The sequence below is a fragment of the Hydractinia symbiolongicarpus genome, chromosome 8 (assembly GCF_029227915.1).
Source record: "Hydractinia symbiolongicarpus strain clone_291-10 chromosome 8, HSymV2.1, whole genome shotgun sequence".
Classification (NCBI taxonomy): Eukaryota; Metazoa; Cnidaria; class Hydrozoa; order Anthoathecata; family Hydractiniidae; genus Hydractinia; species Hydractinia symbiolongicarpus.
In genome coordinates, this window is record NC_079882.1 from 20549500 (window position 1) to 20692814 (window position 143315).

The 143315-nt window shown below is 33.9% G+C and overlaps 12 protein-coding genes and 1 long non-coding RNA gene across 18 annotated transcripts in view; 8 read left to right on the top strand and 5 right to left on the bottom strand.

Moving 5' to 3' along the window:
- Window positions 1-1900: 1900 nt before the first annotated feature.
- On the top strand, window positions 1901-2793 carry LOC130654656 (matrilysin-like). Its single transcript, XM_057457269.1, has one exon. The coding sequence runs from the start codon at window positions 2089-2091 to the stop codon at window positions 2368-2370; it is 282 nt and encodes a 93-aa protein (XP_057313252.1). The 5' UTR covers window positions 1901-2088; the 3' UTR covers window positions 2371-2793.
- Window positions 2794-21706: 18913 nt separating this feature from the next.
- LOC130654135 (plexin-A4-like) lies at window positions 21707-43817 on the top strand. 2 transcript variants are annotated; one of them, XM_057456670.1, is made up of 41 exons: window positions 21707-22864; window positions 23459-23611; window positions 23692-23817; window positions 27799-27893; window positions 28587-28713; window positions 28805-28949; window positions 29375-29474; window positions 29741-29846; window positions 29957-30076; window positions 30733-30834; window positions 30918-31005; window positions 32002-32174; window positions 32270-32415; window positions 32499-32616; window positions 33517-33668; window positions 33961-34167; window positions 34247-34346; window positions 34540-34767; window positions 34875-34958; window positions 35417-35488; window positions 35567-35816; window positions 36183-36322; window positions 36410-36534; window positions 36717-36776; window positions 36973-37047; window positions 37300-37366; window positions 37592-37732; window positions 37821-37943; window positions 38463-38508; window positions 38589-38692; window positions 38768-38831; window positions 39500-39619; window positions 39966-40072; window positions 40157-40252; window positions 40349-40518; window positions 40790-40892; window positions 41507-41551; window positions 41867-41931; window positions 42487-42559; window positions 42798-42872; window positions 42991-43817. In XM_057456670.1, the coding sequence occupies exons 1-41, from the start codon at window positions 21782-21784 to the stop codon at window positions 43072-43074; spliced, it is 5658 nt and encodes a 1885-aa protein (XP_057312653.1). In that variant the 5' UTR covers window positions 21707-21781; the 3' UTR covers window positions 43075-43817. The 2 variants fall into 2 exon arrangements, with proteins under 2 accessions (XP_057312653.1, XP_057312654.1); XM_057456671.1 differs by lacking the exon at window positions 39500-39619 and having other exon boundaries at window positions 21708-22864.
- A 143-nt stretch (window positions 43818-43960) lies between these two features.
- LOC130654136 (putative ankyrin repeat domain-containing protein 30B-like) lies at window positions 43961-45653 on the top strand. The gene has a single exon (XM_057456672.1). The coding sequence runs from the start codon at window positions 44261-44263 to the stop codon at window positions 45089-45091; it is 831 nt and encodes a 276-aa protein (XP_057312655.1). The 5' UTR covers window positions 43961-44260; the 3' UTR covers window positions 45092-45653.
- Window positions 45654-48123: 2470 nt separating this feature from the next.
- On the top strand, window positions 48124-58045 carry LOC130655908 (probable oxidoreductase PXDNL). The gene is made up of 19 exons (XM_057458721.1): window positions 48124-48361; window positions 49157-49191; window positions 50038-50196; window positions 50745-50829; window positions 51024-51178; window positions 51252-51374; window positions 51457-51665; window positions 51860-52511; window positions 52870-53097; window positions 53212-53452; window positions 53730-53953; window positions 54207-54842; window positions 54920-55294; window positions 55543-55662; window positions 55756-56013; window positions 56132-56206; window positions 56296-56499; window positions 56737-56893; window positions 57205-58045. Exons 1-19 carry the CDS (start codon window positions 48327-48329, stop codon window positions 57440-57442), a joined length of 4209 nt encoding a protein of 1402 aa, XP_057314704.1. The 5' UTR covers window positions 48124-48326; the 3' UTR covers window positions 57443-58045.
- A 138-nt stretch (window positions 58046-58183) lies between these two features.
- On the bottom strand, window positions 58184-63593 carry LOC130655914 (uncharacterized). Its single transcript, XR_008984784.1, has 3 exons — window positions 59802-63593; window positions 59424-59573; window positions 58184-59202 (listed from the first exon to the last, which is right to left on the bottom strand). It is a non-coding gene; the product is annotated as an uncharacterized LOC130655914 (long non-coding RNA).
- Window positions 63594-63735: 142 nt separating this feature from the next.
- Window positions 63736-72134, top strand: LOC130655913 (neo-calmodulin-like). 3 transcript variants are annotated; one of them, XM_057458725.1, is made up of 6 exons: window positions 63740-63820; window positions 67647-67745; window positions 70299-70329; window positions 70433-70576; window positions 71033-71275; window positions 71803-72134. In XM_057458725.1, exons 1-6 carry the CDS (start codon window positions 63755-63757, stop codon window positions 71844-71846), a joined length of 627 nt encoding a protein of 208 aa, XP_057314708.1. In that variant the 5' UTR covers window positions 63740-63754; the 3' UTR covers window positions 71847-72134. The 3 variants fall into 3 exon arrangements, with proteins under 3 accessions (XP_057314710.1, XP_057314708.1, XP_057314709.1); XM_057458726.1 differs by lacking the exon at window positions 63740-63820 and adding an exon at window positions 65733-65860; XM_057458727.1 differs by lacking the exon at window positions 67647-67745 and having other exon boundaries at window positions 63736-63820.
- Window positions 71802-81047, bottom strand: LOC130655911 (nuclease EXOG, mitochondrial-like). The gene is made up of 4 exons (XM_057458723.1): window positions 80114-81047; window positions 76083-76378; window positions 75066-75277; window positions 71802-74878 (listed from the first exon to the last, which is right to left on the bottom strand). Exons 1-4 carry the CDS (start codon window positions 80251-80253, stop codon window positions 74450-74452), a joined length of 1077 nt encoding a protein of 358 aa, XP_057314706.1. The 5' UTR covers window positions 80254-81047; the 3' UTR covers window positions 71802-74449.
- Window positions 81048-85573: 4526 nt separating this feature from the next.
- LOC130655912 (receptor-binding cancer antigen expressed on SiSo cells-like) lies at window positions 85574-87765 on the top strand. The gene is made up of 4 exons (XM_057458724.1): window positions 85574-85748; window positions 86166-86303; window positions 86866-86991; window positions 87423-87765. Exons 1-4 carry the CDS (start codon window positions 85584-85586, stop codon window positions 87633-87635), a joined length of 642 nt encoding a protein of 213 aa, XP_057314707.1. The 5' UTR covers window positions 85574-85583; the 3' UTR covers window positions 87636-87765.
- A 621-nt stretch (window positions 87766-88386) lies between these two features.
- Window positions 88387-91338, bottom strand: LOC130655910 (uncharacterized). Its single transcript, XM_057458722.1, has 7 exons — window positions 91177-91338; window positions 90511-90678; window positions 90161-90419; window positions 89325-89566; window positions 88985-89142; window positions 88673-88889; window positions 88387-88578 (listed from the first exon to the last, which is right to left on the bottom strand). Exons 1-7 carry the CDS (start codon window positions 91238-91240, stop codon window positions 88409-88411), a joined length of 1278 nt encoding a protein of 425 aa, XP_057314705.1. The 5' UTR covers window positions 91241-91338; the 3' UTR covers window positions 88387-88408.
- A 1453-nt stretch (window positions 91339-92791) lies between these two features.
- Window positions 92792-105391, top strand: LOC130654326 (mucin-5AC-like). The gene is made up of 12 exons (XM_057456882.1): window positions 92792-93131; window positions 100867-102735; window positions 102830-102880; window positions 103127-103191; window positions 103281-103343; window positions 103585-103693; window positions 104000-104113; window positions 104194-104251; window positions 104338-104443; window positions 104528-104568; window positions 104878-104988; window positions 105288-105391. The coding sequence occupies exons 1-11, from the start codon at window positions 93077-93079 to the stop codon at window positions 104948-104950; spliced, it is 2604 nt and encodes an 867-aa protein (XP_057312865.1). The 5' UTR covers window positions 92792-93076; the 3' UTR covers window positions 104951-104988; window positions 105288-105391.
- On the top strand, window positions 104968-106796 carry LOC130653828 (adhesion G-protein coupled receptor D1-like). Its single transcript, XM_057456332.1, has 5 exons — window positions 104968-104988; window positions 105288-105391; window positions 105472-105577; window positions 105674-105824; window positions 105904-106796. Exons 1-5 carry the CDS (start codon window positions 104968-104970, stop codon window positions 106794-106796), a joined length of 1275 nt encoding a protein of 424 aa, XP_057312315.1.
- A 2127-nt stretch (window positions 106797-108923) lies between these two features.
- On the bottom strand, window positions 108924-119571 carry LOC130654790 (disks large-associated protein 5-like). Of its 3 annotated transcripts, XM_057457417.1 has the most exons (16): window positions 119370-119570; window positions 116288-116410; window positions 114668-114801; window positions 114076-114151; window positions 113088-113996; window positions 112879-112970; window positions 112735-112803; window positions 112513-112638; window positions 112315-112404; window positions 111531-111872; window positions 111130-111210; window positions 111010-111055; window positions 110834-110932; window positions 110727-110748; window positions 109636-109732; window positions 108924-109164 (listed from the first exon to the last, which is right to left on the bottom strand). In XM_057457417.1, exons 1-15 carry the CDS (start codon window positions 119530-119532, stop codon window positions 109663-109665), a joined length of 2442 nt encoding a protein of 813 aa, XP_057313400.1. In that variant the 5' UTR covers window positions 119533-119570; the 3' UTR covers window positions 108924-109164; window positions 109636-109662. The 3 variants fall into 3 exon arrangements, with proteins under 3 accessions (XP_057313400.1, XP_057313401.1, XP_057313399.1); XM_057457418.1 differs by having other exon boundaries at window positions 108924-109732; window positions 111130-111207; window positions 119370-119571; XM_057457416.1 differs by having other exon boundaries at window positions 108924-109732.
- Window positions 119572-133766: 14195 nt separating this feature from the next.
- The window catches only part of LOC130654348 (ras-related protein Rab-10-like), a 10692-nt gene continuing 1143 nt past the window's right edge, over window positions 133767-143315 (bottom strand). Inside the window, exons 2-6 of the mRNA XM_057456909.1 lie at window positions 136975-137035; window positions 135521-135581; window positions 134912-134989; window positions 134687-134776; window positions 133767-134471 (exon numbers count right to left, since the gene is read on the bottom strand). Of these exons, the coding sequence (XP_057312892.1) occupies window positions 134271-134471; window positions 134687-134776; window positions 134912-134989; window positions 135521-135581; window positions 136975-137035 (491 nt within the window). The 3' untranslated portion in view covers window positions 133767-134270. The remainder of the gene's footprint in view (window positions 134472-134686; window positions 134777-134911; window positions 134990-135520; window positions 135582-136974; window positions 137036-143315) is intronic.

The window sequence follows — 143315 nt, forward strand, 5'->3', positions numbered from 1 at the left end:
TAACATGTGTCTTTAGGTTCCTTCTTCCAGAATTAACCTCTTGACACAGCTTACGGTCTCACTATACCTTAGTACCCCAGAACAGGGTTGTGGAACCAATATAACTAAGTTTGGAAAGAAACTCTCTACGTCAGATATTTTGTAGTTCCAACGGTCCTCACTATAGGATTTAACTGATTAAGTACATTTGCCTTCATGTGAAAATGGCCTAGAATAAATGAAGTAGGTTGCGTAACCAAGCAAATACCGACGCTGCAACGTTAGTATTGCAAACAATGTTTTGATTGCAAGCAAAATAGTAAGATTATCTTTATCTTATACTTCTGCACGCTATAATCAGTCTTCTTAAACTCGGTGGCGAGCCTAAACAGGTAAAAGACGTACTAAATAAAATAAAGAATAATAAAAAGAAAAAAGTGACCCCACACTAATGTTTAAGGATATTCATTCGAAAGGGCTTCTGTTGGCCACCCAAATTGCCACTAGTACTAATATCAAATTACACTTTCAAAAGGTAAACTGTCTCTGAAGGAATAACATAGTACATCACATTCATTCATTCATGCGAATAAAAGTTGTGTTTATTTAAGAAAGCATCATTGACAAAAACATATAAATTTTACGTCTTATCAAGTAAGAAGTCAAAAGATAAATCTATCCAAAGCAGTCAACATTGAAAGATAATTAGTATCACAATGTTGAACATATGTATTTTAGCAGCATTATGGATGACAAATTTTATTGACACAAAACCCTTGACTAGCACTACAGTGACGAATATCGGTGACGATAGGATCATAGTGAGTATTTTTTGTTTGTTTATTTGTTTGTTTGCGTGAAGTTTCTAGAAGCATCACTATTGTATACTATTGTTTATACGCTTACTTTTATAAGAATGTGCTTTATGGGGATATTAGGCTGGGACTCAAGCTAAAAAATAGGTCTATTGTTTAGTACAATAGAGAAACTAGCCTGGTTAAAGCTTTGATACTCTTATAAAAAAGCGAGAAGTAGTTTGATTTGAGTAAAGACACTGATACTATTATCTCTGTTATTAAGTTTTCAATAAATAGGGAAAAAAATGTAGTTAGCTAAATTAAAAAAAATTTCCCTTACGTTACAGTTTTCTTGTACAGACAGAAAAGTGTTTATGGTTTAAAAAGGCGTTACAAAAATACTATATACACACAGTTTTGCATAGTAAAAATATTTTTTAAAGTCATATGACTGCTCCGTGCATTGAAATGTTGACCTCAAACTTGAAAAAATCGAGTACTAATTGACATATCTGATATTCTTTTAGAATTATCTAATCAAGTACGGATATCTTTTTGACAAAAGAAAGAAAAACAATTTCTTAAAGAAAAACGGAACAACCCTTCAACCAAGCACGACTGTTAGTTACGATAAGGATGAAGTATCTTTAGCTTTGAAGGATTTTCAAGATTTTATGAGCATACCACAAAGTGGGGTTTTAGACTTAGAAACAATCAAAGTTATGAACAGGCCAAGATGTGGAGTAAAAGATCGAGTTCCAAAAAATACAAAAGATTCAAACTTTAGAATATTTCTAACGTCCAGAGGAAAAAGAAAAAGAAGGGAAGCTTTGACATATTTTTACAAAAACAGATACTCCAAGACAGTAACATACGACTGGAAAATAGATGATAGTGCACGCCCTTCCAAATTAGAGTTAAAAGTACTAGGTGCAGATTTGATTGAATTTGGTCTAAATCGATGGGCATCTGTGTCAAATGTCAATTTTCAAAACAGAAATGGATGGCTTTATGCTGACATTATCATATATTTTTATAAAGGTAAGCCAAAAAATACATTTAAGAAATTTACATTCGGAATGGCAAACTTAGAGTAGTATTAGAGATCTAGACACATATTATTTACGACGGCGCAACATTAAAGCATACGTATGTACTTTTTTTAGGTGATCATGGTGATGGCCAACCATTCGATGGCGCAGGGGGTGAATTAGCGCATGCGTCAGCTTCCGAAAAGAAAATCCACTTTGATGATGATGAAGATTGGTTGTATTATCAAGTCCACAGCTCAGACTTTAGACAGACTGGAAAGATGCCTGATTTTGTTCAAACCATCATTCACGAAATGGGTCATGTCCTTGGCTTGTCACACACCAAAACTAAAGAATCAGTCATGTTTCCTACTATCTATGCTGGACCAGCTGGATCACATTATGCATTACATCAAGAAGACATTTCTCGTGTCCAGGCTATATATGGTATGCTTTTTTTTTTCTACATACCTTCTTCTGTTTTTTTCTTGACTTCGATATTAACTAGAAATGTGTTTTTCAGGAAAGTGTTGGCCAGACAAGATCGATGCAGTGTTCAGTAATTTTCGAGGTGATGGAAAAACTTATCTTTTCGTTGGTCCGTATATTTACCAGTTCAATGACGCAAAAGTACAAGTGGAGGCATCGTTTCCACGTGCATCGTATCACTTCTTTGGAACTGGTTTTGAGCTATTTGATGATATCTTTCATAACACAGATGGAATGCTATATTATTTGTGGGTAAGTAGAAATATGTTTTTGCACACAACATAACATACATACCTTATAAAAGGGTTTGCAGTTATATACCAATTTTTTTCTTTTAATTTAGAACGGATGGTATTACTACGATTACGGTAACATATCAGCCATGAAATATCGAGTCGGAAAATCTCCCAAAACTGGAACAGTTGGTTGGCCCGGACTACAAGAAGATACGATTGATGCAGGATTTCTACATTTGGATGGCAAAGTGTATTTATTTAGAAAAGATTTGGTATATCGTTGGGATCCAAAAGCACCATCACCCGTCTTGCCGCATTTTCCTAAAGGTCACGTTGAAAAAGGTTGGCCTAAGAAAATCTCTGATGTATTTCCAGGACTTCCAAATGATATCGATAGTGCATTTCGTTGGTATTACGATGGTGTTGTGTACTTCTTTAAGGGAAAATACTTCTACATTTGGAACGAACAGAAAAAAATGGCTGTAGGGGTATACACGACCGACCAATGGAAAAATATCTGCGATATGATTAGCTGTGGTACCACACCTTGCAGGAGCTGGGCTTTGAACAAACATAACTGTAAATTCTGTTCCTCTAATCAATAAAGTATACATAACTAGTGTTCAACGTGTCTGGAGCTTCTTAGAAATAGCCCTTGCTTTTCAAGATGTAAAAAGAAAAATTCACGTAAATTTCCTTAGCTACTGATGACTTAGGTCTAGTTTTTGCTACCTTCACATATTAGTTCAATTATAGAGACATAACTTATCACACAACCATTTTAAAGCGACTTCTGTATCATTGTAAAAAATGTTAATAGTGTAAAAATGTTTATATATATAATACGTTTTTATGGAATTTCTAAAGTATGTATATATTTTTCCGGATATTTTCAATTAACAAAAGTAAATATTTTGCACTCGTTAAACCTTAATCTTCTCGAGTATCTTGGTTGTTCCACAATACGGATAGGATAACAGAGGGAGGGGTACGCTGTGATAGTGTGTTTGCGTGGAATCCATTGCCGAAGTTTTTTTTACGGCTGAGTAAAAGATGTGAAGATAGAAGCTGTGAAGTAATATCTTAAAGTTTCTGTGCAAAACTTTTATACAATAATTTCGGAAAATTATTGCGTAGGCAACATATGAATTGGAACTGCAAAAACTGCTATATGGAGGAATCCAGTGTATATTGTTTGGATTGAGAAAGATATCCAGTGTAAATAATGCTGTATAGGCTGTCAATTAAAAAAGAGGGAAATGCGCCCGCCACATCCCCCACCCCCTGAAAAATATTAAACAGAAAAAAAAAATCATTTTAGACAAAGTTGTTTCATCATGTAACTGATTGGTATACTTTTGTATTCTTCGATGAAGTTTAATACTGTAGTCCTAAAGTATGTTTTAAAAGGTTAAAATTTTCATCAATTCTGCTCATTAGACACTAACTATAGTGGGGTTTTCTTTACTATCTAATACAAAAGAGGTTAAAAAATTTACCATTTTACTCTCTAAGTGGGATGTAGCTTCCTAGCGAGCCGTCCCCCCTCCCTTATATCTGTTGTTGTTGTTTATGGTTCATATGGAAAAGTTTTTATCCGCTCTAGGAAGTTAAATCCCCCCTTTCTGCAAAAAAAAATCTCTTATAATAATACGCTAGGTGTGTCTGTCTGTCACTTTTGCAAAGTGCATAAAATTTCTTTGATAAAGTCTATAAAACATCGTCTATAAATTTGTTCTGTAAATTACCAAACTTTGACGTTAAAGCAATATTGACGTCAAAGGAAAGTATATTAAGATTAGTGAAGCCATTGCATTGCACTTTTAAATTTAAGGCTAAATAACTTGGAAACGGGTGGAAATAACTGACGTCATCTCCTGCGTAGGTAACTAGGGACCACCTTTGACCAATTTGGGTAAGTTTCTCAAACCTGGGTCCCTGAATCCGTTTCGGGAATGGACGGGTTGATGACGTCATCAAAAAACCTTCAAACCCTAATATCTCTGCAACCGTTTGTCAAAAATACACGATCCTATACATTTTCTTGATCAGCGTTTCAAGATCTATACGATGAAGGCAACAGGCATACACATTTCTGAACAAAAAAAAAAGTTTTGTGTTCTGACATGTCTTTGCTGACGTCATCAAAATTTAAATGACGGTTATTTTTCTCTGTTATCCTGCCTAAGTGGATTTTTTCACGGGCCTTATCGACTAGTCTCTATAATAATACAAAGACTGTGTCTGTCTGTAACAGGCAAAGAGGATTATATTTTTTACAATTTTCTTTAAATGCGCCTATAATATATGCCCTATAAAATGTTCCGTATTTTATAAACATTTTTGTTTAAGATTATAATTGTCTAAAACAAAATGATTTCAATAGTTAAAAATCTCATTGCATATAAATTTACCGTGACGAGTGCTTTGTTATAAATTATTGTGCAGATAAAGTCACACACAATTAATGTTATTATTGTTGTCTACTTATTTCAAAAGTTTTAATTCATTCTTCGTACTTTTTTATTGAAATTGACAACAATCACCTTGCGGTATAAAACATAAATAAATTTTAAATGTTTTTGAGTGGATTCCTCCAGGGTTTTTCGTTAAAAACGTTTTTTCAGTCTTCTTAATGAAATTGCTGGCAAACATTTTTGTGATAAAAAGCACAATGCATTTAAAAAGAAGGTCGTCAACCCGTGGAAACCGCATTATATACCGCATTTCGTATGTCTCGCTACTTAAGGTGCCATCTTGCGTAAAGACTGACAGACGGAATACAGCTATTATAATAGAGACTAGTCGTTAGCCCGTGGAAAAATCCACGGGTTCGCGCGTCCTTTTTATACCGCATAGCGTGCGTATCGCTACTCGCGCAGCTAAGCTACCATTTTGCGTGATAGACAGACAGACGGAATACGGCTATTACTAGCCATAGTTACCACTAATGCGCCCCGAATTACTAATAACGATTTCAAACATTCAAATTTAGAACGGGATTTAAAATTAAAATGGAAAATGGTGGACGTTTGAAATCTATAAAAACTGCAGTGTTAGAACTTATTATTTTCGTTATTTTCACATTTGGCTAAGGCTCTATCTATAAAGTTAGATCTTGATTAAATATATGTACACTTTAAACGCCTCTAGCCTTCTTGTTGTGTAATTTCACGTAATCATTGCTTTTGATTTTTGGTTAAAATTCGTTCAAAAGACTTACGCATACATTTTTGACTTATCAAATCTCCAAAAATTCTTGTGCTGTAATAACAAATTGTGTCTGAAAGCTATTCTGCTGAAACATTTTCCGCCAAATATGACGAATATGATAGAAATGCAGTACGGAATTGCATAGAGGCTTGTGAATAAGCTTATTGCCCAGGGGAAAATTTTTAAATAAGAAGCCCTGCGACTTGAAGATTTCCGTCATTAGCCTAAAAGATTCTGAAATTTGAAGTAGACTTTAAAACGGAGAACAATGGGGTATATAAACACATCATAAGTATCCTAATTCTCAATTATTATTGCGTAAAATACAACTTGATAAATAAAAAATAATTTTTTTTTTACATATATATAGTATATATTCTAAAACAATAGTTAAAACTTTAACTGGATTTTTTTATAACTGATCTCGAAAATTCCAGGATGCAGGATTGCTATGTATGAACTTCACGATTCGAATATATATAATAACTTCTGAACAATTTCAATTTCAATGAATTATTACTCTGTTAAGTTACCAATAAAATCCTTAAAAATTTCTCTCGTTGAAGATTTTTCGAAACTGCTGATGGTGCATGGTTTCATAACAAATGATCTGAAAAAGAAAGTATATTTAAAATTGAGAAAGAAGAATACAATTTTACCAGAACTGAATTAATACTAGGTTGTTTAATTATTGTCTACTTATCTGATTTAAAGTTAGAATTTATTAAAAAGATACAAATCAATGCCATGTGATACACAAAAGGTATACTATATAAATAAAAATATATATATAAATTTAGTCAAGCTGGCTTTGATATCATTGTTAAACAAGTATAATATTAAGCAGGCGATACAAGATTTTCAAACCTGTGGACAATACAGGACTTATTTTGTTGAAATCGATTTATTGAATTTTACAAATTTGATTGTTTATTATCGAGGAAATTGATTGGTCATTGTTTTCGAATTGAATTGAACAAGTTGATACAAAAAAGGGTAGACACTCAATTAATAAATTTGTCAGATTTGATAAATATAAAATATAAACAACATCATTTATAATTTCAAGAAAAAACATAAAAAAGGGAAGAAAACAAAGAAACCTGTAACATACTGTGGGTAGCGTCTAGTTGTACTGCAAGGGCTAACTATGTTATGTTATTGGTTAATTTATCAGTTCAACTTGACTGTTCCGTGCAATGAACAACAATATTTTTTCATGATTCAACAAATATCTTTTTATATATATTCTTGCGGTCTGATTCGTGTCAACCAATCACGGGCAGCCATTATGAAATGGGGTACAAATGCCGTAATTAATGTTTTTGTGGTGAAATCTTCATAAATACAATACTGGATTTTTCAAGGAATTCTTTTTTTTTTAGTCAAATCTTTAATATGTTTTAGATACTGCTTAATTTTTGCCATTTTGCGACATTTTAACGACGTTTTACTTGTAAATTCTGTTTAAGTAAGGTTGCTACTTTGAAGGTTTGACCGTGAAAAGTCCACTTTGTTCTCCATCGGATAGCAACGAAGGAGAACATTCTGACCGCAAGAATACATGATAGCAGCCTCACAAAGGTTCCTTTAGAAGTTATTTTACTCACCCAAAACGTCTATACTTTTTACGGTGTATGTGGCTTATCAGCACCCTCGTTGATAAAATTACACAGGGCAGGATAAAAGTTTTTTGTTGCTTCTGAAAAAAGGGACTCTAATGAAAGCACTATTTTGTGCAGTTCTAGCTTGATAGCTGTAGTACAAGTGAGAGTAGTTTTACGACTATTAACTTATAAAATGCAAGAATTTAAAAATAAGTATTTAGCTCCCTAGCTACATCATTAAAGCTATTACGACAAGCCAGACCATCGGGAAGGGAAGACCAACAAAATGCAAGCAGTTTTAGTCATGGCCATACACGGAATGTTCTGTTCTTGATTGACTTTAAATTGTGATGCATTTATAAATTGCGGCCTTTGGATTAACGCCATAAACCGTTCTGAGTTTAATTTCATATAAAATATAAGTAATCCTTCTACTTACTGTTAACAAGTTTCGAAACAACTGGACAAAGAAAAACAAACCTTTTCTTGAAGATAAATTCACGTGGGCTGCAGTGACATTTAAGCATATTAAACGAGACAATATTACAAAGCTTTAAATTAACATAACAAAAGAATCTCGATTAATATTTTTTATGGCAGTCAAATCTTCAGAGACAACAAAGAAACCGAGACAAGATAAGTTTTGCTCGATCAGTGTTATTTTTGTCTTGATGGTACCAAACACACAGGTTGTGTTATATCAAACCTAGGTTGGATGTTCGAGCCGAAGTTCCCCCGCGAAGTTGAGAGTAAGAAAAAAACTTCTCCCATACATAAAACTAGCCATAGTTACCACTAATGCGCCCCGAATTACTAATAACGATTTCAAACATTCAAATTTAGAACGGGATTTAAAATTAAAATGGAAAATGGTGGACGTTTGAAATCTATAAAAACTGCAGTGTTAGAACTTATTATTTTCGTTATTTTCACATTTGGCTAAGGCTCTATCTATAAAGTTAGATCTTGATTAAATATATGTACACTTTAAACGCCTCTAGCCTTCTTGTTGTGTAATTTCACGTAATCATTGCTTTTGATTTTTGGTTAAAATTCGTTCAAAAGACTTACGCATACATTTTTGACTTATCAAATCTCCAAAAATTCTTGTGCTGTAATAACAAATTGTGTCTGAAAGCTATTCTGCTGAAACATTTTCCGCCAAATATGACGAATATGATAGAAATGCAGTACGGAATTGCATAGAGGCTTGTGAATAAGCTTATTGCCCAGGGGAAAATTTTTAAATAAGAAGCCCTGCGACTTGAAGATTTCCGTCATTAGCCTAAAAGATTCTGAAATTTGAAGTAGACTTTAAAACGGAGAACAATGGGGTATATAAACACATCATAAGTATCCTAATTCTCAATTATTATTGTAATTAACGTAAAATACAACTTGATAAATAAAAAATAATTTTTTTTTTACATATATATAGTATATATTCTAAAACAATAGTTAAAACTTTAACTGGATTTTTTTATAACTGATCTCGAAAATTCCAGGATGCAGGATTGCTATGTATGAACTTCACGATTCGAATATATATAATAACTTCTGAACAATTTCAATTTCAATGAATTAGTACTCTGTTAAGTTACCAATAAAATCCTTAAAAATTTCTCTTGTTGAAGATTTTTCGAAAATGCTGATGGTGCATGGTTTCATAACAAATGATCTGAAAAAGAAAGTATATTTAAAATTGAGAAAGAAGAATACAATTTTACCAGAACTGAATTAATACTAGGTTGTTTAATTATTGTCTACTTATCTGATTTAAAGTTAGAATTTATTAAAAAGATACAAATCAATGCCATGTGATACACAAAAGGTATACTATATAAATAAAAATATATATATAAATTTAGTCAAGCTGGCTTTGATATCATTGTTAAACAAGTATAATATTAAGCAGGCGATACAAGATTTTCAAACCTGTGGACAATACAGGACTTATTTTGTTGAAATCGATTTATTGAATTTTACAAATTTGATTGTTTATTATCGAGGAAATTGATTGGTCATTGTTTTCGAATTGAATTGAACAAGTTGATACAAAAAAGGGTAGACACTCAATTAATAAATTTGTCAGATTTGATAAATCAACAACATCATTTATAATTTCAAGAAAAAACATAAAAAAGGGAAGAAAACAAAGAAACCTGTAACATACTGTGGGTAGCGTCTAGTTGTACTGCAAGGGCTAACTATGTTATGTTATTGGTTAATTTATCAGTTCAACTTGACTGTTCCGTGCAATGAACAACAATATTTTTTCATGATTCAACAAATATCTTTTTATATATATTCTTGCGGTCGGATTCGTGTCAACCAATCACGGGCAGCCATTATGAAATGGGGTACAAATGCCGTAATTAATGTTTTTGTGGTGAAATCTTCATAAATACAATACTGGATTTTTCAAGGAATTCTTTTTTTTTTAGTCAAATCTTTAATATGTTTTAGATACTGCTTAATTTTTGCCATTTTGCGACATTTTAACGACGTTTTACTTGTAAATTCTGTTTAAGTAAGGTTGCTACTTTGAAGGTTTGACCGTGAAAAGTCCACTTTGTTCTCCATCGGATAGCAACGAAGGAGAACATTCTGACCGCAAGAATACATGATAGCAGCCTCACAAAGGTTCCTTTAGAAGTTATTTTACTCACCCAAAACGCCTATACTTTTTACGGTGTATGTGGCTTATCAGCACCCTTGTTGATAAAATTACACAGGGCAGGATAAAAGTTTTTTGTTGCTTCTGAAAAAAGGGACTCTAATGAAAGCACTATTTTGTGCAGTTCTAGCTTGATAGCTGTAGTACAAGTGAGAGTAGTTTTACGACTATTAACTTATAAAATGCAAGAATTTAAAAATAAGTATTTAGCTCCCTAGCTACATCATTAAAGCTATTACGACAAGCCAGACCATCGGGAAGGGAAGACCAACAAAATGCAAGCAGTTTTAGTCATGGCCATACACGGAATGTTCTGTTCTTGATTGACTTTAAATTGTGATGCATTTATAAATTGCGGCCTTTGGATCAACGCCATAAACCGTTCTGAGTTTAATTTCATATAAAATATAAGTAATCCTTCTACTTACTGTTAACAAGTTTCGAAACAACTTGGACAAAGAAAAACAAACCTTTTCTTGAAGATAAATTCACGTGGGCTGCAGTGACATTTAAGCATATTAAACGAGACAATATTACAAAGCTTTAAATTAACATAACAAAAGAATCTCGATTAATATTTTTTATGGCAGTCAAATCTTCAGAGACAACAAAGAAACCGAGACAAGATAAGTTTTGCTCGATCAGTGTTATTTTTGTCTTGATGGTACCAAACACACAGGTTGTGTTATATCAAACCTAGGTTGGATGTTCGAGCCGAAGTTCCCCCGCGAAGTTGAGAGTAAGAAAAAAACTTCTCCCATACATAAAACAAACACTATATACCCGCGGTCCACTAAATGTGCGCCCCTTCGGCGGGGCGCAACAAACACTATATACCCGCGGTCCACTAAATGTGCGTCCCTTCGGCGGGGCGCAATTATAGAGATAGTCGTTAGCCTGTGGAAAAATCCACGGGTTCGCCCGTCCTTTAAATTTAATTGTCGCAACAAAGTGGACAAAAATATATCGCATTTAGTATTGGTGCGCATTTTTAAAATTTCGTGTTTCCGTTACGGGACACGGCTTTCACGGACATACAGACAGACAGACGACGGCTATTATTAAAGAGATAAATAATGAATTATTCCACGGGTTAAAATAAATAAGTAAGTAAATAAAACTTGGTGTTCAGGTACGGCCATGATTAGTATCGGTTTAAGTACCAGATTTAAGATTTCGATCGATCTTAAATAACTTTATGTACTTTATTAAAATTTCTTCCATATTGGAATTATGATGCTGTACATTCTTGGAGATCGCTGCGTGTTCAATAGTAACCCGGAAGATAAGAACCTCGTTGGGGTCTTGTGACCCCCGAGCCATTATTACGAAGCTGTAAAAGGCAAAATGTACTGGAAACAAGGTTGAGAAAATAGTTATCAAGTACTTGGTAACAGGGAAGGATCGGGAAATCGCTGAATAAGCAAACACATTCTTAAATGGCTGTGGTTAGAACATTACACAAGTACATCAAAAAGAAAGTACAACAAATTACTTTTGACTGATTTCCTCGAGACGCGTTTTAGGATAGTTGTGCAGCATTTTGGGAGACGCCTTTATATTAGCTTAATGCAAGACTTTTAATTTAATAAAAACACTTTATATTTGTTGCGATAAAATGACCATAGGGGTTACTTTTTAGCACAACCTTTTGAGATTTTTATGAGTAATCTTATGCCGAAATATCTATGGAGATGCTCAAACCCCACCACATATGTGTGGTTTTTTGCTAGAATCCATGTTCTTTGTTTGACTGGAGTACACGTGAATAAAGCTTGGTTTTAGGGAGATTTTTATCAGAGTTAATTTCAGACTTGACAAAAGGCATTTCATAAATAGTCCTGTTATATTTAACCCAATCCGACTTATTGGGGTTTGAGAATAGAAATTGTCGTCTACTGTGTTAAATACTCTCCAATATCTTATAGTAAATCGATTTTACAGCAAACACCATATACATATGCCATATTCATATACTTTACATTGCGGTCTTGGGTACCTAGGCTTGGTTGATGTTTTGTGGGCCTTGGGTGTGAAGTGACCAAAGCAACTTTCAAAATAGTCAACGTACAACTTTGATTTTTGCAACATAATTTTTATAAAAACAATTTTCTGTCAACCCATCAATCAACCTCGTTCCCAGGGTCAAGTATCCCCTGAGCTTTTATTACGGAGTGGCCAACATGAGTTCGCCCAACCTCGTCCCAGGCCCATTTTCTCTTTCTGACAATCTCGGACAGCGAAAAGAAACGTCTTGGATTTCAAAAAAACGAAAAATTGCCTGAGGTTGGAGTTCGCCGTTTTCAACTTCATCAACAAGGCAAAATGCCCCGTTTTTGTTAGTTGGAATATGTGCTTAGCGCTTTATTGTCGAACTTATCTCAATTTATTAAGCAACCAAATCAAATATGTTATGCACACACCCGTCTGCTTTGCCCTGCGAGGCACACTTTAACTACACACATTTGTTAGCAGCTTAACGTGAAGTAGCGCATAAGCCTAAAGTAAACGAATATTGTTTTTGGATACTCTAGTGAATAGAATACTTCGTTCAAGTGATTTGTTGACGTTACCGATATAGTATTGATTCCTGCTTACTTCGAGATCATCCCCAGCTTTTCTATGCTTGTTTTTGTCTTCCCTCGTGCTTTGCAAATGTAATCTAACAGTCACTGTGCTTCAGTTTCTTGTAGCTGCTCTTTGGTCTGGTCATAATGTATTTTTTAATTTCCCTGTGGCTAGACTGTTTGCGAAAAAAGATCTGAATTGTTAAGCTTACCTTTCCTACAAGGCTAAACTATCTATGTTGCTCATTGTTATATTTTGGCATACTGCGATTACGTCATATTGGTTGCATAATGATGTAATAATCTTTTCTTCTTATCATCATAGGTTTGTGCTTTGCTACCCTCACAATATCTCACCAAAAGATTTGCATTAACATGATTCTTATAGTCATTCTCGACCCCAGAGCCCTTTGAGATAAATCTCATATCTTATAGTGCTCTGGGGACGAGAATGTCTTATAGTTTATTCACTGTTTTCATATTTTAAGATTTTCTACGGGAACATAGGATGTCACTTTAAACAGTACGGGATTAATATCTAAAAAACAGATGATGCGTATTTCCAACTATTACAGCGCCGCAATAAAGAAAAAAAATATCTCAACTCTTTATGAAATAAAACTTAGTGATGAAGTGTGTTGATACTAATATTTTGATCATCTAAAACTTTTCTAGTAATATCTTTAATCTAAAGCGTGTTCTAGAACCGTTTAAGAAATTCGAGGATAACAAATCAAATTATTGCGTGGCTTGGAAGGACCCTTATGAAACACGGTGGAAAGCATTTTCCACTCCATTGATTTTTATTTCCTGCTTTAACAATCATTGTTTAAAATAACTCGCAAAATATCCACAAAAGGGTGGAATCTGAGAGTTGTTGAGGAGACTTGGTGGACACCGGTACATTATTTATCCATTCCGTTGGAGAAATTTTTAGAATTTGACTTAGCGAAAGTAATATTTAGCATCAGCCGAAAAGTGAACGAGCATACAAAATTACCCTACAACATTTTGACAAGCTCACAGATTCAATGGGAAAATTTCGGCAGACAGAAACTTATTTTATTAGACAGGTATATTGCGAAAGAATCAGGCATATCAGAATGCGAAAAAATGCTCTGGGGGACAAGATTGCAAAGTGCTATTACATCATAGAAATATGTCAGCAACACTATTTCAATTAAGCGCCATACCAACTCAATTAACCACATCAATCAGGGAGTAGAATAAAGTTTCTACTCGCCACTAAACATACTGACTGTAAATGTGATAATCATCTTAGGACCCAGTCAATTGCGGGTGCGCTGATGGTCCGTGTGGACTTTAACTAGGTTAAATACCATAAAAACTGTGTGTGCGCGAACGGACCTATGAGATTCTAAATGCATAAGGTGCCTATAGTGAAGTGAACGCGTAGGATCTGAATACCTTAAGGACACAAAGAGCTACGAGTGCGCTACAGAACTGCGGAGGCTCTATTATTATATTAAGGAAGCACAGAACTGTGAGTGCGCTTAAGAACCAATTAGGCTCATAATATGTTAAGGGCACAGTAAGGACATACAACATATATTGACACATTGTGAACAAAATAAAGGAAGGTTTTTCAAACAGGAATTATATACAAAAATTCCTTCTCCAGCACAAAGTGTGAGAGTGATAAACACTAAACTAAAGCGTCACGATATATAAGGGGAACAACCCTTAACTTTACATTGCATGGAAGAAGAGAGGAAAAAAGAACACGCCTCGGGGAGATAGGGAGGAGGGGCGAGGGCGGTGGTGGCCCACAAAAAAATGACAGAATTTAAAAAGTCACAGAATCAAAGATGGCGGAGAAGAAGTCAAGAAGGTGCGTCGGGCATCAGGACAAAATAAAATTAGTTAAAGTATATAGCTATAGCTATATTTTATTTTACCTAAAACATTCTTAGTAAAACTAATTATTTACTAATTAAGAATAGCAATTTGAATCCTAACATGGCTAGGCTACGTTTAAATGGATGTTTAGCTATAGCTAGTTAACGAGAGCAGTGTTGAGCAGTTTCTGCTGGAAACAGTTATACCGTCTGAGGGGCAGTGTCCATATTCAGAAACTTTTTTTGTAAAAATAGGAAATAGTTTCTGAATACGGAAACCATTTTCAGTTTCCCATCTTCCACAAGGTATTTTAAGTTTCTTTATTAAAACCTTGACCAAAAAGAAAGAAAGCCCTACTATAATAAGCTTAAAAATATTATATAATAATATTCAGGGGTTTTCTTACTACTGAAGTTATAATCAAATTTACCCCTATATTGAAGGTATTTTACTGTCATCCCTCCCCCAGTCAAACAGAAAACAGTTTCCAAAGGCAGAAAAAATTTCTGTTTTACGAAAAACAACAACAACATACATAAAATCTGGTTTCCGAATTCAGAAATTGTTTCTCTATTTTTAGAGTTTCATTATACGGAAACTGTTTCATATTTGTGCCTTATCCCAGACTAATTAGTTCTATTTCAAACTAAATATATACGTCATATTATCATCGTGCAACTTGAGGTCACAAGAAAAAAATTACGAGAGATTGCTGAAGAGAGGTTGTTCTAGAATAGTTTTTTTTCCCTTGTTGAGGCTTAAAGTAAGTTTTTTGCATCATATTTAGGGAGCAGCCCTATCAAAAATATGATTGATTAAGGTGACGGTATCGATTTTTTTTAATAGCCATTTATACTAAAGAAACAACGATCTTTCAAATAGTGAAACTATTTATTGTTAAACGACAAAAATGTTAAACAACTTAGAAAAGTTCTATTTTTATGGTATACTCAATCACAACGTTGCGAATAATAAAATTTAAAAGGACAACCTTCAGAATATTCATCGCCTCGTAAGTGTGAAAGTATCACCATCACCATGAGTATGCTTGAAAGGTGTGATATTTTAAAAAATCTTTAAAACACTTTTTGGTAGTGTTGTTTTTATTTTGTACTAGTCGATAGGGCCCGTGGAGTAATCCACTTAGGCACAACGACAATGGAAAAATAGGTTGTTTTAGATTATTTGCTGATGTCAGCAGTGCAAATACACAATAGATAAATTGAGAAACTTGTTTTCATGTTTTCTCCATTGTGTAGAGCTTATACTGCTGATCAAGAAAATGTTTATGATCATGTGGTTTTGATGAGCGTTTAATAAATTATAAGGGTTTAAAAATTTTGCTGACGTCAGCAATGACCTGTCAAAACCAAAATTTTTTTTTCAGAAATGTGTATGCTTGTTGCCTTTATTGTATAGATCTTGAAACACTGATCAAAAGAATGTATAGGATCGTGTACTTTTGACAAACGGATGCAGAGATATTAGGGTTTAGAAGTTTTTTGATGACGTCATTAACTCGTCCATTCCGAAACGGATTCGGTGACCCAGGTTTGGAAAACTTACCCAAATTGGTCCCAGGTAGTCCCTAGTTACCCGCGCAGGAGATGACGTCAGTTATTTCCACCTGTTTCCAAGTCCCTAAATTTAAAAGTGCAATGCAATGGCTTTACTAATCTTAATATACTTTCCTTTGACGTCAATATTGCTCTAACGTCAAAGTTTGCTAATTTACAGAACAAATTTATAGGCGATGTTTTATAGACTTTATCAAAGAAATTTTATCCACTTTGCAAAAGTCACAGACAGAAGCTCCGTATTATTATAGAGATACCATCTATTACATTTCAAATCTTTTTTACAAAACTACAGAAAATCTACAAGGGAGAGTGCTACTGAGGTGAAGTGAACATGTTTATCTAAAAGCCATTTTTTATTTATTTTCAAAAAATCAACGATTGTCTAAATATTTACACCAAATTATAATTTATCCCAAATTTCCAAATTTATTAGAGAAGCCAATTATATTCACTACAAAATATGGGACTTGTAGCCCATTTTATACAAGATGTGAAGGAATCAGATTTCAAAAATACCTAAAAGACCTGATACACTTGTGTAATATCACTGAAATATACCTTATATTATCAATAAAATTTCTTAAAATATGTTTAAAATCTCTTTAATAATGGCCGTATTTTGTCTGTGTGTCCGCGAAAGCCGCATCCCGTAACAGAAACACAAGATTTTTAAAATGCGCACCATTACCAAATGCGATTTATTTTTGTTCACTTTGTCGTGACAGGTAATTGTTAGCCCGTGGATTTTTCCACGAGCTATAACGAGTAATCTATATTATAATTCCTGTATGCGTCTGTCGGTCTCACAAAATGTGGTACAGAAGTAGCGGGATGCACACCATTCAATATAAAATTAACAGGCGAACCCGTGGATTATTCCCCGGGCTACCGACTATATGGTTATAATTTCTTATAATTTCTTGTAATATATAGCTATAATATGTATAATTTCAACACCTTGCATGTGCCTCATAACCTCATAACTTGCTGCATGGCTATAATATTTGAATAAAATCAAATGAGTTTGATTTTAATACTATTGTTGGTGATCTGGTTTTGAATGCCTTTTGTTTGTGTGGCAATAGATCTATTATCTACCTTGCTGTGGCAATGATTATATGAAATTAAATGAAATTATACACCATACTATAACAAATTATAAGTATATTGTAGAAAAATTATAACTGTATTATAGATTATATTTAATGATATTATACAAGTGTATCCTGGCCTTAAGACCACCGTGATGAAATTCACATTTCGGATTTAGCAGTCTTTATTTTAAAATTCTGGGTTACAGCTTTGGAAATGATGTCTAAGGAATTTTCACATGCATACAAGTTCCGTTTTGAGCATAGTTATAGTGTTTCTGCTGAGACTTGTGGAGGGTATATATTTATGAGAAAGGTGGAAATGTCTAGGATTTTTGGAAGGGGGAAAACTTTTTAATGATAACATCTCCATAATAATACGCCAGTTCCGTCTGTCTGTCTGCGACTTGCAACTTTCTTTGATAAAGTCTGTAAAACATCGCCCATAGAATGGTTCTGTAATTTACCAAACTTTAACAGTAAATAATATTAACGTCAAAGGAAAGTATATTAAGGTGTGAGTAAGGGAAAAAATCTCATTTTTTTTAAAAATAATTTTTTTACACATTCATGTAGATTCGAATACGAGCTTTTTGATAGAAAAGAAAAAAAAGTTATAAAACAATATGAAAAATGTCTTTATTCTAAAAAAACTACTTTACATTCATAGCACACATACCTTATTGTACTCACAAAAACACATTTCTGAATGTTCATAAATTCATTATCTTGGGAATAATTTTTACTCACTTTCAGACGAGCGAACCTTTATGATAATGCAATTACAGATATATTTATGCGGAACTTTTTTTATATTTTCCATTTTTTTACTTTTATCTTTGTCCTTTCTTCTTATAATTTGTTATCTTACCCATGTTGTTTCGTTATGATCAAAGTGTGGAAGTGAGTAGTCGTGTGCATCATACAGAAAATGTTAAAATACATTCGTTACTATGGCAGCGAATGAATTATACAGAAAATAATGAACTTTTAAAAAATCTTTAAATCTCTTTTTCACAGAGTTATTTTTTTCAGAAAGTATGCCATACGTTTTAATCTCCATTTACAAAACAATAAAAGCTTTGAGGAGGCGGGTGACTTTGTTTTGTAAAGGAATGATACATGTCGGGTGCTTTTTTGAATTAGGGTGTGAATGTAAACCTAACTCGAGTTTGAAGCGTTTTGTGATGAAACGAAGGGAATAATTTGGTACTTAACTTTGATGGGAAATATCTTTGAAAGTAAAAACATTCAAAGCATAATTCAAAAATGCTCCCGAGATATATGTATAGTGAATACAAAATTGCAAACAGAACGTATGAAAATCTTTTAGTTTTGTAAATGGATCAAATTTTCTAAACGAGGGGGTCATTTTTAAGGCGTTTTTTTATGATCTAAAATTATTTTTTTCAAATAATATTTAGATCATTGTCTAGATAATTTTATATGCTTTTGGAATATAACTAAGTAAATGCATTGACCACCATTCAATTTTAGTTACAGGATTTTTAATACATAGCACTTCTTCTTTCCCTTACTCACACCTTAACATAAATGAAGCCATTACAGTGCACTTAAAACTTTGAGGCCAAATAACTTGGAAACAAGGTGGTGACGTCAATGATTTTCACAGCGTGGGTAACTAGGGCCCACCTATGACCAATTTGGGTAATTTTCGCAAACCTGGGTCCACAAATCCGTTTCGGAATCAAAAAACCTTTAAACCCGAATATCTCTGCAATCGTTTGTCAAAAGTACATGATCTTGTACATTTTCTTGATCAGCGTTTCAAGATCTATACCATGAAGGCAACAGGTATACAAATTTCTAAAAAAAAAATTTTGAATTTTGACGAGCCATTTTTAGAACCTTATATCTCCTTAGACGTTTGTCGAAAACATATGATTCCTATACATAATTTTGATCAGCGTTTTAACCTCTACACATCACAGACAAAGAATAAAAAAATTTCGCGGATTTTTTTACATGCACTGCACTGCTGACATCAGCAAAACATCCAAAACAAATTTCTTTTTATTAATCTTTTGCCTGAGTGGATTTCTCCACGGGCTTTATTGACTAGTCTGTATAATAATACAGAGCTTCTGTCTGTGACTTTTGCAAAGTGGATAAAATTTCTTTTATAAAGTCTATAAAACATCAGCTATAAAGTTTTTCTGTAAATTATGAAATTTTGACGTTAGAGCAATATTGAAAGGAAAGTATATTAAGATTAGTGAAGCCATTGCATTGCACTTTTAAATTTAAGGCTAAATAACTTGGAAACGGGTGGAAATAACTGACGTCATCTCCTGCATGGGTAACTAGGGACTACCTGGGACCAATTTGGGTAAGTTTTCCAAACCTGGGTCACCAAATCTGTTTCAGAATGGACGGTTTAATGACGTCATAAAAAAACCTTTAAACCCTGATGTCTCTGCATCTGTTTCAAGATCTATACGATGAAGGCAGCAGGCATACACATTTCTGAAAAAAAAATTTTGTGTTCTGACATGTCTCTGCTGACATCATCAATATTTAAATGAGGGTTGTTTTTCTCTGTTATTCTGCCTAAGTGGATTTTTCCATGGGCCTTATTGACTAGTATAATATATTTTTATTAATCATCATAAACTTATTATGTGCATTGATAACATGTTTTTCTTTTCATTAACAATTGTCAAGAAGATAACATATAAATGTCCATGTGATTCATTAGAGAAATGTTATAGCTTCTTTTGATGAAGAAAAGTTTTCTGTTGCATTCATGTATGTAACGTTTTTCAATCTTTCTATGACATGTATCTGCAAATGATAGTCCATCGTTTAAATAAATTCAGTGATGTCATTATGTCATTATTTAATAATTAAATTTTGTGCAGTATTTACAAAAAAATATGCTTTAAAGTTTTTTTACTTGAAAATTCTTAATTTTTAACATGGTGGTATACACAAAAGATTGTTTTCTTTTTCCAGGTAAAAGATTTGTAATTACAGAAAAGTTTAACGGTCTTTTAATCTTAATTATAGGTAGTTTGCAATTACCCTTTGGTATTTTAAATTTCCTGATATTTTGTCATTTCTTGTAGTTTGAATATTAAGGTCATAACATGGTGTTTCTGTTTCTGAAGGAAAAGAATAAAATTTGTTTTTTAAAGAGAACCATGAAAATAATGTGTTGTTTGCTAATAGTGCAAAGTGTGAGATGTTTAAAACAGATGTTTCTGGTTTTAGAAACCTTAAATTCTATTGTGTAAACTTAATATTAAAACAGTTTTATTTCTTTCTTTAAGTATATATATAATTTTACTTTTTTCAATTTCAACTGTTTTTGTTATTAAAATTCCTGCTTTAAAATCGAAAATGATGAAGGGAGATATTTTTTGAGTAGAGGTGATCTATTGCAGTGGCAGTTAGGTTCAGACTTATGGAACAAACCACTTTGAAATATGAAAATATATGTAAGATAATATTGTACACGTATTTTAACCCTTGGATTTAAGTGGTATTTTGTTGCGTGGTGGTTTTGTAATCTTTGTAAATTAAGTTTACCTGTTATTTAAATGTATGTTTAGATTTAATTTGTTATGTGAAAAAATTACAATCTTGACATTTCAGAAAAATACAACAATTAGTGTGATACTATTAAAGTATTAATGCAGTCCTACAAGATTGTAAATTGAAATCTTTAGTTATTACATATATGCCTAGTAAACATTATTAATAGATTATAAAAAAACAACAAAGATTCTCAATTCATTATTGTATATCTCACAGTTTTTCTCTTGCAGTTGTCAAAGCTTTGTATTGTTTTTTAAGCTATTAACATAAAGCAGTATTTTATTCTTTTATATTTTTTATGGTTTGATGTTAATAAGTTTGAAAATGCTCAAACAAAAGACAATCATTAACATCTTCTAAGTAGGCCTTCATTCCTAAACACTAATTTAACTTGAACTTTATCTTTATGTTTTAATGTGATATGGTTAAATAGCTTTATAATATATTTTTTAGTTCTTTATCAACATATTGTCTCGCATTGAAAAATTATAATTATAAAAAAATTAGTTTTTCTATTATATCTGTCAAGAAGGAAGTACTTATTTTTTTAGCTGCCTGTTTTTAAAATTTGCTAATGTTATACACCTGGTCTGGACGATAATAAATATGGTATAATACGTAAGTGTAAGTGTTGGTATAGTTTAAAACATAAAAGTATAAACCAAGAAGAACTGTAATGATGTGTTGCAGAGAAGTTTAAAATGTCCAGACTGATCCAGTTTCATTCTCGTCATCATTATCATTATTATCATCATTCTGAGCTAAGCATCCGTTTTTTATGCTAATATCAATCTGATTTAGACTGGCTTAGTTCTACTCAAATTCCTCTGCATGAGTCTTTCCTAATTTCCTCCTGCCACTGTTGCACTCTTTTTTTAACATGTTATTTAGAGATAAGATATATAATTTATATAATAGATAAGCTTATAATTTTTCAAGTAGTGTGTTTTTTTACAATTTTTTGACTACAGAAATTTTAAATTTATAAAATTTTATGTTGTTACACCTTACAAATCATTGTTTTAACCTTATATTTTTTAGATTGAAGAAAAATACAGATTGGACATAACCAGTTAACCAGTATTTAAAAAAAATGTTATCATACTTTTTATTGCAAATAGTATTTTTGTATCTAATTAACATATTTGTTGTCAATGGAATAGTTTTCAAAACGTTGGATACAGAACTTCAAAATGTAGTGCCAAGTGATAAATTTATTTTGATTGGCGGAACAAATAAACTGTATAAACTTGATTATGACTTCACAGTTTTGAAGGATGTAAAGACAGGGCCAGAAATGGATAACCCACTTTGCATCTTTAAGAAGGATGGTACATTTTTTTGTCAACGTGGAAATAAAGAAACATTTCCAACTGACAATCACAACAAGGTCTTACTGTTTTTAGACAAAGCAACCTTGCTAATTTGTGGTACACTAAAATATGGCAAATGTCATCTTCGCAATGTTGAAACTTTTCAGCACATTAAAAATCAAGTTGTTGATGACTTGAAAAGTGGAATAGCTTCGAATAATGCAAGTGCGTCTACAGTTGTAGAATTGTTAATAAAAGATGGAAAAAAGACTTTGTTAGTGGCACGTACAATTACTTCCAGTAACAGTATTAGTTCAAGGGCTTTAATAAGCACTAGAAACGCAGATTTGGCTGGAGAATTACTTGAAGTTGCAGATAAAAAAAATCAAATTCAGCTTGCAACTTTCCTCCATGACATTCCATACCCATATTATTTGATTGATTATAAATCTATTTTTCATACTTCGACGTTTATTTACACTACTGCTGTTCAAGATAGATCGATCAATGAAACTTATTTTATTTCAAAACTGTCAAGGATGAAACATGATTATACATATTACATCGAACAACAAATAATGTGCAAAAAAAACAATATACAATATGATCTTATTATTTCCACATCAGTTGTAAAGCTGAACGCACGCAATGCAGATGTTATTAAAGATGGAAAGTCAAATGATCATGTTATGTTTGTTTTGTTTGCACGTTCAAAGAGGCACACAAAATATTACAGTGACGATTATGCTGTTTGTTATTTTTCTTTGAAGTCTATCGATATCAAATTGGATGAAAATGTAAACAATTGCATTAATAAGAAACCACTTCCTGTTGCTATATGGTTGTCAAGTGATCAATGTAGTGTAAGTTTAGTTAAATCATGTTTTCATGGTGTCTGTTGAAGTGCCCTTACTGTGGGTCCCACATTGTGCCTCCCACCCAACATTTACCACTCTTTGAACGCTTTTTTTGTTTTTTCTACTGCCGAAGTTTCCTAAATCCCAAATTTATGTTTTATTTTTACCGCATATACTCCACTTTATTCAAAACAAATAATTCTCTATGTAATTTTTAAAAACAATTGTGGCAAAAGGACAAAATTAGCCTTTTTGTGAACAAAATGAAATTTTATTAAGAAAGCCATTTGAATGAAATTACTGAAAAAGAAAAAAAAAGGAACTGTAAAGACGAAAAGGCAGTGTGTTGGCCAGAAAGCCATATAACACTTTAATGGAGCAGATGGGTTTTAGGGCCTGTTGTCAACTTTAGGCTCTAAAGTGGAAAAATTAAGACCATTAGGAGGGCTTCCTCGCAATGTTGTGTGAATATTTCCCCGTATTATTGTTTTGAGGGTTTTCAGGTCACTTCTCCGCCTTTTTCCAAAAAATAAAATTCCTATAGGAAATTTTTAAAATTTTTTAGTCCCCAGAATAACATAAAAGCATTCATTTATACAGGTTGATGCGAAAAGAGCTCGTATGGCTCCCAGTGAAATCATCTTTGGTAATGTGCTACATACCACGGCTGGCATTAAGATTGGCACTATGTTGGGTCATGCTCATGATAGAGGGATTACTTTATACATTTCAGTTTTAAATGAAATAAGAGAGGTATATCATATGAATTTTTTGCTAACAATAAAGTTATTTTTCTGCAAAGATGATTGACATAATATTTCTCTTTTTTATAGTACTCAGTCACAAAAACAGGTTTGTATGAGTACGGAAAACATTTAGCTGGAAGACAAAATACTTTGTTTACAAAGATTGTGCTTAATTCAAAAAAAGAGAACCTCTTCTTGTTGGCTGACAATCTAGTAAGCTATTTTAAAGGATTTTGTCATTACTGTACTTTAAACTCCCAAAATGACTTTAAGTCATTGTTTGCAGCAGAAAAAGGTTATAGACAAGTTCATAAATATCAGACTATATTTGGATGATTTTTGGACATCGGTATATCAGTTTTTTTAAAATTATCATAACATGTTTATGAAGAATAAGTTAAAAAAACCAATTTGATTTTAGACTTAGCATTATAGTCAGAAGTTCCTGAACATGAAATCCCTGTTTCGTAACATCAAATATTAACATAGTTATTATCAAAAATATCGGTTCGAGCAAATAACTTGGTAAATAATATAACCAGAAGCTTAAACATTATTAAAAAGAAACAGAGTCAAAAAGGTTTATTTTTAAAAAAATCAGTTATTATCGTTTTCAGAAACAATAAATTGATAAAAAATTAACAAGCGCAGAATTTGAAATTGATAAAAAATGCTCTAAACTTCTTGTTTTTATGATTGATTTTTTTATTTGCTTTGAAGATGATGTTTTTAGGAACTTTCTGAGCAATTGTGCATATATTTTATTTTTAGGACACAAAATTGATAATTTTTGTAGCTTTAAGGTGTTATATACACCTTAAAGCTACAAAATTGTTAGGTTTTATCAGCTTGTGACCTTAAAACAAAAAGAGACGGCTAACTATATTTTGTAATTATTTTATATGAAAATACAGTAAACTGGAACATATCCTATGTAGAGCAAAAATGTGATAATTTCTTAACAAATCTTAATTGGGATATTTTTATTTGTAAATACTTCACTTTTAGTTATTTTGTTATCAAATTCTGTCCACAAGCATTTTAACACTTGCCTATGTTAAAAGCAAACTGCATTCTACCTCTGACATAATAAGTATTACCAAATAAAACTGACTAATCGTAAAGGAATTCCTGCTCAAAAATGATTTTTTTATTTGTTGTAGAGAATAAAAAGTTGTTTATCAAGCTCTTTGGAATTTTTTTAAAAATCTTTTTTCATTCTCAAATTGTTCAAGATTTTAAATATTCAAAATCTGGGATCTGAAGATGTCATAAGAAAGTTTTAAAAAATGCTGACATCATATTTCTACATATAAATAAGATGAGGCCACTCTTAAACTACAAAACGTTGCACATGCCAAGATATCATCAAGAGCATAAGTCCACACTGTTTAAAAGTTTTATTATTAAGTAAATTTGCAAGATATTTTAAGCAATAATTTATGCTTACTACCTTATTACATCAGCAATGATGATGTCAAAAGGTCAGCTGAAAATCTTTGAAGCATAATATCTTAAGAATGAATTTTTTAAAAAAAATTACAAAAAACTTGATAAACATTTTTTTATTTTCCACAACAAAAAAAACATTTTTGAGGCAGAAATCCTTTTAACAGGACACAAAATTGATAATTTTTTAACAAATATACAATTATCCACTCATCTCTACTAACCTAAAGAAACAACAATTAGTATTTACTTTATATTTCTATATTGATTAAATAAAAATCTGTAAAAATTAAAAATCCATTCTCTATTCCTAATCACGACTATATACATACTGTACACATACCGTACTGACTAATGAAGAAACTACAAAACAGTATTTAAAAATAAGAAACCATTGCATTTTTACTACAAAGGAAAAAGAAGAAAAAGAAGAAATTAAAAATGAATGAACAGAAATGAATAAACACACAATTCATTCATACATAGTAAGGGGTCCTCTACAAATTTCGTATGATATTTTATACGAATATATACGAATTTAATTGCTTTTAATTCGTATAAAAATCGTATGCAATTCGTATAGTGTTAAATAGTTATACGATTTTTAAAAAATCTAATACGAATTTTATACGATTTTCATACGAATTGTCATACGAATTATATTCTCTTTTATACGATTTTCATGCGAATTGTCATACGAATTATATTCTCTTTTATACGATTTTCATACGAATTGTCATACGATTTATATTCTCTTTTATACGATTTTCATGCGAATTGTCATACGATTTATATTCTCTTTCATACGAATTGTCATACGAATTATATTCTCTTTCATACGAATTGTCATTCGAATTATATTCTCTTTTATACGAATTATATTTCGTTTTTAAACTTTTAAAATGCGATCTAAAAAAACATTTCTATCGCCGTTTTTCGTTTTTAAACTTTTAAAATGCGATCTAAAAAAACATTTCTATCGCCGCTTTTCGTTTTTAAACTTTTAAAATTCGATCTAAAAAACATTTCTATCGCCGTTTTTCGTTTTTATACTTTTAAAATGCGATCTAAAAAAACATTTCTATCGCCGTTTTTCGTTTTTCAACTTTTAACATGCGATCTAAAAAAACATTTCTATCGCCGTTTTTCGTTTTTCAACTTTTGAAAATGCGATCTAAAAAAACATTTCTATCGCCGTTTTTCGTTTTTAAACTTTTAAAATGCGATCTAAAAAAACATTTCTATCGCCGTTTTTCGTTTTTCAACTTTTAGAATGCGATCTAAAAAAACATTTCTATCGCCGTTTTTCGTTTTTAAACTTTTAAAATGCGATCTAAAAAAACATAGCAGTCAAAAAAAACTTAAAAAGGTAATGATAAAGTAGAGTTTGGTTATGTAAATTGTTACAATTTTATCATTTTATTACCCCTAAAATTGTTTTTAGTTATTATTAAATAAGACTTGATATGATTTTAATGCTCTTTACAATATTCAGGACATTTATCTAATTGTAAAATGAGTATCATTATGACATTTAAATAATTTTTATTTGTTAAAAATTTATCAGTATATTGTTCAAATACTTTGATAAATTTGTGTCTTGAATTTTTTTTAATAAATATACCAAGGATAACCAAACAAATGATGAATTATTAACAATGTTACTTTTTTATCAAAATCATGTACCACAACAGTTTTTTTTTAGTATTTTGGCCAACTTAACTTTGAAGAACAAGTATACTCAGCACCCCTGAAATTTTTAGCAAACCAGCTAGATTTATAAACAAATTTTGAGGAAATTATGCTTTTTTGCAATGTTCATATTAGTGTCTGATATTTATAAACTTGTCCTTGCGTAATTAAAGTTTAGGACTTCAAGAATTGTGCAAATTATCGTCATCATCATTCTCGGCTTAACATCCATTTTCCATGCTAGCATGGGTTGGATAGGGTATATTAATGACCCTATTCCAATCTGATCTAGACTGTGTTAAAACTAACTCACCTTTCTCTGTATCAAGTCTGTCCTTATAACCTCCTGCCAAGTCTTTCTTGGTCTACCTCTTGGCTCTTCCCCAGAAACTATCAATCTCTATGCCTTCTAACCCAATTATCCTCCTCTATTCTTTTCAAGTGTCTTAACTAACTCAATCTTCTTATCTGGATAACATCTTTAATGCTAGGGATAGCAAAATGTACAATAAAAACTTGCATTTTGTTTTTTTTATTAAAATTGAAGATTAAAGAATTATTACTAACCTTAAGCCTCAACCATTTTTTCAAGTTAAGTGAAATTGTGCAGAATTTATTTCCGGAAAATTCTTTATATAAAATGTCTTACAAGCTTTAGGGAAATTTATTTATTTACATTATTTACATTTCAAGGAATAATACAAATATTTTACAAATTTAAGCTAAATTTTTCCTATTTTTACAAATTTGATAATATATGACATCATCTGACATCAAAATGTTGATTATTAATTGGTTAAGTTGTGTCTTATAAACCCTGTCCTGAGTTTCATATTGAATGAACAATAACCTTAGAAACTACAGAATCTGCAAGAAATAGAAAAAATAGTAAAAGCTGCTTAGCAAATCTAAATATTTTGTAAATGTTGTATTAGCTTATATCTGTTGTATCAAACAACTCACACATGAAGTAAAATGCAAAGGGAAAATTAAATACTAAGATGTTTAAATTTATTAACTATCGTACACCAATATTTAAACATTTTTATGTAGGTTGGAAAAGTTGCAATCAATAAGTGTGAGAATCGTAAAACTTGTGTCGACTGTTTAAGTGGTTTAGTCTGTGGTTGGTGTGTTCTGGAGAATAAGTATGTATTTTGAGACTTCTTAATATAGTATCTTGTGTGTTCATATATTTATTTGATTATCATGATAAATAGTCCATGTAATATAAAGAGCAAGTGCTATCCTAAAATTTTAATTGGGACCTCAAAAATAGTCTAATCAGTTATGCGTTGATCTTAGAATTTCTGTGCTGAATTTTTTAAAAATAAATGTATTAATTTAAAAGAGGACAAAAAGTTGTTTTGACAATAGTTAACATTTCACCAACAGCGTATTTTTGAGGAAAACACACTCTGTCCTTTGAAAAAAATTCCCCCTCCATGAACCATGCACAAGTCTCTTCCACCAGGATTTATTCAGACCATAATGCAAAATGTTAAATTTCACCAAAAAGGATCTTCATAAAGTCATTAAGATATAGATATTCCATAAAAAAACGTATTCCATTGGCAAGTAAAGAAAATTACGAAAGTTTGAAATGGAACCCACAAAAAGACGCCTCAAAATAAAAAAATTAATAAACGTTTAACATAACAGTGCAAATAAACAGTCTGTAACATCACAAAGACCAATTAATTAGCCTGCAAAACCATTATAAATTCATATCTGCTTTAAGACATAAAAACCACAATGGAATTTTTCTTAAGTTAAAAGTGCTTCCCTTTATTTTGCCTGGACAAGAGTAAGAACGTTATACATGTGTTTCTTCTTTACAGATGTTCTCTAAAGTCAGAATGTAAAAATTCAAATAATCCAAATCACTTTACCAACCAAAGTGTGGAAACCTGCCCAAAACTCGAGTCCATACAACCCAAAGTAATCTCAGTGCAGAAATCAAATAAAGTAAGAATCTTTTCACTGGTTTACTGTCAAGTTGTAATATGAAACATTTTTTACAGTCAAAAATGCGTAATTCAATAAAAATGTTTTGCAGATATCCTTCACAATGGCTAACATCCCACAAAATACAGATTATCAATGTTCTGTGGGCGGGAAGGTTTTACCAGTTACTGTAGATGGAATTAATTATGTTTGTGATCTGGTGGAATTCAAGTCTTTAAATTTGAAATTTAGAAATGGTAATTGTTAACTATTTTATTTTAATTTATTATTTCATATTGTTCACTGTAATACAATGTTTATATCTTTTTTGATTTTCATGCATGCTAATGAGTGGACACCCAATGTGCACAGGAAAGTCTAAACACATGCCTGAAATAACATGCAAAACCTTCAAAATGCTGCCCTTCAGTGAAACAAAAGACCTTATGTGATATAGATATGTGAGATTAAAGGAGTTTGATGCTGTATGTCACAATTAGAATTAGCCTAAATAAGCCTAATGTTTAGAAACTTTTCCATCATGGATATGATATGCACATCAACGGGTTTATGTACAGGAAGTTAATTTACGAAGTACATACAAAGTCAATATTAATTTGTAATGGCCTGTTTTTTTACCCAACTTTGAGATAGTTTGTTTAGAATGCTTGTTGTGATTTAGATGGTGGTGCTTCTGTTGATGTTTCATTAATAACTAAAGTGGATAAAAAGAACGTGGCTTTGTCAACAATTACCGTGTTTGACTGCAATAAGATAAACAAGTGAGCATTTTATTACAAAAGATTTATCAATTCCAAATGAACATTTCAGAATGGCTACGAGACCCATAGATAGCATAGTTGACCATAAAACCAAAAAAAGATTTTGTGGATCATTATAAAAAATTTGAAACCTATTGGAAATGGTCCACAAGCTTTTTCATAAATCAACATGCAAATTCAAAGTAATTTGCAAAGTTTTAGGGAGCAAGTATCAATTTCATGTGTTGATTCATTATTCATTCAGTTTATATAATATTTTTTTTTAGTTGTCAAAAGTGCATATCAGGAAGATTTACATGTGGCTGGTGCTCGAAATGCACCGAAATGAGTTCTAATTGTGACAATCAACCTGAATGGATTGCTTACCAATCTGTACGTCAACATGTTAAGATTAATTTTATCAGTAGAATTATTTAGCTTTGGTTTCGAAGTATTGGCTTTCTTATGCTTACCACTAACTTTTGTGTTATTTTACTTTATAGTTTAATTCATCATCATATAAAGTTAAGTGTCCTGTCATTGATAGTGCAAATGTAAAAGAGTTAGCAAGTGGAACGAAACGTTCAATTGTTCTCAGTGGAAATAGACTGCCTCAATCATCTGTAAGTTGCGAACGAATTTACTTAGCGGATTTTATTCTCGTGCTCCTTTTTACAAGACATTCATAAATAGTGAAACCAGTATGCGCTACCACTCCTCTCTTTTTTGCTATAATTTTATGTTTGTATTAAGTGATATACTTCTGTAATTTTTTACTTTAAAATTGACAAAAACAGAGTAAGAAATTCTGCAATTGAGTCAGGTCTTTAAGCTTTAAATAATTTTTTGAACCTCAGTCTCAAGAAATACATTTACAGACTACTGCTAGTAAAAAGAAGGATATTTTTGTTATACTTTCCCATCTTTCATGTTAATTGCTGCACACTAATGTGATTGCTTACAATACTACGTTTCTGCTAAAAGGATTTAATTTTTTGAGATTTTTTATTCCTTGACTTTCTGAATTTTTAATAAAGTGATCCTGTGGGTGAGATTTGTTTAAAGAGAAATATTTTGGCAGCAATAAAAAGTGTTATCAGCAATCTGAATAACAGAGATTGTATGATTTTCTGATAAGAACTTAGAAATTGTGGAAAACCTCCCACAGTTAATTCATTTTTCAAAGAGTTGTTCAAAATATTCTACTTCTATGTTATTTTTATTGATTTACTGTTTTATGTTATTTTTATGGACTTATACCTTTTACTATCACTTTTAGACAACAAATGTGTATAAATGTTTATTTAAATATGCTGGTGAGGAAACTATGACAGCTGCTTCCTGGAAAAGTAGTTCCTCTATAACTTGTGAAACAGTTGAGGTAGTGCTTTTTTACATCAAATTTAAACTAAACTAACTGATTCTGTTTTCAAGTAAAATCTGTAATAAACTAATTTTTTGTAGATTTCGTACGCTGTTGAGGCAAAATCTGTAAACGTCAGCATTGTTGTGATGTATGGAAATGTTATTATTGACAGCACTGCAATTAGATGTGAGATATTTTTTATTCTAATAAAACTCTTAAAACCTTTGTAAGCATTTGATTAAGAGGGTACTTAAGAAGTAAAATCTTAGTTACTGGTGTTTATTATTTATTCATTTGCAAGCATTGGGTACATAAGAAGTGCAGTAGTATTGGTGGAAGGTTAAGAGCTGACATTCAGTTTATATGCAAGGGTTGCAAAGGTGAGATTATAGAGAATGAAGTATTTCCAGCTTCAATGATGTACAACAGTGGCTCGTTAGAGATAGTTGAGAACTTCTGTTACTTAGGTGATATGTTGGGCAGTGAAGGGGGTGTTGGAAAAAGTTCAGAGAGTTACTTCTTTTGTTGACTAGCAGAGTCTTGTCAATTGAGTTAAAAGGTAGGTTGTATGAGGTCTGTGTAATAAGTGCTAATGTTGTACGGTAGTGAGACATTGGCAGTGAAGCAGGAAGATCTTGACTGTTCAGAAAGGAATGATATGAGAATGGTTAGGTGGATGTGTAACGCCAGTCTGAGACACAGAAAGAGTTTAGATGAGCTAAGAAGCAGGCTAAGTATCCATAGAATGAAAGATGTTATCCAGATAAGAAGATTGAATTGGTTGGGGCACTTGGAAAGAATGGAGGGGGATAATTGGGTAAGAAAGTGTAGAGACTTAATAGCTCCTGGAGCAAAGCCCAGAGGCAGACCGAAAAAGACTTGGCACGAGGTTATAAGGACAGACTTAATACAGAGGAAGTTGAGTTTAGATCTAAAAAAGTCTAGATCAGATTGGAAGAAGGTCATTAATATACCCCGTCCAACCCATGCTAGCATTAAAAATGGACGTTAAGCCGAGAATGATGATAATGATGGTTCAATTTGCTTACTTTATTTCTTCTTTTTTAACATTAGTTTCTGTAGTTTTTTATTAGATAAGTCTAATTTAGAATTATACCGTTATTTCAATGTGATACCACTTTTTGAATCTAAATTTTATCTAAGTATCCATTTGCTGTTTAGTTTTATCTTATAAATGCAATGTTGAGCGACGTTCATGTAGTGTTTGTTTAAACGCTCCACCAGAATGGAAATGCGGATGGTGTAAGAGTTCAAAAATATGTACAGTTAACACCGCTTGTTCTGCAAGAAATGCATGGTTGACAGAAAGATGTCCACAACCTACTATTTGGAGCGTAAGTTGTATCAATTTTGGTATCTGTCTAAATTTGCTAATAGAATATACGCAAGCGGTAGATTTTGATTATCCAAGTCACATTTCAATATTTAGTTTGAACCAAAATCTGGTAGTATAGGTGGCGGCACATATGTGACCATACGTGGCAGTGACTTTGGATTGGTTCCAGAAGATATTATATCAATGACTGTAGCTGGTTATAAGTGTACGTTGTTACAAGGAATGTACTCTACACAGAGGTTTGTACTGTCGTATGATATCAACTAGAAGGTTGTCAATGTACAAAAGTTGTTGTTTAACAGCGTTGCTGATGTTTATCTAGATTGGTTTGTAAGACGAAATTAACAGGTGAACCAAAAAGTGGAAAAATTAACATACTTGTCAATGGAACTGGCAATCAAATTCTAAATGCAACTTCTGCATTAAATTTCGATTTTTTGGTGAGTGTTTGTATGAGACAGAACATGTTTCTTTATAATTTTGTCTAAATATTTTTTTTTTTTTTTTTTTTTGCAATTTCTCAGAATGTGTAGGCCGAAAAACAACATTAACAAATGCACTAACTGAACTATCTGGTGTCTGGTGTCTGAAAAAACAGTGAATAGGGGAATGCTAACATTAGCTAGAATTAGTTCCATTTTACATTTTTGTTAACCTAAGATGCTAAGTCCACTGTGAACATTTACAAGTGAACTCGGCAAGTTCAGAGTGCTTATTACTTATAAACAGTGTTGCTTGTTGTTAGAATCTTCAAAATTTCTTCCTTTGTGTGTGTGTTTTTTAATCATGTCATATTGTTCTACTTAAAACTTGGAAAATTAAAGCTATATTGTCGAATTAATTTATTCTTTACGAGAGAAATTTTTGTGGAAAAAAATGTTCTAAGAAAATCTGCAGAAATATAAAAAACATTTTTTGGTCCTTATCACCAACAGTTTCTGCCAAAAATAATTTAACTGACAAATAAAGGTATATCCAACTTTGTTTTGAGATGGTTGTTTTGTAAAATACAGTATCGATTATGCTTGACATGGCAAATCAATCAATTTACAGTTTTTCAGGATGCGTTTGATACCTGATAAAAAATTGATAAATACACAATGCAAAATACTGGCTGTTGCTTAAATTTAAATTAAAATTCCTTAAATCTAAATAAAAATGGCACCGACTGCAAAAATTTCCTCTAATAAAGTAGTTTGAATATTATCTGGAATTTGAAATTAGAAATAAACCTACTGTTAAAATTGTTTGTTTTATTTTTTATTTGAATTTGAATTTTGTTTCATTTTCTACACTTTCGTGCATGTATTTAAATAGTGTAATATTTCTAATTAACCAAGGAACCATCAGTGACAAATTTGGCACCAAATGTTGGACCCTGTTCTGGTGGTACCAATGTAACACTCTATGGCAAGCATTTGAATGTTGGCAACGCTATTCAAGTATATATCGATGATAGCCTATGTCCTCTACTATTTAAGAATCTGCCAAGGTACTGCTATGTATTCTGTTGAATTAAAAAACGTTTTGTCTTATTCACGCCTGTTGTGATTGCAAAAGAAAATTACTCAATCAACAAATGTTAAAAATGATATTCAAGCTAAGGTAAATGAGAGTGTTCTTTTTTCACAAACTACGTCTACTCTAAAATCCATATCAATTTTGAGATACAAAATAAAGAGTTCTTAACTACGTTTTTTCATTAGATCAGATTGTTTATTTAAAGACTGGATAATGTGTTTGTTAAATGTGATTCTTTATCTAATTCCTGTTTTTTTCATCAGGTATCCAAATAATGTCACATGTACAACAGCAGCTATTCTTTGCAATCAAAAAAGAAGGACAAGAAGAAATGTCCGTTCTGTGAAAATTTCATTTGATGGTTACCACTTTAGCGCGCTTCAAAATGTCTCCTTTACCTACAAAGTTGATCCAACTCTTACGGATGTTTTCACAAATAAAATGTTGATTCGTATAAACACCTTTGCAAGGTTCGATGTTTTTTCACTATATATTTTTTTTCGATTTTTCAATAATTATTATTTTGTATCTTCCATACTTTTGATTTAGTGGTGGACAAGTAATAAGGGTTGAAGGCCAGAGATTAAACATTATACAGAAGCCAATGATGACATTTAGAATACCTGCATTGAATATGCTGAAAAAATCAGTAAGTAAATTTTTTTTGTAGGAACAAAAAGCTGTTAACATATTGGTATGAAAAGTCGGCAACAAAAGATTGTGAAAAAAAATTTAGTCTGTAGGACTTAAAACTTTGTCACTTTGTACCGGTCGAATTGCATCAACATATATAATTGTATCTACTGTTTAACGAATGTCTTTCATTGTACCTGATTTTTTAGCCATGCAAATATTCACCCCAAAATCAAGAGATGGTTTGCTTAACACCAAATGTATCAAGCGCATTGATGGGTCGGGAGAAAATACCGGTTGTTCTGGGCTTTGAAATGGACAATGTTGTCAATGTTCGTGAATTCAAAAATATAACAGTCTTACGAGATCCTGTTTTCAGTCCGTTTTCTGGAGATAACAACATTCTTGTTGTGAAAACAAATGATCTCATTCTAACGGTAAACACAACAGTTTAAGTATTTTTAACCACTTGTGGCATTCATTAATTCTCTCAGTCGTGAACCAAATTATTTGATTCACTGCATCTTTGTTTCTTGTTTTAAAGGGCAGTGGCATATCTGTTCTGAGCAAAGGCGATGTCAAAGTTCATATTGGGGATTTGTTTTGTGCTGTAACTGATGTGGATGAGGTGATCTTATATATTTGTGCCCTACCGTGAGAGAGCATGGCTGCTCAAAGTATAAAAATCAATAGCCTTTCCTTTATGGCTCATGCATTGTCTCCCTAAAGCTGAAGTGAAAAAAATGAAAACAACTGGAGTTAATTTATTTTTTTGTTGTTTTAGCCATACTTGTCGTAATGCTTAAAAATAATACATTTTTAACCCTGGTTTACTAGCTGTGCTTTTTCAGTAAAATAAAAGTTCGAACAGTTCTTCCTACGAATCGCATATAGGATCAATTAGAAATTTATTGATCAACCTTATTCACAAAATTTAAAATTATTTAATACATGGATTATATGAGAACTACAGTGGATTATTCTACAGACATACGTTTTTTCTAAGACTTCAATTAGTCAAATATTTATCCCTTGTGAAGAGATGTTGTTTGTTGCGACTTAGCTTCATAGATTTTCTTTTAATAGAGACTTGTTTGTACTATACCAAAAGAAAACGAAATGAAGCCTACCACATCTGATGGATTGTACCCTGTGAAGGTAACACACTGGTTTAGTTTATTGTACAATCCACACTAACTGCTATCTTTATTGTGATTGTTTACTTGTATGTTTCAGGTTAGCATTGGTGAAGGTGGTCTATCCTATGATCTTGGTTTCATTCAATTTTACAAGTCAACAGATGATGAAGTGTCATGGGTGCTTTATTTAGCCCCACCTGTAGCGGGTGTGGTCATCTTGATCATTATCATTGTTGTGTTGGTTATCATATACCAAAGAAAACATAAAAAAGATAAAGAATCACATGAACTCGCTTTGATACAAATCGACCAACGTGAATGTCAAGTTGCAAGAGAATGCAAGGAAGGTATTGCCATGAGAATGTTGTTTTGTGGTGGAATTTAAAATTTTGATAGTTTTGTCAGCTGGAAATTTGATTGAGTGTTTTGAAATGTGAACAGTATTTTAAAATATGGCTAACTGACAGATTCGTTTTTGTGCAACTTCTAAATGACAAAACTAATTTTTTGCAACAAATGATCCAAAACGAACATGCTGCATAAAATGTACAATTATTAAAAAATCTCTAAACGAAGCAACCAAAAAGCAATATAAATAGCAAAAAAAATTCTTTTGACCAAGAATTTTGTCCTGTCGACATATATTTCGCTTGTAAGTTAAATCGCTAAATCAGTTTAAATCTTTTCTTATTGCATTATGTTTTGCTTTTTAGCGTTTGCTGACTATCAAACTGGAATGATTGATTTGACTCAAGAGGTTGACAGATCTGTTGCACCGTACCATCAGTTCCGAGACTACGCCATGCATGTATTATGTCCTGGCTTAAAAACTCATCCTATCATTGAGAAAAACGTGAGAAAATATCAATTTGTCAATGCAGTTATTCGAAAAGGTTATTTAAAACCAAATTTTTAACTTACATGTGAAATTTACTCCTAGAGAGATGAGCGCGATGAGTGGGAGGATGCGATGAAGTCAATGGTAAAATTGATGAAAAACAAAGACTTTCTTTTGACGTTCATTCGTACGTTAGAAGCACAATCAAGTTTTCAAATGACTGACAGGTAGGTTTCTGAACTCATTAGGAATTTAAGTTTCGTTGATAACCACATCATGAAGAATGGAGTTACAGCTGGGTTCTGCCTCATATGCGTAGATGTGTTTAATTTATTTTAACTATGCTCTGCTTTTATAACATTTAGGATTTTGTTTTTTCGTGTGTCATTTTGACTGTATTTTGTTCTAGATGTGTTGTTGCTTCACTATTAATGGCTGCATTACAAGATGATGTCAGATATATAACAGAGTATGTTTTGTCTCCATGTTCTTAGTACTTTGTGATAGAGATACACAAAACAGAGATGTCTGAAATATTTACGACGAGTGAAAATCTGATGCCTGGAATATGTCGACGTGTGAAAGTTTGATTCCAGGATTATTTCGTAAAGTGATTGTGTGGATTTTTTGCACGTTTTTTATGTGTCTAAACTTTATTTTTTCAGCATTCTAAAAGAATTACTTGGAGATTTGATTAACAAAACAGGGACAGGGAAGCGACCGAAACTTTTGTTAAGAAGGTAAATAGACCTTTTTTCGCTGCATGTCTATTATTCTTTAAAGAATTATGAATATGTGTGGTATGCTAGTTGGTGAACAAACACTGCACATTCTTAGCTTCTTATGTTATCAGGCTGAGTGTCTACCATCACTAAACCTATTCTGAAGCTACAGAAAAGCTACAAAACTGCTTTTGTCTCCACATTTCAAGATTGTGTATGATGTGTTAGTTCTATGAAGATGCACATGAAAAAAAACGTAATTCTTCTTAGGACTGAATCAGTAGCAGAGAAACTTTTAACAAATTGGTTGGCATATACACTACATCCCTTCTTAGAGGTGGGTGTGAAAATTAAATATGATACCAAGGATTGTTCGTCTGCAGTTTTATTATTTGTATTTACTTAGTCAAGATAAGTGTGAATATGAAATTAGTATTGGCAAATCTCATTCATATAACGACACATCGTCATCATTTTCGTCACATCGTCATCAATTTTTTAGCTACTCAGTTAAATTTAAACGCATGTGAATAATTTTTTTTATTAACATATTTTTTTTTAGAGTCATGTTGGTGAACCTCTATTTAAACTTTTTGCTGCGATTGATATTTTCTTGGATAAAGAGCCAGTGGACTCCATCACGTTCGATGCAAGGAATTCATTAAGTGAAGATAAATTGTTGCGACAAAAAATAGACTACAAAGTACGTTTTCCTGAGTAGTAACAGAAACCAGTTAATTTTTACAATCCAGCAATATCTCGGATAGTAACTGCAATACTTTTGTCTTTAGAACTTGTCCATAACTGTCGAATATATACATGACGATAAAAATGAAACTTTCGAGGGAATACCTGTCCTCTCCTCTGATACAATATCACAAACAAGAGCGAAGGTGCTTCAACATATATATAAGGTAATAATGTTTGTATCTTTTAAGTACTAAAACAAGTTGTAAGCCATAACTGTGACAACGAAATTTCTTGCACACATCGTACCAGAATGTTAACTCTCCCAATTTTTTTAAGAGATTGCTTAGGTATCCTTGAGAACGCTATGTTCTCCATTCTAACACAGTAAAACTTTAAATTTTGAATTAAGCCAATCTAGAGGTCTTAAATTCCGAAAATTTTCTAGCGGAGACTCAATACTGACTGTATGATAAAAAACGATTAAGGCTAAATAGAAACAGAACCCGTCCCTTCTTGTTGGATTTGACTTTTACCGTTACTGGAAACAACGTACACAACTTTACAAATCTTATCGTGCTTTCAAAAATTAGTAGATTCTGCCCACTCCCTGCGATCCACTATACAAGGCCGTACTTACAGATATTTAGGACCAGCATAAAGATTTTATTGCAGTTAAATGAAGAAAATCAGCGACAACTCCAAAACCTTGCAGAATAAGTGTTAAAACCTTTTGTTATTTTTAGAATAAACCTTTTTCAACATGGCCAAGTCCTGATGATTTAATGTTAGGTGGGTGATTTTGATATGTTGTACAGAAAACTCTATTTGTCAGGCTGAAAATTACAGCTAAGTTTATTTTTTCGTCTTAGGATTTGTATCAGCAAATGGAGCGATTTTAGTGTTACAAGACGAAGATTCAACTAATAGTATTAAGGGAGAATGGAAACATGTAAACACATTAGAACATTACAAGGTAGATGCATCCCATGTAATTTTTTTCTTATCAGCACACAATTTCAGTTTTCTGAGCTTAACATTTGTTTTACAGGTTCAAGATGGCTCTTCGTTACGTTTAGCTGGTCCTCAAATTATGGTTCAAAACTTTTCCTCAGGTACATTTATATTTTTAAAAAAACGTGGTCATGGATTGTTGTGTATTATTGTTTTACAAGATGTAGTTTGTCATAGCTATTTTAATTTTGGTTCTATGTTTTATTTGTATGTCCGTGTTGTCAACTTACTAACGATTATGTTCAAACTCGACCCCAGCACCTTTTGCGCTTTCTGCTAGAACTATCAGAAAGCGTGATATCATTGAGAAGCAAAAGAAGCTTGGGGACGAGATTGAATTTTGTTCACACAAAATTAAATAACTTTTTGATTGATATAAACTTTCTAGAAATTATGCTTATTTACATATTTTTAAATGCTCAAGGAAGGAAATTATTGCGGAATTCATTTTTGCGATGAAGATGAAAATAAGCACCTTAATTTTAAATTTTAAGTATTTTTCGATGGAGGTGACATGTTTTTGAATTTGAAGAGCATCAACTATACCACTAATATCGAAATGTCGCATAATATACATTTTCAAAAATAGTTATCTTACTCATTGTCTCTAAGAATTTCAATTTGTTTGCGATCGGTCTTGTTTTAAAAGGATAATTTGTCATGACTTTATTTTGTGAGGGTTTAAATTTTTATTTCTATTTACTCTTAATGAGACCTATAAAACATACTAACCCCGTCTTACTAACCAATAAACGTGCACTTTATATAGGAGCATTAGGCAGTAATCCACACATCAGCAGTCCTCCTCGGATGATGAAATCATCGTCGTGGAAGAGGATTAGTAGTCGCTCGTCGAAATCAATGCAAGAGCTCGATAAAAGCGATACAGGTTGGTTCACTACATCATGAACGTAACAGCGCTCGTAACAACGCTCGTAACAATGCTCGTAACACGCTTTCGCAAGCAAAAACTTAAAATCTAATGTATAGTTTAACTTTATTTGAATACGCTTAAATGCACGCACACACACCTGTACTTATGTCTTATGTTTGTTACTAACCAGGGTGCTAACCTATGTTGACTAACTTTTCTCTCTGTGACACTATTTTTTTTGTTTTTTGTGTTTGCTCAGAAATACTGTACAGTGTCTACCATGTTTGTTTGTGTTTTTAAAGATATACTAAACTATTCATGTTTTTTATCTTTCGTACTATTAATGCTCTTGTTACCATAGCAATTGTTCAAGAACCTTCAGTACCTAGTATAGCTTTTCAACCTGACCATGCCAGTACGCCCATGTTGGCCAATCACCAAGGCAACGAACCAAAACTGTGGCACATGGTATGCATTTTATTTATTTTTCTTTGGTGTATATTTAACACAAACAGAAATAATTCGAGGGAGCATGATTTCTCTTTCTTATAGGTGAAAGTTACGGACTATCCGGTTGAACAGAAGGAGGATGTTCGACACAGCAAAATGATGGCTGAAGTATACCTAACAAGACTTCTCAAAACAAAGGTAACTCTTAACATTTAATGTGGACATAAAATATCTTAGTATGGTTAACTGAAAAAGGGAAAACGATGTTATAACTTTTAAAGTTAAATTATTTAGGAAACACTGCAGAGTTTTGTTGATACACTGTTCGATTCTATTTTTGGTCTTCACGAAGGAGGTCGTGTCATCCCACCATGTGTGAAATATTTATTTGATTTTTTGGATGCTGAAGCTATCGATTTAAACATTCTTGACTGGGAAGTTCATCACACTTGGAAAAATAACAGGTAGGCTTTGAAGTTGGAAATACTAAGTTGGAATAAGGAATGAAAAATGATTTCTTTATAATTTTGTGTTGTTTTTCTTCAGCTAACCCTGAAGTAGCGTGCTTTTTTATTTTTTTGAATTTGCCCGCTTTAACCTCGGCTGTAATTTATTAGTAAATATTAGGATGCGTTTGCGAAAGGTTCAAAGATAAAAAAGGCGTATTCAATTTTTTTAATAGGAATAAAAATATATCTTAGAACGTAGTCCAAAAGTTTCTTCTTGATATTTTAGTTTACCTCTTCGTTTTTGGATCAACATGATCAAAAATCCAGATTTTATATTCGACATCAAAAAATCAAACACTGTCGATTCGTGTTTATCTGTTATCGCTCAGGTAAGTCCTTTATAGCGGGCACCATGATGAGGTATCTGTAGCGTATCCTGCAATTAGCTCCCGGTAACTCGAACACCGGATAACTCGAACTTACATAATCTCGAACCATTTTCTTAGGTCCCTTTCGTTAAACCTTTCTTAGTTAACTCGACCAATTTTTTATATCCCCTGGGGCTAATTTTTTCGGATAAAGTGAACTTTTAACACGAAAAGAGGAAATCAAAGACTAGATAAATTTTGGATTTTATCCTTTTTTAGTTTTTATTAACCCCTGATGTAATATGAATGTTGTCTAAATCTCTTGTAAGATACTTGCTAGACTGTCCAGAATTAGCCTCTATTGCTTACTTTTTCGAACTTTCAGCTGACCAGTTGCTAAAGTTCTGACCCAAATCACCGCTTCAGCTTTAGCAACTCGGTTGCCTATACAAAATCGAAAGTATTCTTTTCTTTTTTTTTTCATTTTCCATCGCTGTGAACTCTCTTTTCGTGTTTTTTCCAAGATCACTCTGCTATAGAATTTTCATAATACACTATAACGAATAAATGAAATAAACATAGTGACTGGGTAGGAGTAAATTAAAGTAAAAATTTGTAATGTTGTCTTTTTTTAGCTATTTATGGATTCCTGCTCTCCTGATGATCACCGTCTTGGAAAGGTAATTACTTTCCTTGGACTGTTCTCGCGCGTATTTTTTTTCGTCCTTGGCATTAAGATCTTAAAAAAACTGCGTGATGTATATTATGCACGAACATTTGGATATTTGTATTTGGGATTATGCCCTGTTTGTTGACTTTTTTTTAATTCACGCCAGTTTATACCTCTTGCTGTACGAAAGCTAATACGCACTAAATTACACTTGAAAGACGTTAAACTAATTATCTGTCACCCATAAACCATTTCCTCAAAGTTTTCATACAAAAGACATGCAATGTGGTTATTATGAACTTTTTAAACTGAATGTCAATTTTAGGATTCGCCATCAAACAAATTACTGTACGCCAAGGAAATTCCAGATTACAAAAAGAAAGTAAAAAGGTAACATTTTCTTCTGATTAATGCACGTAATAGACCTATCTACTATTAGCCAGGAGACCCAGCATAATTTTTCTTACCACAAGGAAATCAGAATAGCTAAGGAGGAAAAAATTACGCTGGGCCTCAAATTTTTTTTCTGCGGTTAATTCTATTATTCTCCGCTCACGTAGTCGATATCGGGAATTCTTCACTCGCCTGAACAAATATAAATAATTCATGTATTATATAAAAGGATAACATGTGACCACGCTGGATTTGTGCTTATTGGCTGATTGTAATTCGGGGTTTGCCGTGAGGTGGTTTTAAATTTTAGGTATTTCCTCTGACATTTGTTTGCGCTTTTGTTTGAGTGAAACTTAATTAGATATCGTCGAAGAAAGCTTGTTAACTAGGCTAACTTACTATGTGAATATATAGTCCTATTGACCATGTTGAATATATTGTCGTACTTGCTAGATGCGCGCAGCTTAGGGATGGTCGTATATTTTGTATGTAGAATTCAAGATTAAGCAGTTATCTTTCTGCTTTTGTTAATTCCTGTGACTTCTTTACTAGGTTTTATATGGATGTGAAGGAAACAACTTTTGACGAACAAGCATTTGAGGACTCGTTGGATGAAATGTCTAAAGTAGGATGTCTTGATTATTTTAATATTATATTCTGATCGGTCGCTACTCGGTACGAAATAACGACTAGTGCCACAGCACCTGCACGAAGTTGAATCATTTTATTACATCTCTACGCCAAGTTACATTATTCTATTGCGTGCGCCAGCACTCATTTGTATTATTCTGTCGCGCGACATGCACCAAGTTTTGTCATTCTATCTCATGTATTCTACTAATATTTTTTATTTTTTATTGTAGAAATTTGGTGCTACCTTTAATAGCTGCAATGCAGCGAGTGAATTAATGTCGTATGCTGTGAAATACAAAGTAAAGGTACGTGAAACTCGTTCGTAATTTGTCATCTCTTTATCAATAATATTTCATGTTTTCTTTTATCTTTTTCTTTTTCAAAGATTTCCTAGTACTGTAAGTAAAACTGTGACGTTTTTAGGTGATGGATAATTTAGAAGATAATGACTTCCCAGAGCACGCAGAGAAATTACAAGAAATCATGGAAAATATTCCAGACGATTAAATTCTTCAGTAGCGGTACAATTAATGTTTAATTGCTAGCTAAGCAATTGTTCTGCGCATGACTGAAACTACACGGTTGATATATCCATTGTTGCTTGTGATGTTCTTCAATGTGATACCCTCTGCGGAAGAGAACGACATAAAATGCGTTCTTCAAAGCAACAACACTCCACCTTTTATGGTGTATTTTTTTTATTTTCATACTTAATTTTCTAACATTGTGTGTTTATTACTAATTTGAATTTAATTAAATTTGTATATTGATATAAAAATTATTACTTGTGTGTTGGCGCGATTTTGTATTCAGTAGTACAACTTGAAGTATTCTATCTCGTAACTTCGTGACATATCAGCTGTTTTTTGAAAATTGTGGCCTTTTTTTGTTTTGATTTTATTTCACGTTGTCGCTTTCGTTTAATTTTTTGTAATGGACCGTCGTTACAGATAGTCCCCGTTGTTATTCCGTAAAGTCTGTGATTGTTAACGGAGGAGAGAAGTATATAATATTCTATTTCTCTTATTTATTGTTTTGTCTTTTGCTTGTTTCAGAAAACTGTAATTCCAGTAGCTAGTCGAAGGTCTGTTGAACGAACTTATCTAAATTACACTCTCCTTCGTCACGTCCGAACTAGTCTAAACACTCTCCTTCGACTTGTCATTAACACAGACGAAATTTTAATTTGTAATTATTTTTGAAGTTTTTTGCGATGTGTGAAGGTAATATAGATTTTAATGTTGTTTAAATGTCTTCTTTTCTCATGCACACAGTGAACAAACGGCACGTAATCTTTTCTGTTTGTGGCACGTTCCTCATGGTCGAGCATGAAAAAAATTAAAAGAACAAGCCATGCGTAAAGCTGCGGCAAGTTAGAACGCTTCAAAAGGTATTTCACGTGCATCGAAAAATATTCTTCTTTCAATCAGTTCTTCAAGTTACGAATTGTTAATAAAAAAATAAAAGATCATTCATTAAGACACAAACTTTCCATACATATTAAATTCGTTGTTTCAAGTCATCTGAGTCAAAGTCAGCGTCTATTTGTTTGTTGCTACAGGTGAGCCTTGCAACGGATTGTATTTGTGGTTTACATGTGAAATTCATTCGATAATGATGACGTCACAACGTAACTGAACAGCAGTGAAAGCGAAAAGCATGTTTTAATCAAATTTTGAAAGAAAGTTTAATCATGAGGGGAATTGTAAAACAAATTGAAAAAGCTATCGAAGAGAATGATGGAACCCAAATAAAAGTTATACTTCTGTACCACAAGATGAAAATAGATTTAGAATGCAAAAATTCTTCTGGTCGCACGTTCTTACAGGAATGTTGCATGAAGGGTCATTTAAACATTGTTCGTCTGCTTGTTGATCAAGGCGCAAGTTTGGAAACAAAAGACTGCAATGGAAATACAGCTTTGCATTACGCTTGTTTACACGCGAACTTTCAAATTACAAGGTTTCTTATAATGAGCTGTGCAGATGTTTATGTTCGAAATTTTGAGGGACAGCAACCTGTGGATTTAGTTACAGACGGGTCATTAAAAATACTTGTAGAGATGGCTATGACAATGAACTCGCAAGAAAATCGATGTATGACCATGGGTAGAATACGCAAAAAAAGAAGTAATTCCAACCCGAGGTTTTATTCAGACAAATATAGAGTTGCCAGTTTGGAATCGGACAAAAATACTAACAAAAGTAACGTACGTGAACAAAGAAGACATTCGCAAGATACATTATTAGACCAAAAATTTAAACCTAAAAAAAGCTTTTCTTTTAATAAAGATCGTAGAAATTCATGGACTGGGAAAATCAAAAAAGGAGACAGTTTTAAAAAAGATTCGAGTCGGATTAAAAGCAAAATATTGAACAAAAAAGTGTCAAATCTCCAAGCGTTGAGAAAAGTGTCGAGTGAAACAGACATCGAGCGCTTGAATGACGAAGCAGCGCATATGAACAAAATGCACAAAACAGAAAACACAGATCATTTAGATTTAGTTGGCTTGACTATTGAATAAAAAAACTATTTCTACTGCTTTTGTTGGTCTGGTAACTAAGTTGGGCCAGATTTTAAAAAAGTACGGCTGTTATATAATCCTAATAAAGAGCGAATAGCATGTTTAATATTTCTTCGCAAAATCTAGAGATTCTTATCTGTATTTTCGAAATTTAGACCGGCTGTATGCTCTCTGTGTACCACTACATTCTCAAGAATTCTCTTTTAAGAAAATTAACCTATGACAGCGTAAAAAACGTGAGTTTTAATATGCAAAAAGGATCAATTTTAATTAAGCCTTAAACTTCTTCAGCCAGTTCATCCTTTTAAAGTCTTTACTTTCAGAAGACAAAATATGTCTGGTGTTGGTGTTGATTGTGCAAGCATCGAGAAAAATTTTTTGTCAACAGAGGGGCAAATTGACCAGATGTGCACGCTTTTTCTATAAGAATCAGTAGATAGGGCTTGAGGTTCTTATTTTTAAGCCTATTTCAGCTTTATTTTTTTCTTAGTTATGGATCTAGTTTTTCTAAATTTCTTCGAAATTTTATGTTGATATGAAAAATAGATATTTTTGTTACTAATGACGCTCTAAAATAGTGTTCATGAACAATCGAGGCAGAAAAAAGAAGCGACCACGCATTTCTTAGCTTAGCTGAGTGGCTTGAGAGAGTAATGGAACAGAATACACCCTGGATTGTTTCCATCTTATGGCATAATGTGAACTTAATTTGGGACTGGAAACTGTTTTTATTTGTTCTTTCTTACATTTCGGAAAAATCATAATTTCGTGGTCTTTATAAAATTGTTCTTTAAAAAAAAGTGATGCACTCTACTTGACATGTCAAAAACAACGGGTCACTTAAAATGTCTAGATTGGTTTTTTAAAAAATATCACATCCAGAAAGCAATTAAAAAATGAAAATACGACATTTTACGCAAAAATGTACTCGACAGAATATTCAAGGTAAAATCAGACAAAAAATAAAGAACATCCTAAGAATATCCTAAGAATGTGTTCATCTTGAAATTTTGCTTGCATGCATGTGGTATTTTATTTTTTGTTAACCCATGTAAACTTTTATCCTATCATAGATGTAAAATGTCTTTTCGCTGGTTTCATTCAAAGAATTTTTTGTCCACAGAAATCTAGCTGTCTCAGTCTGTCCAGTTGAGTGAAACAACAGCACGTTAGGGGTATTTTCTACATTTTTAACATCAGTTTGCATTCTCAGATCTATCAATCTTAAATGTGTTAAGAATGTACTAAGAATATCTGAATGATTTTTGTAACATTCTCTCCATTTTTATCTGTAATTAAACCACGCTTAATTTTTTAAAAAAGTTGGCTGTCAAAGTTAGCAAAAATTCTATTTCCTTTCCTAACTCCCCGCGCTTATTACTCTTACTAAAACCCTACAATGTTTCTTTGCTCATCGAACATGTCAAATTTTTAACTAAAAAACAAAAAACAAACCATAAACACATTCCCTTTTCTACTTCCCAACTTCCTCACCCACATTCCTAATGGCCTCTCTTTTTTTCGGTAGTCTAGCCTAGACAGGAATGTCAAAGACTTCTCTTGCTCAAATTGGTTGCACTATTTTAATTGATTTAAAGATCGCAGAACTTGACAACAATCTACATGATATTTTCCTTAAAACTAGTGAGGTTAACCACATAAAAGTACACGTGAGAGGGCGTGGTAATGACTTTGTACATAGTTGGTGCCCATGACAAAACTTTTCATAGTGGGCAAAAATTTTGATAAATCTTGTTTCAGAATATTTGAAAAAAAATTTTTTTATTTTTTTATTTTTTTGTACAAATTAAAAATGATAGTCCTATTGAAAAATTTCTTTGCAGTCGTTACAACTTTATGGATGTATTTTTCGTTTGTCCTCCAAACAAATCATCGGAAGATAAACATTTTTCTGCTTACTGCGAACATATAATGTTAAAACAAGATTTTTGTTTGATAAACAAACCCATTGAACATCCAAATATTTGCAAAATCACACGGCACTCGTCGCATGCATGGAATATCTAACCCGCTTTTTAAGATCAATCGTGGGACTTTACAGAAAAGTGACAGAACGTTCAAAGAAGTGGTGAAAACATTTTTGAAATAGAAGTCTTCAAAACAAGCTAGTTTCTTCTTTTTTTATGTATTAAAAACAACTTTTAGTTAAAATTCTTATTTAAAAAGTTGATAAATTTATTTGTACAAAGTCAACGCTCCAGTTTGCGGACACCTTCGGTGCAGAGAGTTATACCCGTTAATTAAAAAGTGTCAAATATTTAGAATCTTATTTTTTTGCCTATTTTTGCCAAAAAATGATCTCTGGTTAGTTTAAGTTATGAAAAAGGGACACGAGACACTAGCAGGGCAGTTTACCATCACTGTGGTCATCGCTTAGTATTTCTCCAACCGTAACATATTCCTCAATGCTAGCTTCGATTGTTTGTTTTTACCCTGTACGCTAATAAGAAATAAATTTTAGGGGGAAAGTTCATTTTGTGCAACTAAAATTGTCCGCTAATTGACTGCCCGCTATTTAGTAAATGTCATGGAGGTTTTCACCGTGGTTTAGCTGTTTTTTGCCGTTGTGCAAAGGAATTTGTCTGTTAATTAGAGGTGTATGCTAGTTGAAGTGTCCACTAATTGGATAGTGCATTGTATACACTTTTAATTTTTTAAAAATTACAAGGAATTTCTAAAAATTAATCGACAATAAGAGACTAAATAGTGACTAAATTTTGTGCAAATATTTTTGTCGACTTTTTTATGGTATTTCTGCTCTATATCTCGACCCAGACATTTTGTTCATTGCAAATACCTATTTTTTTCGGTGACGAGAATTTGTCGTCCGGTATTGTGGTCCGGCATTGTTGTACGGCATTGTCGTCCGCACGCAATATCGCTGTTGCTTGATAATCCCCTGCGCTGGGAAAGACTTTAGTATAGATACAGGTGATGGTGATAGCAGGTTTAGGCGCGTATGACGAACAAATGTAAATACACAACAGTGAATCATGAGAAAAAAACACTATAAGTTATCAATTTGTTTATTTTCAAAGTAAAGTATGAAACTTAAATGATATCCTGTTCCGCCATTTCGGTGACAGTTGATTTTATTTTTATTGCATCGTTTACGGAAAGCCGAAGAAAACGTGTAGTATGAACAGAAGTTTTAGAATAGAATAAAAAAATCAACTTTTTACCAACGTATGAGAATTGAACTGCGAAGAAAAAAATGGTTGCTGGGACATATTTAATTTTTTCTTTATGGTAGGTGGTATTTCTTTCTGAATTTGTACTGTGTGATCAAAAACACCAAGCTAGATGAAGAAGTTGGTTAGTAAGTTAACAACGTCGCTGAACGTCGGTATCGGTCGAATAGTGAATGAGTCTAACTCCTTTGCGTTTGCGCTTGACCAAGGAACTTCCATTCTTGACAATGAGCACCACATCAACCAATATTCCCAAATTTCTTTTGCAAAGATCTCTTTATCCAGGCTTGTTAAATTAAAAATTTCTACTTAAAAGAAAAGAAAAACTTACACACTACGTATAGCGATGTAATAACTTAAATAGGTTTTTAGGTTCGTATTTGTTTTCGCGTTTCAGGATATCTTCCTTCCCTTTCCTACGACACATTTCACTTTTAACATATCTAATCATTCTCGACCCCAGAACTCTTCGAGATAAACCCGAGGTTTTAACCTCAAAGAGCTCTGGGGACGAGAATGATATCTATCAACTAGTGTAGTTTTTCATTCTTAGCCAGATTCCACTTGAGTTTATTTGACGCTTGTTTGCAACTCTGCAACCACTGTAACTGCAAAAACGACGCATGTGAGATGGCAAACCTTTTGGTTACAACTTTAAAGGGAAATTTGGAGTAGCCTTTAGCCACTAACTACGTCATCGTTGGACACTATACTTCATTGTTTATAAAATATTGATTTCATATTATTTTACACAGAGAAAAATCATCCAAAGTAATTAAATTGGTTTTCTTTCAAAACAATTGAGAATGTAAACAAATGGTTAAAAATAAGTATGATGTCTTTGTATTTTTAGCGTCAGTGTCTGTTATGCAGTCTTACGTAAAGAAGGTACGATGCTTTATTTATTTGTTTGTTTGGTTGTTTGTTAACTTTAACAATTCTTGTGCCAAATACTTTATTCCTTTTTTTCGCGAAATTAAAAATCCGCGAAACAATAGCAAAACCTTTTCCTCCAATAGCTACACGTTTCCCGAATTACATGTTTTATAAAATTTTAGAATTTTAATGTTTTGACTTTAGGGTCATATTAAGCATCATTGAATTGGTGAATTGAATTAAATTTTTAAGTTAATCCAACATGTGAAAATAGTGTTTTGGTGATATTAATGTTACGGTCAAAATCTTCTTAATTTTTTACTTTTAGTAATAAGCCTCGGTTTCAAGCAGAGTTCAATTCGGACAAAATTAAAAAATCTGTTGTAACAGAGATTGTTTGTTTGCTTTATGAATCTGAAGATTTTACATCCTATCAATTTTTATGTAAGGATTTCAAAATTTATTTTCTTTAAAAAGTTTAGAAATAGCAGCACTAAAGAAAACTATTTCAGAAAAGGTGTATTTTTGAAATCAAACTTTTGCGAAAATTATGATTTTAGCGAATTGTGAAATTTAATCTCACGACGAAAACAGCTGATTTTTCATCATACATTTTAAAAAAGAAACATATTTTAAAGAAAAATCCAATGTTTTTAGAAATAAATTTGTAGAATATATCCGCAGTTCCTCGTTAATTTCAGCATTTCCGTTGTAGCACGCAAATAATACTTAACCACCTGACATGAACATTTAAAGTCGATTTTGTAAAAATAATAATAAATAAATAAAAATATTTACAATTACAAAATTTAAAGTTATCTACGTATTAAGGTATCATCACAAGCAATTTCATTTTAGAGAAATGTCCACAACGCATCATAATATTACGCCATCTTAATGGAAGTGTGAAGAGTATTGGTTACCCGAATGGCTATAGTCGCAATCAGTTATGTATATATCATATAGTTGTACCACGTGGGTATAAAATACGAGCGGAATTTGATGAGCTGCGTTTAGGTTAGTTTATACTACCAAAGTTTGTAGCGTCCTAATGTTTTAAAGATTTAACCAACCTCATCCCCAGGACATCTTATGGCTTTTTATTTGGTCCTGGAGACGAGGTTAAGATTTAACCCAATTTATACTGGATGGTGGATTCTGATCACCCTTTTTATTTAACTCCTAAAATATTGTTCCAACAAAACTTGCGCATTTAATATTTTTCTATTTGGAAACTTTTCATGGAAATTTTCGAAATGGAATTTACGTGCAAACCAATCGAATCTACTCACAATGGTCAACTACGAATACGTGTTCGGAAAAAGCTAATGACGACAAAACAAAATTGCTTACGTCAGCAAGTCTTTATCTCAACTTCTCCGCAAAGTTTTAGGTGTTTAAAGTCCCAAAGACCATTTAAAAAAAGCCCAGTACAAATGAATCTAGGGTAAATATGGAAAATTTCATTCTCGACCCCAGAACTCTTTGAGATAAGCCTCAAAAGTGGGGGTTGAGAATGGAAAAATCTTATAAGCAAAACATATACATTTATAATTCTCACGCAGGTAAACCTGAGCGTCTCTCATCAAATTGTTTGAAGAGTGATCATGTTATTCTCAGTACACGTGTGTTGCATCTACAAGATGTAAGGTTAGTGAGAAAAAAAATTTTTTTGTGGGATCCGTACCAATGTTTAAAAATTTAAGTAAAATTTTCATAAAAACAAATATTCTGTCCAAACCGTTGCATATCGCGTTAGCGTTATGTACCCTGCGAACAAAATTAACATTTTTTTCTTGTACACCATTTCACGTTGTTTAATATTTTTTTCAAATATACTTTAGAAAAATATCGAAAAAGAACCAAATTTTGTTTTGTGGAATACATCAACCAACTCGTCCAATAATAACCCGCGGTAATAAACTATGGATTCGGTTTCACGCGGATCGTCGAAAGAGAAAAGAAGAAGCTGGATTCAAGTTAACCTATTCGGCCCTGGGTAATTTTTTGTTGATGAATTTCTCCCGCCTCGAAAAAGCATGGTCGACATAAAACTAAATTTATTTTTTTAGACAAGAATGAATGTGAACAAAAGAAAAGACCTTGTCAGCAAATTTGTATCAACACAAAAGGAAGTTATACCTGTGCATGCCACGAAGGTTATCGGTTGAATAAAGATAGAAAAACATGCTCAAGTTAGTTCTGCAGTTTATTAGTTCTATTTTGCTCTATTCTGTAGAATACACACACAAATAAATCCCTTTTTTGGTATTTTAGTTGTAAAAGTTGTAAAGTTTCTACAAAATGAATACCACGCATTGATCCAACAAGATGATGTAAAACTCAACAAAATTCTTCTCCGTGTTACAGCTGTAGTTGAAACACAACTTGGTCATGCTCTCAACGTGACTCCTACATATGTAATACGAGAAGAAAACGAATATGTGCGTGTGGATGAGCGCACGGGTGATATTTCACTCAATTCAGTAAGTAATTTGTTCAAGTAAGTAAAACTACTCACTAACCTAACGCTCTACACCTTAATGTTCACTTAAGCGCTTAACCTGACGTTCAACATCGAGTCGCTCAACAAGTTGGTTTATAATGGCCAACTTAACGGAAAAATATAGGTAGTAGAAATATCTGAAACTTTTATAGAACCATTTCCTTTGTCGTTTAGAAGCCGCCTGCAACACAAACGGCTTTGCAATTCATTGTGGAAGCTAGCACGCCGCACGGTTCACCAGGCCATACCTTAGTTAAAATAGCCATAAAAGTAAAAAACAAATTAGACAAACATTTTACCATATTGCTGCAACAGGGAGTTCAAGTTAATCAAGAAATATTTAATTTAAAACCCTACTATAGCCGGGGCCATACGATTCCAACATTTTCGCTGAATGATCAACATTATTTTGGTGTGAAAGCTAACTCTGGGAAGATATACATAAAGTCGCAACTGCCAGAAAGTGTAAACGCATCGCTCATGTGGAAGACAAGATTCTCTGTGAGGGTAAAAGTTTTGGATGAACTTGGGATGTATAGTTACGGCGTAATTACGATAAACATAGCGTTGTTACCGGTATTTCCTGGCGAAAGTTTCATTACGCCTGACATATTAAAACAAGTAGCTGACGAAATGAATAGTGATTTAAAAATTTCTCGAAACCGAGTTCCCCGCAACGATGCAAAAGTTAGTTTCCAAACAGTTGGTTTGCACAGACTACTGCGAAGACCTTCATTACAAGCGCAAAAGATTTCAAAAGCTAAATCTTATTTTGACGAAGTAATGAAAAGAGTGCAAGAGAAAATTCAAGAACTTTATACGCAAGGTACCAAATAACATTTCTACATTCATGATTCCTTAAAAACGTTCTAAATTATCTCTCCAGAATTACTTCACGCGAAGACAAACTTTTTTAGTAAAGGTTTTACTCTAGATAGCATTTCTACTTCTATTTCTTCTTAAAACATATTTTTAAATCATCTTCACAAAATTCCCTTATGTTAATGACAATGTTGTTGTTTTTACGAAAATGTTTGATTCTGCGTTATATAACAGTTCTCAATCTCACCCCTAGGGCATTTTGTATCTTTTCTCACATCGATACGGCGATCGTCTTGCTGTCCTAATAAAAAAAGTTACAACAGGCGCTGGGAACGAGGTTGAACAATTCTTTAACTTTTTAGGAGATAATGACGGTACACCAGTGATCATTCACCTTGGTACTGGTCATATCATTTCTTCACAGTCATTAGAAAATGTTGTTAATGTATCCAAATGTAAAGAGGTTTTAAAAAGTCCAGATTGTACAAGTTTTATGTTCGGATCAAATTATCAACCATTCGATGGCGCATGCAACAATATCAAAAATCCGTTATGGGGAGCAGCACCAAAGGCATTTAAGAGACTTTTACGTAGGATGTTTGTTATCGCTGTTCTTGTATTTTTATTCTTCATTCACGAAGGCTCATAGATCTGAAAAGAGCAGAGTGCAATGCATGACAAAACAAATTTCCATTTCGTTTTAGCTCCTTTGTACTTTGACGCAGATGGACTTTCCGATCCAATAGGCTTTCCAAATCTCCCTGAAGCTCCAATTCTTCCAAGCGCTCACAAAGTCAGCAAAACTTTCTTTAAAGCTCACAAAATGCAGTGGACGAGTAAAAAGAGTTTATTTTCTCATATGTTGATGCAATGGGGTCAATTTCTTGACCATGATATTACCATGACAGCAGAAAGTGAAGGAGGTCATTACTGTGTATTCCCAAGGTATTAAGGTATCATTTAAACCAATCAAATATAGGTATTCTTGAATGAAACTTATTACTACGCTAGGGCGGTAATGTTAAAGTGTCTTTATATTATGAAATCTAACCTCGTTTGCAGAGCTCCTAAAGTTTTCATATCTTTTTTAATACAAAAAACCAAGAAAATCTTCTTTTTTTCTAGTGTACCTTAACCTAATCTGTATTTTGGGCCAAAGAATGGTATCAATCTTAAGCAAATTATCAGGACAAAAAAATACGTTTTTTGTTGTTGTATGCAGGTGTGATGATCGTCCTGCTGACTACAGACTTCCATGTTTTCCAATGATGTATCCAGGTCATAATCAGGGCTGTTCCATGTTTATTCGATCAGCAGCAGTATGTCAAACCAAAAACGACAACATAGAAGCGAGGCAGCAAATGAATACTATTACGTCATTTATTGATGCATCGATGGTGTACGGCTCATCAACAGAGAGTGCTTTAAAATTACGACGCAATGATGGTGAGAACAATTTTCAAGTTAAGGGGTCATTCAAAAATGATGTAGCGCTAAATATTTGCATTTTTGCATTCCCAATACTCCTCGTGTAACGTCCTGTAACGCCAACGCATCTCCGTTTTGTGTTCCCAAATTTGACAATGACCTTTTACAAATTAATTATTTTGTGAATGCGATCAAGTCGCATTTCTTTACATCTTAAAATATTTAGCTAGTCATAGCTCACCATTAAGAACATAATCAAACTTGTATCTAGGTAGTGGATTGATGAAAACAACACGACACGCATATTTGCCAGTTTTAGAAGAAACTGTCACTCCACCGTTGAGCTTTTGTAAAAACTTCGGAGGTTGTTTTGATGCTGGAGATGTGAGAGTAAACGAACAAGTTGCCTTAACATCAATGCATACACTGTGGATGAGAGAACACAACAGAATTGCTAAAAAATTAAAAATAATAAACAAAAACTGGAGTGGTGAGCGAATATATTTGGAAACACGCAAGATCGTTGCTGCGCAAATTCAACATATCACATACAAAGAATACCTGCCAAAAATATTAGGCAAGGATTCTCTTCCAACATACACTGGCTACAATCAAGATATTGATCCTACAATCTCAAATGTTTTTGCAACAGCAGCATTTAGATTTGGACACAGTTTGGTTCAACCCTCATTTTCCCGTTTAAATGCTAACTTTGACAAGATAGATGAAGACTTGCCATTGGTCAAAGCGTTTTTTAACAATACGTTGTTGCTGTTGCACGGCATTGAACCGTTTCTCTATGGAATGGTTGGAAATGCTACTTCTGATGTTGATCGTAACATGGCACATGGACTGGTAAGAGGTCTATTTCAGAGACCGGGAGCAGCAGAAGGGTTTGACCTATCAGGTAGAACTTTGAAACGCTTAATGGCTGCAAACTTTTTTGGATAATTAACCATTTCAATTACTTATTCTCTTTATTAGCATTAAATATCCAACGAGGCAGAGACCACGGTTTACCAGGCTATGGTAGATGGCGAGAATTCTGTAATTTTCGTAGAGCATATTCTTTTAATGACCTCGCTGACGTCATTAAATCTAACGAAACACGATCAATTCTGAAACAGTTATATGAAGATCAAGTTGAATATACAGACGTATTTGTGGCTGGTCTTGCTGAGGATCATGTGAAAGACGCTATGGTTGGTCCTTTGTTTCACTGCATCTTGAAAGATCAATTTCAACGGTTGAGAGATGGCGATAGGTTTTATTACGAAAATGATTTCTTATTCACGAAAAGTCAGCTGACAGAAATAAGAAAAACTAGTCTGGCAAGTGTAATGTGTCATAACATGAAAGGTAAGTTCAAGTTCTCATGGGGAGCGCCGTCCTAAGTGGTTTCCCTCGGACTTAAGCTTTTCGAAGGCCGATAACTGCGCTCACAGACGTCCAGAAATTGCAATATGGCCTGTTACCGCTTTATAAGGGCCCTACATATAAATCACGTGGTTCCACGCACACAGGTGGGGATGGGCGTTGTCTATAGTTTTTTTGATACAACTTCAATATAATTAATACTGAAACAAAGCGATGAATATTTTTTTTAGGAATTGTGTCTATTCAACCTGACGTGTTTAAACTTGCCAAGGATGGTGAAACAAGAAGAAAAGTTTGCAATGACATAGGTGAAATAAATTTAGATGCTTGGAGAGAAAGTGATCCAGAACGTAAGCAATATTGTTTTCGATGTTTATTCCACGAACAATCGCAATAAGTAAAGAGAATAATTAAAAGCTATTGTTTTACTTCGCAAATTTTAGATAATCAACAATGGACCGGTTGGTATGAAACAATCCGGTTAGCTACAGGTACATGGTCACTTCAACAGGAGATGTGCGCCAATAAGAGCATTATAGATATTGAATGCAAAAGCATGGATGGTAAGAGATATACCGAAATGGATGAAAATACACAGTGCGCAATCCCAATCGGTGTTTACTGTCGTAATGAGCGTCTATCGGATAAGTCGTGTAGTGATTATAAAATGAGAATGTTATGCTTGGACACACTATCTGTAGGTATGTATATTAACAGCTTTACGTTTTAATTTTTGATGTCTTCCCATCATGCAATATTTAAATGCGCCGACTTCCAATCATGCAATTTTTAAAATACGCTGAACAATTATTTTGATAGTTAATCACCGTGAAGCAGCAATAGAAACTGGATTTCCAAAGCTTCCAAATCCTTCTCCAGTGAGATGTAAATCAGGTGCGTGTTTTAAATTTTAGCTAATATTGCAAAAAAACGTTTGTACTCTACAAACCTTTATGCAATCTCACATATGAACTTTATTTTAGCCAATCAAAACGACTACGCCATGGTCATACCTACCCTAGACGAGGCAGTTATCAACGATCCGTACCACACAACAGCACAACAAGAGTATCTACACGTCGGTAGAAACAGACAGTACAAGAAACGCATCTTGCTAAAATTTGATTTGCGTCGAATAAAAAGAACAGACTCAGTGCATTCTGCTGGATTGCAAGTATTTTATGTGGGTAAGTCTCTCGGATAGACGATATTAAGAAGAAGATTAAAAACATTATTCGTTGTTGTTTTACTTGTTAGTTTAACGAAATTTCTGATGTCAGAGACTTTAAAATTTTGTATCGTGTTGTCGCAGTATACTAAGCTTTCTGATAGATGGAATCGAGCTTGATGCTACAGTCTATCTGAGAATGTCTAAAATTAAAAAAGGGTTAAAATCTGATTTATCAAGGCTTTGTTGATTCTAGGTCAAAGTCGTTCTACCTTCAGCAGTCGTTCAACCCGTCCGTCGAAACTTGCTGCGTATCTCATAACGAGTACAAACTGGAATAGCACGAACGTCACGAGTAGAGTGCCATGGATGGCAGATTATCTGTCAGTAGGTAAAGATACCGATCCGAAAGCGTAAGTAACTATCAACTCTTTTTTTTATTATTTTTTATTATGAGTACTTAGTCTCGCAGTGCATTTAATTTGACGGAGACAATTTTTTGGGATGACGAACATTTGTACCAACAAAAAATTAAAGCCGATGATAATTTAGGCTCAATTTGTTTGAACCAATAAAATATGTTTTAAATCGATCGCGTAGATGATAATCTATTTTATGCACAGTCAAATATTAATTGATATTCTTGAATAAATATAAATATTATCTCGGTATGAACAGACGAGTTTAAACTGTTTAGTTCATCGATGTATTTATACTTTTACAGATTGGATCAGATAGAAATCATTCCCGAAAAATCCGGATGGTTGTATTTGAACATGTATCGTGCTGTTCGACAATGGAGGCTGTCGACTGATTTAAGACGGGATAATTTCGGGTTAATGTTGATGCTGACAGATGATGAGAAAACAACTACTGGAATATCCCGGATAGCTTCAAGTAGTCACGAAAATTTAACCATTAGGCCGAATTTAATTATCTGTTTGTCATCGGGTGCTTGGTGAAGTTCTAATAACAAAACCGAAAAATTCCTAGGGACGAAGTTGACATTTTCTTGAGATGTCTTTCATGTTAGAATCGATGTACAAGAAAAGTAAGGCAACAAACGAACAATTAAAAACACATATTTAATAGAGTTTTAAATGTTTATAACTGCTTTAAAAAACCAGTGCTTATGATAAAATCCTATATATGTTAATGCGCATGCGCCTATACATATAGATTATTTTTATGATTATTCAGTTCCTGTCCAAAAGTTTTTCAACGTACATACATATCTAAGTTTATATTTTATTTTTTCTATTTTATTATTATTTCCTCTTTTTTTGTGTTATTTTTCTAAAAATAAAACTTGTCTCGAAGTCATTTTAACAAGATGAGTAAATCTATTCCTTAGTTTTCAATCACTATATTTCATACGATGATTACAAATTTTTGTTTTGTTGTAGTTACCTGGATATTTTAATCTCAGTTATTTTGAGAAAATGTTTATTTCTTTGAATACAGTATATTACTTGTAAAGCAGTTCTCTTTTACTTTTTTCTACAGTACAGTATCGCTAACAGTGAAGCAACAGAAGGCTGACACATACCCAATTCAGATGTATTATACGAAAGCTGTATAGGCCATTTGTCATGGAATCTAATGTTTTGATTCTGCGTTGAGAAAAATGGCCATGCGTATGTATTTGTATAGGTGGAAATTATAAGCAACACAATAAAAGGAATCCTTTAAAATATATTCGCTTTATTCGGATTAATATTTTCTAAAAAAAGAAGAATATAGTTGGAATAGAAAACCCAATTTGGTTTCAACACTTAACCTTGGAGTTATCTAACATTAAATAGCGACTTTATCAACCTCGTTCCCAGGGCATTTTGCCTTGTTAATGAAGTTTATGGAGCGGCCAATCCGTAATAACGGATCAGGGGCCACATGACCCTGGGAACGAGGTTGTGACTTTATGTTTACACAGCTACCATAAACTAACTAAGGTAACTTTTCAATAAGAAACATGACACAAAAACATTCTCAACGCTGGTCACCTCCAGTGCGAAAGGTCGTGGGTTCAATACCTGATTCAAAGTGTGAATCATTAGTTTGAGAATAGTTTTTCTTGCGCTAAAGGTAAATAAAACTTTATAATACAATGAAACTAATTACAATGGTTAGATGCTAAAAAAGAAAATCTATCAATCCACCATGACTGGTAATTTTCAATTACCTTAGATAGGATGCTGCAAAATCTTTCGCTAGCTACATTTTGAGTATTGACTGTAATTTTTTTTACAGCTGCTTTTTTAGCACCGTGAGCCATAATAAAATGACAGTAGCTAGATATCATAAAGAGTAAATAGTTAGCTAACTGCATTTAGCTATGCGAATAGTTAAACACACGCATAGTTAAATGCAGTATATATATACACAACTATACACAAGAGCCTATTGGTGCGTATCTAAGTAAAGAAAGACGAATATTAACTTTTATTTTCGCTGATTGTGTTATTTCTGCGGTTTAAATCAAGAGTTTCATGTAAAACACGATTTAGTAAACTTTTCGTTCCAAAATTCGATTTGTCCGCTAATACACACAGGCCTAAAAGAGCTGAGTGTAATTAATCCCAATGTCTTTTGGATCTTGTGTTTCTGAAAAATCTATAAATTGTATTAAAAGCAATTTTACTCCATACATTTTTATAATATTAAAATTCTAACTAAACTGGTCTTTATTCATGTCATCTATACCATATCACCATTTCTTTCTCTAAAACAAAAAGAATTATTCTTATTGACAAAGCTATACACTAAAGCATCTAGTTACATTATCGTTGAGTTCTGCTGTAGCTGCTTAGCTAGCTGGCTTTGTAATTTAAAAATTTTTGCTGCTAGTTCTCACAGCTAACAAATAATCAGAATTTTTTCTCAAGTGAAATAGAGTCACAAGATTGACTAACTAGCAAACTGCTTTCACAAAAAATTTCTTACCAAAAACGATCCGTTATTTATTCAAGGTGTTGACATTCGTTGTGACCCTTGTCATGTCTGGAAATTTACACCATGCCTTTATTCTTCCAGTCAGACAGATTCTTCTTTAAATTAGGGGAGTATGGAATTTCTTGTAATTTTTTTATTTAGCTTTAACGCAAGAAAGAAGTAAAGGTATCATTTAACTTTTAATATATAATATATCTTTTCAATTTCCATGCATATCATCGGATTATTTCTTTTTATCTCAGTGTTTTGGAGATGACGAAAATATTATGTTTTCTACTGTAATCATATATCACATATTTACGGAAAAAATCATCTTCGAAAACCGATATAAAAAAATCCTGGCTGAAAAGTTAAAAAAATAAATTCTACCTGTCACTTTTTATGCGTCTTATGGAGATTGCTTATAGCAACCTAACGTTGCCATTAGTAACGCTACGGCAAAAAAAATTGTTTTTGAAACACTCTGTATTGACTTGGTGCTAAATAGATTCTATATGTACAACAGTAAATTTAACGCTGCGTTGTAAGGAAAAAAATGATAAAAAGGAGAGTGTTTTTAATAATTTATCATCCACATTTTAATTAAATATAAACAAAACAAAAGATATCAAGAATTGTAAAATATGTACACATTAATTATTAAAACACACTTCTCTCTAAAGATAACTGAATTATAAACACTTAGTGAAAGTCGGTTAAGCTTGTTTCAAGAAACAAATGGTAGAATATATCTGTAATAAGGGTAATACGGGAAAGTTTTTTTTTACTTCAAGCTTAAGAACACAATGTGCATGAGGTAAAGGTCCATGTTTTGTATCTGAGAATGGCGATTTTTTGTGTTTGTTTAAAGTAAATATTGTAGTACCTTCAGTAGAAAAAAGCAGACGATTTTTGCAGGCCAACTTGATTGAATTTTATAGATTCCAATGTAAGCATTTTTTTTATATACATTAACATAAAAAAAACTTGAGTCCATAACTATTGAGTAAAATCTTATGGTTTGTGACTAATAGCTTCTTTTTAATGTGTAATGGTTGGCTTTATTTGAAAACTTTTAAAAATATAAAATTAGAACACTGAAGAAGGAGTTTTCGTCGTATATGAAAGTCACGTGGAGATATTTCGCCTAAAAATTTACGCAAAAACATTAAAAAATAAAATTGTTTATTTAGGACCGTGTGTTCCTCCACGCGTAGGTTAAAAAAATTAAACACGTGATTCTAGCTGGTTTTAAATTCTTTTATGCCATCATACAATTAGAAAATTCTTGGCAGTTGATTAATGTTTCACCAGCCCATATAATATGGGAAAGATTAAATAATGTAATGTCGAGTAACTGTTACATTGGGGTAAAATTTATTTTACGCAAAAAATATTCGCGAACAGTTAACAGTTTCTCGTTAAAAAATCTGTTAAATCAGTAAATGGTTCAACAATTAAAAGAGATTGACGTTTTTCAACCTCGATCCAAGGACGGTTTGTCTATTTTTTATACCGATATAAAGAAAAAGAAAAATGCCCTGGGGTCAAGATTGGGTGTTTTTTTACAAGTGTGATTATTCCATAGCAAAAAAGAATTTTTTAAGGTGTTTACTGACATTTGGTGATTTTAGTCGTCAGTTATAAAATATGTCCGTGGTTATAAAATGGATTGGAATTTTGGATAATTTTAGAAAGGAAGAGGAGTATAATAATATATAATAATATTATTATTGGGTAAAAAACAAATTCAAAATTGCAGTATCGCACAATGTTGCAACAATGTCGTGAGGATTCGATCACAAAGTAGCGAGCAAGTTAGATTTTTTTTTCTCAGCTGCTCTGTATATCATGTTTTCTTTAAGAACGATAACTTGCACCTGTGCGTCTAACCTGCCATTTATGAATACATTTCCATAGCAACGATATAATTGGCAAAAAAGTTAAAAAGCTACTAAGCTTGCAGATATTTTGGTGAAGATAGAGATGATATTTTAGTGAGACTTTCAATTTTGTTCTTGTGTTATAACTTTCGTCGCCGTCTTCGTCGTCGTCGTTTTCGTCGTTGTTTTTGTTGTTGTTCAGCCTTGCGTATTAGAGTGAGTATAAATTTGAAAGTGTGTTGCCGGTGTTTCTCACCTTTTTCCCCCAAGTTCTCACCTATTAAAGAACACTTTTTGAGATAAAGACGTGGATTGTAGAATATGAGATTTTCTATCAGCGACGATTGTACGTTTCTATGGTAGGTGTGTCGATGTGTTATTTAATGTATCTGTTGGCAGCTTAAAATGTTCTAAAAAACAGCCAATCAGAAAACAGTGTTTCTCAAATATAATTTGACCTTGATGAAAATTTAAAACACAGGTTTACAATGTCATATGTAGCAAAAAGTATAACGAAATAAGTGTTTGAATAGTTGGTTAATTGGGAGATTGTTATTTCGAATTGAAGAAAAGAATAGCTCATTCAGTTTGTCTCTTCCACTTATTCAATCTTTGTCCTTCGCTTGTTTGCATTTGCTGAAAAATTAATTAATTTTTTAAACCATTTTTTTAAATACGAAAGTTTTCTACGAATAAGTGAAACTTGAATGGTAAGTGAGAACACGCTATTTTTTGATGGAATTAGTGCGAAGGTCTTAACATTATTTTAGTGTGTTTGTGTATTTTTATGTGCAGTGGGGTAGCTAAAGTACCAGATTTGTTACAGACTTTCAATGTAAGTTTTGGATATAATATTTAACCACATAAGTCTAATAAAAGACGACCGGGTGGAAAAAATATTATAAAATTTTAAAGTTATTTGAAGACATTATTTCGGTATTCATATTATTGTTAAAAAGCTTTATCATTTCTTAAATATGATAAATGAGTAGGCGGCATTTCGGGAGGTCCTTTTTCCATCATCGAGCAAAGTAAAAATGATGTTGAGCATCTACTTATATAATTACAAAGTATCGATATTCATAAGAATTAACCAATCAGATACAAGCTGTTAATTACGGTAATTAATATTGTTCATACCTGGATTGAAATAACTACATCTTCTGTAGGGCTAGTAACAAAAATCTCAGGACGTTGATACAAGGAAAATTTGATACGAGATGCTGTTTATGTTTTTGTCACGATCTACACTATTAATGGTTTCTTTTATTTTTCCGGTCGTTGTTGTAGATTATGTCAATGATTTTCTTCTCATCCCAGCTAAACTGATGAATTCTGCCCCAGCTGTGGTCCGCCATTTTTTTTCTTATTTACATCTCGTTTCTCGATGTGTGTATTATGTTCTTGAAATCGCTGCTTCAGTTTTCTTTTTGTTTCGCCATCACACTCTTTACACGGGATTTTATAAACAACATTGCTTTGTTCTTCCAGGTTAATTTTGTTTTTGGGGTTGAGAATGGTAAAAATGCTTAGATTTGTGTAAAATGTTCGAAACGCTAAACTTAAGCTGCTTCATAATGTCATCATGCATAATTAGCGGAATATGTAGCTAAGTCTAAAATCTTAAGAAATAATAAAGAAATTTTTACAACAATATGCAAATTCCGAGACAAGTTTTCAAACTCCTTTATATAAAATTAACTTCTTCGCGGGAGGTAAGCTTTAGAATAACTCCTTAACTGGAAATCGCAAAATAAGCATAACATTTTTATAACAACTTATGTCACCTTATCGATTGAAATAATTTTTTAAAAAAATTGACGCGCAAAAGCTAAAAATGTCAAGTTTGGATTGTTTTTAGCACTTAATGGACATTTCTTCATGTCCACGTATCTCTTATGTCCACCATTTTTCTGTGCCCACGTAAAAAATAATAACAGGCATGCTCCTTTAAACGTGTGCTAAGAGAGGTCTCCAATTCGTAAAATTAACGAATTATCTCCATAATATAAAAGTTATCTCCACAATACATAAATTATCTCCATTAGATAAATGCCCTTTTCATCATGCAAAATTTATCTCCATTATAAAAATATTAATTATTTATGCAAATTACCGTTTTTCTTCTGCAGCTATATTGTACATAAAAGATTACTTGGCGAAAAAGGTGCAAAAAAACTTTTACTTAAAAGCAATCCTTCACAATATTAGAAGCAACCAAAGCATATTAAAAATTAATTCTTATTCTATTAAACAAACTTGTTTAAAATTTCAAAATATAAAAAAAAGTAAAGTAAAGAATGATGAACGATGTTCTATTGATATTTCAGCTCCTAATATGTTTATGATGTGATTAGAAATAGTCGACATAAGATCGAAATTTTATGGAACGATACAAAAATTTTGCAAAATTTTGACCTAGTAATATTTTCGTTATAGTTGAAATAGAATTAATTATATATGTACGAGCTTGTGAAGAAGGAAAGCATATTACCAGAAGAAACAACACCAGAAAACAGTGCAATGGTAAGAAGCAGCGTTCATTATAGGTTTCTATGTTATATGTGTAAACCTCTATACTTCCCCTTCCTTCAAATCAGAAAACTATTTTCCTCTTGACTAAGTGATAAAAAGAGCTATTAACGCAACTAGATTATTAACAGCTAAATTTCATTTTTCTTATTTTAAAAAAAAGGTGAAATAGCGGTATTTCTCACATAACTCTTACAGATGGCGGCTCTTTGTCAACAAGGAAGGACAAACGAGATCAAAAAAAGTTGACAGTCGGAATAAAGCCAGCTGTTTTGACGTCATTTTTCTAATGACGTTAATCTCGTCAAACAGTCGTCTAAATTGAGCTGTGCGTTTATTGAACAAATTTTTTGTACATAAGCTCAACAAAAAGCTATTTTTAAATCCACAATCATTTTGTAGACATTCTCGCTATCGAAAAAAAGAATTTATCAGTCAATTATTTACTCGTTTTACGACAGCGGGTAAATACGAATATTCGTTGTAATAAAAAGATCAAATTTCTCAAAAAAAAATAATAATAATACGAAAGTAAAAATAAAATAAAATAAAGTACATTTTTTTAATAAAAATTTGACCCACTCCACATTCGTAATAAATTATTTTATTCGTGGGATAAAGTAGGGTCGTGTTGTGATCTTTACAAAACTATTTCTCAATTGACTTAAGGAATAAAAAATCTATTAACGCCAGTTGATTATGGATAGTAAATTCGAAACCCAGCCATCAAACTTTGAAAAAAAAAAACGATTGTTTTCTTAGCCTTTTTTTTTTTGTTGCTTCTTTGGTTTTTTGTGTTATTTTAGCCTCGTTTTAATTATACAAAGGGTGTATGGCTTGAAATCGAGGTTTTAATATAACACGATAGGTAGTTAAAAATACATAATATAACCCGTGAAATATATATAAGTGAGGCAGGGCTTCAACAGTTTTGAAACAAATATAACAATCCAGTCATGAAGATCCCACGATAAAATACAAATTCATTATTTCAAAATGATCAGTAAATTGCGGTCTACCTGTGTTGTTGTTTTATTTTAAGTACCTCATTGAGATTATATTTGGGCACAACGTTGTCCCCAGGACTTGCTTTTGTATGGAACATAACAAATATAAAAACCTAACACGCACTGGAAACAAGGTTGATTTTGGCGCAAATATTTTTTTTGTTTTAGTTAAAAACGTTCCAAATACCTGAATGATAATAATTTCTTAATAATTTCCTAAATATGCCAAACTAATAATGATTCTTATAAATTTCGTAAATATTTCTGTTCGTTAAGTGCCTCAATTCCGACCTGAAAGTTACGGTCAAACTCTTTATATGGCCGAAATTATAAAATTTTAGATGACGTCATAATTATTATAATTTATGAAATTCGGGAAAGGTGTAGTAGCGTAATACCCGCAGATATCCGCGAAAAAAGTCACAAAATCCAGCAATTCGTGAGAGTGCGTAAGGGTGCAATTTTAGTCAATCGACGAAAATAAAACGCGTCGCCATAGCCATCGATGAAAGTTTACTCAGATAAATACGGTAATTCGCCCGTCTTAGCAAAGTCGATAGATATCGCATTTGCTATTTGTTGTTTAAAGATTTCGTTGGTAGTTCAGCATGACCAGGTCTTGGCTGACAGACAGACAGATTATTATAGAGATTTCCACGCCACTCGTGAAAATTAAGACCGAAAATCTTTCTTACAAACACTCATTTACGAAAATTATTACTCGCGAAATCTATTTTTTTTTTTTTTGATCCGCAAAACTAACTACCATTTATAAAAACGCAGTAAAAAGAATTTAAAGATTCTCAAACAAATGTCATCCAAGTTTTTCAATCAATTTGGGAACAATAAAAAACATTCCCACGAGATTAACACGTTAGTCCAGCTTATGACATTTTGACGTTTGAAGAGGTGATAAAAATTTCGTGCTTAAAAAGCTATCAAACGATCGAAGACATACTGAGCTGTGCGAGAATTTACATCACGAACAAGCTCCAGATAAACATCAAACATGCGGAAAAAAAACATGGTGAGTGTAGCTATGGAATATAATATTTTCTTGTCTACGGTAGCAGGTTCAAAATATCTCAACACAGCATTGAAAACCACAACAAAGGACAAAAATAAATGTCTGTTACTCATTTCCCTCCAACCCTGTTAAACTGGATTTGGTGTAGTCCATTTCATTTTGTTTTGCGTAACAAAGTATCCATAAACTTTATTTTTATTTTCCACATAAGGTATCGAAAACGCAACAGGTTGCAAATAATGCAATATATATGGCTGATAACTGCGTCACGCTTTTTCAGTTTCGAATTTCATGCTTGATTCACAAATTGTTACCAATTAAAAAAAAAAATTGTCAAACGGAAAATGAGTGTCTCATTAAAAGTGATTTTTCTTCCCCTGATAAAGTGCGTTCATAGCAGAATAGAAATTGTATTTGTCATATTAGCACGTCATGGCAGTTGATCAATCACATACATGTCCTAATTCCGTCCGCATTATACGCGTTGCGCCTGTGTTGTCTTCCTTTCAAATGACGCGCTGTTTCCTCTAAAAACACACATCAAAAATTATCTACATGTTTTGCTTTGGCACATCTCTTTTTGTATAGAAAGTGTAGATTCATCTATTTTTTTCTTAACATTCAAGCTACCTTTTCTGATGGGTTCCATATTTTCATTAAACTATCCTTGAACGGCCTTAAAAGCTTTAAATTTCTGTTATGAAAAATATACGATAATATTTTTTGGCTCAGAAAATGTTTACTTCACTTTTCACTCTGACATAGTAATGACGCCATTAATTGTCTACTTATCATCATGAGCAATTAACGTCTGACAGTAAGCAATTAGCCAAATGGTAATGTCCAAATGTTACTTCGTTCATCAATTTACTTCCTTCTTGTGGTATATTTTTCTTGCTTAATACTAGAGTTATATCCTACGAAATTATTTACAATTTAAAGGGGAAATATAGATTGATAGCTTCTATGTATTCACATATTTTAGTAACTGAAACAAAACAAAAAACAATTTAAAATCCCATTAGAAGACTATTTAGTTAAATTTTACATCACATACTCGTTACTAAGGTGACGTTGGTAAATAAACAGATCTGATCAATTCTAAAATTATCTTGATTTAAACCTCAAATTACCAATTTTAGTGCGATATCACAATCCAATGAGCCAAGTAAATGCTCAGTTGGTAGAAACTCGTTCCCAGGATTTCTTTTTCTATGTACATGATATGCGATTATTTCTCAATCAAATTTAGTTTGTTATTTATTGTCTGTTGTTGTAAAACAAGAAAATTTTTTTTTTAATTAACTATGAAATGGGAAACATATAAAGAATTTATTATTTCTCGTCACTTTAACTCTTGTTGGGGAAAAACGACTGTTCATCTGTTTCAAAACACTACTTTTTCAGACGTATATCTTTTCCCGATTGGCCACGGATGAAAAATCACATTTTCAGAAGAAATCCTCCTTCGTTTGGTTTAATATCGCATGTCTACATCTTTCACCGGTTAAAAAATGGCTGAAAACATTTTTACGTTCTATCTTTAAATCCGTCTATATCCGTAATCAAACAATTTCAACTAAAATTTCATATGATTTAAAATTTCATTGCGAAAAAGACTGTAAAACATCACATGTTAAGGAGCGCCATAATGATCATAATAAAGTTATTAATAGAGTTTTGAAATGGTTCTCGATGACGTACCACAAATACGATGTCACATGTTCGAAATTGCGTAATTAGCATCCGATGACATTTATAAAGAAACCTTTTCTCATATGTTTAGTTGGCTTGTGGAAAGCAAACAGACGGACGCGAGAGCAATAAGGAGGCTAGGATGCATATCTTAGAAGGTTTCGTTGGAAAACAATACAAAGCGATCGTGGTAAGTTAATTCCGTGCGTACTTAATACGGCTTCAAACATTAAGTACTCTCTTAAATAAGTAAGCTACTGGCTAAACTGTTAAATAGTTTTATTAGGCTTAGCTGTTAAAGGCTCGCTTTTTTTCTATACATAAGACAAATCTCATTGACGTAAAGAAGCCTGGGAACGAGTTTGCAGCAGTACAAATCAGTAGGCGATACAAAATCTTATCAAGCAAGGACTTTTTAGAAACAATGACTTCACGGACAAATTAAGCTTGTAGGTACAGGTATTATCCTAGCAAATCGTCAAAAATGGGAACGAAGTTGGTTGGGTCGAAGAATAAGATTTCCTTAATCAGCTAAGAGCAATTAGCAACTTCATAAAAGCATTCCATAATTTTTATAAAGGGAAAAATGAAATGACATTTATAAAATCATGCAATTACCATTTCGATATAGCGTACAGCATTGTCAGTAGTGTCATGATTATTATTGTCACATGATGTAGAAAGCAGTCAACACAAAGCATCTTTTATCAAAAGGTCCTACATAACTTGTATCTTAGAGCAATACAGCGGCGTGCACCGCTGGTAATAAAATGACCACAAAACTAGAGAAAATATTTAACTTCCAGTTCTTTTCTTAGTTCTTTTTTCACCATATACAGTATTGAACTGGTAACTAACTTGGTCGCTCTTGTTTTTATCTTGAACGAGGCTTATCAGAGTCAAATTAATTTCTCTTATCTTTCATTAAGCGGATTATCATCAGAACATTTTTTATTTCTCAAGCCCAATCCTCTCAAGATTGGCAACACTGTCTTGTTTAGGCGAGCTAAAAATGTTCAAATAACTCCAGCAGGAAGTCGCATTGCAATTTTTCTAGAAAGCCAGGTTTTATCTAGCTATTTTTATTTCTGGGACTCAATAATGAAATGTGTACCATTATTTCTTTCTTACTATTTTCAAACACGAAACATCAAACCTCGGCCTTTTTTGCTTTTTTTAATATCTAAGACGGTTTAAGTAAAAAAAGACCCTGGGAACAAGGTTATTAAAAGATGTAAAAATGATAGCAGGCGGCCTAATTAACTTACATTTGTTGTAATGTCATTTTAATCAATAGGATTCTTTCTGTCAAAACATGAGGCAGATAACATAGACGGCATTGATTGTCCTACTCAGTACAAGGTAATCTCTATGACAACTCAGACAAGTTTCAAATACTGGTTCGTTTCGAGCAAGGCAAAATCGTATAACCTGAGGTTTCTTTCAACAAATTTATATTTCGTCGACAGAGTATGAAATCAATAACTTAAAAAACATCTGTGAATTTGCTGGTTAAAGTGAAAATTTAATTGGTTAGAAATACATCAAATTACAGAAAGCTATAAAATTATAGATTACATAAATAGAATTATGTTTAAACAATTAAAGAGAAAACAAAACGACATGATAAGAATAAACTTGTGTATTAACTGAACACGTTAACAAAGTTTGAAAAAAATTGGGAACAGGCATATTATAAATCTTTATTATAAAGAAATATTATTTAAAAACTATTGTATTATCACCGTGACAGAATTTGATGTTAAAAGATAATATTATTCTAAGTACAAGAGCTTAAGCAAGGTGTATAGAAAAATATTTTCTATACGAGGTGATGCTGTTGGAAAGGAAAGACAAGTTAGAGTTTCTGTTTTAACATGTCATCTTTAACATTGGTAAGCTATGCAGCGTTGTAATTTTCAGTGAGCAAAAATAAAGGGCTGTGGCCACAGGTGCTGAAATTATGGAATTTAGTCTTTTCTTGTTTTTTGATGCTTTTCGAAAGACGTTAGTAATTTTAAAGCAGCCTCACGGATTATCTATATTATAATGCCCGTATACGTCTGTCCGTCCGTCCGTCTGTCTGTCACGCAAAATGGTATCTTAGCTGCGACGGGCGAACCCGTGGATTTTTCCACGCGCTAACGACTAGTTACACAAATTCGTCGCGTGATCATCAAATTTCACAGTACCTAGCCAAAGTTCAAAGTTTATTGTTATTTTTTTTCTGTGTCGAGAACATATACAATATGTGACAGATGATATTCGAACTGTTAAAAAACATGTTATAAACACACTTTTAAAAAAAAATAGCAACATTAACAAAACCTCGGCACAAACACGCATAAAAAATATTATATTTTTTTTTATGCAATTTAGTTGTATCGAACACAAAGGGCATGGTAAAGAATTGGCTTAAACACTATAAAAATTAAGTTTTAATTCTGATCTGACGTCAAGGCCCACTTAAAGAACCGCAACAGATCACGATCATTGTTTATATTTAGCTAATGTGATAGTTGATAATATTTGACAGCAGCATGCATGTAGAAAAGTACCTTTCGATATTTTTACCAGGAGCCTAAGAAAGGAGTTGGTTGTGAAGTCTTGTCTTTCAAACTCTCTTGAGTTTAAATTCTAAGCATTGTTCACACAATCAAACTTGAATGAAAAACGTGCACTAAAGTAGACGGTCAGAGCGTGTGTAATTTTAAAATTGAAATGTTATTTTTCGTATTTATAGGCCCATCCCATTTCTCCAAAAAGCATGGACGGTAAGTCTAAAAATAATTTTTTTTCTTATTGACCATTGGTTAAAGAAAAAACGTAGAGCTGTTATTTATTATTTTCAAATGGGTAACACATTTGCTTTCATAGATCTACGAGAAGCATTTACAGTTTTTGACAAAAATTCCGACGGATTTATCTCAAAGCAGGAACTTTCAGAAGCAATGGAAAATTTTGGTCACATGATTTCGAACAGTGAACTGGAAGAGATGATTAACTTAGTTGATAAAGACGGTAAGCACAACAGTTACTTTGAAATGTCGACAGTTTGACCATACATAACACCGTTGCTTTAAAATTTCGACAGTGTGACCATGCACAACAATGTTACTTAAAAATTTCAACATTTATACCATGCGCAACACTTTTAAATGTCAACAGCTCGAACAGTTTTCAAGGGGAGGGATTAATTTTTTTAACAAAAGCTTCTTACCAAATATAAATCTTAAAGGTTGCTGCGAGAAATCGTAAACGTCATTTCCAAAAAAACCCAAAAACATCTTTTTTTTGTGCTCAAGTGACAAAACCATAAGCAAAGCTAAACCCCTTTTAGGAACAAAGTGTTCAAAATACGAAAAAGAAAAATCTGTCTTTTTAGTGATTTTTAACAGAACATTTTGATTTAGCTAGGCTGCGCAGGAAACTTCTACTTGTGGTTTCACCATTGTTTACTAAATTTTTCGGTTATAGGAAATGGGTTGATCGATTTTCACGAATTCCTAAATCTCATGGACAGTAATACACTGGTTCAAAATATCGACCAAGAGATGGAGAGTTTATTCGGCATGATTGACACAAATAACGATGGTTTTATCTCTGAGAAGGAATTAAAAGCCATGATGAAAGGCCTCGGTGAAAAAGTGCGCAAAAAGGATATTCGTAAAATGATTAAGGAGGCAGACATGAACAAAGATGGGAAAATTAGTTTTTGTGGTAAGCTGTTCAGTCTAAATGCTCTCACCACTTCATCACTGAATCAAAATACTTGAACCAAGCAACAACATGAGTATATCTCTCCTACGTTGAAGGTCACTCCTCCCTTGCGAAAAGACAGTACAGAACTAAAACATACATTTTCCCTCGTCAAAACTGCCTCGGTAGATTAATTACCAAAACACCAAATATTTCGGACAATTTTTGCCCTATTTCGGACGTTTTTGTGCCTATAATTCGAACGAGATAAAGAACATGTTTAGCTCAAGACATCCGTCAATGATTTTTTTGTCGTGATAAAGTCTTCTAGTGACTGATGTTTACGAAATAGAGCCACAAAAAATAAACTTTTAATTTCCCCTTCCTATATAAGAAACATTGTAATTATAAAAAAAATTCAAACGCCTAAATTTCCAAGCAACAAAAATTTTAACGCTAAAATTTTCAAACGAGTGTTTTGTTCGAAATTAAAACCGTCAAAGAATTTTCGCAAATGGTATTTTTAATAAAACGTCGGTTCTCTTTAGAATTTAAAAGGATGGTCGCTAGCGGAAACTTTTTATCCAGGTGAGCTGTACAAAATCATTAAATAAAAACTTCACTTGAAATATTATCTTCACAAGCACACAAGTACTCGCAACTTGAATCAACAAGAACGAGACAAAGGATTATAAATATCCAGAATATAATCCTACTTGACGCAATGCAAGCATAAGTGAACTGTTCGAAGTTGCTCTTCAAATGTATTGTCATAGGAAGGCGGACAAAACGTGTTAACATTAAATGTATATATTTGTAAATAATTACTAATAACAGTACACAATTATTTTTATCAAATAAAAAAATTGTATCCATACAATCCATTTCCTATTTTGTCCCCATACATCGTTTTGTCACTCCATGACGGCCACGGTAACTCTACAGTCCGTATATATACTTAGGTATGCTAAGCAGCGTTTAGAATCCTCTAGTCGCACTGAGTCACGTCTGCAATAATCAGCACAGCTTAATAAGTTTGAATTTAACCAAATAACATAAGAACTGCTGTGTGAACAGAAGTGAATTTTGACAAGTTCAAATTGGACAAATCTAATATAAAAATATCCAAAATTACTACTTTAAAATTTGCGGTTATGTGCCAACATATTTTCTTACTGGTTTTAGTCGAGCATGTGTGGTTGAATTACAAGCTTTAATCACCAACGCGGGCCTGCTATGCTGTAAATAAAGAGACTTTACAGTCTCCCGGCCCTCGAACGAAATCAGCCCGACTTCAAGTTAAATCAACACAAAAAAGATACTGATATAAAAAAATACATAAAGGACTCCAATTGGTAGTATCTACGACATATACTGCCTATGCTGACCCCGACATTCCGGCGCCACTTCGACGGAAAAAAAAGTTAGCCTTAGAAGACCCATTGACTGAAGAGTTATCTCGGCGTTATACCTATAGGAAGGATAAGAAATGGGAGAAAATGAAAAAAAGCTTTTTTATCGGCTATGTCGGTTATATTGTACAATAGTGAGACATAGTGAAGCAGGATTTTGAAAGGAATTATATGAGAATGGTTAGGTGGATGTGTAACGCCAGTCTGAGAGACAGAAAGAGTTTAGATGAGCTAAGAAGCAGGCTAAGTATCCGTAGAATTAAAGATGTTATACAGATAAGAAGATTGAATTGGCTGAGGCACTTGGAAAAAATGGAGGGGGATGATTGGGTAAGAAAGTGTAGAGACTTGATAGTTCCTGGGGCAAAGCCCAGACGCAGACCGAGGAAGACTTAGCAGGAGGTTATAAGGACAGACTTGATACAGAGAAGTTGAGTTTAGATCTAACACAGTCTAGATCAGATTGGAAGAGGGTCATTAATATACCCCGTCAAACCCATGCTAGCATGGGAAATGGACGGTAAGCCGAGAATGATGATGATGTTTTGAGAAATTGCCTAGTATCCTCAAATTTCACATTTTCAAACACAGACGAACATTCGCTATACAAATAGCTATATAATAGCTATTTGAGGTTACTGTTTCGGAATCTTTAATTTCGCAATGAAAATGTGTTATTATCTACAAATGCTCAGCAGGAAATTCAAAATATAGTTAAGTTCCGTCGTTTCGTCACCGTTTACCTGGAGGCCTGACACTGAGGCCGCCAGGTAAACGATGGTTCCGACATCATGCAACACACCCTGGGGACAGGACATTCCTAGGTACATTTTATACTTAAGAGAATCAATTATTACAAATGTAAAAAAATGGGTTTTCATGCATTGCAAACATTTCCTGGAAAGCAACAAAAACTGTCACCGAAACAGCGTTCCAAAAAATTCACTAGATTGAATATATAACCAATCAAAAACAGTCACGTTATTAGCAAGAACAAGAACCTTCTTTAGGTTGTCATGACATAAAAGAAGCCCAGAAGATCGAAAGGATCTTTCGATCGACTCTCGACTCTCGACCGCAGGTTCTTTCAAGGTGAGTCTACGTAAGAACCAAATATTTTCAGGTGGCTTACTAGGTGTTTCCTGATTTTTAACAAACAGGATCTTTTCCATACATTTAACATTAGCAACAGGTGGCTAACTACGGTATAAAAATTCCGCGAGTATTCATCGTAGATTATCGAAAATATCAATCTTCGTCACGTTACATGTTATTTTTTTAAAATAATTATGCGCCTTAAAAAAACTACAAAGATTTTGGCGTGTAATATACGATTCATTTTTACTGCAATCTCTCGGATTTACATCTCGGTTTTTGTGGTTAAAATTTGGAATTATACAGTTTGGTCTTTAATACAAAATCTTAAACGGTGCTAGTTGCTCGTCTCATGCCCCTTTATTTTCAGCTCTCCGTCATTTTGCGCCATGCTACGGATTGCCCCATTATGTAGAATCATTAAAATGTTAGAATGAGCGACTAGTTTGTCAAAAAGATAGAGTTTTGGTCCAAGATTGTAACAAGGCATTACAAAAGATTAAAACATCCTGACAAGCCTTCATTAACTGTAGGAACGTTTCTTTGTCACATATTTGTGTGTGACAATCCACGTGTGAGTAAAAAAATTTCACACTTGATACTTTTCCAAAAATATAAATATCAGCATTGTATTATACTTATACATTAGATGGTATTTCATCAACAATGACATATGAAGAGTTGGGCACTAACCATTACCTTCATCTTGCTTGAACTGATTTTTCTTTTTCCAATATTCATCTAAAAATTGCTGATCAACTTGAATACCTTTGTTTTTAATAACTTTCCAAATCTTATCGAGTTCTTGGTTTGACTTTGCTTTTTGTAGCCATCTTGTCATATTATACAAGTCAAGTAATTCCTTTTTAATTAATTTGCAGTCGTCTACAGCACACAAGTCTTTGACTCGATTATTATCCAATTTGGGAAAAATTTCATAACCTGTAAGTTTCTCGATTTCTTCTAAAGATACTTGAAAGTCTTGTAATGTTTTTTGGTCACTTATTGTTGCGTTTGGGACTATAAACGATCCAATCGCTTTGGGTTTGTGATTTTTTTCGATTAATATCACTTTATAGAGATGTGTGGGTACGGCTACGTTGTTTTCACCTATGACCTAGAATCATAACATAAACATCTAATTAATTTGCAAGGCCGCTTGTTAGGTAAGATTTCAGTCAAACAAAATTGTTTGATCCAATGGGTAATGAAACACAAAACCCAAGTGAAAATCAATTTAGCTATAATATTTTACAGAGCTAAGTGCAGATATAACAGTCCAGAATAACTAACAAAACGTATACCTGAAATTTTAAAAACTTTTTCCCGCTATCATCTTTTTCCGGTTTAAATAACGGACCAGAGATAACATACACGCCATCATATCTTTTAGCAAGTGTTCTGCAATATACCTCCATTCGATACCAGAATCCACCATTGTTTCCATAATCTTGTGGAACAATATTGGAAAGATAAAAAGTCTCTGACATGCCACCCTGGTCACTTTTAATATCCCCTAAAAATGAAATTGGACACGTCATAAATGGAGTAAGAATAAACAGAGAAAAATTAAATTATTTTGCAATTACATAAACATCACATTGGAAATTGTGTTTTTATAGATCTTAAATTAAGACCCATATATAAGCTATGCTCTTCCAAACTTAGAAATCTCTTAGCATTACAAGTCTTATAGTTCGCCGTTTTATACAACAAAGCTAGGTCAGCTGCACGATATTGGTTTAATTAGTTGTATCTTGGATCCTCATCAATGAAAATTTTTATTATTTGGGCTCAGCACAGCAGAGCTTATATATAAGAGGACTTGGTTAAACTTGAGAATTGGATTGAGAATTGCACAGAATATGTATTTCTTTTTATTCGTGCAAAAAATAGATTGCATGAAATAAAAAAAAAGATTTTTTTCAAAATATAATTAATCATTATAAATTAAACTATTATCAATAATCTGTGTTAGTTGGCATATATCTTTTAGCACTAACCAGCCTGACAAAATAATCCTTGATATCAAATAAATGTTCCTAAAAACTTAAATTTTTAAGATGTTTAATAATTTGAGGTGTTCAATAAGCTTCTTCTTATACATACATGTAAGGAGTGCGTGAAAATTACATTTGCAAAAAAAAGGTACATGAAATTTAAACTTGAGTGAAAATTGCATGACTAACACACAAAATTCACATCACTTACTTATTTTTTATCAGAAAAAATGTTTGCGTAAAAGACCACAACTATTACAAGATTGTAAATAATTATAAATATATAAACTTGTATTATTTTGAACATAAAGACTAACCAACCTGCTGGTACCATGTGACCACGTGCAAAACCACTACCCAGGTAATCTTCATTGCTGGATCGAAATTTTGCTGGGATTTTTAAATCATGCTTAAAATTACAGTTGTATCGTTCTGCTGGTCCTTGCAGTTGTGCTTTAGTGAGATACTCAGCTACCCATGAAGGAACTTTTTTAGCGTTGTCATACCCCAAGGCATAATAACTATAATGCAGATTCTGAATAGCTTTGGGCAAGCCATAGTTCTCCTCAATTATTTGTGTAGTGGACAATGAAGATGATTTTGTTTGGTTTAGCAACCTATAGAAATATTAAAAGTATCAAAATTACAATTACAATTACAACTTTCAAATGACATACAGGATAAGTTTCAACACAAAAAAAGAAGTCAATAAGATTTTTGCAGGTTCGGGGGGTCAAAATTTTAAAGAAAACCAAAATCAAATTATGCTTTTATGTAGTACACATAAAATAAAGACTGTTGAAGTTAAAATTCACACATATATTATTATGTAGTTCTAGGTAAAAACAAGTGTAAATCGTATTATAAAAAAAAAAATGTTCATTTACTCTCTAAAAAATCCTTCCATTTTTATTAACTTTCCTTTAATTGTTTGACGCCAAATTAGGATAGTAGCTTAGTTAGGAGTTTTTCCATTAGTTAGGAGAGCATCTTGTTTAGGCAATTTGTTATGTTTTCTTATGATAATTGTGACAACAATGTCTAGTCACGCAACCTTTTATGTAGTTTATTTGCTTGCTCAATGGTGCTAAACTAAAAATGTAGCACATGTTAATTGGGATTACAAACGTAAAGTGGTATCTCCACTCTATCCCAGTATGAGGCTAACTTGGTTGACTAGTCTTGTTGGCCATCCTGAAATATATACTTCACTGATGTGGTGTTGGCCTATGACTAATAGGCACAACACTAGCCTGTCTCAACTAAAACAGTAGACTACCTTTAGCCTGTTATCTTAATGCTATATAGCTCCAAATCAAAGCAATAGAACAAAAGTGGAACACAGTAAGCCTTTTGCTCTTGAACGTACAGGCATTTAAACTCCTACTCTCCATAAATACAACAGTGGTGACCCCGTACAGAAACCCTGGACACTAGATATCATGTCTTCATTAGCTTGGATGTCAACTGAATACGCTGCGCTATTTAGTGGTCGATGTTTGATTTTTAGGTATATATACAGGGTTTCCTTGCACTGGGTCATATTTAATTTGGCTTGTAGATCCAACTAAGGTTTTAGGCCAGAGGCAGAATCAGCCATCTCCATGCCATCTTCCTCTTTAAGGTTACTGTAAAGGAAAAAACTCACTTGATGAAAAACCCTTATAATTTATCAATACTTTTATGTTTTTTCTTCTGTTTTTGTTCCTGAATGCTTGATGAAAGACTTTTTTGATGGTGTTATTTTTGTGAAATGTTAATTTTCCAAAAAGAAAATATAATGAAATAAACACACACCATTTTTTTTTCACCGTACGTTTTAAAATGACTTCTTTTTCCGAACGCCTGGTCGCAGACTTCTCGTTTTTGCACCATTATATTCAGCATAAATTAAATTCAAAAAGGTTCCCGGTTTTTTTTCCTAATAACATTGTTATGAAATTATTTGTAATTATATATAATCATTCAAAACAATGCATATTTTTTTCTTTCTGTCGTCATAATTCGCTAATCAGTAATTTATACAAAAAAGTCTGGGAAACTTTTGTGCATAATTTATTCAGCTTTCCATTACCGAAATTTCAATGAGCCAATAGGAAGCTTTCGGAAAAAGAGACCACAAATGTAAAGGCATGTATGCGAAAATTTACTAACGAGATATTTAATTTTGTGTTGTGAAAATATGTGAACTGAGTATGCAGAAAGATGATAGAAGTGCGAACTTTTTCTTTATGCTGAATATGCGTGCATGCATTCAGAATTATTAATAGACAGAAGTCAGGGTTACAAGAGACAGCTGATATGCATACTTCTTAACTTTGATTTTTTTAATGATTTTTTATACGACAACATTTATATATTTATCGATGGTGAAAGTAAACTATCTAAAAAATATTATTATGCATATATTTATACGGGAGTTTCATATCATGCATAATGTTTACAAAAAATATGCTCAACTCATTTTGCACATATTTTCTCGAAGGTGTGAAGGATATAACACTTCTGAAAAGGCTTTTTCCAGAAAAAAGGGATGTTCCAAATAATTTCATGGAATATAAAATATACAATTCGAAAGAAAACTTTTTTTTCTATATGTGATGAATTTTTTGCAAAAAACCTAAAAAAAAATTGTTTCCTTTACAGTAACCTTAAATATAATAAACCTAATTCTCGTACAGGTGTTAGGCTTCCCTCATCAACCAGTTAAGGTGCAGGTATGTATGTTCCCCACAGTCACTAGGACAAGCAAGAACATATTTCATAAAATTTTATTAAGTATATATTTAGAGAGTCAGTTCATGCCAGTTTCTCCTAATAAGATTCCACTTCAGGGAGGAGCACCAAAGATGCAGTGTGTCATATAATGTAGAAAAAGAAGCCTGTTGGGCCTACAATTGGGAAATACGCACCATAATAATTGAGTCCAACAGGTCTAAAATATGGGACAATGTGCTATATGGTGCAGGAAACAAAAGCCCTGTTGGCTAACCTTTGCCATAAGCATGAAAAATAATAAAACATTGACATTGTTAATGTCAATTTTCTTTCGCCTGAAAGATGCAAAGTGTGCAATAATGGTGCAGGAAAAAGAAGCCCTATGGGCCAACCTTTGTGATGAAGGTGCACCATAATTAGTGTCAGTACAAAATATGATTGCACAAAGTATAGACTGACAGCACACATTAATTTCAAACTAAGACCAAGCATCTCTCAGCACATAACTGCATCACCAGCAAACTATTTAAGAATCGTACTTACTAAAAAAGGAAACGACCGAAAACGAGCAGAAACCACCAAAAACGCCAGGAAACAAGCAGAAATGAGTAGTAAACAACCAGAAACGAGCAGTAAATGACCAGAAAACAATCAAAAAGTCCAAAATACAACTAAAATACAAGAGGGAATGGCTATGACAGGCGAAAAAGATTTCCCGCACGAAGGGAGCGCTATTTTTGTTTTACGCATGTCTGGAAAATTATAAACTTTTTCTTTGTTTCTTCTATGTCTGGGTATGATACATATATGGATGATAATCTCATCTCCAGGGCTCTTCTACGCATATGATATGCCGACACATAAGCGTACAACAGCCCTGGAGATAAGCTTGTATGATATCTTCAACATTCCTACCCTATTAACGGTTTAAGTAGACAACTAAAAATGACATGGATCTTGCATATCGCGAGCAACAACTATTTCATATTGAACAAAACTAAACAAATTTAGAAGTTTCTTCATGAATGATTTTTAAATATCTAGCTAGACATGTTTTTTTCTTTTTTCTCACACAAAACTTTTTTTGCAAAGTCACAAGAAAATTGTGCAGTTAGTTACATGAAAATGAAGCTTTCGGCCAAATTTATAATGACCTGGGGTTTTAAAGATAATGAAAGTATAGCTAGCTCTAGATTTAATATATATATAGTCTGTTTTTAGGTAAAAAAAATGTTGCTTATATGCAATGTAAAAGTGCCAGGCAGAAGAAATATGTTGATAGCCCGGTTAGCAGAAATTAATTGGCTAAAAAGTCTATCCTAGCCTGTTTGCAGTTGTCCTTGACAGTCAAAGTTGCCTAAACTAGGATCATAGCTAGTTAACACATTATGTTGTGTTTAATCTTGGAATAAAGTTTGGAAGGTGTCTTAAGTGTGCAAACTGTTGAATTTTTGAGCTCAAAAACTAGGGTGGGCAGACCCTTTGAAAATTCACTGGGATATAATGTATTCCAGTGCCTTCTGGAGTTTAGTTTATCTGCGAAGTTTGCTATAAAATGAAAACAGAAAAAAATTAAAATATAAAAAACGTCATCTGTTTGCCATAAACTATTTATATATATTCAAAGTTTTAACCTTGACTTAACTTCCAGATACACGTTTTCTAATAATTCTGTTAAACCTGCACCAACTGCAAGTCCAAGTATAAATGGGTAGGTTTTCTTTGTTTTTATTCCTATTTGTTTATAGTTTTTCCATCGTTTTGAAGACGCCATTGTGATTTCTTATTAATGTATATAACAGAATGTTTTTATCCCATAGGCTTTCTGCGCAGCACCATCGCCCCCCACCCCCTGTCCCCAGGGAGTCTTTTTGTTATGATCCAAAAAAAGGTTCGATTTACTATTTTTCTGCTTCCAATGCAGGGTAGACGTATGGAGTATGTAGTATAGAGTACGCACCTGATGTAAATATTCCGTGTTTGGTTTTTTCGTGTCGTAATCCCTAACCCTCGTGACTTTATGTTTCGTCGTGATACTCTTCGTCGCGGTGGCACGTTTTCGTCATGGTGAGTTATTCTATGTAAAAGAGCGTGCAGAATGACTGATGCCTTAGTCCTTACAAAATAAAAAGTCAGGTTACCAATCTTAAAGTGAATTCAAAAGGTCTGGACCAGGGTGTTCTTATAAATTTTTGTTTAACATTTAAGTGGGCTTCACTTTTTGATGCCGGCGGCAATAGACTCGCAAAAAAATTAAACATACAGAGGTCGTGTAGACACCCTCGTCTCCAGGTTATTTGTCATATATTTTACCAAAAAGGTGAAAAACCCAGGGGACGAAGGGTGGCCGTGAGGACAAAGTAAGTGTTTTCGTGTCGACGACAAATACACGACTGGCAGATACAATGATTGATAGATAGAAATGTTTTTTTCTGAATTCCCCACTAAAGAAAAGACGTATACTTTTAAATGTTTTATAATCTTTGCTAGAGATATCCTTAACTTCCTGTGCAGTGCGAAAAGGAGATGGCAGCTTGCCCTTTTGCTTAAAAATACATTAAACGGGACTAGTACTAAGATAAGCTGAATAAACTACTACATTTCTTGGTAAATTTTAGACTGGATACTCCTTGCATAAATTAAAATAACAATAATAAAAAATATTTCAAACATCGTAGTTTTGTGGCGCTCGCACCACCAATGAGCAAAAAATTCATATATACAAGCAGAATACAAGAAGTTGTTTGCCTCCTAAAGTCGAAAGTCTCTGGTCGTGGCGCGCCCTACCAGTTTTTCCATATGTCTTTGACGTTAGTCTGTTGCGTTCCGCGTTTTACTTAAAACTTTCTTGTCGTGTGTACGGTACATGGAATCAGTCCGCAGGCGGGTTTCACAGGGATGACTGGTTGGCTGTTGACCTACACCGTGATTTTTTTATTTTGTTTTGTTTGTGCTTACTTTTGTCTATCCTATATTCCAATTTGTATATTAGCTAGGTGTTTGAATCCAACAGAAAGCAAGATTTGTTATGCAGTAATCACAAGAAAAAATAATTCTACTGTAACGTCCTAAGTGACATGATTCAGCCCTCACTCTCTCACACAGTAGCAAGAGAAACTTTTTGGCAAAAAATTGCTAATGCAAATAAAGATTTCCTCAGCAATTCTTGGCAATTTTTTTATCTAGTGTTTTAATGCAAGTCAAACAAGTGCCTTACCTGGAGTAAAAATGATACATGAATGATTGCTTCAAACATTGCCATGTATTTTTCTATTGCATGGAATCAAATAGAACTGTATAAACCAAACAAACCTTCCTAGTCACAGGAGTTGGACCTTGTATTCCAGTGTGCCTGCATATAAATTTTATGAGAATCACAAGATGTACAGATTCTACATGGCTATCTTCAGAAATAGCTAGGGATATACCCTGTCTATTATTTCCAGAGTGCGGGGAGGGGGGCATGTCTTGGATGGGGAGTCCTGGAGTATCTAACGCTCATTTTCAGGTATGCAGACCTAATTATGGTCCATATTCTACCAGACAACTCCCTATACTATATCCAACAAGCAACACAATGTGCCATCTCCCAGAGCTATGATAACATTCATTTACCCATATTAAATCGCTGCCAAGGGGAATTAGACCCTGGTCTCCTGGAAATTTTATTCAAAATTTCATGCAAACTCATCCTGTTTGTAGGTGTTTGTGGTTTATTGACACCCTTGTGCAAACTCACCATTTTCCCTATACTTTACTGTACATACAAGCAAAATTGGCCATTATGTTTTTTTGTCAGAGTCATGTGCAGAACTTTTGAGGTAACACTCTTACTACCAGGAAAGACATATGACCCAGACAATTTTTGTTAGTAGGCAAATTAATGTATGTCTGCTATCTCTTGTTTTTAGTGGGAAATTGGAAACTCATACTAAAAGTGTTACAAAATGTCAGTTACATAGTTGGTTACATCAGCATGTCAACTATATGCATTGAGCATCTGATATATTTGTTAACCTCACGTGCTGAGAGAATATTATTGGTTACTCCAATTTCTTTTAGAATATAAATGAGAGAATCAGATTCTTTTGGATTTTGCTTTCACTCATAATAATTTAAATAACTTTTCCATAGAAAGAAGCCAGAGATCTGTGAGCTGTATAGTTTTGATTGTTTGTGAAATCCAAAGGTTGGCAAACATTAGATCTGGTCCTTTAGGCCTATAAATTTATATGCCAAATTTTTTTCGTTTCTAGAGTTGATTAAAAATACCTTGACAACATCTTGCTATTGCTTATACAGACTGTTCTTATTAATGGTTTGCATTATAAAACATTTTTATAGTCTCTGTCTTAAAGGGATCCCGAGGTAATTTTACAAGTTGGACTCACCTGAAAGATTTGCATGAGAAATGCTAAATGTATACTTACTTTTTGTCAAAACTTCATGAAACTCCAGATATAGCTTTTTAAATATTTATTTTTCTTGTCACTCGACCGCCATCTTGGTTATCTTCGACCTTCTTCTTTGTTAAAAATTTTCATTTTAGCTCCAGTCTTTTTTAGTGGCACATGACCCTGTTACGTATTATTTCAGTAGCGCTTTAATTATTACTGACTGCAAGGCCAGAACATATACCTTCGCGCGGCAAAGTGAAACGAAAGCTCTCTATGAACAATTATTTTTTTAAAAAAAATTAAAATAATTCTGCATAAAGTTCTTTACGAACGATTATTTTTTTTAAAAAAATAGAAATAATTCTGTATATGTTCTCACATAGCTAAGCAATCAAACGAAAAATGAAATGTGCATGGTTTTTATTTCAAAGGACTTTTTATTTGAGACGCAAGTTGTAACGATTTTTATTTGAGACGCAGGTTGTGAAAATTACTGATCATTCAACATGTCACACATTTGTGTTACAGTCCTGGTCTTTTAAGGTGTGCGATAGCGCCCCCGCACCTCCGCACGCTCCTGCACCAATGGAGCAGCGTTTTCAATCGCGCACCAAAAACACCCTAGTCACCTCAATTATGCGCACCTGAAATGTCTTTTGTATAAAGTAATTATTAACTATACTAATAATCAAAGAAAAAATTACCTACAGTTTGGAATTTGAATGAGGAACATGGCGTTTAAAAATAAATTATTTATTCATTAGGTTAGGGCATTATTAGGTTGATACAAAAGTTTGATTTTTTGTCACCTAAATGTCATTCCAGGCCAAAATTTGACCAAAAAATAAAACTACTTTATTTTCGACAAAAATTGGCACAGTTAATAAAAAAAATATGCTGAAAATGATGGTCACATCAAAATTTTGATTTTTTGTCAACTAAATGCCGTTTAAGACCATAAACCTTTCAATCGCAAGACTTTCAACCATAAATGATAGGCTGTATTTTTTGTTAGCAATTTCTTTTAAAACGTGAGTTTATTATGACACGTTTCGTTTTGTTTGCGTTTGTTTGTGCTTTATCTTCAGAGCTTCCTGCCCCAAAACTCTTCGAATGTTTGGCATGATAACACAACAAATTAGCAGGTTGTCATCAAATATTTTGGTAGCGAGTGGAAATTCTTAGAGCCCCCAGGGCTTCTTGTTTAAACTTTATTCAACATGTTTTTTCTTTGGTATTACATCACGAGAACATTCGTCCGAAAGCTGTATTAAGTTACAGGACACCTAACCTCTCCCATGTTCTGGTTATATTTAACTTTCATGGATGCGCACTTTTCTCGCAGTATTCTCTGTGACGATGAAGGTCGGACTGACTCGTGGCATGGTTCCAAATGGTCTTCCGTCTTTCGTTCGAGTCTCAGTGTAATGCACCAGCCGAGCATAGGAGTGTCAGCATGAAGGAAAGGGGCCGACTTTAATGTTCTCTATACCTTACTTTCTTCATAAAAACACCGACCGTTTTTGATCGTGGCATTCAAATTTCACAACAAAGTTACGTCGGCAATTACGTCGGCTAAGGGTGGGATAAATTAAAGTAGTATATATTCTTTTCTATTGATTTTTTAATATTTTTTTAATAAAAAATATATCCCTCTACTGAGTAACTTAGGCAACCTCGCCCCCAAGGATTGTTGAGAACAAGGTTGGCAATACTCACTTGAGCATCATACCCCCACCTAGGTTGACAGGTTATAGATAAGTAATTTTACAACTAGTTTGTTGAAATAAATTTTTTTAAATCTGAAATAAAAGAAATCATGCACACACCTGATGCTAATATCTTATTTTTTTGTTTTATTGCTTAAACGGCTAGAATATCATGTTGAATTATTTTTTTAAACAAAAACAAATCATTAGAGATCGATGTGGAAAGTACATTGGATTTTTTTTAACTTTGTTGCCACAGTATATGAATTCTTTTTGGCTATGGAAGTCATTAATAGTAGCGAGTGAGAGTCAGTAATGTTTAAAGCGCTACCGTAATACTACATAATGGGTCACGTGCCACTAAAAAAGACTGGAGCTAGTCTGAAATTTTCAACGAACAAGAAGATCGAAGCGGCCATTAAGGCGGCAAGAAAAATAAATATTTAAAAAGCTATATCTGGAGCTAACATGAAGTTTTGACAAAAAGTAAATATATATCATTTAGCATTTCTTATGCAAATCTTTCAAGTGAGTCCAACTTGTAAAAGTACCTCGGGATCCCTTTAAAATGAAATGGTGTCTTGATATTCTCCAAGCTTTTTATCTTAGCTAACATTATTTCTTTTTTTCCAATATTCTTCAGCAATCTGATTTAGTACTAAATCACACTTTGTGGGTTATATACAACTATTTTTAAAGTTTTGAGCAAGTTTGTAACTGAACGAGGCTGTAGCCTTTTTTAAGGATAAGATTTTATAATAACTTATCCCACAAGTAAAATTGCTGGGTAATTGTTTTTTTTTAATACATGTGCTGTCTCTGAGCCAAAGATCGTGGATGCGAGAATTCCCTTATATTTTTCCAGCAGGCAAATTCTCCAGGGAATTAAGACTATAGTGAAAATATTTCTTGAAGGATTGTTCTCAGCTTGTTGCTTACTTTAAGAAGCTGTTAAACTATACAATTTTGTTGTTGTTGTTTCTTGCAGGTTAAAAAGGATGAAGACGCTATTCCTAAATTGTAAATTCATCTTTTCTCTTTGGAAATATTTTGCAACTATATTTGGAAAGCTACTTTGTTTTATCAAGAAGAGAAAGTTGTCAACACAAGAGCAACTGTATCAAAGTAATGTGCCTCTTTCAATCCAAGTTCATGGCGATAAGGTATACAAAAACATTTTTACTTAAGCTTTTTCTTTTTTTTTTTCTTTCAAGCATTATTTTATAGCAATATCTTGGGGAGCATGAACTAAGAGGAAGCAGAATTGGGCTAACTGATTGATTAAATTCTTATTGTGTAGCCACTTAACTAATTCTCATACGTTTCTTTTATTAATTTTTATTCCCCGTAACAAAGTTTACCCTATATTTTGTGAGATCCTCTCTTCCCCAACAAGGGCAAATTTAAAATCATCCAACCCCCAGTTAGTATTGGGGTGGAGAGGGTTTACACTATATGATTAAAATTAGTTGGAATTGTGACCACACCTTGTGCTTACATTCTAATACCCCTATTAGAATGTATTCTAAAATGTAATGGCACTTGGACTCACAGCATTAACATGTGTTTTGTATATCAAGGTAACAGAAGAGATCAAACTGGTTGATTGGAATACATGGGGCGATGACAAGCCTCCCGAAGAAGGTGAAGAGGTTAAAGAAATTCCTGCAGAAGAACTTTTTAGAGACATGGAACCTGTCATCAATAAAGCAAAAATGGTGTGTATGATTTAGAAAATGTTTTTAACACCTGGTTCAATCATTTTATTACACTGGTGCTTTTTATAACATACTTATCCAGAATCAAATAAATATTAATATGTATAAAATATTAATAAGGAGTCATTTCAATTGTTCCTAGTTTTTTTGTTGCTTATCTAACATATACACAATGCTTTTGTTCCTAAATTTACTCCTTGTTCTACTCTTTGTGGTAGTTTCTATCCTACCTCCAGTCATGTTTTTTCTCTTTTTCCCCTTTTAATCCTTCTATTTTGGTTTTAAAGTCTTTTTCCTTCTAAAACATCAATTTTCTAATTTTTGACAATTTTATTTTTCGCAGGACCCCTATTGACAACAGAATTGTACATGTATATACTTATTGAAGATATTATTTCGGTTTGTCTGTTCATTCAGAGATCCTTCTCCCATCATCACGAAACGTCGCCTACTAAACTATCATGTTCAAGAAATGTTAAACTTTCCACAGGCAATCCTGTAAAAATATTGAATAAATAAATAAAATAAATAAATGATAATCTTTGGCGACATTTTTTCCTAGGTTCGTGTGACGAAGAAGATAAAAGCTCCACAAAGACCTTCAACTTCACCTTTTGAGTTTGAATCAAAACCTTCAGGACGTCATCACAGTAGCAGCATGGATTTCAATCCACAATATCAAGTTGAAGTGAGTTTATAATATCTTTAACTGGTCTTAATAAGGTCACGAAAACATTATACTGTTGCCTGCTAAATGGCTTTTGATCACCAATCCTTATATTTCTAAAAATGTTGCCAATATTTGGTGGGACAACGAATTGCATAAGCAGATTGTCCATCGTGTGGTTAAAGTCTGATTTTAGTTCTGAGTTTTCGTACCAGAAATGAGAGAAGGTGATCGTATACAGTGGAAATTAAACGGCAACGATGCAATTTCATTTTTTTAATGCGGAGGGGAGTTATTTCCCTGTAATACAGGTAGAGAATTACCACAGAATACCTCATAAATTTGCATTGACCATATATTTTGTCCTAATGTGTAACTATGAACTTAATGTTTCATCTAACACAAACACAAAAACTTTGTTGATTTTATGATGGGTTATTTCTTTTTTCTAGTCCGAACTAGGCACATGGGAAGACGAGCCAAGTGGGTGGGACGATGAAATTGATGAAACAGAAATAAATGAACAAACTCAAAATATGATAAAGAAAAATAAAATGTTAGAAAGAGAAAAACGAGCCGAGGAACAAAAAAGAAAAAAACTAGAAAAAGAACAACTTCGAGCACAACGCAGACATGAGAGTCACATTGGTGTGAAAATTAGCTGACGTTAGCATTTTTAGTCTTGCGTTTCGTCATATCCATGTTGTATATAAATTTTATGTAATTTACGCGAGCTAGGTTGTATTAAAACATTTGTAATAATTATTTTTTGTATCAATACACCTATCTCCATTATGTTATTTGATAGCTTTATTTTCGACGTTTTACACAAGCGCGAATAATTGGAACCAGTGGAAACCAGGCTTTTAAAGAAAGGCTTAAAGAAATCCCAACCACAAATTGATGAAGTCTGGTATATGGCTTTCGGCCTACTTCGAGGCAGACTAAGTGAAGTCTGAAATTATTGTACCATAACTTTTGTAACTTCTTCGATAAAGTATATTGAATGACACAACATTTATAGTTTGTTTCTCATAACTATTTTAGTTGGTGCTGGAAAAGAGGCAGAAATGAGTAATCCTGCTTGATGTTTTTTAGACTATCTATTATGCTTTTGACTGCCGTGAAACTGCCGTGAAATCAAATTAAAATTATTTACATTTACAGAGACACAAGACAAGACATGGTCGATGTTAGTTTAGAGCTGCGAAAGATATATCTAACTAGTTGAAAATTAAAAATATTAAGGAAAAGGGCACCGGTTTTCTGTGTGTCACCGCCATGTTTTCTCTCTGCTCATGCTCTGTGGAGGGTTTCAGGTGCTTTGCTAGTGCCCGGATCTGCGCGGTAAGAAACTTTGCAATTGTAGCTTTGCCTGAGCGATTTAAGGCGTTGTTAGTTCATGTAAAACAAAAATTATCTTTTAAGTTATTTTCAATTAACAAGTTACATTAGCTGGCCAGTCACAATATTTTTTTGCAGCATTAAATTTCAATCCAGGTGGACATGATTTTACTGTAGCCAGGCCTGAATTGCATTCAAAAAATTTAGCACAATCTTTTGGATGGGCGTACATTCCGTCATTTAATCCTGAACACGATACTTTACCTAAAATAAAAAAGTAAGATTTTAAATTAATAGAAAACTTTTGCTTTTTTCTTTTTTTTTTTAGTTCGACCTAGTCCTCTGAATTATACCTCACCTGGTTTGGAAGGCCCAACACTTTTAGTTGTGGTTTTAATAGGCTTTGCAGTGGTTTTTTGTGGAGGAAGAGTAACAGGATTTCCGGTCGGTCTTGGGCCATTTCCAAACAGCGCTACAATGTGCTCACTGTAAGATTTTCCACCAATGATGTTGTTTTGATCAAATGAAGCGTCCCAAAACATGAAGCCTCCGAATCTTGGTTCGTGTCGTATTTTCTGAAGTTTAAAGTTTTTAAAAGCAAAAGTGAAAAGGCTGACTTAAAATATAATTATTAAAGTTATTTCAGGATTTAAAATATATAAATACAAACCTGATAAATGTCTGCCATTTCAGCAGGGGTGCGATAGTAGCCTCTTCCAAACGCAGCACCTTCGTCACTAGGTACGCCTACATAAATTAATGGACCATTCCTACTTTGCGAGAATGTCAGCCATTTCTTAAGGTTTGGGTAAAATTGAGCTGCATCACCTAAAGTACAAAATCGTGTAAATATGTGAAAGCATCACTTTGAAAAGAAACGACATGAAAGCCAGCGAAAATATGATTAAACCAATCTTGTGCCCAGAGCTCTTTTTTACTTTTTGATATTAGGAGAGCGCTGCCCTAAATATAAATGAGAAAGAAGCCTGGGAACGAGGCTGAGTTTTTACCTGTCTGACAATAATTATTGTAAAATTGTACATAAATCTCATCAAATAACTCAGGAACATCACCAAATGCTTTTCCTGGATTAGGTCCCAGGAAGTGGTCTGGATATGGACATTGGGGAGCAGCTGCGATGATATATTTAGATGTATCTGTATTTGTTAATACTCGTAACTCTTTGACAAATGCAGTGTATCCGATGTGTGTTCCTCCCTCAATGTCAAGGTCGACACCATTCAAGATAGCGCTAAAAGTAAACGTTTCATTTCATAAGAAAACCCAAAATACTCAACATTTGGCCTTGATAATACTCATTGTTAAGGTTATTCAATTCCATAATATAGAGCAAAAAAGTATTTGCGAATACCGACCACCTGACCTCTTTTCAAGCGCCTGTTTTCTCGTAAAAAAAGAGACAACAGACATTTGAGCGAGGTTGCCCCAACCTCGTCCCCAGGGTCTTGTGGCCCCTGACCGTTATTACGGAGTGGCCAACAATTTTCGCCGCTATCAACTTATCAACAGGCAAAATGCCCTGTGACCGAGGTTAAGGTTGCCCGCCGCCATATTATAGTGCAGACAAAAGTTACTTTGAAACGGTTTGGTGCTTCTGCAATATCTTTAGTCTGTAAATTAAATTTTTTTAGCTATGTTGTTTTTTCTTAGAAACATGTTCGGAAAAGTAAGCCTTATTGAGTTTTGCCACCAGAGAACCCTGGTGGTAAAACGTTTTAAGGCTGCAGAAGTTTTCAAAAATTTATCTTTTTTGCGCGGTTATTCAATTTTGCGAATTTGCCCTAAACCTAAAAATCGCGAAACTGTAAAATAAAACAAAACCAACCTTCCAAATGGTCGAAGGTTTTGCATTTTCTTTCCACCTAATAACAAATTCCACACAGTATGTGCGAACGTTTTTGCTTGACTATCGCTTTGGAATCCATATCCGCCAGTAGCACCTCCCAATGATATTAAGACTTGCTTTCCATTGCGTTGGCATTCTTTTATCCCTGCTTCAATCTTGGGACAGCGAAGCAAAAATGGATAATCCGGATGGATTGATTTTTCGCAATGATAAGCAAAATTTAATGCTGGTAGACTGTCTAAGAATAGATTTGGAACGTTCTATACATGGCAAAACAGTAATTTTATTCATTCATTCATTCATTCATTCATTTATTTGTTATCTCTTACCTTTTTGTCTTGCGTCGAAGAACACGTGCATGAACGCCAACACAACGACGTCATATTTGCTGTTCTGACAGAAATGAGTCAAATCTTTTTCCCAATACTGGCGCTCTTTCTTGGCATTGTAGACAGCATTTTGACCCCAATAAACCACAAGTTTGTGTCTGTTTGCGGCTATAAAGAAAATATTTAAAAAATAAACGTTTTGACTTTCTACTTAAGTTATACGCTCTGAAAAACTATAAAATGTTGACTCCTAGCCAATAAGTAAATTTGTTAAGATAAAGGGCTTTTGTTGGCAATCCAGTGTTCCATCATTGACGAAATTTATTAAAGATTTCCTCAAACTTCGTTCCAATCTTTCCAGATCTGATTTCTTGAAATTGAATTTGTTCATTGTTGTTTGAAAGAACAAGCTAGATTCATCAAATCGATATAAGGACGCTTTACCATGATCAGGAAGTGGAAAATTGGCCAAAGAGAACTATTCTACGTGAAGGAAAGGTTCCACGCAGTAAAAATTTCACTTATTCAGGGTCGACAAGATAATTATTAAAACAAACCCAAGAGAACCTAGGGAAGAACAACGTATATAGAATCCCAACAAGAGTGAACATTATTTACAAAATGTTTAGTACAAAAATTTCAATAATTTGATGCAATTTTACGTACCTTCAAGTCCCTGCCATACCATGCAGCAAATACCAACTACCAGAAGAATAACTTTCGAGTCCATCGTGTAGAGGAAAGTAATGATGCAAACAGCACTTCATTCTTCTTTAATATTCGTTACTAAGTAAACAATGTTTTCTGCTGTTATATATACATCACTCGCATTCTCGCATAAAATATTTTAGAGGGTAAATTCAGCTGTCCAATAATGAGAGAATGTTGTAGAAACAGTTGGGCATACACCAGCAGAAAGTCGCACGTTTGTCGTCATTTTCGCATATTGTGTACAGTCTACTCAATGTTTCAATAACAGACTGCATATTACATCGTGATATCCAGGTGAACAAAGTTTTTAGGATAATTCTTAGGATAATTCTTTTAGGCGAATTCTGTAAAAATACAACATTGCTTTTGTATAATTTAAGATGATAGCAATCTTGTTCCCAGAGCTTTTTCCACATATCAGAACGCCAAACTTTTTTATTCAACGTGCTTTTATCCAGTGGGATTTAAGGTCAAAAATGTGTTAGCCGATTTGCTTTACTTTACAAATAAGTAAAACTCATGTGAACGTAAAAATATTATAGGTAAAGTGTTGTAAAAGAAACTGTTGATAACGAACTCATGATGACCTTATTAAGCACAAATTGCCATCATTAAATTTTGTTATAATAAACGTAATTAGATGGACTGTTTCAATGTAATTATATGAGATCTTTGGAATACCGTTATATAGAGGTCAAAAGCGCAGGAGCACTCGCGGCAGGGTAAATCACTATACAGTGCAATATAAACCACACATTATCGCAACACACACGATGTAATTTAACCCTATTCGGAGAGAGGGAGGGCTACCCCCTTCTTTTTAGTAATAACTTCTGAAAATACCGTTTTGGAGGGGTTAAATTTTGGTGACTTTTTATTATTTTTAGTTAGCTTCAGAGGATAGTAAAAAAAAATTGGTATAGCGTCACGTTTTTTTTGTCATGGTGACTTCCCGATTAGCAGGTGGTCAAAAAAATCAGACTTCAGATACCTGATCAACAGCTATGAAGTCATACTTGACAACTCTAAAACTTTTTGCAAACGTTTTTTAAACCCAAAAGTCATGTTCCACTGTCTTTGCCTTACTGAATGACGCGATCCATTTTTTTATTTAAATTTTCTTCTGTGCTAAGTTTTGTGGGAATACGATGTTATTGTTCATTTAACTTGTCTGTGTGGACACCATTAATTTTTTTTACTAAAATTTAGAACATACTGAAGAAGGCATTGTACCGCAAATTGACAGTTTTTTGGGTGCATTTTGGCAAATAGCAAAAATGACTGTTTTCACAAGTAATATTTTTCCTGAGAAAATAATGATGATTCGAACATTCGGTTCACGTCAGAATATTTGTAATTTTCATCTAAGATTTTGCAATCAGACGTTTAGCACCACGTCCCCTGATAGATTTCATTTGCAGCTGTCAAACAACACAAAAGCTTTATTTATCGCGTTAAAAAATCTTTTGTTGTAGTTTTTTGTGAATTGACATGTTGCTTATTTTTTATTATTTGTTTGTTTTGAAAATCACCCCCGTCCAAACTGAATAAAGATCACGCGAAAAATTAAATATTCAATGGGTAGACAGCTCTTGAAAAGCCGTTTGTGCTTCCTCACGTATTTGCGCGGTATAATATACAATTATTGTCCATAAATCATTTTGAACACATCAAACGTAATTTAATTTTGTATCTGAACAATACTCAGTCAAGCGGATATAAAAGATTTTAATAGCTCCGGGAATGACTTGTTGTTTAAAAATTATGTCGTTAACGAAGGTTGTGTTTTGAGAAAGAATTAATATATGGCAGTTAAAGATTTTGCAAGCTGTTTCAAAAGTGGTTTATTTTCAAAATGTACAAATATTTCCCGCTACTTTTTTATGTAACCACTGTGCTATGTTTGAAACGTAAGTACATTGTTTGTTTTTGTAAAGTCTGTTTGTTTTTGTAAAGTTTATTGCTTTCGTTTTTTATTATGATAGGACAAGAAAGTACACAGCTAGCTAAAAGCTAGCTCGTACATCTATGGTAGTGTTTTACAGGCCCCATTTCACAATGTTTCATAATTACGAATTTGTTAACTTACAGGTAAACAGGTTAGCTGGGATGCAGGCTCCATTTCAAGTTTTGCTATGTAGCTAGCTGGCTATTGCCTTTTAAATTGAGAAAGGTGTACGGAATGTATTTGGAATATGATATATATATATATATAAATTATTTGTCTTGTATGCTCAGAGCTTTTATAAAAGAGAACACGTATGTCCATAGCTAAAGCAATACCAGGTTAACCCTAATTATATAGTGGTAAATTTTTAATAAGCCAATACAGTTAAAACTGATAGGTTTATACAGCCATTATATACATGGCATGTACTAAGTTCATTTCTTACGCTGTTTTATTAATGTCACAATGAACAAAATGAAGGAGTTCACATGTTAAAACCAACTTACATTATTCAAGCAAGAGCTAGCAAAGTCAACATACAAAAGTATCTGTGTACAAAGCTGCCACGACCACATTTAGTCCATCTTTAAAAATATGCTTGGTTAACGTATCACTTTTATTATATAAATATGTAGAAACAGTTGGTCTGTTGGTTGGTTAAAAATCTTTTCCAAAAACTTTGTCAGTTACAGCCATCTTTGATTTTATTGTGAACCCTAGCAGTACTTAGCTTTTGTTTCAAGTTCAAATTTATTCAATTAACGTTTGTGCCCATGGTTCTCACTTGTTTTGCACAAAATATTTGTTTTTAATGAGGCTTTGGAACAAAGTGGAAATCTATCAATATGCTACTTTGCTTTATAATGTGTGAAGTGAAATACTGAGGTAAAAGTAGAAGGCAAATTTACTTTGTTGGTTCTGCATGTGGTGGAAGAAAGAGGCAGTATATCAAAATGTATGAGTTTTACCCTTTTTTTGTTTATTGTTTTTACAAATTTACTAACTCTCCTACTCGGATTTTGCTTTTTAAACTGAATCGGTTGGGTGGTGGTAGCCGAAAAATTTTAACAGTGACATAAAAAGGGCAATTTTCAAAATAAAATTCGCAGTTTTCTTTTGAATTCTCTCGCACATTGCGAAATTTGCCTAAATTATTCCTAAAAGGCAAAAAAGTGCTTTCAATTTTGTGTCATGACAAAAAGGACAACCCACCAAAGTAAACCTCATGTATTTATTAAGCAAATTGTTTCAAATATATATAATGCGGCTTCTTTAAAAACTATATGCCAACCAAATTTCAACGAAGTTTTTAATGTCCCTCTCAATACATATGCCATTATGCCTTTTGTCAAATAATGTGCAGCACTTCTTTAATACAAAGCTTGAATTCATGTCATTAATAAACAATTCTGTAAGATATTTGACCATCCTTTTTGATAGTCATCAGCTAATGCTGACTTTTATGTAACCATCACAAAGTATATAAATGTTAAAATAAATTCTGTGTCTTTCTAACTTAAAAGTTCCCTACAACCAAAGGTATTTTAATTTGCCAAAGGAGAACTAACGATTGAAATCAAGTTGTTCATTATGTTGATAATAAGAACTGTGTAATTTTTTATATTTGCGAACCTTAGTTCTCAAAATATTTAAGGTCAAAGTGGTACTAGGTTCGCCATCATGACAGTGCCGATGAGGACTTTTTGTGGGGAAGTAAGTAAACACAATCTAGACTAGACTAAACTAAACGTTGAAGAACATAGTTTCTAACAAATCATCTTGTTTACACCTAATGTAAATCTTTGTGTTGAGTTGCACAAACAGTGAGCGAGACTTTATCCATCATCTTGCAAATCTTGTTAAGCTACATTCATACCACGTGACGTCACAAATGAACAAAGTATGTACAAACAAAATTGGGTTTTGTTTAATAATCGCAGCGACTGTTTATGTCATCATTGCTTTTTGGAACCAAAATTTGGACATAAAATAAAGAAAGTTTAAAAAATTTTATGCCATGTTGTTTTTGTGATGTAAGACTGTTTCATTACATAAAAACAAATAATGTTGTTCTTTTCGTTAATTCTCCTTTAAATAGATGGGAGCTTTTGAATTTATTATTATACACATAATTGCATGTTTTAAGAAGATTTAGGATAGGATATTTAAACAAATTATAATTTGGATATTTTGAATCTTATTTTATAACTAATAACACAAATTTATTAAAATGCCAAATAGAATAAAGATCAACAAAAAATAGGATTTCAATTTCTTAATAGGATCAAAAAAAAGATTTTAAACAGTACTCACCCAAAAACTTACAAAAAAGAAAAAAAAATCAAAAATCATGCGGCATAAGTAGGCATAATTTGCAAAAATTAATGCTCAGGGGCACAAGTCTGTGTTAGTGGGTAAAGGTATACACTATTGATTATCTAAAACATGTGAACCTGCAACCATAACATTTTAAAAATAAAAACACTAGTATATATATTAGAAAATTAATAAAATATATATTTTTTTAAAATGATTGAATTTTTTTAGCTTTTTCTATTTTTAAAACTATAAAAGCTAAAGTTTTGACAAAAAAATACCAATATGGTGCTGGTTCTATACTGTTAAAATTTTGTGTCTACATACTGTTTAAAATGAGAATGTTATAGTAAACAAATAACAAATCTTATATATACAAGCTTGCCTGCAGAATCTTTGTAATAGAAAGTGACTTGTTTTAAATTTAATGTACTACACTGAAATCTTAAGAGTTTACTACAAAATGAAAAAAATAGATGTTTTTGAGCTATCACAAATTTGAAAACTTTAAGAATAGCCAAATAATGTGATAATGCTTAGAAATAATCTTAATTATTTTCCCTTATCAATGCAGCTTATGAGACACTGGGTGATATCATGATGTATTCACTATGACATCATTTTTATGCATTCTCACGATTGTCATTTTTGTCATTTTTTTTAATGTTTTAGAAGCAAAGCGGCACCAAAAGTTCACAAGCAGAAAAATATAATTGACAGGCTTTAATCTGACTTGGTCTATGTATATATACCCTGTTCCTGCTAGAGGGGAAATAAAAGAGAGAGAAAATGATTCTACCACAAAGTCTTCTGTTTCATTTAAAAAAGATTATTCAGTGACAATGATTTTGTCAATTTTTAAAAGGTCAATTTTTAGGCTACACTATATGATTAATCATATATGATTTGTCATACTTGCGTGATATATTAAAGATTTTACAAGATTTTTCTGTACACACACTATTCAATTCGTCGGAATACCATGTGACTGTTTCTTTAACCAATGAGATTGGTGTATTTTTCAGGGTGGAAAAACACTGTGATCAAATAAACCTAAAGAATGTTTAATTTATAATCCCACAATAAATATAGGTATAGTGTTTTTCCTCAAATTGGATGTGTTTCTTACCTCAAGAGTATGAGTAATAATGTATTTTACTTAGGAAAGCCAAAAACAACCAAATTGGACTGAAAAATATATACATATATATTTATACAATCTTTAATGAGTTAACTTTCAGAATATGATGTAGTGATCATGAAAAGGAAATGAAAATGAAACTGTCTAGAAATATTGTGACATCTTTATACTCCCCACTAAAACCATTGTTTTTTATAGAAAGCTGTATATTTTTTACAAGCTTTGCAAACTCGCTATGCAATACTGTTTTGTGTACTTTCTGATGAGAGTTATTACATCCAAATATAAATAAATATTAATATTAATGAGACCGACAAAAAATTAATCCGATCAAAACCACCTTACTTTTCTGCATATGTGTGTGACAAAAAAGAAAGAATATGAAATAGAGTCACAATTCCTTTCAACTACAAATCTAATAAAGGTGACAAAATGTCTTTGTTGTCTCACATAGAGCAGTTTGTTCTGTAACCATAACAACACATTAATGAACTCCACAGAAATATGACAATATATTTATTTAATTTACTGCTCAATAGATTTAAACATTGTTAAGAGCAATTTTCTCAGTGCAGTATTGTTTAGTAAGTATGACATCATCTGATTTGTTTTGATGTGAAATCAATGGAGAGTTAATTTTTAATTGATTGATCATAGAGGAGGGAAAATATTTACTTCAGAATTTTTAATCACCTGAAATATTTATCAACATTTTGCTAATAAGCTGCGGACTCCCTAGTTTTACTTGAGTTAATTTTATATGAAAGACCTTCAAAAGTTGCCTATAGATCTTTTTATTTTTCTAGCAAAATCTTTGGTTCCCTAGGTATAAGGTAATTGTGCAGAATTATGACATTGATTAAATGTTCAGAAATAATTGCTGGTCTGAGTGATAATAATCAGGATGACTAGTAATGATATTCATGCAAATGTGCTCAAAATATCAAACTGGATAGGTGAAAGCATATTTACATCACCACATACCTTGATATACCGTTAAAACAGCACCTCGTTTTTTCTAATTAATGATGTGATGCATTAGAATTATCAAAACTTCTAAATCAAAAATCTTGAGAACTGATCGAGATTTTTCAAAAGAATAAAAAGAGTCATCGACCACTTTCCAAGCTCTTTCATAGGAAGTCAACTTTCCGCAGGAGGTAAGCTTTAAGGCTCACACGCTACGTTTTTGGCAAGAAAGTCTAAATTTTAACCGAGGATGGTTGTGTTTTTTATACACTTTTCAGCCTTAGATGTTCTTATTTGTGTTCTTCTAAAAACATCGCGACGTAAAGACTGATTGTAAAAAAAAATTGCATGATGTAAAAAATGTAAATAAACTGTTCGGTATTTTAGGCTGAGTGCGTTCTTTATTTATTCTTAAACTAGTCAGTAACTTTTAGTAGTCCTTTTAAAACCCCACTGCGTGCATCTCGCTACTTGCGGTACCATTTTGCGTGACAGACGGACAGACGTATACAGGTATTCTAATAGAGATCTTGACGAAATCTAAACATTCTTGTTCAAAATGATATACGAAAAAAAATTAACAAAAAGTTGTATAATACAATAATATTGGGTTAATAACTTTTATTTTTACTAATTTTGCGAATTTCAAGATTTATTTTCGCGGATCTTCAGCGAAGTTCGCAAATAATTCAGGTTGACCACTACTCTTTGAAAAAAAATTGGAAAGTTGTACACGTAGGAAAGTAGTCATTTGTTGTTTAAGTTCGGAGTTTTTTAGAGAGCAAGGAAACCGTTTACGTTTTTTATTTCACTGATCATACTGTTTCTGTTGTTTTCATTACTCCTATAAAAGGTTAGAAAACTGGATAATAATCCGAAAAACATCCTAGGCTTTACTTTTAACAGTGATTGGCCACCCTGGAAATAATTTCATTAAATTCGTGAATAATTAGTCTCTAAAATAATGCGAATGTTTACAAAGTTCCATATATCTGCACACATCAATACTACAAAAAAAGAAGCTCCTTGCAGCCAAATTGAATCTTCATGCTGGTTGTCTTTTTTTATTCAAGAAACAAGTAAATTAGAAACACGAGGCTCAGAAACGGAAAAAGAAACATTAGGAAAACATGGGCAGGCTGAAAACGGAAAATTAAAAAGCAACCTTTTTTGCATTATATAAAAAACGAAATCTTAGGAACAGAAAACAGTGCTGTGTGCTCTTGCAATTTCGTTTCTAATTTCGTGTTTACACAAAACAACGACGCAACACATTGTTACGTAAGAAACATTTGAGCCTAAAATTGGACAAAACTTCAGAAACATTGAGCCTGTGTAAAATATTAGAAATGCGTCGAAATTGTGTTTTCTGAACTGAAGACTTTACTAATTTTAGCGTCAGTTTTTTTGTTTTTTTTTTACTTAATATTTTTGATCGTCACGACCTGTTGTTTATTTTGTATGGCGTGCGCATGTGCATTGTTTTCGATGCAAAATCAAAACATTACGTCACGCCGTCTGTATGGTTTTTTGTAAAAACAAATTTTTTATTGCTAAATGATTTTGTTTTCTAAATATTTTACTTTTAAATTTTATTAAGGCCCGAATAGACGGAACATTTATTTTTTTAAAAAACAAATTCAAAAACAGCAAATTTCACGCGAGATTTTTTTTTAATTCGTTTTCGTTTAACATCTTCCTTCACCTGTTTCGTTTTTCGAAAAAGGCGCGTTTTTATTTTTAGGATATCATCTTCTCAGATGTCAAACATGTGCTGTTCTTTTTTTCTCATTTATATTTAATCACAATACCATTCATCCAAATGTGTAAAGGTGAACTTTAACTTTCTCCTACTGAATACGTCTTTTTGTTTTGAGTTTTAGACGGGGGTCTGAAAAATTGCAGTATTTTGTGCAAAAGTTAATAAATATCGTTGTAAATATAAATAGAATAGTAAATATTGACTTGTGAAAGAAAAAAACTTTTTTAATTTTTTTTCGAATAAAGTTTATATAAGTTTGCTTTTTTGTTTCTTCTGTTTTATTATTTTTCTTTCGTAGTAACTTCTTTGTCTGTTAATTTTTGAATAGCTTTTTTGTGAAATAAGGACGCACATAAGGGGTTTTAAATCATGTCGATTTTTTGAAAAAGGATAAATAGAGGGCGTTATGACATAGGGCGTAATTGAAAGACGTTATTAAATAGGGCGCTGGTGAGTAAAAAATGTCGTTTTATAAAATATGATTTATTAAAAGGGCGTTATTCACAAAGGGCGCTTATTAAAAAAGGGTCTATGTATAAATAGCATTATTAAAAGAGAAATTTTGAAGGAAGGTTCCATTTAGGGCCTTTTTATATGAGACCGGGAAACTTGGTCCACCGAGATATCCCGAATGACCGAGATCTCGGATATTTGCGAAAGAACGCTGAATAATGAAACCGTGTTTATATGTTGCATATTCGTCTCGCCCCGGTTACAACGGAAAACTCGGTCAACCGAGATCCCGGGCAAGTGAGCCGGGATCCCGGTTAAACGGGATGGATATTTGTCCATGTAAACAAAAAAACCCGGTGGCTAAGTACGGAAAAAGTTTATGTAAGCTTTAGAAGAGGAAATAATTATCACTATTAATGCAAATCAATGGATATATTTGTTTTTGTATTATAGTGCATTTGTAATAAAAAGACAACAAAACCATGAAACATGCTGAAAACACCAGGTTTCACTGAAATTATAATTGAGAATGATCTAAAATTAATTTTTTTATCCTGTTTCAAGTGTGTGGGAAATAAATAATAGCCCCATAATATATTTAAATGAATAATATTTAAATTGGTCTGAAATGATGGTAATTTTAAAAAAAATTAAGAAATAACTAATAGTGATAACAAAGTTGTTTCAAGCATAAACGGTATCGCTAACTTCTTTTTTCTGTTGATGGAAGCCATATTTGTTTACATACTCACCCAGCCACTTTTAATTTCCCGCTAATTTTTCTTCATATAAACCCGGGATGGAAAATGACAAATTTACATATAAGCCCGAGGTGATATTATCCCGCTCTACCGGGAAACTCGATAGGCGAGTTTCCCGGTTCTCATATAAAAAGGCCCTTAGTTGTTGATGTCATTATATGCCACGCTAATTCAGGAATCTGTGTCCTAGCCATAGAAAGTAATTATTTTTGTGTAGAATGAACATGGAGAACTTTTTGACATGCTAGCGTTAGTTAATGGCATACATCATATATTTCTTTTTTTATTTCTGTAGGCTGTCAAGAACAAAGTCGACTTTATTTTCTGATCGATTCAACTAACACCACAACCTCCCGCGACTTTGGTGTTCAAATTGATATTGTACGTTACATTTTAAACGAATACAAGTCGTTCAAGTTAACATTAAGTGTACAGGTATATCATAATGACCAGTGTTTAAATAATACGGACTTTCCTTCCTTGGGCTTTCATGATTTGTCTGACCCTAAAGTGATTAAGAGGAGGTTGAATTCATTACAACATGTTAGCACTAACTACACGTTCGATAAACAATGTGCTTTACAAATGCTCCCGAACAGTCTAATCTTTGATTCAAATGAAAACAGGTACAGTATTATATTAGCGAAATATGAATCATTAAAAAATATAATTGATCAGAAAGAACACGTTAAATTCAGACAAGGTGGGAGTTATATTCTAGCGCTTATGTATAATTCTACTAAAAACGAGAAAGGTGTATTTGCACGGAGAGTACCCAACATTGCAGATATGATACCAGCCATAATGAAATATGCTTGTCCTTCCTACGCCCCAGCCTCCACAAGTTACGAAAAAATCGCACCGACGTCAACGAGGTATGAAAAAATTGTATCACGGTCGACGGCCTCTGGTAAAATCGCACCGACGTCGGCGACGTATAAAAAAATTATATCACGGTCGACGGCGTATAAAAAAACTGCATCAGCGTCCACCATGTTTAGGAAAGTCGCACTATTGTCGACGACGTTGGAAAAAATTGCACCGACATCTACGTCGCTTGAAAACTTTGCACCGACATTGACGACGCATAAAAAGATTATTGTAAGTGGTCCTTCGTCTAAAAATCAAATATCAACTACTTCGATACTACGCTCTGTCCTACTGCACGGAACTGTATCAAGAAAAGTTAAATCAGATTTTACGGAAGTATGTTCGACACCGTCTCTTTCTCATTTACCTTCCAACGTAGACGTAAAATCCAGTGTGCCGTTAGAAAGTATAGTTTACAAGAGCGACGTAGTAACGAAGTCTCGTAATAAAGAAACGTTTTCTACTACCACGCCTATAGAATTACAATCGCAAAAATACAACACATTGTTTTCGTCAGGAGTCAGTAGCTTTTCAGCATCCAGGTATGTCGCAACATCAAAAGTATACTCTGAACGCTCCCTCTCCTCCCTCTTAACATCTGTGGAATATACGTCTTCAACTATAAAGGTTATTCCGACAAAATCGTCATATATGCTGCAAGCACCTTCAACATCGATCAAACATAAGTCCAACTACGCTAAAGTTGACTGTGAGTCGTCCAAGATATCGCCAACAATGTCAACGTTAAAACAATATTTTGACTCATCTTCCTATAGAACGTCACTTTCAACGCCTTTTTTCTTGCCGTCGTCGTATATCAAGACGTCACTTCCTGCGACTTCGAACAAACATTCTGTTAGTTCTGATAAAAAGACTCTAATAATGACCCAATCCACAACGTTAATTTCGCCATCGCTGGTGCAATATAATACCACCATTAGAGAGATACAAAGCACTTTAGGTTCATCCTTTATGTCGTCATCAAACGTTGTCTTTAAAACCGTTTTCCGCCAATGTACAACTGTAAACAAAGCAGAAAAATCGTCAATCATTACTTTACCGTCTATAACTGGTACTTTACCAGTTTATTTCAGCACCCTGTCACGAGTTAGCCCGTCTGTTTTATATCCAACTGATGTCATATCTTTCACGAATAAAGCAGGGGCCAGTGCAATGAGGCGAAGCAACAACAGAGTCGAAACAACAATGCTAAAAGAAACTGTATCCAGATTACTGACAAGATCAAGTATGTTTCCGACACAACAAGTCGTCCCCTCTTCATCAAACAAACTAGGTATGTAAATACAATAGAATTGTGAGTAACGTTAAGACTTCATTTTGTTTTCCAAATAGCTTCTGACTTCTTTCATTTTTCTTTTATAACAAAGCCTACTCATCAAAAGCTGTCGTTTTACCCGCGTGGAAGAGATTATCAAAGGGTATGTTTGTTTTTATATATTACAGTGGACGCTACCTGAAACTCGTGAAAGATCAGAAAATTTATTTGTGCTAGGCAAAATTAGAGATTAAGGCAGAAGATTAGGTTAAAAGCTCCATAATTGGACCGATGTTCGTGTACGAAATAGGGCTGAGTTTGACATAGGAGGTTCAAAAAGAGGGTATCCACTATAATTTTTATAACCTTACGAACGCTGCATGCTTACTTATTTACTTATTTATTCTAGAAATCGATGACTTTATTCAACAGAATCTTACAGATAGTCAGTTGAAGAGCGAAGAATGGACAAAGGTAGTCTTTACACTGACTGATGTTAAAGGAAGTCTATTTGTGGTTGTATGATTATTGCAGCAAGTGTTTTTTTTCTTCAATGTTTATAGGAATTTATTAATCAATCTTCAAAGTTTTTCGACAACATTAGTTTTATAAAAGAGTATAGAACTGTAAGTACCTTTAATGATGTGAATATTTTTCAGCTGTGACAATGTTACAAATTTCTTGTGTTGATTATTACTTATCACTTTGTTTTTTGTCAGCTGCGAGATTTAGTTCCGCAAAATTGCCACTATTTCGCAGTTTTCGTAAACCGCAAAATATTCATTCCGTAAATTGTTACGCAACGTATGAGCTAAGCCAAACTATATGCTTTGCAACATTCCATTTTTTGCAACATTCTATGTACAGATCAAACAAATATCAGTGAATTTGGTTGAATACATCGAAGAAGTGTTCTTAAAAGTTGGAAAGCATCTTCCTTCTGGTGGAATTATAAAACGCACGGAGGAGAATCTAGGTAAGTTTGTATCTCTTTCTTTCCGTTGTTTTAAAACACGTTATACTTCTTAGATTTTTGCCCCGACGAGAAAGTATTTTTCATTCTACCACTGCTACCAAAGCTGATTTGAGCTATTTGTTTGTTTTTAATTGGACCAATCATAGTGGAATTTATGCCGCCGCTGTAAAAGCAAAGGATGCTGAGCTCCCTGTTCGCTTTTGTGTTAATAGCGTTATATTTTTCTGTGTATGTAGGCGCAGGAATTTTTTTATTAGAGTCGCAAAATTCTTGACGCACTTTGTGCTTCTTGTGTTAACTTTTTAGATGTCGAAATCAGTGCAATTGATACGAAACGATTTAATGGCTACAGTTTTGAAAATGGGCAAGGAAAGAATGAAATAGTCTTACCAAAAACCATATTTCAAAATTTTTCTTCAGGTATTTTGTTGTTAGTTCAGTTTAAAAGTTGTACATTTATTTTGTGATGTTCTAATATTTCACTTATCATCTGTTTTTAGACAAAGCTGTTATAGTAGGGATGATATTTCGAACGCCAAGATCTTTCGAATCATTCGAGTAGGTGTCACTATTTTCGTTTATGACATCACCCTAAGCTGACGATAGAATGACATGTCAACATAGCTTATTGTCTTTTCTTTTAGTGATCACTTCGAGCCAGCTGAAGATATAATATCATTGTCAGTGGAACCTTCTGTTGAATATAATTTGGTTGAAAACCCCCTCTCCTATCAGCTACAGGTTAAAGAGGTATGTTAACTGCGTGAGGAACTATTTTGCTGTACTTTTGTTCCAGCTTTTCTGCACCAATTACAATTATTGTGTTGATTTTAGAACAACTTTTCTGGGTATAAATGCGTGTTTTGGAATAACAGGTAAATCTTGTACTTTTATGGATTTGTCACTGTCTGCACGAAAACTCGAGGAAAAAAAAATAATAAGCGAGTCATTGGATACCCTCATGTAGCTTGTAATTTAAAAAGCGGAAATACACAATTCACTCAAATTTGTTCATTACTCAGGTACTATCCAATTTAGACCTGAACTTTAGTAAGTCAAAAGTACTAGACAACGAACAACAAAAATTTCTCTTCCATAGCCATTATGCTGAAATTTTAATACCTAAATTTCTGTACCGAGAAATTTAGATCTTTATCAACTTTAACGTTCTTTACACTTCCTAGCGATTGGGATGAGTACGGTTGCAGAGTTTCTCATGTCAATGGAACATCAGTCACGTGCAATTGCAATCCATGACTTCATTTTCTGTCTTAATGCAAGTGAAAGGATTTGAGGTTTGTCTTTGTTGGTTAATCTAAAATATTATCTACTACTTGACATACTGGCTAACAAGCATTCGCACATCTACTTTGAATTGACTGGTTACAGTAGATGAAGATGCCTTACGCAGTGTAGTAGGTTCGTTTTCCTAGTTCTGGAGATTTGGGGTCGATTCCCACTTACTGCCAGGCAGTAAGTTAGTGATGCACAAAATAGCACTTAAACGTGCGAAATCCTGTATTTGATTGTTGAGGTATGTTAACTTGATCTTACAGACACGCAATGTTTACGTTATTATAATCATGTGTTGTAGATTCCTTCTAAACATCAGTTCATTCTCAGCCTTATCACTTATATTGGTTGTGGAGCATCAATCACAGCTTGTATGGCTTTGATACTTTCGTACATGATGTGCGGGTAAGTGCTCTACGCATAATTTTAATGAACTTTTACGAGTTAACAATTTGTCGGTATCATTTTTTCCTTTCTACCTTTAGCCGATTAGCGAAGATCGATCGGAATATTATTCATATAAATTTAGCCTTAGCAATCGCCATTGCAAATGGACTGTTTATTGCCGCTGATTCCGTCTTCAAGTATCAGGTAATATATGAATACATGTCTAACAGTGGTTGGGTGTAAAAGTAAGATTACTATTGGATGATATAACAAAGGTTTTCTTTATATTGTTGTTTTTAGCATTTATGTTTTGGTGTGTCTGTTGCCATGTTCTACACGTATTTGGCTTCTTTCTTCTGGATGCTGGTCGAAGGAATTCATGTGTATCTGATGATTATTAAAGTATTTAAAAGTTCACGTCAGATGAGGGTATATATGGTGATTGGGTGGGGTGAGTAGAAATTATTTGATTGCTTAGTTTTTCGCTCTGGGAAAAAAAGTATTTTTGACGATACCGTTTATGTTTTTAGTATTGCCAGCCATTATTGTTACCCTGACAGCTTTTAAATTTCATGAGAATTTTACACGAGAGGATTTTTGTTGGTTATCTCTGGAGAATGAAGTAATCTGGGTATTTGTAGGCCCAGCGCTGTTTGTGCTCGTTGTCAACACTATTATACTGATCGCTACTTTAAACGCGTCTCATAAGATGTCCGTTGACGAAACCGAATTCAGTAGATTACAACGAATAGCACGTCTTACACTGCTTCTTATGCCTATATTTGGATTGACATGGGTGTTTGGAGTGTTGGCTGTAAACAAACAGCTTCTTATCTTTCAGTATGTGTTTGTGGGTATTAATGCATTTCAAGGTGTTTTTATTTTTATTTGTTACTGTTTGCTAAACAATGAAGTTAAACGGGAGTACCAAAGAGTGAGACGAAAATCTCAGTATTCTTCATCAAAGTCAAATGGTGTTTCAGAGAATGGGTTTTCTACCTACATTCATCCGTATCAACGTAGGCGACTAAAGGGAGCACTGTCAGTAGAGGACAGTTTAGCTGCCGTGCAACTGACTAAATACGACACGACTTATCCAACATATTATGCTCCGGACAGTAGAAGAGAGCCGAGCGAAAATTTCTCAGATACACTCACAAAAAGATTAAAGAAACAGTATTCGATCGAGCTTCTGCAACTGCAACAGAATGATGCTGATGACGATACAAGAGATGTTGCGTCTGTCTGCAGTTTGTTACCTCACGAGGAAGCTGATTTTAACTTTCGCTCTAGCACGTTTCTAGACGCAGCTTCGAATAGTGACAAACAGTCGACAATCGCTAGTGAAATGTTAGACGATAACACACCCTATAAAACTTTTCATAATACCAATGGCCTTGTTTTAAAAGCTTATCAGGTGTAAAAGATTACCAATGTAATCAAAATTGCACGACAACATTAAAAGCATTTGTCTTGCTTTTACTGTAAAAAACGCTGTATCTATATTTCTTTTTTAAATGTAAATATTCTAGTTCCCTTCTATTATTCCTAAACCATTCTTAAGTATGTTTATCTTCCTAAACATCGTGTTTTATCTATATCTACAACGACGTCACTCGTACCCAACCCTCTTTTCATTAGCTGCCTTTAGCTTTTGCTTTTCTCTAACTTGTCCTTGTGAAGTTCCTCAAAAACTAATTTTAAATTGAAAGAAGTATAACTGCCCAACTGTCCTAAAATGATGTAAAAACTGGATGTAAAAAACGTGAAATCCCAAAATAGTGTTCCGGGTTCCCTCCGCATTAAAAAACCGTGAAAAAAGTGAGGCTTGAGGGAAAACACAGCATGAAGGAAATTATCATAAAAAGTAATGATTTTTTTATTTTAAAGTAAGTTTCACTTTTTTGCTTCACCTATTTCGTGAGTTTGTGTCTGAATGGAAAGAAGTACACAAGCAAGGATTTCTGGATGACATTTTTTTTCGTAGTTAGCTAAATAGAATAGAAAAAACTAGAAGATAGAAGAAACTTTTCGCAGTTTTAAAGGGGACTTGCTTTACCAATTTTGGACCCGTTAGAAAGTCAGATTCTGCAAAATTAAACTGGTGAGGCGGAAGAATCTCAGATAAAACCTAAGCCGATGCTGGCTGATAGAAAAAATCATTTCACCTAAGTTGTTGAAAGAGATAAAACCCTGGGATGAGATTGGTAAGTTGTCAGCTGCGTTTAGTAAAACAACTAAATTTCTGGGGAAAAAAGAAAACATTGGATCATGGCAACTACTAAACGGGCAAAGTTTCGGCACAAATGTTAGTGTTAATTAAATGAAAGTAACCTCGTGGTGAGTTTTAATTAACTGAAGAATGGACGAACGAACTGCAAGAGGACGAGGCTTAAGTGAGAGGCTGGGCTTAGCTCAAACTAATAAAACAGTTTATCGTTTTAAAGATATTTGTTAGGGTTAGGATTATACAGTTGACTACACAAAAAAGAAATTCTATTTAAAAAACTGTCAAATATTTGATTGCTTCATTGTAGAGACGATCTCTTTCGACAATACGAGTTGCATCACCAAGTTCTTTTCTCAAGTCGACAAATTGAATTTGTCAAAGCCCTGTTTACACTCTAAATTCAAATTAGGAAGAGAATCGTGCTGGAGGGACTGACAAACTGTTCAAATAATAGAAAATTTAGAATTAGAGAAATTCGAATTGTGGAAAGTTTTTTGTAAGAGTTTCTTAAGGAAAATTTACGGTGACGAGCACTTGTTCGAATTAGAGGGAGTCAACTGTATGTGGTAAAAGGCTACACTTTTTTAAAAGCAACCAGTTACAAAAGTATTTGTTTTTTTATAAGTAGAGATTTCTAAGAATCATAACATCGTGTCTCTAAAAAATATTACCCTGAGAGACTTGCTCAAAAAATAATTATAGAGCGAGTCCAAGCTTGTCTCGATTGTCATGCGTCATAAATTAAGAGTTCTTGTCAGTTCTGTTTTGTTATCTGATACTTGATCAACAAGCACTCAATTCTCCTCGTGAATGCAATTATTAGTTTACAGGGTACAAAACGCTCGTTCAAAAACTTATGTGGACACAACTTGTCTAGCGCGGAACTTTGGTTATCTGCGAAATTCATCCTGTGACAATTAGTCCCATCCCTAAGTTAGAAAACTAGCACAAAATTTACTCACGTTTTAGCCACTAAACCCTAATACCAATTTATCAACTTGATCGACGAGACAAATGAATATTGTCCAAAGTCCAAAAAGTTACATTTTGCGGGTATTAATTTTTGCAAATAGGACCTTAAATGTTTGGCGAGTACATAATTTTGCGAAAATTAACATTGGGTTGTATAGCTGTGTGCTGCTTGAGAAAAATATTTTGAAAGTCATCATCGGATTTGAAGGGAAAATCATCAGCAAAACAAATTAAGGTATGGGAAAAATTAGTTACATCTGCTTTTAATCCGGAATAGATGTCATTCATTCGCACTGGATGCGAACAGTCAGTGTGGGGTTTTTTTTTTTTGGTTAATGGTACGATAGATAAGGAATATCAGTTTTATTGTTACAATAAAAAAGAAATAAACTATTACAAGTTTTTAAATATATCACCTGATAAATATATACCAACTTCTCGTTGACGATTTGACCAAAAAAGTCCCTGCAGAACACAGAACAATGTCAGCTAGGAATGTCTGCAAGTGAAGGGTTTCTGCAGAAAATATGTTATAGTACTTCCGTTGACTCAGCATACATTACATGACTTTTTACCCGGCATTTCATAGCTGAAATACAAGACACATTATTATCACCCTCAAATATAATCTTATCCCAAAGAGATCTGGGAAAGAGATGACTGACACAGATTCCTTGATACCCAGCCAAAGTATAGAAACACATAAAAATTTTATGCAAAAAGAAAAGAAAAGAAAAAAGAAACGAGAGATGAAGAAAACCTTTCACAATATAATGCTCCCAATAAAGTGACCATTGACAGATTGGAATGCGCTGATTTACTTGGTTTAAACAAGTACAGGCGAGTATTGTACCCATGGTTAAGTATAAAAAATAGGATAATTTTATGAAATATTTTAATGAAGATGCTATCACAAATATGCTAAAAGTCATTTTGAATTAGAAAACGCTAATCCCTGCTGTCATCTTGAAATGTGTCTATCCTTCTTAGTGAATGTCCAGTACTTATTACTCCGTATATAGATATAAATATACACAAATCCGAATATGTAGTGTATTACAAGTCAATTTGATGCATCACAAAGCTTTCAAGACAAAAGATCATTCACCAAAGAAGACGTTGGCTGTACCGAACTTGAAGGTTGAATAGGAACACTCCTAAAAGGTAAATATGCGAAGTTAGAACTTTGACGATGAAAGTTCGTTGTTTACGTAAAATAAATTGAAAGAAAAAAGCTTGTCCACTCTCGATAAGTGGAACTAATTTCCCCGGTCCCTTGGATTTGCATTAAAAATCTCTCTTATTTTATTCGGATGAGTGGAACCCTCGATAAGTGGAACTTTTGATAAGTTGAACCATTATTTTGTTCCCTTGAGCAATATTTATTCATATAAGTGGAAATTAAAAGAAAAATTATCTACAGTACGTGCGAATCATTTTAATCAAAACATTCTTTTTTTTTTTTTGAATGCGAACATTCAATTGCTTTCAAGTAATTAAAACATAAAAACTATATCAGCAGTCACATTGTTCCTTCCCCTGTTTTTGATTATTCGTAAATTCCTCGGTCTCCTGAGATTTCAGATAAGGGAGAAGTTCGATAAGTGGAACCATTTTTTCGGTTCCGTGGAGGTTCCACTTATCTAGAGTAGACTGTATTAGCAAAATTTAATTTTTGTCAACCTTCTATTGGCAAGAGACAAAAAAAAATTTTATAAGTGCACACACCCTATTTTTCTGACATTTTTTTAAAATTCCTGGACAATTCCCTCTTAATTTCATCTATTTGGGAATAAAACGTTACAACTAATGGAACCCCTTTATTTACCATAAAAAATAAATGTAAGCATTAAAAAAAACACAGACTGTAACAAATTGTTATTTTTGAACAAAGTTAAAATTCAATCCTTGTCAATATTTTCAAAAATGAAATAATTTGCTGATATGCTTGACTCTTCCTGACATTTGACAATTTTTTAAAAAATCCTGACAAGTCGTGTCTTTTCTGATAAAATGGACACCTAGAATTAAACCCCAAAACTCTGCGAAATCGCCTAATGCCGCACGACAAACATTTAATCGACACTAAGTGAGAGGAGAGAAGCTAAATATAGACAGGGTAGCAGTAAGAAAGAATGTCCTTAAACCCACCTTTCATTATTCAGCTTTGTTACTAAAAAAAAAAATAATAATAATTATTTAATGACTATCAGGAGATGAAATCGCACTAAGGGTTTAACCCAGCTTGTATCACCTACCTATAGGTGAAAACATCATTAGGTCATTTAATGGGAGAGGGGGTGGAGTGTCCACACGATCGTCGAATGAAGACAGCAAATCGCGTTTCACTGGTTGATCTGCAAATAAATAAATCAATGAATTAATCAATAAATCAGAGCTTTACAAAGACAAGATATAATAGTGTGAAACTTACCTTCAGATATGATGGTTTTTGAAAGATACTTGTTGAAATCATAGTTCTATGAACAAGAACAAACGTAACGTTAATATTTGATAAGCGGGCATAACGGTATAAAACAAATCTTGACGTTACCTCATCTTCATTATTCAATTCTGGTTCATTAAAAACTTCTCCGCTGTCGGTGAAAAGATTACATGCAACATCCGCAGGCTTCTAAAAATACATAAAAAATCGTTTAATTAAACCCACACGCGGTTAATCTCATACTAGACAATTTCCATTTAGGATAACTCATCCTGGGTTCCAACTTCCAAGGCAATCCCAGGATTATTTTCCCAAATGACCTCTTATGGAAATTACTACCGAGACATGTTAATTTATAGCCAATTACTAGCCAATCACTTCAGCATTCAACCATATAGTCATTGTCTCCACTAAGTTTGCAAATAAGGGGCGTACACAAGGCAAGGTAAACTTACAAACAATTTAACGCTCAATGGTCTCTGTCCTTAAGGTGTAATAAAATGGCGTACCCTTTGTGTAGTGACAGCATCAACGCTACGATATTTGGAAGGTGTTTTTCTTGTCGAACGCCGCAACGACTTCACAATTTCTTCTCCTGGATTATCAATCTTCTGTTTCATTTTGGTTTTCTGCTTTTCTGGTGAGGTTTCTTCCAAGGAATCCGCAGAAAATTCATCAACACTTTTCTTAACAGAAACATCAACCGGAATTACCATAGAAACTGCTGGGCTATTTTTGATGTCAGATGCATTGAAGTTGCGTAGCGAACGACGCATGGGTGTCAACACCTTCTTCCCTTCCTCATCGACGGAAGTAGTTATGATCGACACAAACGCACCAGCTGCATCACCCTACGAAGTCGCCCGCACAAGTTATAGCATTGATAAATAACGAAAACAATCTACCATAATGGTCCGATTAAGCGCCAGCATTTTTAAGGCTCCCCCTTGAATATGCGCCCACCTGATAAAAAGGGGGTGCTTAATCGAAAACTACTTTGAGAAACTGGGCGCTTTTTGAAAATTTTACTTTCTTATATTGGAACCCTAGAAAGACAAAACTTCATTTTGTTACATCTTTAATTCAGTTTTATATTTTAGAAAAAAAAACTTTTAAAAAACTTTTTTTTTTTAATTTGTACCAAATTAGAAAAAATTTATGAGCGCCCAGCATTTTTTTAGCGCCCCACTCGATTTTGGATTTTTTGCGCCCATGCAAAAAATCCATAAATTTTTCAATAAGCGTCCAGGGCGTTTGTTCGGATCATTATGGTATATAACCAAAGTGTCATACTTGTTGTTCTTTTAAATTCTTTGCTTTCATTTGTTCTCTGAACTTTTTAAAGTCACTTTTTCTTGTTGATGTCTTGCTTGGAGCTGGTTTCTAACATTCAAAACAAAAAGAAAGTAACACATTCATCCAGAGTCACCGACATTTTGATGGAGCTAGTGTCACTAACTGTGTCACTTTTATATACAAGAGAAGATTTACCTTAACTACTACATTTTTCTTTACTTTGGTAACTTTCTTCACAGCTTTACAGCTATCTTGTGGTTCTTCCCAATTGTTGTTTTGTAAGACTTCCAACTCAGCGAAGCGTTTATGCACATCCTTTACCTAAAATGAGAACAAAAGCGAAATTACGATTTTGATTGCAAACAATCCTAAAAAGTAACTTCTGGGTTAACTAATTTAATTACGCAAAAAATAAACCTGAAAATATATCATTTCCCAAAAACCATCTAAATCTGACGCATGTGCAGCCTTCTCGGCAGTTTTGTCCTAAAAGGAAATATGTTAGTATACAATCAATTAAAAGATTGACGAAAAAAAAAAAACTGCTGATTTTTTTTTTACCTTATGTAATTCTATCAATTCCTTAAATTGTTTAAATCGTTTTCGCATGAACAGTTGAGCTTGTCCAATAGCTGCAAGAATATTCCCATGGTCTGGAAGCAAAAAAGATAAAAAATGCGTTCACAAAATTTTTAAAAAACACACAAACAAAACACATTCATAAACAAGTCAGCTACATTTTATTTTCTGTACTTTGTGCATACTATTACCTTTCTCCGGTGCTGTATTCTCTTCCATTACTTTATTCCACTTTTCGCAACAAGAAGAGAACTTTTCTTCCTCGCTGGAGACTAATGCCGTGAAATGGTTGACACTCTTTTTCATATCAGGTGGTGTCCTCAGCAAGTCAACTTTACTTTGTAACTTTGGCGATTCGATACGCTGTGCAACTGGATCTTCCACCTTGCTTAGAAAATTCTTAGGATTTGGAGTTAAGCTGTTTCTTTTGGAACTTGTGATTCTTGCTGGGGTAATACCCTCTCTTTCTTTAAACAAAGCAACCGGCGTTTTGGGCGTATCTAAGTCACCATTTGATGTGATTTTACTACGTACCAATCGAGCAGATTTACGAAGCGAATCTACTTTTGGATAAACCTTTACACATTCGGGCGTACCATCAACGCTATTGGCTTTTTCAGATGTATTTGGAGACAAAGTTTTTTCCTCACCACTAACTTCTGATTGAATTTGCCCATCTAAAAACTTTCTTGGAGAAAGAGCGTCCCTATCGAATTTAAAATTAATAAAAGCTAGTCCTTGTGGTGGCTCGAACGTTGTAGGCTCATCAACTATTGCTTCTACAGGGAGGTCGATGACTTCAATACTTTCAGCTTGTTTTTGTTCAATGTCATTTAAATCTTTTGGCGAAGAGGTTTTATTATTTTCAATGTTTTCACTTACATTAGGTTGTGTTGATGGCTTAGAGCCAACTTCACTAAAGTTTTTAGTCTTCTCCCTTTTATTTTCAACATTTTTTTTACCTCTTAAAATACGCGTAACAGGTTCATTTTCAGTTCTCCCGACTTTCTTATCATTGTCTAACGTTTTGCTAACATTTGAAGTAGATCTTGTTTGAATAATCCTGTTCTTTTGTGGCGGTTTTTTTGTTAAAGATGGTTCTATAGGGATAAAAAGTACAATAAAAACAAGAACAGCAAAAAGAAAAGAAAAAAAGAAAAATAAAGATGTTGAGCTTACGAGACTTTTTCCAACCTAGGCTCTGTTTTTGACTTGTCTGATTGATCTCCACATTTACGTTCCTTTCTCTTAAAACCTAAAAAACATCAAGTACAGATCCTATAAGCAAAAAACCTGATGACTAAAAAAAACCTCAACTTTAAGTGAAAATATATTCAGGAGTGTTCACCAAAACTTTCTAGCAGCAATTTTAAGAGTAGTGGCTACTTTGCCCAATGTGCAACTTTCCATTGATAACGAGTAGACATTTATTTACAAATTCAGCATTCCTGAATAACCTTTTTTGGAAGGTTAACGAGACAATGTAAATAGTGTCTTTGTCTTGCTTTTGTTTAAGTCAGGAGAAATGGCATGCCAACTGAAAACCCTTTTTCAGAAAACAAGACAGAAAATAGTTTAAAATGATTCTCTCATGCCATTAATATTTTAATATAATAATATTATTATTTAACTTGAAAGTGTCTCGGATACGGAATCAAACAAATCAACCGCTCCTTTTGTGTAATGTAACAATTTAATAAGATGACGGAAATAAATTAAATTCAACATTCTCCAAAGAAGCAAATATCAAAATATTAGATAAAAAAATAACCTTTGGTTTTGTCGGCTGTTTCGTTGAGTCGATTTTCTTTCCCACAATGATGATATTCTCCTTCTGATTCCTCCTCCGATTCTCATCTTTATAAATATTGTTATCTTTGTGTACTACATGCTTGACAACAAATGCTATAAAATACAGAAAGAAACTGGATCAAAACAAGAGTTCAAAGTAACATACAAGCTTTTTTTATAAGCTTGACATTTTTGAGCATCCGTAGGTCATTTTTTAAGCAAATGCTAAGCATTTTTTGAAGCCTAAGAAGACGTTGTGAAGTTTTTTTGTTTCGTGTACAGTTTCTTTCTACTCTTTAGGTTTTAATTAACCAATGTATAGTGAGAAATAATGTAATATATTTTTTTCCACAAAAGCATATTTGGAGCCTGATCATGTGCTTTTCATAAGCACGTTCCAATAAGTATTGAGCCTGAAGAAGTACTTTTCATAAGCATCATTTAGCCTGATTTTGGAATTTCAATTACTTATAAAAAAAGACACATGTGGTACAGGTTCGACACTTTTCTTTAAAAGAAAATTCCAAGAGATTTCAGGATTTTTTTCCTAATATTTCTCGGAAAAATTCCACTTTGAGTTGGGCACAATACCATCAAATGTACACAATAAAATAAACACAATAATGTTTCCAAAGATTAAAACTTTAGAAACAGGTTATATGGCAGTTTACCGCAATATGGTATTTTTCAAATGTCCTGAACCAATGCAAACACAAAAAGCTTTTAAACATTATAAACAGTTTAGCCCCATCAAAGTTTTCCAAATTCGATCGTAAGACACAAAATGAACTTTTTTTTAGTTTAAGAGAAAGAACAAACTCAGAAATTTACAAGAGGTGATTACCCTGCAAACAAATAATTCTATGTTACACATATATTCTATAAATGGTATAAAAGTAGGACCAGATAGAAGACTAGGCTATTTATAGTAATCTATAACTATTTTAGGATACAAGAAAGATCCAAAAGGGTCCACGTAGTTGGAAACCCAATCCCCTGAAATTTTGTAGCCAGGTTCTATATCTAAATCCATGTTTCTGCCTGTCAAAACCTATTAGAAAAAAACGTTTGAAAATGACAATGTGAAAAGATTTGATAAACTCAGTAAACTAGGCTTGTGGCAATTTTTAAAATTGGCAACGTTAGAAAATTAGGGTGACTTATCTATGCATAAGAGATCTTGCTTTCATAGGCACATTTAGTGACTATGAAAGGCAGATAAAGTAGAAAAATGGAATTAGCAAGACTACAATTTAATTTCTAGAACTTTTTCTCAATACCAATTTGTTGTTTTTTGGTATGTTCTGATTTCTTTGAACACGAGTTCCAATTAATAGGATGTTTGCATTAAATATCTGTTACAGAATGAAGATAATAGCTTAATCTCAAAGTAATAAGGGGTTACTTTTAAAATAAGAAGGTTGTGGTTCCTAAATAGAGGGGGTTGTTTTAAAAATAGGGGGTTCTTACCCCTCTGCCAATTATGGACTGGATTTTCTTTTCCCTACAAATCTTTTACTTTTACATAAAAGTGGAAATATTCTTAACATACATGGGACATACTTAGCAATGGTATGCATGAACAAACATTAAATATTACCTTTCGGTTTCTTGCTGGCTGCTTTCTGTTTCTCCTTTTTAATTTTCCACTCTTTAAGCATTTCTAATCTTGATGGTATGACCTTTTTAGATTTTTCAATAACTTTCGAGTCATGAATTGATTCTGCAGAAAAAAAAAGATTAGAATTAAATTTTAAAACCCTGCACAAACTTCACAAAAGGACAGACACAAAAACAATGTGGATGTCAGTCTTTTCTAACCAGTGTAAAAGCATCTATACCATTTTTTTGACATAGCGCAACATGAGTTAATAGTATGAAAACCAGGTTTTTCGTTTGTTTTATTTCCTACCAATAGCAAGAAGCATTAAAAACGGTATGCATATTGCTACAAAGGTGGTATGGTACACAAAGTTTCCTAAAATTATGAAAGAGTGAACACACTACTGAAGCTAATTGACTTTGCCTCTCTAAGGAAAAAATAAAACGTCTGCAAAAGATATTAGTTAATGTAAAATTTCATTCAGATCCCTAAAGTAAAGAAAAATTCAATGTGTCTCTAAAGTGCCTCTAAGTTGGCTTTGCTGACCTAATATTTAGTGAAGGCTATTTAGCAGGCAAACATTGGCACTCTTATGACGACTTTTAGTACTTTTATTTTACAGGGTTGTGTATCTACGAAAATTTTAGTTTACATCAATGTTTCAGGTTTCAATTTTTGATTGAATATGGTCCAGGCACTAATACCCTTTATAAGTGCCTAAAATCCTAGATAAGTAGTTTTGACTGTCAAATTCAGGTCTTTTGCCTTGGACTAGATTTATCCTGATTTATTCTGCTGCCTGAGGTGTGATGAATAATTTAAAATTTCCGAAAACTACAAGTAGGACAAGATTGTCCAAAGAATGAATGGGACAAGTTTGTAAATATCACACCGTATTTTAATGATTTTTGGACATTGCTTGGTATTAGTTGTTTTAAAGGGAACCCGAGGTACAAAATGATGTTAAACTTATACTATAGAGCTTAAAAAGTTAGCTAACAAGTCTTTTTAAATTTTTTTAAAAGCTATTCTCATTCTCAAGATATTCACATTTAGAGAATTTTGGATTTAATTATGCTGCATGAATTATGATGTCATCTCTTATAATAATACAGAAACTGTGTCTGTTTGTAACAGGCAAAATGGATATGCTTATTTTCCTTTGATGTAGCCGAAAAAGTTATGTCTTAAATGTTAAAATTTCTGACGTTACGGTGCGACGTCCATAACACTACTTTAACGTCAATATCTTATACTAATTTAATGAAGCCATTACAGTGCACCTAAAACTTTAAGGCTAAATAACTTGGAAACGAGGTGATGACGTCAATGATTTTTCACCGTGTATGTAACTAGGGACCACCTAGGACCAATTTGGGTAAGTTTTCCAAACCTGGGTCATCAAATCCGTTTCGGAATGGACGGGTTGATGACGTCATCTAAAAACCTTCAAACCTTATTATCTCCGCAACCGTTTGTAAAAATTACATAATCCTATACATTTTCTTGATCAATGTTTCAAGATCTGTTCGATGAAGGCAACAGGTATACAAATTTCAAAAAAAAATTTTGGTTTGGATGGGGCCATTGGTTACGTCAGCAAAATTTTTAAACCTTCATATCTCATTAACCGCTCATCAAAAGCACATGATCATATACATTTTCTTGATCAGCGCTTTAAGCTGTCCACAATAGAGGCAACATGAAAACAAAATTTTAAATTTATTTTAGTGGATGGGTTGCTGACGTCATCAAAATTTTTATCCTGCCTGAGTGGATTTTTCCATGGGCCTTATCGACTAGTATTTCAATAATAGCAAATTTGGACATTTTCTTTCATCAGTAAATTTAGACCTGTTAAGGGGGTGTGCATTCAAACTTTATCAATGCATAGATATTATAAAGGTTAATTGGTTAACATAATTTTTTTTGACAAAATGACACTCGCTTGCTTGTCCCAGGCCTCTTATTTTTTTGCTGACGACTCAATAACTCGGGATCTGCAACTTGGTTTGCAATCAAACTTTGTGGGTAAGCTTGTGTAAGCCCTATATGTTTACTCACAAAATTTGATTGCAAACCGACATGCAGATCCCAAGTTGAGTTCGTTGATGTTCATAAAGAATAAGTTAAAAAAATTTGATTTTAAACTTTACAGTCAGAAGTTCCTAAATATGAAATCCCTGTTTCATAACAGCAAATATTAACATAGTTATTATCGTTTTTCTTATTTCCAGGACACAAAAATGATAAAAATATAACACTTTAAAGCTACAAAATTGTTAGGTTTTATCAGCTTGTAGCCCCAAAACAAAAAGAGAAGTTTTTTTGTAATTTTTTTATGAATATTTTTTTTAGTTAATATACTATTAAAGAGTGCTTTAAATAGGATAAGGAGATTGAAAGAACAAGGATAACCAAAGGAATGATAAATTACTAACAATGTTACTTTTTTATCAAAATCATTCTCCATAACAGGTTTTTTTGGCATTTTGACTAACTTAACTTTTGGAGACCAAGCATTTACAGCATCCCTGAAAATTTTAGCAAACTAAGCGGATTTATAAACAAATTATGAGGAAATTTCGCTTTTTTGCAATGTCAAAATCAGTGTCTGATATTTATGAGCTTGTCCAATGGTGCATGACTTCATAGTGTTCCCCACCAAAAACGCACATTTAAAGCCTTTAAATGTGTTAGGCACACAGAAAGTACACACATTATTGTTTTTAAATAGACATATTAACTATGAAATATTTCTTTTTGTAAAAGAAAATGCCTTACATGGATTGTGTGCAAAATAGTTGACTGCAAATGAATAGGGAAAACACAAAGGTGAGAGCCATTTCAGTGTTTGGGTAGTGGGCACTGTGAGTACTTTACATTTGATCTTAATAATGTTTGTTGCAATGGTATATATATACTTTATGTTCTTAAACATCTATTGCAAAAAATGTCTTTGTTTATATACATATACATACAATCAATAAAACATCAAAGTTTATGACTTCAAAAACTACATCTTATCAGAAAAAACGAAAAAATACATTTTTAAGAAACTAAAAATAATCACACCTACCATTAGATATTTCGAGGGTCTGCGGGATTTTTCGCTTCACTTTAACTGATAACCCTCTTGCTTGCTTGCATCTAAGGTTGTTTTCTTTCCTCTTATAATCACGAGCATCATCTTTGTCATATTGATTTACTTTTAATTGTGGTTTAAATAATAATGCATCCATTTTTATAAACTAGACTATAAGCACTATTAACATGAAGTCATTAAATAAGCATATTATACACAGAGGAATCACAACTCATAAACATTGTGACTAGGAATTCAACATCGTTTGCTTCAGAAGAAAACATGTTAATTTTATCACATAAAAATATGTTTCTATAGATTTTTAAAGAAGTACATACTTGTGTGTAAAGCACATTTACCTGATGACCTTTAAACTTACCTGATTAACATAAAAAAATTCAATTTACTTGTTTTTGTATAGAAGTAGAAGACCTTTATTTTAATTATTAAAAAAGGTTATATAAAAGTCCACTATTGGCTGGAAATTAGCTAATAGATGACTTCCAGTGTTTACATTTTTAAGGGATTCTTGCGCATGCAAAAATCGACCAGACTTTAGGTTAAGAAAGTCAAATTATTTCTGAAGTTTGAAAAAAAATCCGCTAAGGATTAAGAAATTTCAAAAATTTGTTCGATGCCTGAAAATTCTTTATCGTTTGCGAGCATGACTGCTCTTGTCATCAATTCCGATAACTTTTATCTACAAAACACGCCCCTGAGCCTTCCAAGATTTATCCAAATGTGTGTATTGCATGGACAGAAATCTGCTAAAAGAGGAGGGGAAGAGGTCTGATTCTTTCTTAGCAGTGATATCCCCACTACAGGTCCAAAAAAAAACTTTCAAAGGCCCCCTACTTAAGTTCCCACAAGAAACAGCTACTTTAGGATGTGGGGTAGCCATTTTTTGTATGTGCGGATCAGGGTAAACCCCCAAAACAAAGTTGCTAAAAAGAACCATTATGACATTGTGGGTAGAAGGTAATTTAGATCTGGGTTAACATCATCGAATATTAAAAAAAAAAGAACTTTAAGAAAAATGAGGGGCATTTCAGATTTATCAGCAAAAATTAAGGTAGGAAATTTGAAATATCATGCGGTGTCCACTGCTGGTCTGCTCTCTATCTCACGGAAAAACCTTGAAGCACTTTTAAAATACTAATAACTAATGCTGAATAATGCCGAATACACACAACTATAACTTTTCCAATTTTATTATAATACCAGTACCATTCGTAAAAAAATAGCAAGGAAAAATAAAATAAATACACCAGAACGCAACACAACCTTCCAAACCGAAAAAACGAACTTCTCAGCTGATAAAAAGTGCTTGCTTACATTTCAAATATGGCCTTGTTTTCTTTCTATTCCTAACTGATAGCGCTATTACATTAAAGCATGGTGCGTGTGTACACACCTAAACAATCCTTGCCGCCATACTCGTAAAAACGGCCCAATAAAGGGCCGTTGTTTTTCCCCTCAGCCCTCTTCTCCTTAAGCTAGTATACCCAGCCCGCACAAGATGTCTTTTAAGACGTCTTAAGATGTCTTTTTTAAATCTTTTGTTAGAAAACGATATTAAGATGTCTTTAATGCATCTTCTTAAAAACGTCTTTCAAAAGACATCTTTTATACGTCTTTTGAAAGTAAATAAATTCGAATCTTGTAGTATACGCATTTTAGATGTCTTTTAGAAGATCTTCAAAAGACGTCTTTTAAAAGACATCTAAAAGGTATCTAAAATATATCTTTTAAAAGACGTCTTTCTCTTCTTGCTATAATGCATCTAAAACGCGTCTTTTAAAAGACGTCTTGTCCTATTTCTAAAAGTGGTCTAAAATGCGTCTTTCAATAGACGTTCGTTTTTTATATGAAAAATTCGATTTAAAAAAACTAGTATAGGGGGTCCTTTCGTACAGATTTTTCAAACTTCCACGGTCAAACCCTTATAAAAATCAACATACAGTTTTTCACTTGTGACATCACAGATTTTTCATCGCGCCTCATCCCACAAAATCCGCTGACAATCAGCAAAATTCAAATTTTGACCACTTCACAAGAAATCCTGAATATGTACGTAACAAATAGAAGATGAGTTGGTTTCAAAATGTGCTAGAGCGTCTTATTACTCAATAAATATGGATCAAAGAGCTTGAAAAGGAGCCCAGGCTACTCAAGTATGTTTCGGATCAAACCAAAACGTTGGAAATGTGTAATTGGGTGGTTGAAATGTATCCCTACCAGTTCGAATATGTCCCGGACCGGTTCCAGACACAGGACATGTACGATAAGGCTGTTGAAAAGGATCCCTCCAGGCTCAGGGATGTACCGGACCGATTCAAGACGCGAGATATGTGCAACAAGGCCGTTGAGAAGCAAGATCTTTAAAAGTTTTTGGACACTAGGTAATAGGCGCGACAACCAACGGATTGGTAAGTATAGGTTTTAATTGGCTAAAAGTCAATTAAAACTTCAGCCCGACAGGGCTATCATCAATAAAATGGTACTCTGTTACTGGTGCTTTTCAGAGGAGCTCATAGGTTATCTTATAGCCCCCTGGTGTTATAAGATAAATGGAAGAACAATGCAATGATTGCGAACGCGTACTTGATGAGTATGATAGATGTAAATGTGTGCGAAGGCTCGTGATAAAGGCTAAGATCACGTATAACGGAGGTAGTTGCGTATGTGCAGAAAACGACATAAGCAATCCTCGGACCTTGTTTGAAATTTAATAAAGATGATAAAGTTTGAAAACGAAACTGTCAAACCCAGAGATTTTTTCTATAGTTTTACGTGTACTTTTACCAACGTCAACGACATTAACATTAATTACCTGACCGTCTCGGACCTCGTCCTTGCCAACGGGGGCAAGGATCAACGGTATATCGTGGGGTTTCATACGTGAGACCTTATAGTAGCCCGAGGGTAAAAACGCCTAAAGTCTGGTCCACGAATGGAGTCACCCGATACAATGCTAGCGCCGTACCGACGATGAGTCTTGATTTCGACGAGTACCCTGATTGGATCGAACAATATCGTCAAATTTGGAACAAAATCGAGGAGTTGATATCTCAAAGCATAACGACGGAGCCAGTCAAAAAGGAGCGTTGCATCAACGCAAGCTAAAACACTACAAGGACGCGATCACGACTAACTTCCACGGTGAGCCAGTACCCTACGATGAGTCAGTGGCGTGCTGGCTATAGCTTCCGTGTATGTTCAAGGCAAAAACTACTACCCGCATGTGCAGGCTGTGGAATGTAGATACAAGAAAACCGAATGGTTGTTGAGTGATGACTAATAACCATATGTTTTGTAAGCCCCACAAGGCTTACAAAACATACTAAGGCCTGTAAACCGCCGGAGACTCTAAATACCGCTGGCATACTGTACAAATTAAAGTTTTTTTAAAACGTCATACCTACCCTCTTGCCTTCCTTTCGCAACTAGCTGGGCGCGCTCTCGTTCGTTGACAGCTTCCACGATACGTTTAACGCGTTGATGTATTTGCTCTTTTATCAGCATATACCGCTGCTTCTCTTGCATAATGAGACTAAACTCGTAATCGCTGATAACCCCGTTTTCTACTGCCATTGAGATAAGATCAACAAGAGAATTCAACTTAGATTCTGCGAGTAGCCTTATACTTTCATGTTTTTTAGATTTTATATTAAGTCTCTTCGAGGCGTTTCTCAGACTAGCCTGCCTGATTCTCATCGCTATTGTAATACCCCCCATCGTTATACAAAGTGGAGTTCCGAGTCCCGAGGCTAAAGCTCCGATTCCAACACCCAACGTTATAATAGTAATACCCAGCATTCCATGGTCGCAAAATCGGACCCACGTTCCATACATCTTGAATTTTTTTGCAAGCCCGTCTCGTTCTTCAATCTCCCTTCGCAGATATTGTTCAATTTCTTCGATCTTTTTGAGCTTGTAGATCTGGCTTTCCTTTGGCATGTCAGCGTTTTGCTCAGGCGCACTTGGTAAGGTTGGGTAATAGCTTACTCAACTCCATTTATTATATGAGCAATCACATCGTAATTCCCGTAAACGAAACATTTTTGTTATGGTGATGTTCATCTGTCAGCATGAACTCGAGGCGATCTGTCGAACCTTTCAGAGGAAGGTAAATTGGAGTGTCAAAACTTTATGTAAGCATGTCCCCCCAGGCGTTCAATTCCTTGGTGGGAAGCAAGGCAAGAATTTTGGACTTTTTACCGCTAAGTAGGGCATCATTCTCATCCAGCTAAGGGCAAACAAGTCTCAATCTTTGGTAAACGTCTGTCTTGTAAAATGCATCTTAGTCGCCTTTCGTATAGTACTTTTTACTGAGATCGTAGGGTAGGCCCATGAGCTCTTGCAGTTGTCAATTAATCACCACTGTGTACCCTTCATTGACACGGAGCCTACAGAGTCCATTTTTCAGCACAAAGAGCTTGATCTTATCCTGTGCCTGACTATTGACGATAGTCGTCAAATCCTCGATCCTGTACAGACTGTTCATGATTTCAATTCGGACCTCCACCTGCATTTACCCCACCTTACGGATGGTGAATTCATTGTTGCTGTAAATGTTCAGCCACATAGGCCGGATGCTAATTGATTTTAGGGCAATCCACGTATCCTGTCCCAGATAATCCTCAAACATTGTGGGTTTTTCAATGTCGGTAATGTAGAGTTGATTCATCCTTTCTTCTAAGAAACCCTAAGGCAAGTTACAAGTGAAACAGGGGAGAATGGCTCTTGGTGTAACAAACTTGGAACACCAGGACCTATACGTATCTACGGAATCACATATTTCCGTGGTATTCCCTGAGTTTACTAAGTATCCCATCACAATTCCAATAACCTACCTTAATGATCCTGTTAGAGTTGGATGGGAGGGACAAGCCTTGGATTACAGGAACATTCAGATTAATTTCGCAACCCATTGCACAACCACGGCTTTTTTCATCTCCGCCAAGCATATGATGGGCTCAGTACAAATTGTCAACTTAATCTTCAAATTTCACGTGTACTACCACATGCGTCGTATAGCCAGAATGAAGGTACCAATGCCATTTAACGACGGTTTTGCTCAGTACAACAATCCCTACTCAACATCTGGATTCGCGCAGGTGTGTCGCTAATTTGGTGCGGATTCTAAGGGTCTGTACAAATTTAGGACAGCAAGCTCTTCACTCACCAACGGTTCGTGGTGGCCACAGGTTGAAAGGGACTATGGTAAGTTTATCATGCCAACAAGTCAGGGTCTTACGGCGGAAGGCCTGACAAAGCTAAGTAAAAGAATTCGCGTCTAAGTGGTCTTGTCGCTTGGGTTGCAGCCGGGGGCCAAGGCATCCCTACTCGGTTTAAGAGCGGACAACTATACGGCCAGGCAAATTCTGTTGCAAAAATTTGAAAGTTTGGTGACGCAGAATGAGAATATAGGGCAAGATAAAACGCAATTTCAGAATATGCCCGAACTCCGGTTAATTTTGCTGTTATGTCCAGCGTGTACATGTTGCCTTCTGATATGAACCTGCGTATAGGTAAAATTGAGGATTATAACAACAATATCTTGATTGCACCTGCCAATGTAAACGTTGGGGTCCAGATTGACGTGAATAACAAGCCTATTGTGAAGCCTACGGAGCAGACCATCAAACATGCCGCACCCCCTAAACAGGCTATCAAATCAGCCTCTAAGTATACTATCAAGCATGCGGCACCCCCTAAGCATACGGAGAAGGATGGCGCTATCGAATACAGGAAAGCCCCACAACACAAGGATACCAAGACCGCGTTGATTACCGCGGAAATAGGGCTCATCATTGCTTACATCTGGTTGAAGTAAGGTCTAATGTGTTTTATCAACAAATTAGACTGATTTTCCTCTCTTTCCAACGTAGGCCACAACGAGTGCGACGGCAGCCGCGATTGCCATGTACAGATGTTTGGCTGCGTATTCAACAACCTTTGCCGCTACTTTGAAAAACAACTAGACAACCGTGCCAATAATCTCGGGTAGTGCAGCACCTACCTTACCTGCCAGGAATTTTAGGAATTTCCAAGTCTTTCCAGCTGCTTTTCTACAAACCCTTCCCTACGGCGCTTTTTCCTGCACCCCCAGCGCTCCTCCCTGTAACTGCGAGTACGATGGTGAAAATCAGTAGACCAACAGCCGAGACGATACTCGCTATAGTAAGACCCTGCTCCTTGAACAAGATCTTGAGCTTTTCAAGCAGAGACGTGTCATCTCCAACCATTTTCATCAGCGTGTCCTTGATGGCTGTCAGCTGGCTATGGATGTCGGAGGATAATAGCCCGTGTGCTTCTCGTGTGGCCTCTTTTTGATCCTGCATGTTTTCAATCTTTTCCTTAAACTTTGATATATCCCTGTCCAGGGTAGCTCGTTGTTCCTCGGTTGCCCCGGCCTTCTGCGCCTCGAGTCTTTTCACCTTGGCCTCCGCCTTACCGCTATCGTATAGGATCATCTTGCTTTTCAAGTTTTTCAAGTTGCCACTTAGTGTTTGAAGTTCGAGGTTAAGCCCCCTTCTCTCGCGTTCGATATCATCGGCATTCTCCTCAACGTGAGCGATCTCGTTTAGCGGTTTCTGGGCCGCTGCCTTACCCCCCCTGTTAAGTGTAGTGGTATAGTCGGGAAACCCCATGGCTCGCACGCTTTTTGCCTTCAAATTCTTTATTATCTCTCCAGCGCTTCTTAATCCATGACCCCTCTCCTTCATAATAGTTTCCGTAATATCTGCACCCTGAAAAAAAGACAATCCCTTCCATTCTAAACTCGTCGTAATATCTCGCAACGGGATGCCCCAGCTTCTTACTAATAATGTGGTTTTAAAGAGCGTCGGCCTTTGATCTTAATGTATCTTCCCTCAACATGTCCAAATTCATCACATTCGATAGCCAATCTGTACCTGGGGAAGTACAAGTCGATCCTATATCTATCAACATGATGCTGCACCACCATATCTTCGCTGTCAAAAGCGATGTTGATAGCGCTAAGGGTACCTTTCTCCTTAGATAAAAGCTTTATGTTTTGAATTTCCATACCGCAACACTCCGCAATTTTAATAGCCTCCAAACTTTTACAGCGAACGAAGATTTCCATAACATCCCTAGCGGAAATAAATATATCGTGCCCATTTTTTCCACGTGCTAGCATACCAGCCTGGGATGATTGCGATTCGAAAAGTTGATCCTTGGGGTCAGGATCATATAATAATCCCACCAGAGCGAGGATCTCTAAAGGTAGGTGCTGCTCCATTGTATAGTCGGACATAGTATGACTATGTTGTGGTAGTATACTATCACAACAGCCTAGCAGGTCCAGGACACGTTGCGTCTTGCCACAGATTGTCGGGCCTGTAAAAATGCAGGTGTGCGGTTCCTTGACAACGTCTAGCATTTTATTAAACGCCCTGTTTTTTATGGATTTTAGGGTATTTCGAAAGGCAATCGGAACAGATCAACGCGCCGCTGTGGTTGTTGACAAGAGACCCCTTACAGGCGGGGCAGTACGTGGTCTTGTATATGAGGGCAAGGGGATCAAACACTATCTTACCATCTAGGTAACACAATACCTTGTGATATCTCTCGAAGAGCCGCGACTTTTTCTAAGAGATGGGTCAGGTCCCGCAGTTAAAAAAGGGTATCTTGATCGGTGATTTCAAAAACTCAATGTACCGTGCCACAATGCCGTGTGAAAACAAGGTATAGAGGCGTAGGTAATTTTCGTCTTGTCGGGACCCTTTAATTTCCTTATCAATCCTGGCAATGTCTAACATTTATTTTTTCGGAACTATACTCGCGGGTTTCCACCCTTTTTTTACAGCCATCTCGCGACTGGCCCTACCTGCGGCAAAATAGGCCGTCATTTTCATGACATCGTTTATGTCCATCTTGGCAGAGGGTCTCGTAATTCCTAGGAATTTTTTACCCGCAAGGGAATACCCAAAAGTGAAACCTAGATCTACGAAGTTTTCGTAGAGCATGTCCAAAATTTCCTTTTCCTGTGGAGTTATGTTGCTTGCCATGTGAGGTGTTGCTTTTGTAGTCATTTATTTAGTGCATTTTAAAAATATCAATTTGAGGCTTGCCCTGTTGAGGCTCAGGACGAATCGCGGGCTTGTGAGGTTCTCCACCATTTTTTCCTCAAAATTTATACCATACCCCTACTCCTATCGCGAGCACGGCAAGCGTCCCCACACCGTAGATGTAGACGTTTGACTGTACAGAACTGGCCCCAGAAGAGGTTTTGATTGTAGATTCTACGGTACCCTTTTTGTTGTTTCATTTTTTCCTTCCTCTTCTTCATCAGTGCCGCCAACTTGTGACCCTGCGCAACTCTTTCCGGATGCTTTACTGGTCTCGTAATAACTCTCTCTTCTTGTCTCTGTTCTTCAGTCATTTATTTTAAGTCATAAAACTTAGAATTAATCACTTTTTACTACAAGATGGATGAATAGATAAGCTTCGAGGGTCTCCAAAGTCTCTCTTATCCCTTTGAGTATAGCTCCGGGGGTATTTAGATCCCTCTCAAAGTATCTCGGGGACTCCCTAAAGGTCATGGGTTCTTTCTTTTGGAGTCCAAGTTTTCGAAGTCTCTTGTCAGCAGCAACTTTTCCCGGATTCTTTTTGTTTAATTCAACAATTTTTTCCGTGACCTGAGGTTGCTGCTGATTGAAAATAACATTACAGACGCTGCTCATCTTTGTTCTCATTAGCCCCCGCCCCATCATCTTTTTTGCTCATATGCCGGGCCGTATGAGTCATCAACAGGAGGGGAGCCAAATATTTTCCTATCGTGCAGTACATGAGAATTGAGATCTGTCATGGCGTCTTTGATAATAAGGTCTTCCTCAATATCTTGCCGAAGATCCTCAACACTATCAATATCCACGATTTTCCGACGATGTTAGCGTAAAGGTTGACTACATGAGTAGTTAACGCTTTAGCCGTTTTTTCTCCCTTCTCTTGGAGCTCACGTTGAAAGTACTCAGCATATACCTTTTCGATGGATTCATCATGGGCCTTGTCAATAAAGCCTTCGTTACATTCTTTCAGCAAGAGATGTCCCCTGCCTTTTCGCAGAGCTTCCTTCAAGGCTTAGTATCACAGCGATGCTTAGAAACTCTTCCATTTATTCAGAAATACTTACACTTACACTGAATAGGCAATTTGCTTAAAACACAAGCGGAAAGGTATGTAAAGGTATGTGTCGTCGTGCACAACCCTCATGTCATAAAACGCCAAGAACCCGAGCTTGTTTTGTTCGTACGTGACCATTCCCTGGTTGTGCACCCTGAAACCTACGTTCTTTGCAATGTCCAAACCTTGCTCCTTTAGCGTGCTCATGTACCTGGACCAAGTCACGGCATTTTGGTTCTTTAATTTGCCCTTGCACGAAAATTCGTACCCTCTTTTTCTTCAACGAAATAGCACTTGGCCGTCAGGGCAATCATGCGAAACCCTATGAATTCCGCTTTGAATTACCCTCTCGTTCGATTCGAGTATTTATTGATGACGAGCCAGTTTTTCACGTCCTTGTCGTAATCGTCAAGCAGTTCAGGGCGAACGACATCTCGCAACTCTTCCTTAGAGATGGCACAATAGGCACTGTCAGTGTCCATGTAGATCTATTCGAAATCTAAACGATTCACGTACTTATCTATAAAATCGTAGTAAAAATCCAACATACGAAGTTTGGCTAGTTGGTACACCACGATACCACACTGGTAGGCTCTATCGATGCTGCACTTGTGTTTGCCCTTCCTAAGCTCGTATGCATCTCCGATCTCCTCAAGATCTTCGAGGTACAGAGATCTCATCGCCGCATCAACCTCCTTTTCATCTATCGTAAACGTAGTATTTGCGTGCCTAGCCAAATCCTCAATCATCTTACCGTAAGCTGTTCCCCTTTAACTTGACCGTACCCCCCGCAATACGTTTGTGGGGGTCTTTATCACCCTGTCGTCGTGCATCCGCAATCTCATCCGGAAACCATGCAAATGGTTTATCTCGAGTATACTTGAGGAACTGGTGAAAAACAGTCACTTTCAGCCCATGGTCAGGGTACCATTTCAGTACAGGGGTATACAGCAAGATTTTTTCGGCTTTCATCAACCCCAAAAACTTATCCGTACCTGGAACACGCTTGCGCCCCGTAATTTGCAAGTACTCGTGCATGTGCTCGGGGATGTGATTGTCGGGTATCTCCTTAACGACAAATAGCGGGGTCATTTCGCTGAATTTTTCACGCAGATTTTCAGGTACCTCAATATCAACCTGCGCAAACCCAAAGAGTGATCCATCTCGCACGCCTGGCGTCAGTAGCTCTAAGTTATGCGTTGATGTCGGTGTAGCCACCTTGACCAGCTTTTCTTTCCCACATGGAAAGTCTTGCATCAGGGTACTCGGGTAGAGCATGTTTGCGTCGTACTCTAGAATGGTCTTGCACTCGTGGGGTTCCTCGTACACGTGAGATCTGATACCCGTCCGCAAGAGCTCGTAGGCCTCATTCTTTGTACATTTTTTACACGATTTCCGTACCTCTTTACAATTCTTACAAGCCTTGCTATAGAAAGAGTCCTTGCACTTGTGCTTGCAGGGTTGCCCTGGAGCGTATAGCTCCAACTTTGGGTTTAGCCGTAGAGACTTGTTCAAAACGTAGCGCAACGACATACCTGGAACACTTACCACGTCCTTCAAATTGTCTATCTCGTCGTCGTAATACCGCGACCTCGTCTTGCCCACAGCCTCGATGAACGGCTCCACGTCGACTAGATTGTACTCGCGCAGTCAGTCCATCATGGTGACGCAGCCTCGTTTGAAAAACTCAGCTCGCAATGTTTCATACTCTCCAGGAGATAGCGTGTTTTTCCACTTAACCGGCTATAGAAGTGTTCTTGCGCCACAGGCCCGATATGGTTCAACTTGTCGTAGCTCGTTAACCACTCATACGGAAACACGAGATCTGGAGCTTACATTCAAGAGACTTGCACCAACTGTCGTAGCTCATACCAGGAGCAAGGAAATTTTTAATGTCGAGATGTTTTTAATGTCGGGAAATTTAAACCTCGAGTTTGTGAGGAACATGCAGTCGTTGTCTTTCTTCGCTACCTTGATCTTGTCATCCTGCGCAATTTCTTCGACAAAATACCGCTTGATCATGCTGATGTCGTACTTGCCGCTGTTAAATCCAATTACCGTTACTTGGTTTACCCACTCGTTCCACGTATCCTGGTTGCTTTTAAATAGCATGTCAAAATCGTCGGGTTTGGGGTACATCCTTTCGACTTCTTTCACAATGAGGGCATGCCTCTTTTCCAGCTGCTCCACAAACTGTTTAACCAAGACCTTGGGATCATCGTGCTCAATGAACGTCGGGTGGTTATTCAAACTATCGGCAATACCGACAGGGATATGTCTCGAGAAGTATGTCAGATCAGGGGTTTGCTGGTAATTTAAAGGTAGTAGGAGGGCTTTGAAGTCAAACACGATATAGTGAGGATAGGCCCTGAATTCCTTCTTAAAGTACCTCTTGATTTTGGGTGGTTTTTCACATTCCCAGACCGTGACGAGGTTGTAACCTAAACACTTTATCACCCTTTCCTTAGACTGGGTTGCAGCGTACCGTTTCTTGTCCGCGTTGGTTCTCTCGGGCTGACAGGTACATCCGTGCAACTTAGAACCGTTGTATTCAAATACGGTGTTTGAAATGGGCTCATAACCGTCAACCTTATACAACTCATGCCCCGATGTATTTCGCATAACAAATTCTCCTCCGTGGCCACATAGCGGGTGATGGATATGTCTTCCATTTTCCATCGACATGTATTCAATCCATTTTGATGCATCGTAGCTAAAACCTTCACCGTAAAAGACTTTCTCCGCCTTGCTCGGCATACGTTTCACCCTCTCGCCTTTGCAAATTATTGTCGTCCTGACACCCTCGCATTCGTTATTCTTATGCCGCGATAAGTGATTGCTTTTGGTAAACATTTGTTTGCATACCTTGTATTCCCATTTTTGTTGGGCCAGCACGTCTAAATCCTTGATGAAAAAACAGTGCCCGTCCAGCATACCAATATTGATGTCATCTAAACCCTTTTTGTACTGCTTTTGCCCATAGACGAGTCGCCATGGTGCCTTCCCAGAGTTTGTCTTGGGCTCAAAGACTCTGATATTGATCTTGAATTGTTTGTCAACGCCCTCCAGTTCCACCAGCCTCGTAGGGCGCACGTCCTTACGTTTTAGCTTAGGGTTCCCGTAGTACTTTCGGGCTAATGCGAGGGCTGGTCTTGTAAGAAACTCTGTTCCTCGTACTACGTCAGCCCTCTCCCTTACAGCTAAACATCTCCAAAAACATAAGTTGTCCGTTCTGGCATTTTTCCCATCCATGCCGTAGATGCACATCTTGTTTCAAAGCCAATCCGGGAGGGGGGCTGCATCCCAAAAGAGGCTCACGCGTGCTTATGACCTTGATCCTTACATGATCGAAGACAATTTTCCCTTCATATGCTCCTACGGTCTCGGTGGTCCTATCCGGTGGCAAGTAGGCCTTACTCCAAAACTCACCATCCTCCAGATCGAGGCGCTTCATTTCGCATTTTTCTATGAATGCTTCAATTTCGGCGATGCTTGATAATGACCTGGAACTCTTATTTTTATGGTAATCAGACACGCAACCTCCACCGTTGTAAATATCACAGCTGAAACTATACACGACCCTAACGCGCATTTCCATGTAGGGTTCAATTTTTCGCATCATCGCGTCCTTTAGAAGTTGGTTCAAATGCTTGTTAAAGCGCCATGTTTTGACCCTATTTTCATCTTCCAGCATTTGGATATCACCCCCCTCCCGATGTTCAATGTCCTCCGTGTCGTAGTAGTCCTCATGTGCTTCCTGTTCTACCTCGTCGTGGAGCGTTGTGACTCCCGAAATTTGTTCCCTCGCCTTGTCTTAGTAGAGGGCAACGGTATCCTGCACGTCTCGTAATCGTTTGGCAAGAGCGTCGCGAGTTGCTGCTACTGGTGCCGACACGGTGCTGTATAGTTTACTAATTGCTTTCCTGAGCAAGTTGGGAATTTCCCCTACTCAACTTTATTGGTCAGGTGTTGCTGCACATGCGTTGATTTTTTGCTGTTTGTCACCGGATTTTGTGGGATGAGGCGCGATGACACAAGTGATAAACTGTATGTTGATTTTTATAAGGGTTTAACCGTGGAACTTTGAAAAATCTAAACAACATATGAAAAAAATATTCTTAACTACACCGCAACCTTTATTTCTCTTTGTTTATCTATATCATAAGCCATTATATCTCCCTTCCCCTTCTACTCGAGTCTGTGCGCTAAGTTAACTAAAACATTAGGACCGATACATAGAAGATATCCCATAGAAATTCTTTTCTAGGGGATTTTTGGGAAATGGCATAGTCACGTCTGAAGATTTGCCATGCTTTGGCGGGGACTTTAGGTCATCTAAATACGACTTATTAATTTAGGCTTGCCTTGTAAAGTATGTTGACTGACATCAAATCAGTTTGAAATACTTTCTATTCTTTGAAATAAAGATTTTTAACGGTATGAAATATTTAAGCATTCAATGTTTTTCTTTTATAACAAGTTAGTTTTACATTGACAGTACATTTTTTGACTTATAAGTGTTACACCAACTTTATATGCCGCCAAATTTAATTCAGGTGACTAGAAGCCGCGCCAACTTTGTCCCTAGTGCTTGTTTCTCTTTCTGACGATATTACAGATAGCGATGTCGATTAACCGCCGTTCATTCCCTATTCAGGCGGGTGTATTTATTGTTATGCATTTTTTCTGGTGCATTATCCAGAAAAAAGCCTTCAGGTCTGCATCCATATTATAATACATACGTCTGTCTGTCTGTCACGCAAAAAGGTAGCTTAGCTGGCGCAAGTAGCGAGAGGAACGCAATGCGGTATAAAAAGGACGGGCAAACCCGTGGATTTTTCCACGGGCCACCGACTAGTTTGTGTTAAATTACTTCTGCAGGCTACGTTACGTTGAGACTTCGAGCCTCGTGATTCTAAAAAAACACATTTTAACCAAGACTTTTTTTTGCCCTTGGGCAATAAACAGATTTCTTCATTGCATGTTTGTGTTGGAAATTAAACCTTCTTACTTTGAAAATGAAAGCTCCTAACCGTGTAAGCAATAACGAATCAAAAACCTATAGCGAGTACAATAGATTCCCAGTGTTCTTTTCACGTACATTATCAATATCTTCCCTATTATAAGGTAATTACAAATTTAGAAAGATGGACCCGAAGCAAAAGTTAATATTTCAGTATCGCGAATCACCAAAGATGATTAATGATTATTATAAAATAGTATAAAAATAAAAAAAAATTGGAACTAATCAAAATATTCTGATATGAAAGAAATACAGTCATTTATAGTAAATGAATGATAAACAATGCAAATTTATATATAAGAACAAATGTTCACATCGAAAATCTCTGCAAGGCAATACATTGTAACAATGGAGTGGTTATTACACCTCATGAAAAACATCAACATTGTTACACAAAGAGAAGATAAGATTAGGAGGCGTTTTATTTCGGTTTAATTTGACTTCTCCAGAATTTTCTTTACAATTCAACTCGACAGAACTGGGGAATTAAGGTGACTATCTGTCTACCCGACAGACTAGGCTAGCTCATCAAAAATAAGTAACATTTCCAATACCATTGTATAAAATTATTGACCATTATATATATGTTAGATATGTATTAAGCAACAAATATTCATGACTTTTAACACATAGCTTTATTCAATTCAGACTTTGGTGATGTGATGATATAACGGTGTGTTAGCACGTGCAAATTGTGATTGGTTAATTTGATTCAATTACTACTGGTTACAACAACTTGCGGTTTTCCCTTTGTTTTGATTGTCCTTGTCTATTACTACCCCAGAGGAGGCTTCACTTTGAGCAGCACCGGCTTGGTGCTTACGTAAGATGTCCTGCGTTAATTGCATAAATGCTTCCTCAACACATATATTGTCCTTTGCGCTGGTTTCATAAAACCTTATTCCATGTTCACGAGCAATCTAGGTTAGAAAAAAATAAATAGTTATCATGCTTAACCCGATGCAGGATGACTGAGTACTTCTAACAACTATACAAGACAAAACATATTTCATAATTATTTATACGTGAACACATGTCACTGCATTCAAAGTTCCTGTAGTATGGCTACTGCTATTTGAAAGTAATATTTGCGTGCTGTGCATAAACTCAGGTGGAAAACATGAAAATAACATACCCCTTCTCCTTTCTCCTTATTTACCATTCTTTTGTCTTCCATATCACATTTGTTTCCGAGGATCATTCGCTCCACTCCTTCACTTGCATGCTGGGAAAGATTAATTGTAATATAGTTAAAGCGTGTATAAAAGAAATGTGGCATTCTTAAAAAAATAAAAGTAAATTTAAAGTCAACGTATTAGTTTTCTTTTGAGCATTACTCAATTAAATGACACAAGTTTACCTCATCGATGTTACGGAGCCATTTAGCGATGTTGTCAAACGTCTTTTCTTGTGTTATATCATAAACTAACATTATTCCCTAAATACAGCAAACAATGAGTTAGACCTGCTATTGTGAGAAACGAACACAAAAATTCACGATTTTGCTGTACAAAATATCTTTATGGATATTCACTTCACTTCAAAGCTTTTTTTATTTATTATTTTTCCAAAGATAAGGCAGGGTAGTTCACCATCTCTTCTTATAATGCACAACAAAAAGGTGGCTGACTTCATTACTTATTAAAGTAACGTTAACCCTATTTGATATGGTTTTTTTTAGCCCTTTAGGGTGGAGGGGTTAAGTGCCTGTTGGTCATAAATTCTTAGAGTAGAAGTGCAGAGTAGTACATATGACATAAAATTTGACAGAATTGTAGTATTAAAAAATAGGAAAGCACAATGTTTACCTTAGGACTAATACAGAAAACAGACAGAAGTTATCAAAAGTGCATAAATAGTTTGCACATCATAATTTTTTGTTTGTTTTTATAATGTATAAATCGTGATATGATTTAAAAAATATTAAAACAGATAATGCTTCACAGACGTATATCTACACACCACCTACCATTGCACCACGGTAATACGACGTTGTAATTGTATGAAAGCGTTCTTGACCAGCTGTGTCCCTAAAACAAAATTTTGAGATAAAAAATTTAACCTGTTATGGTTATTTATTCATTCATTTATTTATTTACTAATTTAATAATCGATAGGAAGAGGAACAACAGATAAGATGTGTCATTTGAATTTTAATGTCTGCAATGACCCGTGGTAGAGCGTAGAGCTTGAAACACTGATCAAGAAAGTGTTAGGATTGTGCGTTTTCAACGAACATTTAAAGAAATATTGGGGTTTCAAAGTTCTTTGATGATGTCATCAATCCGTCTGTCCTAAAACGGGTGGGTGGACCCAAGTTTAGGAAATTGGTCTTATTTTAAACCAAGGTCGTCCCTAGTTATTCATGCAGGGGTTAACGTCGATAGTTTACAAGTTATTTAGGCCTGAAATTAAAAGTGAATTGCAATAGCATCACTAATTACAAAAATGCTGTTGACATCAGTCAATGGATTGATGTTATTCTTTGAAGGCAGAAATTAACAAAGAAGACTTTAATAACTTTTCCAGTAACTATATAGAAATATGAAAAAATCCACCTTGCCTGTCACAGACACACACAATTGCTGTATTATTATAATAAATTTATTCATTTATGTAATATTTATAGTCTCTTTGTTATGAACTACTGCTAAAAGTAAAAAAAAATGGTAACATGTAATAAAACAAAAAATCTATTATATATATGTAACTTATGAAACAATATTAAAAAATCAAACAAGACGTATGATATACGCAAACAACCTCGCGAATAAAGTTTACAAAAAGCTGTCTATCAAATTGGGATTTTTGTTACGAAGTTAGAAACGACATATTTTACTATTTAGATACGCAATAGTATTTGTTACACACTTATTTTTCAAAATTGATTTGTGAGACCTTCCTGAACGGAAAATTCCTCGAACTTTTAATTTTCGATGGGTCCGTCTTGGGTGAACCGACTGACAGGAAGAAGAAAGACCACAAACCCACAAACCCCAAAATTTGCGAAATTCATTAATTCAGTTAATTCTGCCTACATTCACTTTTAAAAAGTTTGGTGGAAACACCTTTATTTACTAGTTAGTTAAACAAGTGTTTTGAACACTTGTCTTACCTTTTTAAAAAAGAAAAAAGAAAAAAAAAGTAAAAATAGTTACCAAGATGAGATTCGAACACACGACGACTCCCGTGTCGGGGCTCAGAGAGGCAAAAATTTCCATTCTTGTAGGACACATTTGCGTTTTAATACAAGCTCACGAGCTTGTAAAAAGGTAAAAACCACAATATGCAAATATTAAATATGGACATGCAAATGACCAAAATACTAGAAGACACTACAACATACAGAAAAAAATGTAAACAAATTGGGACAAGAAGGACTGTCCAGTTTTAATAAAAAGAAAAAGAGTAAAATACACATACCATATCTGTAATTTTATTTTTTTGCCATCTACTTCAACAGTTTTTATTTTGAAATCAATTCCTAAATCAAGATTTAAAACGTTTTAGTAGTACTTTTTAAATAACAATAATTAAAAACAGATGAAATGGCAACTGTGTAAAGGATTAAATTTTAAACATTTGCGACTGAATGTAGCAGGCTTATGTAAATTGCATGCATGTACACAATGTACATGTATAAATCTAATAGCATACACGAAATAACGTACACGTCCTCCAATGTTGAATCCTGTAACACAGCGTTTCCTGAATTAGGATTTTATGCACACAAATTTTTATGCATGGTACATAAGTAAACGTACATGTTTGTGCACAACAATTTCGTGCATGCAAACTGGTCATGGTGCACAACAATCGTTGCACGTAATTTTAACCCTTGCAGGTCATTCATGCTTACAGTGTCTTTAATCTTTGCATGACTATTTCTAACATTCCTACGCTACTTTAACTTTGATTCATATTATGTAAATTTTATTAAGGCAAAAGAGAAAGAGCATGAGCTCAACACAAAACAAAACAATTTCAGGAATTGTTAATTTAAAAAAGGTTGTTTAAAAATTTTGATTTGGAAAACATTCAACGATAGAAATAAGGGTTCGCAGTTCGCTAAATGCGAATCGTTTTTTGAATACTTTTGAATACCCAATTTACACAAACTATCATTGAAAAATACGAATCAAAACTTCAATATATTCTCAAAAGAATAAAAACAACAACAACAACAGTAACAACTAGTGAGCAGTCAAGACATTATGTACATGCCACAACTTTAATGCACCATGTTTTTTTTTGCTTATTTTTCGGACGGCCCATTTTTTTCTTTTGAGAAATAAACGTTGCATTGACACGGTCCTAAAATAATTAGCCTTTACACTAGGTCCATATATCATAAATTCAAGCAAATAAGTAAATTCAAAATTTTGTCCGCTGTTCTGCAAAGTATTCAGCAAAAAAAATTTTACTTTCAAATATGGTAGATTGAATATATAATCACACGAGGGTTGTTTCAAGGAAAGGATATTTTGATTCGCTGTTTGTTCAAACTTATAACAAAATTGATTCGCAAATTGATGAAAAACGAGTCGCAAAGATGCCAAAACAGTTCGCAATGTCAAAAAATTTTTACGTTAATTTGATCCCTGACAATATGGTTTTAATAGATCAGTTTTAAGAGGAAAGGCTTCAAAGTTTTACATAAGTGTTTTTTTATACACATACTAAGTACTAATATACTGTCTGGACTTGAGCAAGTGCATGTATGCAATTAGTTTTTAATTGCTGTTAATTTCTATATTTAGTAAATTTAATTGCCTTTACAACAAGCAAGAAGTAAGCATATCCTGATCCTGTTTGTGTTTTTTGCATAAGCATATCCAAGCTTGAATTTAAATTTTCATTTGGTTATTAAAAAATGATTTGATTTTCCCTTTATGTTTATCAGTTAGGTTTAACCTACAAACCAGGGATCCTGTGATCCAGGCACTTTTTCTTCCATCATTTTTAGGTACCATGTTTAAGGATTGGCAGCTATATGGTATACCAGTTTAAATTCAGCTCAGCTGTCATAAATGTGTTCTATTTTTCGTAGTCGGAATGCATGGCTAGCATTGATTACATGAATAAACCCGACATATATAACTCACAAAACCATGTATCCTGTCTGTTACAATGTTGTCAAGGTTAATGTTTACGTTCATAAATCTAAGTATATACATGTCAACCAAAGTGCATGTATCTTCAGAGAAAGCTGGCCTCCAATTTTTTTAACTGTTCTTGCCATAGTGTTAAATAATAAATATTTAAAGTAGCTAGCCCAAAAAAATCACAAAAACCTATAGTTAGTGGATTGTTTCCACTGGGGGCCACTAGATCAAAAAAGAAACAAAAAATGATAAACTTTAGACTGCCTCAGCTCAATCAAACATAGTAACATTTATAATCTGTGAAGATTGAAAAGAAAAAGAATAAAAAACAAAAAAGAAAAAGATCTCCATTAGAATTTGCTAAATACACGCAAAGAAAACAGACTGTTCAATAAAAATCTAAATCTAAAATCTAAAAAACTACAGGGTATAAGTTCCATCATGTTGAAAAAGTAAAAGAGTATTTTCTTTTTTTAAATCTGGTGATCCTAGTGATGTAAACAATTACAGCCTGATTTCTATCCTTCCAGTTGTCATGAAAGTGTATAAGAAAATTGTCCATGTTGAGTTTATATTAGAGAATAATTTGCTAAATACTGAATGATCTGGTTTTTGAAAACTGCATTCCACTTCCGCTTCTGATTATATTTTGAATGAAAGGAGTAAAGGGAAACATGTTGGAGCAGTTTTAATAGATTTTATAAAAGCTTTTGATAGTGGACCATAAGATTTTTTTTAAAAAGTTTTACTGTTATGGTTTTAGGATGGTCTTTACCTTTCTAATAGACACCAAGTCACCTTGGTGAACAACACTATGTCTGATGTGATTCCTGAGAAGTCCTATGAAGTCTCTTGAGGATCTGTCCTAGGACCATTTTTGTTTCTGCTTTACATAAATGATTTAGATCGCGCAATTCATAACTCTTACTTCCATTTGTATGCAGATGACACAATAATTGTTTAAAGGGGTTACAGGTTAACTGTTGATCTTTTATTTTAGTGACTTAAATGAAAGTCAAGCTTAGGGCAAGGGAAAAAGTTATGAACAATGACAACCAAAACAATGTCTTAAATCATGGACATCGTATTGACACCCAAATTTTACAAATATTCAATTAACCATAATATACATTCTACATAAGCACATACTTTGCTTTGTCAAGTTTTTTGGTAAAAACATTCTTACAGTAACGTAACAAATTATTGCAAATAACGCCAGTTGAAGCAACAACAATGACTTTAAAATTCTTTTAGAGGTATTAATTACCTTAAGGCTATTAGATTTTTTATCAAATATAATCATTCGGTAGCTTATTTTAGAATACTGAAAGTTACTTTGACCTGTTTTGTAGCCATTTCAAAGCTCCTTAACTAAAATCTGCACCTGAATGTGAGTTATGTAAGGTCTAGGAATGGATCCACACTAATAAAGTCACTATAAATACTGATAAAACTGAAGTAATCTACTTTGGAAATAAGACAAAACTGAAAGAAAGTACTGACATCTCTACTTAAAGAAAGATGGTTAAGTACCTAGGTGTTATCTTTGATAGTAATCTAAGTTAAAAAAGTTACATAGTGTTGATCGTATATGCCAACATGGTGTAATGCTAACAACTTATCTTTGAAAAAAGTGAAGAAATTAGATTTTAACATAAATAATTTCTTGGGTAGAGATACTTCAGATTTGAACTTTCCATCTTTAAAGCTATTTATGAGATTGCACTAGCATATTTGATTAACAAACTAACAAACAAACATTTGATTAAGTAAAGGCCAGGATACACTTGAATAATATCATTAAATATATTCTATAATACAGTTATAATTTTTCTACAATATACTTATAATTTGTTAAAATATCGTTATAATTTCATTTAACTTCACAACATCGTTGCCACAACAACGCTAACAGAAAATAGATCTATTGTCACACAAACAAAAGGCATTCGAAACCAGATCACCAACAATATTATTAAAATCAAACTCGATGCCAGGTGTTGAAATTATACATATTATAGCTATATTATAAGAAATTATAAGATATTATAACCATATTTTAAACATATTTTAAGAAATTATATTGATATTATAAGTTATATTTTAGTGATATTGCACAAGTGTATCATGCCCTTAAGTAACATGTTATTTTTTCATTTTGGTGCAAGGTGTTTCAATAGAACTGTTTATATTCCTCTCCAAAGCTTTGGAATAACTTGCCTATTAATATCAGCAAATTAAATAGTCCCCTACAATTCATGGTTGCAGTTAGCAAACATTATAGTTTTAAATAATTATTTATATAATTTTTATATTCCCCTATTAAAAGATTTTTATCTTATTTTCTTTTTTGTTAACTCAATTGAATAATTCCAATGTACTAATATTTCCACAAAGTGGCCTGCAGTGAAAAGAATCCAAAAGCTGTCCACAATCAGAAATATTATTCTGGGCATTGCCACTATAAATACAAATTACTATTATCTTGATTTAAGTTACCATATTTTCCGGTATATAACCCGCGGGTTATAACTTTATTTTTACAACTTCCACCATTGGAGCGGGTTATATTGTGGTGCGGGTTATGTGATAAGTTTCTTATTTTCTGTCACTTACTGTGAAATTTAAAGTTTATACATTCAATGAAGAAAATAGTACCAACAGGATAAAATGCTTACATTAATATAACTGCATACGCGATCCTATATCTACGTAATCTTACTTCAACTACGTGATTTAATTTTTTTTACATAGTGAAATTGCTTTCCTTAACTTTCTATTGCTTGCCATTGCTAATATTACAAGCTCTCTCTGAAACCCAATTCTGGAGATCATTTTTCTTTTGTGCTGAATGTAATTCTAATATATTTATATCTTTGCAATCACATTGAAATGATTTGCTTTTGGTAATAGAGCAATATAGCAGGTATCATTTTTAGGTTTAATTGACACGTATTTCACAACCTAGTGCCCAGGACTTAATTATTAATTCCTGTTAAAAATTTTGAAAAATGTTGAAATTAAAGTATAGATAATAATTTTCTTTTTTTATCTTTGCTACCTTCGAGCAACAGGTGGCCACTGAAAATATCAAAAATAAATATAAAATACAATTAATAAGACACACGCAACATCTCCCCCTCATTGCCGCCATTCATTTTATTATGCACACTGTGATTGCTGATATATAAATAGATAACAAAATTCTATAAGCATTAGGAAAGAACGTTCTGTACATCGCTGTTACAGACAATCCGTGATAATTATGTTGTTTATCTTTATGACAAAAAACCTTAAATATACATAAAAAAACAAGATTTTAATTTAGGTTTATAACCTGATAGAATGGTTTTTCTATTTGTTTGTTTGTTTAATCGCAGGAAGCAAGAGCTATTATTGGCTGAAACTAATGTCTACAAATAAAAAGAAAACAGCATTGTCTGATTTAGTACTCATTATTTCGGCAATCGGAGACAAGGAAGTTAAGACTAAGAGAGTCGCTAGTTCAGACACTTGGTTCTCGTGTTTGAGGTTCACAAGTTTAAACGTCCCCCACTTGTCTCCAGCATGAAAAAACAGAACACACGCACATGTTTATAAAATGATTAGGGTAAGTAAAAACATGCTGAATTTTTTTCTTAACATGATACGGGTTATACAAAGGTGCGGGTTATGCAAAGGTGCGAGTTAGTAAAACACATTGATTGAAATTTTATGCGGGTTATATGAAGGTGTGGGCAATCTGATAGCATCTAGTCTATAACTCCCTAAAAAAGCTAAGCTGTGGGTTATACAATGTGTGGGTTATATACCGGAAAATATGGTACAAAGATATTTTAGCTGACACAAATTAACCAGAAAAGATCTCTGATTGGGAAGCGCATTGTGATGATAATGGCGAAAACCATAACATCCCTAATTAGGGTGATCAAAAGCATGAATAGGGGGATCAGGTGTCTGGATTTTAGGAGCCTCTGCCTAGATCACAGGAAAGGTAAGTTCACGACTGCTACTAAGTACAATGCCATATTTTCATGAAATATTATAGCTGTCCAAGACCTCACTTACCACATTGTATATACTCAAACATGGCAAGTAGTAGGGTTTAAAGCAAGATTTACAAGTCTAATGGTCACTGAAAATTACACGGCAGTTGTATCAAATTTTTATTTTAGGCCTTAGTTTTTACCGGCAATTTAGGTAAGTTTTACTGAGCTGTTGACGAACTTGACGCTACATGTGAAATCAGGTGTCACAAAGCAGTACTATATCTTTCGCCAATTGGGTGAATACACCGCGATTACTGTAAATCACCGGATTGCGTGATTTAGCAATCCTCCTGATCGGAGAGATTCCAGAATCCGGTATTATTTTGCCTCAAATTGCTTTTAAAACAACAAACTATAAAGTCGTCCAAATAATTAAAGGTTATTCTTTTCCAGCTACAGAAAACATATATTATATATTATTATTATTAAGCCAATGGCCATAAGTGTAATATAATTTTAATTTGCATGAAATCAATAACTTATTTATTGTGCTGATTCACTGTTTAAAAAATGCAACACTTGTGTGATTCCGACACTATACATGGATTCCAGAGTGACGTTATTTATTTACTTTTTAGCACAGGAAAAAAGATGCGCTAGGATTTGTATA

Excerpts from the sequence above, each read along its gene's own strand:
- LOC130655911 (XM_057458723.1), bottom strand. The coding sequence starts at position 80,253 with ATGGCGTCTTCAAAACGATGGAAAAACTATAAACAAATAGGAATAAAA. Across the intron at positions 76,379-80,113 it reads TATCTGGAAGTTAAGTCAAG|GTTGCTAAACCAAACAAAAT; the intron begins GTTAAAACTTTG and ends ATATTTCTATAG. Across the intron at positions 74,879-75,065 it reads AAAAGTTTTTAAAATTTCAG|GTCATAGGTGAAAACAACGT; the intron begins GTATACGTTTTG and ends TTATGATTCTAG.
- LOC130653828 (XM_057456332.1), top strand. The coding sequence starts at position 104,968 with ATGCAAGTGAAAGGATTTGAG. Across the intron at positions 105,392-105,471 it reads CTTTCGTACATGATGTGCGG|CCGATTAGCGAAGATCGATC; the intron begins GTAAGTGCTCTA and ends TTCTACCTTTAG. Across the intron at positions 105,578-105,673 it reads ATTCCGTCTTCAAGTATCAG|CATTTATGTTTTGGTGTGTC; the intron begins GTAATATATGAA and ends TGTTGTTTTTAG.
- LOC130654790 (XM_057457417.1), bottom strand. The coding sequence starts at position 119,532 with ATGGATGCATTATTATTTAAACCACAATTAAAAGTAAATCAATATGAC. Across the intron at positions 113,997-114,075 it reads CCTAGGTTGGAAAAAGTCTC|AACCATCTTTAACAAAAAAA; the intron begins GTAAGCTCAACA and ends TTATCCCTATAG. Across the intron at positions 111,211-111,530 it reads ATGCTGTCACTACACAAAGG|AAGCCTGCGGATGTTGCATG; the intron begins GTACGCCATTTT and ends ATGTATTTTTAG.
- LOC130654135 (XM_057456670.1), top strand. The coding sequence starts at position 21,782 with ATGTTATCATACTTTTTATTGCAAATAGTATTTTTGTATCTAATTAAC. Across the intron at positions 30,077-30,732 it reads ATAGACTGCCTCAATCATCT|ACAACAAATGTGTATAAATG; the intron begins GTAAGTTGCGAA and ends TATCACTTTTAG. Across the intron at positions 38,509-38,588 it reads TCCTGATGATTTAATGTTAG|GATTTGTATCAGCAAATGGA; the intron begins GTGGGTGATTTT and ends TTTTCGTCTTAG.
- LOC130654656 (XM_057457269.1), top strand. The coding sequence starts at position 2,089 with ATGCCTGATTTTGTTCAAACCATCATTCACGAAATGGGTCATGTCCTT.
- LOC130655908 (XM_057458721.1), top strand. The coding sequence starts at position 48,327 with ATGGTTGCTGGGACATATTTAATTTTTTCTTTATG. Across the intron at positions 51,179-51,251 it reads GTTAACCTATTCGGCCCTGG|ACAAGAATGAATGTGAACAA; the intron begins GTAATTTTTTGT and ends TTATTTTTTTAG. Across the intron at positions 55,663-55,755 it reads GAGAGAAAGTGATCCAGAAC|ATAATCAACAATGGACCGGT; the intron begins GTAAGCAATATT and ends CGCAAATTTTAG.
- LOC130654136 (XM_057456672.1), top strand. The coding sequence starts at position 44,261 with ATGAGGGGAATTGTAAAACAAATTGAAAAAGCTATCGAAGAGAATGAT.
- LOC130655910 (XM_057458722.1), bottom strand. The coding sequence starts at position 91,240 with ATGGACTCGAAAGTTATTCTTCTGGTAGTTGGTATTTGCTGCATGGTA. Across the intron at positions 89,143-89,324 it reads CAATAATTATTGTCAGACAG|GTGATGCAGCTCAATTTTAC; the intron begins GTAAAAACTCAG and ends TTTGTACTTTAG. Across the intron at positions 88,890-88,984 it reads AAATGGCAGACATTTATCAG|AAAATACGACACGAACCAAG; the intron begins GTTTGTATTTAT and ends TTTAAACTTCAG.
- LOC130654326 (XM_057456882.1), top strand. The coding sequence starts at position 93,077 with ATGTACAAATATTTCCCGCTACTTTTTTATGTAACCACTGTGCTATGT. Across the intron at positions 103,192-103,280 it reads AGAGCGAAGAATGGACAAAG|GAATTTATTAATCAATCTTC; the intron begins GTAGTCTTTACA and ends CAATGTTTATAG. Across the intron at positions 104,252-104,337 it reads AGATCTTTCGAATCATTCGA|TGATCACTTCGAGCCAGCTG; the intron begins GTAGGTGTCACT and ends CTTTTCTTTTAG.
- LOC130655913 (XM_057458725.1), top strand. The coding sequence starts at position 63,755 with ATGTACGAGCTTGTGAAGAAGGAAAGCATATTACCAGAAGAAACAACA. Across the intron at positions 67,746-70,298 it reads AACAATACAAAGCGATCGTG|GCCCATCCCATTTCTCCAAA; the intron begins GTAAGTTAATTC and ends TCGTATTTATAG. Across the intron at positions 70,577-71,032 it reads TAACTTAGTTGATAAAGACG|GAAATGGGTTGATCGATTTT; the intron begins GTAAGCACAACA and ends TTTCGGTTATAG.
- LOC130655912 (XM_057458724.1), top strand. The coding sequence starts at position 85,584 with ATGAAGACGCTATTCCTAAATTGTAAATTCATCTTTTCTCTTTGGAAA. Across the intron at positions 85,749-86,165 it reads TCCAAGTTCATGGCGATAAG|GTAACAGAAGAGATCAAACT; the intron begins GTATACAAAAAC and ends TTGTATATCAAG. Across the intron at positions 86,304-86,865 it reads TCATCAATAAAGCAAAAATG|GTTCGTGTGACGAAGAAGAT; the intron begins GTGTGTATGATT and ends ATTTTTTCCTAG.